The 140,257-nt window shown below is 31.2% G+C and overlaps 11 protein-coding genes, 1 non-coding gene and 3 pseudogenes across 20 annotated transcripts; 3 read left to right on the top strand and 12 right to left on the bottom strand.

Moving 5' to 3' along the window:
• Nucleotides 1-5,364: 5,364 nt before the first annotated feature.
• On the bottom strand, nucleotides 5,365-6,940 carry LOC109797980 (dirigent protein 22 pseudogene; annotated as a pseudogene).
• A 4,083-nt stretch (nucleotides 6,941-11,023) lies between these two features.
• On the top strand, nucleotides 11,024-12,480 carry LOC109797201 (2-hydroxyisoflavanone dehydratase). The gene has a single exon (XM_020357157.3). It carries the CDS (start codon nucleotides 11,379-11,381, stop codon nucleotides 12,297-12,299), a length of 921 nt encoding a protein of 306 aa, XP_020212746.1. The 5' UTR covers nucleotides 11,024-11,378; the 3' UTR covers nucleotides 12,300-12,480.
• Nucleotides 12,481-13,857: 1,377 nt separating this feature from the next.
• On the bottom strand, nucleotides 13,858-14,626 carry LOC109795798 (pterocarpan synthase 1 pseudogene; annotated as a pseudogene).
• A 3,256-nt stretch (nucleotides 14,627-17,882) lies between these two features.
• On the bottom strand, nucleotides 17,883-18,515 carry LOC145958817 (uncharacterized). The gene has a single exon (XM_083076364.1). It carries the CDS (start codon nucleotides 18,513-18,515, stop codon nucleotides 17,883-17,885), a length of 633 nt encoding a protein of 210 aa, XP_082932490.1.
• A 5,710-nt stretch (nucleotides 18,516-24,225) lies between these two features.
• On the bottom strand, nucleotides 24,226-25,088 carry LOC109797846 (pterocarpan synthase 1). The gene has a single exon (XM_020357996.3). The coding sequence runs from the start codon at nucleotides 24,993-24,995 to the stop codon at nucleotides 24,432-24,434; it is 564 nt and encodes a 187-aa protein (XP_020213585.1). The 5' UTR covers nucleotides 24,996-25,088; the 3' UTR covers nucleotides 24,226-24,431.
• Nucleotides 25,089-39,453: 14,365 nt separating this feature from the next.
• Nucleotides 39,454-42,349, bottom strand: LOC109796361 (pentatricopeptide repeat-containing protein At2g22410, mitochondrial). Its single transcript, XM_020356037.3, has one exon. The coding sequence runs from the start codon at nucleotides 42,239-42,241 to the stop codon at nucleotides 40,238-40,240; it is 2,004 nt and encodes a 667-aa protein (XP_020211626.2). The 5' UTR covers nucleotides 42,242-42,349; the 3' UTR covers nucleotides 39,454-40,237.
• Nucleotides 42,350-44,575: 2,226 nt separating this feature from the next.
• LOC109797365 (histone H2AX) lies at nucleotides 44,576-45,295 on the bottom strand. The gene is made up of 2 exons (XM_020357384.3): nucleotides 45,025-45,295; nucleotides 44,576-44,901 (listed from the first exon to the last, which is right to left on the bottom strand). Exons 1-2 carry the CDS (start codon nucleotides 45,232-45,234, stop codon nucleotides 44,680-44,682), a joined length of 432 nt encoding a protein of 143 aa, XP_020212973.1. The 5' UTR covers nucleotides 45,235-45,295; the 3' UTR covers nucleotides 44,576-44,679.
• Nucleotides 45,296-58,448: 13,153 nt separating this feature from the next.
• On the bottom strand, nucleotides 58,449-67,739 carry LOC109797891 (uncharacterized). 6 transcript variants are annotated; one of them, XM_083059353.1, is made up of 8 exons: nucleotides 67,143-67,739; nucleotides 60,676-60,868; nucleotides 60,312-60,432; nucleotides 60,016-60,123; nucleotides 59,726-59,745; nucleotides 59,505-59,592; nucleotides 59,300-59,411; nucleotides 58,449-58,604 (listed from the first exon to the last, which is right to left on the bottom strand). In XM_083059353.1, exons 2-7 carry the CDS (start codon nucleotides 60,862-60,864, stop codon nucleotides 59,320-59,322), a joined length of 618 nt encoding a protein of 205 aa, XP_082915479.1. In that variant the 5' UTR covers nucleotides 60,865-60,868; nucleotides 67,143-67,739; the 3' UTR covers nucleotides 58,449-58,604; nucleotides 59,300-59,319. The 6 variants fall into 6 exon arrangements, with proteins under 6 accessions (XP_082915479.1, XP_082915478.1, XP_082915477.1 ...); XM_083059352.1 differs by having other exon boundaries at nucleotides 60,676-60,925; nucleotides 67,143-67,737; XM_083059351.1 differs by lacking the exon at nucleotides 67,143-67,739 and adding an exon at nucleotides 61,959-63,179 and having other exon boundaries at nucleotides 60,676-60,925.
• A 5,737-nt stretch (nucleotides 67,740-73,476) lies between these two features.
• LOC109798012 (gibberellin receptor GID1B) lies at nucleotides 73,477-75,649 on the top strand. The gene is made up of 2 exons (XM_020358200.3): nucleotides 73,477-73,836; nucleotides 74,069-75,649. Exons 1-2 carry the CDS (start codon nucleotides 73,798-73,800, stop codon nucleotides 75,062-75,064), a joined length of 1,035 nt encoding a protein of 344 aa, XP_020213789.1. The 5' UTR covers nucleotides 73,477-73,797; the 3' UTR covers nucleotides 75,065-75,649.
• Nucleotides 75,650-82,664: 7,015 nt separating this feature from the next.
• On the bottom strand, nucleotides 82,665-85,171 carry LOC109796833 (Tetratricopeptide repeat (TPR)-like superfamily protein). Of its 2 annotated transcripts, XM_020356649.3 has the most exons (3): nucleotides 84,720-85,171; nucleotides 83,274-84,446; nucleotides 82,665-83,182 (listed from the first exon to the last, which is right to left on the bottom strand). In XM_020356649.3, the coding sequence occupies exons 1-2, from the start codon at nucleotides 85,110-85,112 to the stop codon at nucleotides 83,322-83,324; spliced, it is 1,518 nt and encodes a 505-aa protein (XP_020212238.1). In that variant the 5' UTR covers nucleotides 85,113-85,171; the 3' UTR covers nucleotides 82,665-83,182; nucleotides 83,274-83,321. The 2 variants fall into 2 exon arrangements, with proteins under 2 accessions (XP_020212238.1, XP_020212237.1); XM_020356648.3 differs by having other exon boundaries at nucleotides 82,665-84,446; nucleotides 84,720-85,170.
• A 9,174-nt stretch (nucleotides 85,172-94,345) lies between these two features.
• LOC109797419 (uncharacterized) lies at nucleotides 94,346-96,143 on the bottom strand. Its single transcript, XM_020357450.3, has one exon. It carries the CDS (start codon nucleotides 95,814-95,816, stop codon nucleotides 94,638-94,640), a length of 1,179 nt encoding a protein of 392 aa, XP_020213039.1. The 5' UTR covers nucleotides 95,817-96,143; the 3' UTR covers nucleotides 94,346-94,637.
• A 12,305-nt stretch (nucleotides 96,144-108,448) lies between these two features.
• On the top strand, nucleotides 108,449-108,530 carry TRNAS-UGA (transfer RNA serine (anticodon UGA)). The gene has a single exon. It is a non-coding gene; the product is annotated as a tRNA-Ser (tRNA).
• Nucleotides 108,531-109,363: 833 nt separating this feature from the next.
• Nucleotides 109,364-118,903, bottom strand: LOC109796646 (Major facilitator superfamily protein). 3 transcript variants are annotated; one of them, XR_014427622.1, is made up of 19 exons: nucleotides 118,419-118,738; nucleotides 118,208-118,270; nucleotides 117,730-117,819; nucleotides 117,560-117,619; nucleotides 117,396-117,461; nucleotides 117,219-117,284; nucleotides 116,986-117,061; nucleotides 116,794-116,858; nucleotides 116,607-116,699; nucleotides 116,421-116,501; nucleotides 116,242-116,326; nucleotides 115,982-116,025; nucleotides 115,833-115,895; nucleotides 115,670-115,729; nucleotides 115,548-115,601; nucleotides 115,378-115,437; nucleotides 114,944-115,058; nucleotides 114,578-114,811; nucleotides 109,364-109,477 (listed from the first exon to the last, which is right to left on the bottom strand). XR_014427622.1 is itself a non-coding variant. In XM_020356380.3 (19 exons), the coding sequence occupies exons 2-19, from the start codon at nucleotides 118,581-118,583 to the stop codon at nucleotides 114,696-114,698; spliced, it is 1,422 nt and encodes a 473-aa protein (XP_020211969.1). In that variant the 5' UTR covers nucleotides 118,584-118,615; nucleotides 118,757-118,903; the 3' UTR covers nucleotides 114,506-114,695. The 3 variants fall into 3 exon arrangements, 2 of the variants coding, with proteins under 2 accessions (XP_020211969.1, XP_082915475.1); XM_020356380.3 differs by lacking the exon at nucleotides 109,364-109,477 and adding an exon at nucleotides 118,757-118,903 and having other exon boundaries at nucleotides 114,506-114,811; nucleotides 118,419-118,615; XM_083059349.1 differs by lacking the exon at nucleotides 109,364-109,477 and having other exon boundaries at nucleotides 114,506-114,811.
• Nucleotides 118,904-124,169: 5,266 nt separating this feature from the next.
• LOC109797030 (putative LRR receptor-like serine/threonine-protein kinase RKF3 pseudogene) lies at nucleotides 124,170-126,112 on the bottom strand (annotated as a pseudogene).
• A 9,822-nt stretch (nucleotides 126,113-135,934) lies between these two features.
• LOC109797964 (putative LRR receptor-like serine/threonine-protein kinase RKF3) lies at nucleotides 135,935-138,253 on the bottom strand. Its single transcript, XM_020358145.3, has one exon. It carries the CDS (start codon nucleotides 137,986-137,988, stop codon nucleotides 136,093-136,095), a length of 1,896 nt encoding a protein of 631 aa, XP_020213734.1. The 5' UTR covers nucleotides 137,989-138,253; the 3' UTR covers nucleotides 135,935-136,092.
• Nucleotides 138,254-140,257: the final 2,004 nt, after the last annotated feature.

Below are 140,257 nucleotides of genomic sequence, written 5' to 3'. Positions count from 1 at the left end.
ACAAAAATTAAATTTATTACTTCATATTGTTCAATAATATTCATTTTAGTTTTGAATGCTTCAAGACTCGAGCAATAGACGTAGGTGAAGCTGAAGGGAATTAGTTCTGCGTCATTTTAAGAATTTTGACGTAGATATGCATGGAAGCGTACGTGAATCTTGGAGTCAGATCCAAACACAGGCTTAAACAATACATTTTCAATGATATAAACCAAGTCAAAGTAACTATTCTTTTTATCGGTAATTATATATAAACATATATTTTAGTTTTTTACAATTCATTTTCACCTTTTTTTTTAATTTATTTATCACATTACATTAATATATATGACTTTCTTCATGTACCTTTACGTTATTTCTTGCTGTCTCTCCCCTTCCTCTGCCCAATCTCGAGATTAACACTTTTTTTTTTTTTTATATCGACGACAATAATCGACCAATACTACAGAAAAAAAAAATCTCAACAAAAACAAAATAAATCCTACTTTTTCATCGTTCATTGAATGAATGCTATTAGTAATTAATGTTATTACCCTAAACCCGAAGGCAAGTCGTTATCGTTTCTTAATTAAGTCGTGTATCTTCAACTAAAGTAACACACGTTACATCTAACGAAGCATAAAGACACCTTATTCCAAAAGCATCCATCCAACAATAAAGAAAAGGGGAGAAAGGGCTTTTTGGCCCAGATAAATAAAAAAAAATTAAAAATACATAAAACAAATTTTAAAAAAAAATAATTATCAAAATAGGTGATTTTGAACAGGTAGGAACTGATGTGACATTAGGGGTAGGACGCTTTGTAGATAGCACTTTCCCCTCATACGTTTTGAATGAATGACGTGGCATGTGCAGATGGCGCCTAACCCCCTGCGCATTCTATTCCTTACGGAACGGGCCCACGTTAGAGGTGAAATGAAACTAATTAATGATAATAATAATTCAATATGATCATTTAGATTAATATCCACTTTGTTGAACTCAAATGAAACTAATTAATAATAGAGAGCTAAAAATCATGGAATTTAATGCGACTTACAGGTTACATGTATCGTGTGATTCAACAGAGCATGTAAAGTACATTCTTGGTTTGTCAACACATAATGGGTATTGGGATCATCAAATTGCCATTATTCTTTGAAAATTTGGAGGATATCATTTATTACTATTAAATAATCTCTTATAAAAATAATTAAAATAATTGTTTTCAATAAAAGCTTGTTTTTAGAATTTTTTCTTAGCTTTTCATATTTTATAATATATCATTTTCATCTTTATTTGCAAAATAAATTATAGATATATATATTTTTTAAATTATCAATACTTGAATTACAATATAATTATTTATCATAAATTTAAAATATATTTTGTATATTAAAAATATTTATTTATTATAAATTTTAATTATATAAATTATATCGTGTATTACAAAAACTAAAATACTACTTATTTATATGCAACAAAAATATTATGAACGATATGTTATGTGTTAAATTTAGAAAAATGGAATATAATTTAATTAATTTTTATTAATTTAATTACTTTCAATATAATTTATTATTTATTCTTTCATGTTTTATAATTTATGAGTCCAATACATTATTTAGTTATACATTAAAAAAATAGAAAGGGTTTTGTATAATGTTTAAAAAATAAAAGAGAATTTATGCAATGAGGCAAGATCTATAATAAATTTATTTGTATTAATTCAAAAAAAATATTTTATATATATATATATATATATATATATATATATATATATAAATCTAGAGAGATGCACGTGTCACTTTATATAGCTTTAAAGTACAATGATATATGTTTCATTGTATCATATATATTATATTTGCAGGAATTGTGTTTAGAAATATTTTAACTGAAATCTTGCTTTTAAGTATATTTAGAAAACGTGTTTCATTACTTTATAATATTTTTTTAATTTTTTAATTTATAATAGTTTAATAAAATAATTAAAAAAGAAATTATTTAAATAATTTTTTTACACTTGATATTAAACTTCTTTTGTACATACAAACAAAAAATAGATACGTTAATTCAACATTTTAACTGTATTTTTTTTTATTGAATTTATGTCCATATTTGTATGTATGAGATAATATTTTATAAATTCTAAAATTAGCTGGCATGGTATGAATCGTATGATTTTCCTGTAATACCACATTTCTATGAATTAGTTAAACCATTTTGGTTCACCCCTTTATTTCTTCATTTATCAAATAGATTTTATTAATAGTTTTAATATGGATGAAAGGCATTTGTTATCTTTAAATAAATTACTATTTGAATAAAATTAACAAATAGTAATGAATAAGATGGGGGATAAAAATATCTCAGTTCCACACGGTGAGCATTTTTGTCCTTTTGCTTATAGAAGGCGCGTGGGGGAAGGGATTTTTCTGTACAATTGAAGAATGAGCAGGGGGGTTAGGTGTCATCTCCACATGCCACGTCATTAATTCAAAACGCATAGGGATAGGCGTCATTAATTCTAAGAGCATCTCCAGTGCCCAACCACTTTAAATGGTTTCACTGTGTCACGTCACTCATAAACAACTCATAAACAACTCATACTATATTTTTACAACTTTTGCATGACAATTGCTTATAAGCACCTCAACTTTTTTACAACTCATATTACACTTTTTGACACCTCAATTTTTTTACAACTCATATTTCAATAATAATAAAAATTACATAATAAAAAATATAACAAAAATTTTAATAATAAAAAGAAATTACATAATAAAAAAATACAAAAAATTACAATAATAAAAATAAATTTATTAATAAAACGAAATACCAAAAATTACAATAATAAAAAAAATTACATAATAAAGAGAAATTACATAATAAAAAGAAATACCAAAAATTACAATAAAATTAAATATAAAAATTAAATACGCACTAAATTAAAATTACAATAATATTTAATCTCCTAATTTGCGCCTAATAAAATTACAAGCCAATTCATGATCTTTGAGCTGCTTCTCAGTCATTCCAGATGTGTCCTTCATGAGAATTTCATACATTGCACTAAAGTTAGCTGTTTCCTTCGCTTCAGCCAATTTCTTTACTGCAGCACTTCTTTCTAACATTGCTTTTGTTATGTTCTCCAACTCCTCTTTGTTGGAAGATGTTTCGCCAACCTTTCCTTTACTTTTTCTCTTCGCTGCTTTTTGACCTATTGGATGAGACATTGGTGTTGTTGGGTCATATTCTTCACAATCATTGGCTGCATCTGTGTTAGAAGACGTTGAGTATTGCCCAGATTTTGAAATCTTTGATCGTTTGGAAGAGCTCTCCATTGATTCCGATTTCCATTTTGGCTCATCTCTTAATAATAGCCATGAATGCTCAAAATTGAATTTTTCACCTACATCTTGCGAGTAAATTTTATATGCATTTGCCATGATGTCTTTTTCTGAGTTGCCACTTTTTTTTTATCACGAGCTTGTTTATAACATCCGACAAATAATTGAACAGCTTTATTAATTCGAAACCAACGACTTTTTAACTGACCTGGATTTCTTACTGGAAATTGATTGCGATTGTTGTTGTAATTCTCCTTGATTCTAATCCAGAAACTATTTCCAGTTTGATCAACTCCAACAATTGGATCCTTCGAAATGTTGAGCCATGATTGAATAAGTAAATTATCCTCTTCAACAGAAAAACTTACACGTGATTTTTTTTGAGTAGATATTTCTTCTCCTTGTTGCCTTCCAACATCAAGTGTGATGTTCTCTAGCCCTACTTGAGACTCGGATACGGAACCAATTGGTGAATCTGTTTCGAAAAAATTTGAAGGCCTAAAAGTTATATTGGGATTGGTTGGTATCGGTCGTGGATACATAAAAAAATGGGGATTTGGAAAATTATTATTGGTTGAATATGGTGGTGGTGGTGGATACATAAAAAAATGGGGATTTGGAGAATTATCATTGCTTGAATGTGGTGGTGGTGGTGGGTATGTAAAAAATTGAGAATTTTGAGAATTTTCATCGGAAGGGATTGGAGGTGGTGGTTGGTTTTGTAAAAAATTAAAATAACTTTGAAAATTAAATTGATTGGGATCCATGTGGTAGAATATAAAAAAAATTACAAATGAACAAAAAATAATAATTTTTTTTGGATGCTAATAGTAAACGTAAATAATAAACGTGAATAGTAATTTTTTGAAATAAATTGTAAACTTGGATAATGAAATGCAAATTAACCGAACAATAGACTGCAAATGAACTACACAATGTGAAAAATAGAGTGCAAATGAACTACTGAATGTGAAAAATAGAGTGGAAATGAATTGAAAATTGGACATCAATTTATACATAAATGTCCAACGGCTCTTTAACGTCTCTCCAACGGCTTTCAACGTCTCTCCAACGTCTCTTTTTTCTTATTTTCGTTTATGAAAGTCTCTCACTCTCTTTTCATTCTGTGCACTCTCCCTCCCTCACTCTCCCGTCACTCACTCTCCCTCCCTCACTCTCCCTTCACTCACTCTCCCTCCCTCACTCTCCCTTCACTCACTCTCCCGTCACTCACTCTCTACACTCTCCGTCACTCACTCTCCCTTCACTCTTTCTTCACGGGGTCGCGCATGGGGGACGGTGGCTGCTGGCGGTCGCGCATGGGGGGCGGTGGGGTTTTGGAGGTCGCGCACAGGGTCGATGGCTTCTGGCGCGCGGGGCGGAGGGGTCGCGCACGGGGGCAGTGGCTTCTGGCCCGCGGGGCAGAGGGGTGGCGCACGGGGCGGTGGCTTCTGCCGCGCACGGGGAGTGGAGGTGTCGCGCATGGTTGGCGGTGGCTTCTGGCGGTCGCGCAAGGGGAGCGGTGGCTTCTGGCGCGCGGGGCGGAGGGGTCGCGCACGGGGGCAGTGGATTTTGCCGCACACGGGGGGCGGAGGGGTTTGGCCGGTTGCCGCGCACGGGGGGCGGAGGTGTTTGGCCGGTGACGCTCGAACGGCCACTGGCGACACGGGCCGGCGTTGCCAAACCTCCCGGACGAAGGAACAGGACGTGAAGGACGTGAAAATGGTTTTTTCTGTTTTTCTTTTTCATAAATGTGGTCCACGTAGATAAATTTCAACCAATGAAATTGTTTTTGTCAGTGCTAAGGGTTGTTGCTTGTACAAGCAATTCACAAAAAAAATTAAGAAATCCAGCTGCCATGTAGGACAAGTCCAACGGGAGTTTGTTATAAGGAACGGTGCTTAACAATAAGAAACCCTTCAAGCACCCTCCGTTGGAGGTGCTCTTATGTGTCTAAAATCACCTATTTTAGTAAGAGAAATTCTATGGTATCCATCTTATTTGAGAGGATACCGGTACAGTTTTTTATATTTTATATTTTTAATAATTTATTTAAATAATATTTATGATATTTTATTCTTTCAAATTTTAAATTATTTAGTCATTTTATTTTTATTTTATATATTCTAATTTATTTGTAATAATATTATTATATAATTAAAATGTTTAATTTTAATAATTTTTTAAGTATATTTTTATCTTTTCACTTAAATTTTTTGAATTTCTATATTTTAATTTTAATAATTTTTTAAGTATATTTTTTGTCTTTTTGTCTTAAAATTTTGAATTTCTATATTATAATTTTAATAATTTTTTATTTTTACTATTTATTAATTTTTTTTATATTTTTTTTAATATTTTATAATATAATTGAAATTTTATAATTTTAATCTCTATAATTTTATCTTACATTTTATTTTATAAGTATAATTTGGATTATTCATTTTATAATTAAATTAATTTTTTTTAATCTTTTATAAATTTATATAGAAAAATTGTATTGAAATCACTCGATCTTTAAGGGTACCGTAGAAACTCTCTTTTAGTAATTAGTTTTTTTTTTTAATTTATTTTGTGTATTTTTTAATTTTTTTTATTTATCTGGTCAAAAAGCCGAGAAAGCAAAGACAAGAATCATATATTGGTTTTTAGAAGGATGCTATATCGATCACGCACTGGCTAATAATGGAACACGTAGACGTTGTACTCGACAACAGCATCCCCTGTCTTGAGATCAAACGTGTGAGTCTTGGCCTCAGCATACCCACGTGCGAACCGGAAAGCCCCGCTTCCTCCAACTATTGGCATTTCTCTCACGGCGGAGAACACCGTGTTCCGCCCTAACATGCTCAGTGTGCTGCCATTATACTTTCCCTCCGTGAACGCCAAATTCATGATCACCAACAGGCCCGTTTCGTCTTGGGCAGCAGATCCGTATATTCCTTGGGCCCTTCCCACGAGCTTGGATCCTGGCTCGGGGCCCAAGGTCAATGGGTCATCGGCCATGACCAGGAGACCGAAAAGCGTGGAGGAAGTGTTTGTCATATGGGCCTCGGCCACTCTAACGGTGGTGGGCTTTGGGCCGCTAACAATGTCGTGGAAGTAGAAGTGAAGGTGGCTAAGCTTCTCCTTTTGGAGCCCCAGAGATGTTGGAGATATGGATCGGTGGAAACGAGGGGATTTTGCGGTGGCGAATGAGAAGAGGAGCGTGATAATAATTATGGTGAAAATAGTTGGGAGGCTTTTAGATTTTCCCATAGAGATGAAAAGCTGCGAGAAAAGAGTGAACTTTTTGAATTCCTCTGTAATAAGATAAGCCAAATATATACATAAATATTTCTCCTTGTATAAAGAGAAGAGTGCAAGTATTGGAGTTGGAGTGTTTGACCTGTTAGAAATTTGAATAACGTGAATGGTGAGCAACTTTCGTCAACTTGGCTCAACTATTGACGGTGACGGAGAAAAACTATTCGGACCAAGACTATTTTGTATACACGTAAACTAATTTGTTTATATAATGATAAAGCCAAATATATATAATATTTTTTATAATAGTTACATTCAATTCTTATATAAAGTTTGTTTGATAATAGAATAACAACTTCCCATAAATAGTTTTAATTATAAGCTATATTTAATATCTTTCCTAAAATTATTCTAATTACTAACTAAGTTATTTTTATCACCTAACTATACTTAGGTTATCTATCCCTCTATAAACTCATGTTTCTTGGATAGGTATCCATGAGTTTGTTTATTAAATTGATGAATTGAGCGATAGCAATTCACTTGGTTAAGATGTTAGCAACTTGAAACTAATCTGGTAAATGGATAACTTGTAGCTCATTTTTCATAATCTGGTCTCTAACAGTACAAATCCAAATCAAAGTGTTTGGTTCTTGAATGCATAACTGGTGTAACTTTTACCAAGTATTACACCGCTCAAAAACTTTATATTAAATGTGAATTTTGTAAATTTAACCGTTAGCTAGATTGAAAATTCATATCACTTTATATGTGTATCAAATTTTGTTAAAATAGAACAACAACTTGAGGGCAATCAAAGTGTTCATATTTTAGTATATTTTGAAATAAATATATTGCGTCAATTTTGTTTTATAAGAATGAAGTATCAAATCATCTTGGATTAATATAAAATTTTGTATATATGATCTAAGAGATATAATCTTTCAATCTAACAGTTGAATTAATTTACAAAATTCACATTTAATATAAAGTTATTGAGCGGTATAACACTTAGTAAAAGTTATACTAGTGTCATTTGAAACCTCCTTCATATATATATATATATATATATATATGAGGAAGGTTATAATAACACTGATGTAATTTTTACTAAGTATTATACCACTCAATAACTTTATATTAAATGTAAATTTTGTAAATCTAACCGTTAGATTAAAAATTCATATCTCTTAGGTCATATATACAAAATTTTATATTAATCTAAGATGATTTGATACTTTATTTTTATAAAAACAAAATTGACGTAATGTATACATTTCAAAATATACTAAAATATGAACACTTTGATTACCTTCAAGTTGTTCAATTTTAACAAAATTTGATATAAACATATAAAGTGATATGAACTTTCAATCTAACGGTTGGATTTACAAAATTCACATTTAATATAAAGTTATTGAGTCATGTAATACTTAGTAAAAGTTACATCGGTATTATTATAACCATTTCCTCTCTCTTTCTCTCTCTCTCTCTCTCTCTCTCTCTATATATATATATATATATATATATAATTTTATTGATCTTTTTTAATATATGATTGTCAATTTTCGTTTGTCAAAAAATTTCATCAATAATATAACTTTTCCTATGAATTTTTTTTCACCAAAAATATAAATTTTCCGACAGATAAATTACTGAAGGATAAATCTGTCAAAAATTACCGATGGATATATTGATCGAAAATTACTTACGGATATATTTGTCAGAAATACAAATATTCCAAAAAATTTGTATCCGTTAGAAATTATCCATCGAAAATATAAATCTTTTGACAGATTTGCATCTGTTAGAAATTACCGACGAATATATCTTTTAAAAATATAAATTTTTTGACATATTTGTATCTGTCAAAAATTATCCACTGATAATATAACTTTTTCTACGATTTTTTTTTTTCATGAATGAATGAAGTTGTATCCGTTGGAATTTCTTGTAGTGTCATCTCCATGAATGATTTTGTTGAGTTTCAATCCACGGATGGTTGCAAGGACTTGTTGCTGCCATGTCAGATAATTGTTATCATCTAGTTTGATAAGGATTGGTGTGCTAAAAGTTTAAGGCAAAAATTGTTTTGAGGTATCAAAAACCATGGTAGAACTTGAGGCTCTTGATACCATATCATTTTCCTTAAAAAATTAAATTTTCTTAATATTGATTGATATTATTTTCGTAAAAGATATAAAAGTAGAATTTAGAAATTTAAGTAAAGATGAATATCAATATTTGTTTTATCGTGGACCAAAATCAAGCATTTAAAAGTAACTTTTTTTTTCTAAAATATATGCATAGTGCTATTCTTTTGTACACGATAAAATATTAAAATATGTTAAAAAAATTCCTTAACAAAGTATTTTGAAAAAAAATACATAAATTTATGTTTGTAAAAAACATTTTTTTTCCAGAAGTACTTTATATTCATATTTGAGAAATCTTTAATTTTATACTTTAAACATGTTATTACTGTCTAACAAAAATTAAATTTATTATTTCATATTGTTCTATAATATTCATTTTAGTTTTGAATGCTTCAAGACTTGAAGAGCAATAGACGTAGGTAAAGATGAAGGAAATTACTTCTGCGTCACTTTAAGAATTTTGACGTAGATATGCATGGAAACGTACGTGAATCTTGGAGTCAGATCCAAGCACAGGTTTAAACAATACATTTTTATTTCTATTATTTATTATTTATTTTCTTTTATCACATTACATTAATATTTATAACTTTCTTCCTGTACGTACCTTTTCTTTTATGATGCTGTCTCTCTCTTCCCTTCCTCTGCCCCAATCTCGAGATTAACAGTGTTCGTTTTTTATAGGTTAAAATTTTTATTCGGTTCCTTATAATATTTTTTTTATTTCAATTTAGTCTTACTTTAATTTTTTGTTTCAATTTGGTTCTCAATAATTTAAATTATTGCAATTTAGTATTTCCGTCCAAATAATTTAAACGGAGTTAACTGTTGGCCACGTGGATGCCACGTAAATGAATGCCAAATTTTTGGAATACACCTGGAACTAGAACGACCCGTTCAGGAACCAGAACGGCCCGTTCTGGTTGCACTCTTGGTGTGTAAATTTTGTACCTGGAACGGGCCGTTCCAGATGCTAAATTTACACACCAATAATGTATCCAGAACGGGCCGTTCTGGTTTCAGAACGGGTCGTTCTAGTTCCAGAATGGTCACTTCCTACGATTCACGGTTGTGAATTGTGCTTGGAAAAAAACCCAAGATACAAAGCATTTCAAACACTAGATTTGGTAATATTATCAATAGGGATACTAAACATTTGGGCTATACAGTGTATTATTAAGGACGATGCAGTGTATCACTAAGGACAATGGTAGCAAGTTTTATTTCATTATTAGTCAAACTGGAGTGAACCACTTACTATCAAATTGACACTATACAGTCAAGGATGAAATGAAACGATGTTTTCCCTTGAAGTCATTGACGATGTACCCCAACAATAACAACCTGTTCTTGAGGAGGTACAACCTGAATTTTTGTGGTTTAGGGTTTTCCTTCAGCGTTACCTAGATGATTTCTTTTCTCAGTAATTTCTTTAAACTTTTTTAGTATATGTTATGTTCTGAATTTTTGTTTTCAGTTTCTGAACCATGTTTCTGTCTTTGAATTTAAGATATGTTATGAATTTTTATTTTCAAATTTTGAATCACAGTGCGGCATTTTGGCTAACTCATGCATGAAGTTGACGTTCTGGAATGGGCCGTTCTGAATCCAGAACGGCCCGTTCTAAAACCAGAACGGCACATTCTAAAATTAGAACGCCCCGTTCTGATTTTAGCACGGCCCGTTCAAATGCACTTATGGTGTGTTAAATTTGCATTTGGAACGGCCCGTTCCAATTGCAAAATTAACGCATAACATGTACATGCAGAACGGACCGTTCTGGTTTCAGAACGGGCCGTTCTGGTTCCAAGTATATTCATGAAATTTGGCATCCACCTATGCATCTACGTGGTATCCACCTGACATCCACGTGGCCAACAGTTGACTCCGTTTAAATCATTTGGACGGAAGTCCCAAATTACAATAATTTAAATTATTGGAGACCAAATTGAAACCAAAAATTAAAGTGAGACTAAATTGAAACAAAAAAATATTATAAAGGACCAAATAAGAGTTTTAACCATTTTTTATATTGACAACAATAATCGATCATTACTTTTTACGTACCAATAGAAGAAAAAAAAAGTACTTCTCAACAAAAACAAAAGAAAATCATACTTTTTCATCGTTCATTGAATGAATGCTATTAGTAATTAATGTTATTACCCTAAACCCGAACGCAAGTCATTATCGTTTCTTAAGTCATATCTTCGACAAAAGTAACACGTTACATCTAACGAAGCATAAAGACACCTTCTTAATAAAGAAAAGGGAAGAAAGTAAAGACAAAGAATATCATATATTGGTTTTTAGAAGGATGCCATATCGATCACGCACTGGCTAATAATGGAACACGTAGACGTTGTACTCGACAACAGCATCCCCTGTCTTGAGATCAAACGTGTGAGTCTTGGCCTCAGCATACCCACGTGCGAACCGGAAAGCCCCGCTTCCTCCAACTTCCTCCAACTATTGGCATTTCTCTCACGGCAGAGAAAATCGGTTGAGTGACATTCTCACTTATAATTTATAAATAAATGATGGTGATTCGTCACTTTCTCCATGCACCGATGTAACCAATCTCTCATTCACACTATTAAGTACTTCACTTATCACTTCTAACTGCAACAAAGAGAGAAACGCAAAAATGGCCGCAAAAGAGAAAGAGATAACCCACCAGTTTCGTTTTTTCCGCGTTTACCAAGACGGTACAGTGGAGTTTCACAAACACTCCGCCCCCGCCACGCCCGAAAAGATTACCCCTTTTGATGACCCCACCACCGGAGTTTGCTCCAAAGACGTCGTCGTGTCCATCGACCCACCCATCGCGGTTAGGATCTTCCTGCCCCGAATAACTGACCCGACCCGAAAACTCCCCCTCCTCTTCTACATCCACGGCGGCGGCTTCTGCATGCAGTCCGCTTTCTCCTCCATTTACCACAACCTCGTGGCCACCGCCGCCGTCGAAGCCAACGCCATCGCGGTCTCCGTGGAATACGGTCTGTTCCCGACCCGACCCATACCTGCATGCTACGAGGACTCCTGGGCGGCGCTCCAGTGGGTGGCGTCACACGGCAGCGAAAACGGACCCGAGCCCTGGCTGAACGAGCATGGCGATCTGCAGCGGGTGTTCATCAGCGGCGACAGCGCCGGTGGCAACATAACCCACGCGATGGTGAGTCGGGTGGGGAAGTTCGGGTTAGCGGGCGTGAGGATTATCGGGGCAATTTTGGTGCACCCGTATTTCGCGGGTGTGAGAGAGGACGATGAGATGTGGATGTACATGTGTCCGGAGAACGAGGGGTGGGACGATCCTAGGATGAGACCGGCCGTAGAGGATCTGGCTAGGCTTGGGTGTGAGAGGGTGCTGGTGTTCGCTGCTGAGAAGGACCATCTGTTCCACTCTGCAAGGAACTACGTTGAGGAGCTCAAGAAGAGTGGCTGGTGTGGGAATGTTGAGCTTGTTCAGAATTGGGGTTTGGGACACTGCTTTCATGTTTTCAACCCCCAACATCATGAGGCCAAGCAGATTTTGCAAAAGATCGTTTCCTTCATCCAACCTCACTAAATTTCTCAACCCATCCCAATACTTTTATTTTTCTGCTTATTATTATGTTTTTCTAATTCCATACTTTCGTATGGACGTATGGTTGCTTGTGACCTCTTGGGAGTACGTAGTAATACCCATGTAATATCCGTATGAGACAAAAAGGATGAAAATAAATTTCAAAGTCCAGTTTAATCCTTCATCTTTCATCTATTATAACTTTTGGCAATGCGAATGGGATTTTAATACCTTGCATATTAAGTTGTGCGATCTATTATGCTACTACGGTGTTTTTTTTTAATATTGTTCTAGTTGTGTGAGAGAGTTTTTATCATCGAGGCCTTCAAAGAGTTTGAATTTGTTTTTCTCACCTAAACTATCGTCCCTTATTCCCAACAATTTAGATAAAACTTGTCTCTTAAATTATTCTGAATATCTCATGTTTGATTTAATTATTAAATTAAAAAAAAATTAATTCATATATCAGATTTGTAAATTTTAAAAGAATATTGAAAAGTATTTATTATTTTATTTTATTAATTCAAGTTAACTTATAAAATATTTTTATGATTATTTATCAATTTAAATTAATAAAACAAATATTAAACAATTTTTAAATTTCTTAAAAATTTGTAGACTTAATCTTTATATTAAAATTTTTAATTTAATGATTAAATAATTAAAATTTGATACAGAACATGAATTATTAAGTGGATTAAATCTATTAAAATTCTCTTTAAATAAATAGATCCCTCCTTATATTATATATATATATATATATATATATATATATATATATATACGCATGTTTTTAAAGAATTATTTAATTTAAAAAATCGATTGAATAATTTTTTGAGAACCAAATAATATTTCAAGTCATTATCATTTTTAAATCATTATTTTCAATTAATTAAACTAGACGTTAAATCATATAAAAAAATCATAAAGCATTGTTAGAGCATAATTAATACATTTTTTAGTGCAGTATATTAAGCTTATTTGACATTTATAAGTATATTAAATTGATGAATTGGTTCACATTTGTTTTAATAAATTATTTTGATTTTAATTCTAAATTTTAGAAGAAAAAAGAAATTGTTCACTAAGATATGATATCTTGTGCAAGCCATTTCTTGAGTTCCTGAACTCATAATAGAATATTTTTATTGTCCCTAAAAAGCTAAGACAAAGCTCTATAATTTTTCTGTTGAAAGTTTTCACCAAGTTCGAAAGTTTCAGAATCCAAAAATGTGCTATAATGTTCTGCCTTTACACTTTGTTTTGGGTTTAATTACTTTAAGAACCTATTGTATTAGTAGTTTAATATTATTAATTAATTGATTAGTGGATTAAGCCTTATAAATATTCTGATTAGGTATATTATATTGGTTTATTATGATAGGTGTTGTGAGACTTATTATGTGTATTTTCTTTAATTTTTTGAATTTTAGAATTATTTCCTTTACAAGTTTTTTTTAAATTCTTTCTTCTTCTCATATTTTCTATCTACATTTTATAAACGAATGAAGTACAACAATGAAATTTAATTTAAATATAATATTATTAATTTATATACTAATTTTAAATAAAATTTATATATTTAAATATAATATTATTTATACATAAAATTTATTATAAATTTGAATTACATATAATAAACACGCGTGTTAAAATACTACTAGAAAAGAATGGAATTGGAAAAGCATGCGATATGAAGATGCAGAAGCTAATAATGGAAGACGTAAAGGTTGTACTCAACAACGGCATCCCCTGTCTGGCCATCAAGAGTGTAAGACCTGGCCTCGGCATAGCCACGTGCGAAACGGAAAGCTCCGCTGCCGCCGACAATCGGTATTTCCCTGACGGCGGAGAGCACCATGTTCCGCCCCAGCAAGCTGATGGTACTGCCATTGTATTTCTCCTCGGTGAAAGCCATGTTGAAGATTACCGAAAGCCCAATCTCCTTCTGGTCTGAAAACCCATACATTCCTTGGGCCTTTCCCACCAGTTTGGAGTCAGGCTCGGGCCCCACGGTCAACGGGTCGTCGGTCATGACGAGGAGCCCGAAAAGCGAGGAGGAAGTGTTGGTGGACTGGGCCTGGGCGATCCTGACCGCGGTGGGCTTTGAGCCGCTCAGAATGTCGTGCAAGTAGAAGCGAAGGTGGGTGAGCTTTTCCTTGTGGAGACCCAGAGATGTTGGAGATATGTCTCGATAGAATTCATCAGCGGCTTCTGCATTTGCGAGTAAGGAGAATAAGAGGGTGAGGGTGAGGGTGATGTGCAAAATTGACATCATTCGTGTTTTCGTTCTGTAACTTTTGCTCATTCTGTGAGGACAAGTAATGAATGAGAAAAGATAATTGTTGATATTCTCAATATAATCTATTTATATAGGAATTTGGATCTTTTCTCGCAATTTTTTCTCTACCACCTCTCTCTTACAACATTAATAATCATTAGCTTAAATTTAATCTTATAATTAATTTAATTTTTTAAATAATTAAATTTGAGTTATTAGATATATCTAATGACTATTAATACTATAGGAGAGAGGCTGTTCAGAAAAAATTGCCGGAAAGGATCTAAATTAATTTAAAGAGTAGAATTGCTGCTCATAACGCGGACGATCGATATCCTTTTCTTTTCAAATCCCAGTGATACAAAATCCTAATCTAATACCAATTGCTTGCTTGCAATGTTTGGAATTTCGGCCAACCTATCAACAATTTGCTGAAAATATTAGTCAGAGAAGGCAAACGTGAAATCAACTGTTTCATTGCTGGTGCATCCATTAAAAAAGTCAACTGTTTTTTTTCCTTTTTTTTCGTTCTAATACGAAATTCTTCGATGCAACAAGTTTAGACTTCAGGATTTAAGATTTCTTTATAAAAATAATTATAACTTGATATATGAAGATTAGTTTGGTCTCGTGTTATCAAATAATAATTTTTCTATTTTGAGTGGATGCGTGGTTATATAAAGATGAAATTAAAAAATGCATATAAGAAGAAAAACGTGTATTTTTAATAAGAACCGATATTCAATAATACTTCTATAATCTTTTGTATAAAAAATAAGTTGAATTGTATTTTTGTCCTTCAATTTCTAATTTTGGTATTTATTTTAAAATAGAAACATTTAATCTTTCTAATTTTAAAAATAGAATTTTGATTCTTTCATCAAATTGATATCTATTAACCATTAAGTTCTTAATGTTTACTCGTACTTAAATGATGTGATATTTAATAACATAAAATTTAGTAATACAATTTTTTTAAAAAATGTAAATAAATTTTTTATTAATAAAATAAATATCAATCACTCAAAACAATATTTACAAATAAATATTTTTGTCTGTTATTTTTAAAAATTTTAGGTTTAATTACACTTTTGGTCCTCCTAATTTAGTGTAGGAGCAATTTTGGTCCTCATAATTTGAATTCCTTAATTTTGGTCTATAAATTTAAATAATGGGCAATTTTAGTCCCACAAATAATTTACCATCCAAAATTTAACAGACGTTAATGATATAGATTTTATGCTAAATAAACATTAATTATATATTATTTAATTTCTTTTCTGTTTGTAGTTCAGGTTGTGAATTTTTAAAAAAAAAAATTTCGTTTTGGATCTGAGCATGGTGTAAAACTGGACCAAAATTAAGCAATTCAAATTATGAGGACCAAAATTACTCCTACACTAAATTAGGAGGACCAAAAGTGCAATTAAGCCAAATTTTTATACTTAAGTCATGTCACTAAATATTACATCACTTAAGTGGTAACAATTACAAAAAAGTCATAATTTAATGATTAATGAACATCAAACTGATATTGAGACTAAAAATTCGTATTTTTAAAAATAAGGGGATTATAATGTCTCTATTTTAAAATAAAGACCAAAATTACATATCTATAAAAATGGAGATCAAAAGTGTAATTTAACATAAAAAATAAATATCTTTTTAATTATCCTAAAATTATAAAAATTATAATCCCATCTTCAAATTTATGAATTGTTAAATTCTTTATACATTCTTAATGCATGGTGAAAGTGTAAAAGTATCTACTAGCTTATTAACAACTAGTTAGTACAACACAAGATAAACTTTTATTTTATATAATAAAAAATTATTAAAAAATACTTTAAACATATATTACAACTAAAATATGTAATAAAAACAAGATGGTGACAATTTATGATTTATTTCATATTTTCATTCTCTGTCACCACTATCATCGTTTCTATTATTATGTGGCAAAGAAGTTGGTGGTGGTGGTGGAAAGAACAATGATAATAACGTAGTAGAGATGATGGTGATAGTGATTGTAATGGTGATATCATAGTTACCAGTTTCATCATCACTAACATTGTAACGATAACGACAATGGTGGGAATGGAGACAAGGACAATGGTAACAATGATAGTAACAATGATTATGGTAATTACGATGTTTTGCTACATCCATTGTAGTGACAATGACAATAGTAGTGATGACAATAGAGATAACAACAACAATAAGGATGACAATATGGTGATGATGGTGGCAACAATGATAATGATAACATTGTCGTCACAACTATTGTGATAACAATGATAATGATGATGATAGTTGAGACAAATACAACAATGATGATGAAGGTGACAACAATGACAATGATGAAATTAACATCACCACCATCATCATAATCATTGTAGTAGCGAAGATAGTGGTGGTGATAATAGGAGATAACGACAGCAGTATCAACAATGATGATGATGATAGTAATGGTTGCTTCACTAACTCTATGGCAACCAATACTACCATTACCACCATAAATAAAGAGATGATGAAATTCTAAAAAGAAATAAACTATTTAATAACTATTATGCCACCACATTTTCAATTTGTTTAAAAATATTGAAAATGACTTCTTTTTTTTTTTTTTTCAATTTTGACCATCAATTTGAAAAAAAATTCATAAAAAATATTTTTTTAAATTTAAACAAACATATTTTTACCATTATTTTTCATTTTCATTGAAAATAAAAACAAAAAATAGACATACCAAACAACTCCTAAGATATACGAGTAAATGACTTGGTCATAATAAAAAAAATGAAAGAAAAAGAAAATGAATAATCTACTTGACAGTTTTGATTTTGATCTTGTTGTGAATCATATTAAACACATTCTTATGGATGTTTTCTAAACTAGCATGTACAAGAAATATTTTAATTTCTCTAATTTTGATGTATTGCAATAGGGAAAATATATACTTTCCGAAATGCGTCTGTATGATGTTACATGAATATATATATATATATATAAAAATTAAAAAGAGTTTATATTTAACCTAATCACAATGCACAAACCTATATCACACAAAATATAAAAAAAATTACATGAAAATATTTTTTTTTTTGACCAATTAAGATCATTGTGTGATGTATCTAAGATATTGTTTATCATGCGTTTGTTAAACTGTTGTAATTTTATCCTTAAAAATAAAATCTGATGTATTAAAAAAGAAATTTATAAACAACCTTTATTTCCTAACTCTTAAATTATGTGAGATCTTCCTTATCATACCGAAACATATATTTTTTTTTAAATTCAAAATTTTAGCTCATATCATTAAGAATATCATAAATGATACAATTTGGGATGTGAAAAAAATCACAGTGATTTGCATTTTCTATTGCTGCTTTAGCTAGCTTATGAGCAACAATATTGGTAAATCTAGGGGAGAAACTCACATGAGAGTTTAGGGGGTTAACCATGATAGGCTTACATTGGTCAAGAAGGCAACCGAATTCAGTTATGTCAACAGAGTGATGATTGGAGAAATAGGAAGGGATGCGATTACAATCGGTTTCGAAAATAATGTCCTTCAGGTTCTGGTTATGGGTCCAGTTGATAGCATGAAGAAGAGCAAAGGCTTTACTAACGTGGGGTTCCAAACAGCCTTTGATAGTGGTTGAATGAGCTCTAACAAAGGCACCTTGATGGTCTCTAATGCAGATGCCTATTCCAGTAAGTCCTTCCACTAGAAAAGAGTGAGTGGCAATGTTGCACTTAAATGACCCTTGGGGGGGAGGAGACCACCACTGTCTGGTTTGGGTTTTAGTGTGCTGGACCAAGTCGATTCTATTAGCAGTGGCCCAATCATGAAGCATGGAGGAAGCGCGAATATTGATCTCGTCTGGGTTCCAAGGAGTGTTACTCCAATGCAAAGCGTTCCGGCTGTGCCACATGCTCCAGAGAATCATGGAAAATTCTGCAGTAGCTTGAGGGGTCCAATGCTGTAAAATATGAGATATAAGGTTAAAGACACCATCAGAGGAGTTGATCAAATTCAAGATACAAGAGTAAAGATTACTTTCCTGCCAGCACAATTTGGCTGATGGACAACTAAAGAAAGTGTGCCAGGTGTTTTCGATATCAATATTACATCGGAAACATGTACTTGGCCAATACCGAAACATATATTAATAGTTACATATTTGTGTTTTCATACTATTACGTTTCTCAACATAATTGGGATATAATATATATGGTTTTTTTTTTAAGAATTTCTTGTGATAATATTAATTCAAATATAATATGTAACATTGTTTTTATACGTAGCAAATATTTGTCACAAGAAAATATCTATTAGTATGATACGAATTACACAGCATGGAAAGTTGATGTGGATGTTAACATTGATGTTGATGACTAACAAGAAACAACCAGGGACAGATTCAAGGAGGGGGCAAGCAGGGGCATACCCCCTCTGCTGTTGACTCTTAATTTCTTTTAATAAATTATTAGTATTATTATCATATTATATTAGCGTAAGAAAAATACTGTGTTTATGCAATTTTTTTTAAAATGAAAATAATATAATAATGGTAATTAATTGAAAATGTGGATGGTTATTAAGTAAAATATACATAAAAAAATAAAATAAATATGTAATTTATAAAAAGTAGTTATAAAGATATAGTTTGACAAAAATTGCATACAAGAAAAAGTCTATTTTTTTTAATATAGTTATAGATGATTATATTAAAAGTTTGATTAAAAAAATATACATATTTTATATTGTTGGTATTTTTTTAGAACAATATTGTTGATGATTTTATGATTTAAAATAATGATATTTATAAATTAAATAAATAACATTATATATTTAATAATTATGATTCAATATTTATTTAAACTCATTGTTAAAAAAAACTTAACCCCCCTCTTTAATTGGGCTCTAGATTCACCTATATTAACAACTACTTTTTTTTTTTGTGTTTAAAAGTTTAGGTGAATAATTGAGATTGGATGATTCATTATAGATAAGATAATTACATATTACTCATCGAGAAAGTTCTTATATTTTGGGAAATCAAACTCACATTCTTTTAAGATACAAGGTTGTTTTTTACCAATTGAAATAATCTTTGTTAACTACTATTTTTTTTGATAATGTTAATTACTTTGATATTCTCAATCACAAATTAGCTTAAAAAGATATTCATGTATTATTTCAATTTATGTGATGATACAAGATTGATTGTTGAGAAAACGCCAATGTTAATAGTGTAAGAGAGGTCATTGGTGACATATCATGAACAAAACTTACATTCGTTTAATGATTTTTATATAATTTGCTAATTTAATTATTTTGAAATTTCAATGTCAAAAATTCTCGTTTTGTATTATTTATTATGACAACTCACATAAATTAAGGTAAAACATTATTTAACATAGGTTTCTATTTATCAAGGTCAACTTTACATTTGTGCAATTATATGTTACAATTTGAAAAATTTAATCATGACGAGTGTTGAAAGATTTGATAATGATAAAAATACTCATTGTTCATTAATTAAATATGTGTTTTTCTAATTCATTTTTTATTCATAATTAATAGTTTATTTGAATAAAGTTCTCAAGTATTTAGATGAAAAGAAAATATGAAGAAACTATAAAAATGACATTAATTTTGGTATTAATTAGCTAAAAATAATTTATGTATAATTTAAAAAAATATTTTAAAAAAATTAATATGAAAGAGTTTATTTATTTATATATTCATTTACATTTTATTCTCTAACGTTTGTTCATTTTAAAAATTATACATACAAGTCGTTCTTTATACATATAAATATTAAGAAAAAATATAGTATTTATTTATTACTAGTAAAAAAAAGATTTTATATCTTCGTTATAAATAAAAAAAAGAAAAATTTGTTAAGTTAAATTAAAAGAATGAAATAATTGGATAAATTAGTTAAAAAGATTATAAAAAAAAATTTCAAAAGAATGAAAATACTAAACAAAGATATCTTCTTTAATGTGATAGATACAATGATAATAAACTTATTTTTATTATAAAAAAAATAGATACAACAAATAAAATAATATGAGATGGAGAAAATAATTTGACCGATGTATTATCTTTGAGAGAAGACTATCCCATTTATAAGTACTTGTAGTAGCTAAATAATTACATAAAAAAAGAATAATACATAACAAAAATATAAATGATAATAATTGATAATAAATATCCACTAATTAATATTCATAACAATTTTTATATTTTTAATTATAAACTTAAAATTTATGCATTTAAAAATACTGCATGAGATTAATAACTCATAATTTCAGTAATTTTTTTAAAGAAATTTGTAATCTATTATAATCTTACACATGCTTGTATCTTATCTTAATTTTATTTTTAAAAACAACAACAACGTACATCGGTGATAGAATATCTCCGCGTACCCTTGACCTCATTCCTCGTCATACTTAATATATATATATATATATTTTTTAATATTTTTTACAATTTTATGTTGCATTTAGTCCAGCCGCCCCTGTGCACTACGCCGGGTCAAATTAGCTTCTTATTATTATATTATAAGAATGAAATCAACGGTTTATTTATAATTTTATTATTCTGATATTTGAATAAATTTTTATTAAGTTGATAAAGTCTATCACTTTTTATAAAACTTTAAAATAATTTAATATTTTATTAAATAAACTTAATTTAATTTATATTTTATTTTTTTAAAATAAAGTAAACATCCAATATATAAAATTATATAACAAGATATCCAATTTATATAAAATTTAGTGTGTACAATTATTAAGTTAATATCAATATGTTTAACGGTTGAACTGATACAAATTATTATACTAATATAGCTGCGGAAAAGAGTAGCTTTTTTTTGTTCGTCCCTAGAGTATTTTCAGCAAGAATTACTCCTTGTAAAAGAAAAAAAAACATTCCTAAAATAATTTGATATCCTCTTTTTATATATTTAAGTGAAATACATGATTAATGTTTTAAAAATATAATTAATATAAGCCATTAAATATTTTTAAATTATTAAAATTAAAAGACAAATATTTAATTTTAAACTAATGATACAATCATTAACTCATACTTATTTATACATAATTATATAATTTAGATTTACAGTTTTACATTCGATAATTATATATTTATATAAATGAATTAGTTGAAATATTTTAATGAATATTAAACAAAATCAAAATTTTGAAATATAAATAAGTAAATTACAGCCGCTAATGGGTCGTCACATTCATTTGTTTTATATTTCATAGTTTCGTAGCCTTAACTAGTGAAATATTCGATTAGTCGTAGAAGAATAAGCAATCCATCGGAAAAGTTAGACTTATTATAAAAGTATTAATGAATGATGTGACTGTTAGTTAGAAGGACCGTTAATGATTCATTTTTATATAATAAAACGATAATGATTAATGAAAAATAAAATTATCATCTTTAAATTATATAAATTTTAATCAAAATATGGGATTTTAATTATATAAAGTGTAATTAAAAGAAGAGTTAATATTAATTACACTGGCCAATTTCAAATGTATTCATTTTTTTCATTTTTTAGTTTAATTCGTACAATATATGAAACGAGAAAAATTAAGTAGTTTTATTTTTATTTAAAATTTTAAATAAGGAAAATGTAAAAGATAAAATATAAAAAAAAGTGTAAATAGACATTGATCTTAAGTTTTGTTTAAAAGAGAAACGTAAATAAGGATAAAAATGAAAATTTAAATAAAAATAAAAAAGGGAAAAATGTTAATAGACATATTAGAGTATTGTTAAATAGCTTTCAAAGCGATTTAATCGAAATCAACTACATATATTATAAACAATTTTTTTGGGTGAGACCGGGCCTTTTGGGTGAGAATATTATAAAGAGTTTGATTTCTTCTATTGTTGACGTAATTATTATATTAATTATATCTCAAAGGCAACTTTGAATAGCTAATTTATTGGGTTTTTTTTTTAACAACGTAACTATCCTAGCAATTCTGCTAAGACCATCATGAACATTGAGAGAAAACACTCTTCATCCGAATAATTAACATAATATTATTGGGTTTAAGGTCTTCTTCACACCTAGAAACATATTGACTATCATTAATTTTCAAGATTAATTCTTTGCATTTATTTCAAAATTGAGGTATTATTATCTGATAAAAAAAAATTACGTATTAAGAAGATCCGGTATCAATCTTCACAACCCAAAAAAGTCTTCACAACCAAATAGTTTAAAATGAGAATCCAAGAGGCATTAAAAGTTTGTTTGAATAAAATTTTTCAGCGATATTTTAAAAAATAAAATAAAAAATGAAATACTTTTTTATAAATATTTTTTTAATTCTTATTTAAAAAAGATTTAGCTTATAAAATTATTTTTTTCATAAGTTAAAATAAGAATTTAGAAAAAATAATGAAGAAAGTTTCTATAATAACATTTTAGCTTCTATTTTTTTTTTTCTTCTTATTTTTATCTTCTGTACTATCCGCTTCGGGCACCGAGCTCAAGCTCGGCATCCAAGCACCACACTACATCGGATAGGCGCTACTTGACATCAGCTAAAGCAAAGGCTCACTGTCTATTGGGTCGCGGCCAGTCTCAGGCCCAGATCAACCTTATATTCACCCAAGAGGAAAACCCTAATTTACATCAAGGTACGTGCACTATATATATGAGACGCTTACATTATCAAATACTAACTTTGGCATCGGAGACTCTTTTACAGATATCACCCCCATCTCGGAGCAGCCAACGTACCAAGCAAAGGAGATTCACCAATCTTGCCCAGCAAATCGTCCCCTTCGACTGATCTCAGGTAAGAACTTCTTCTAAAAGTTCGTATGTAGAATTTTAACTAAACAAATGGCAAAACAATAATATTAGGACAAAAACCAAAAGAAATTATAGTCCTTAGCAAAGGATATGGGTACATAGGATGATTTAGTTCGGTGCTGATATTCTATGTTTCCAAGTGAAACGATAAATGAGAATCTTTTACGTATAAATATATTTAAAAATAACATAATTTTAATACATTTAAAAAAAATCAAATTTTTTTATTTAATTTACTTTTACATTATTTTCTATCATCAATAAAATATTGTTTTAAAATTAAATCTTATATTTATTTTCACTCTTTATTAATACACTAATTTTTAGTTTTACCTAGCATTTTGACTTGTATATATATAGCATAAATTATATATTTATTTTATAAGATTATAATTCATAATAAATAAATATTTTAAAAATCTCTAATTGAGAGAGTGAATACTTTATTAGTTATTATTCAAGTTAGAGATTTTGAATTAATATATAAGAATAAATTCTTTTATAATTTAAAATTTAGTTTGTATTTATTATATTGTTTGAAAAAGCAAAAGCATTAAGTTACGCATTATTATATATTCACTACATTTTATGTCAGAATGACCTAAAGAAAATTTTAACATTAATTTATAGATATAAGATATTAGGGAAAACAAACTAACAATCAATAAAATAGTACTTTGTAATCACATGTCACAGTTTTATTTAAAAATAAATAAATAAATAAAAGACATAATTCGAGATGGTAGTCTAAATTTATTTATAAAAATACCATACAAAATTACCAGACAATAATTTATTATTATTATTATTATTATTTAAAAAACATTTTAGTCCTATCAAAGATGGGCATGGGTTGTTATTTGTTACACTCAAGAGTAGGCTCAGGTGGGTCCCGAGTGCTGACTATCACGCATGGTTATTAAAACCTAAGAAATAAAAATTGAGCAACATACAGTACATAGTTTGAAACATCCATTTTAATTTTTAATAATAATGGTTGACGAAGATGTCATATTCGACGGTAGCATCCCCTTTGGTGAAATCGACGGAGTAAAACTTGGCTTGAGCATAGCCACGTGCGAAGCGAAAAGCACCCGTGCCGCCAATAATAGGCATCTCCCTAACAGGCTCACTCATGATCATGTTCCTTCCCAACACGCTTATGGTGCTGCCGTTGAATTCTCCATCTGAAAACGCCATCGTCATCACCATCATAAGCCCCAGCTCCCCCTGCGATATCGACGCGTAAAGTCCTTGGGCCTTTCCCACCAGCTTCGACTCGCGTTCTGGGCCTGTCGTCAGCGGGTCGTCCATCGCCACAACGGTTCCGAACGGAAGGGTATCTATCGCCTTCCCGTTCGGCTCCGCCACCAGCAGCATGCTGGGGTTTGGGCCCGACACGATATCGTGGTAGTAGAAGTGAAGGTGGGTGAACTTGTCCTCCCCGAAGCCCATTAGTGTCGGGCCTAGACTCGAATAGTAAGTGGCAGTGACAAGAGAAAAGAGTAGAGAAAGGTTAAAGCTGATGAAGAGGGTGGTTTTGGCCATTGTTAGGACTTAGGAACTAAGAAAGTAATTAGCCCCCCCGAACTGAAGACTGACTTTGGAATATCTCTCAGACTCGATGTGGAGTGGAGCACTCAGTTGGCTATATATATAATACCCATGCTTGCTTCAAGTTTCAACCATCATTTTTTTAATATTCTCCCTTTGAAATTCAATATAATCAATATTATTTTTTTACATTTTGTTCCGCACCAAGATAATGTTATTGTTAAAATCAAATATGACGGATCATATATGTGTACGTATCATTGATAGGGATGAAAAAGGACAGAGAAAATAAGTTAGTAGTAACTAGTAACTATTTTTATGTTAAACTGAAATATAAGTACGTAAAAACATATGCGTACAGGTGATGAGAATCTATTTACTAATATTGATATTGTTTTTTTTTTCTTCTGATATTAATATGCGGTGTGCATGATCATTTTGATATTTGTAAGTCAGATATTACTATTAAAGGTACACCACTGCCGATGAATCATAAGGATAACTCCTAGCATTTTCAATGGTGATTGTTTATAAGCAATTCTTGTATCACATTAGTTCTTTTTCACTTTATAGGTTACTTAAATTTTAATACTGGAACTTACAAGCAACTTTCTAAAATTTAAATAATTCATAAAGTGAAAAATAGTTAATGTGACATAAGTAGCCCCACTGCAAATACTCGTAGTTATAAATATTAGAATAATACGTATAATGTTTAATCTACTAAAATGTTTTTTTTTGCTTAATTTTTTTGATTTGTTGAAAGTGGATCGTACCATATTATGTCTATTACTCCAAAGTCTCCAACCACACCGATCAGTTGCAGTCAAAACAAAAAATCATATATTAATAGTAAGTCTATAATTTTGACCCTTTTATAACATGATAAATTTATTTTTCGTAATATAAAATTTGTTTTAAAAAGAAAATAATATCAATATAAATTTATAAAATTCATATTAATAATATTTTTCTTTTATATAAATTTTATACAACAAAAAATAAGTTTATAGTGTTTATGATAGATTAATCTAATAAATAATTATATTAAAATCAGAAAATAATATATAACACCATCGTATTAGGCTGCTTTTATAATGCATAATATTATTTTTGGAAAATTATATACTAATACTAATAATTCAATGTTTTAGACAAAATTTATATAAACAAATATATTGAGGAAACAAAACTAATTATTAGACTTTTTTTTTTTTTTGGTTTAGCATATAAAGAATGTAATAATGGCTAGTATCCGCTAGTGATAAGAGTTAGGTAGTATGAATAAGTTATCAAATCTTAAATTTTAAACTCAATGCAAATATTGCACACACAAATGTATAAAACATGTAATAAATGATTTATTATTTCATTTTCAAAAGAGAATTTATATTATCATTAATTTAAAAAAATTTAATTATTTTCAAGTCATCATAAAATACCATTTTTATGTGAGAAATGAAAATGATGAAAAAAAAAATTAGCCATTAGATTTTAACATAAAATGTCAAGATTAAAAGTCATGCGAGTTTTCTTTAAAATTATTATCTCTATATAAGAAAGAGGTTTAATGCATTATTTGATCTTTAAATTCTTTTTATAATTTTTCAATTAGGTTCTAGGATTAAAAAATTGTAATTAGGTCTTTCATTTTTTTTTTAATTTAGTTCCCAGGATTATAAACTTGTTTACAATTCATAAAATTTTATAAAATATTATTGATGACGTATGAATGGTGACACTAAATAATATTCTAATATGATTATGCAATTATTAAAAACATTTTGTAAAATTTAACATATTGTAAATGAATTTAATCATAATGACTAAATTATATAAATATAAAAAAAGTGAAATATCTAAGATCAATTTAAAATAAATAAATAAATAACAACCGATATCAACTAATATAAAGTTGCTATAATATATAGTATCGGGTTGCTTAGACATACAGTCACATTAAATGTTAGAACTTTAATTATCAATAAATAGCCAGAGATTATTGGTTAAATAAATGTCACTCCCCGGATATAATTATAAGGTTGAGTTTAAAATTAATTGATTAATTGTTAATCCATAAGATTCCAAGCTTAATTTCTAGATTAACTTTTTTCTTGATTGCGTTGCAAGGTTGAGATGATCATCCTCTGCATATTTGGGAGGAAAACAAAAAACTTAAATTTATAAACAATAAGTACTTTAATTTGCATATTTTACCGGAATTTTTTTTTATATATAAACTTGAATGCAATTTTGTACATATTATTTTTACTAGTATGAAAAAGAAACATTTCAAGTCTTATATTTATTAAAAAGTGTTTTAAGAGAAGATGATTGCAAAAAAATATATTAAGATTTTAAAGTAGGTAATTATATTGGCTTTTTTAATTGCAAAAGGTGAGTAATATAAATTTAAGAATAAAAACATCTGGTTAAGTATCACCTTTATAATATGTATAAAAATGTAGATGTATGGATATTTGTGCAATTTTAGTTTCCATATTTTTCTTTAACAAAAAAATTACATTTGACCAAAAAAAAGGTTTTCATATTTCTAATTCAGCAATCACGATATCTGAATTTTATCGTATGATAAAATTAGGTTCATTCCTTAGCCTAACATCTAAAATTTAAAATTTAAAATAATGTATTGAGTAATTAATATATCAATGACGTTAAGGAAAAAAAAATCACATGTCATAGTATTTCAAATAATAGTGCAACAGAGATTTTTCATATCAGTTAAAAAGTAGTTTTTACATCGGATGTAGAATCGATGTTGTTTCTGTTAGTGTATAAAATTATACTTTCAATCCCATGTTGCCAAATTCACTCATCCCAAATAGTTATTCACATGATAAATAGTCCACTAATAATAAAGAGTTTTTTCATGTAGAAAAAACTAAAAAAATATTTGTAGTTTATAGTTAAACAAACTCAAAATCAAATATTCAGATAAAATTATCAAAAAGTGAATATGGAAGTGAATGTGGATCTGAAATAGTTGTTACCTTCACATATCAAAGACAAGTAAAACATTGCAGCCACTAGTGAAACCCCTACAAAGTGAAATATATAGATATATATGGAAAATAACTTAATATCAAGAAATTAACAATATCTAACATGTTTATTTATACCGGTACTTTATATATATATATATATATATATATATATATATATATATATATATATATAATTTATATATAACATGGTTTATGTAATATTTTAAAATTAATAACTAAATAATAATTTGTACTTACAAGACATGATTTTTATTGACTAAATAGTATTTTGACACTAATTAATTATATTAGTATGTTTGAGTGAAAATTGTAAAATTATTTTAAATGACATTAATTTTGAAGTAACATTATTAAGGATGAATGTTTTATTCGAAATCATTTCACGTGGAGTCAGTATTGTAACGATCCGTCGTGGTCGTCACACTACGAATCAATACAACACACTACTGAAAAATATATACTAGACTAGTATAATAAAATAAAATACAACACAAGTTGTTAATCAAGCAACCAGTTATATACAACAAAATATGTTACTATAAGGTAGCCTACAAAAAATATCTCTCTCCAGGCACCTCCTGTGGCCTCTAGTAGCTATTTCCCAGCCTATCACTGCCCTGCTCCCATACTAACGTATGATTATCGCAGTCCAAACCACATGGAAACACGCAAGGGTAAGCTAGAGACAATAAATAGCTCATAAATATCAAATAAGAAACACAATTATATAATCATCTTCACATCCGACACAAAAGATAAACAACACATATATTACACATCTTTCAACAACACATGTTTAAAACAACTTACAACATAACAACACTATCATCATCCTCAACAAGAATAACATACAACACAATCATAGCTTAACAACATAACAACATAGATACAACTTTTATCAACAACAAATCAACTCATCAACAACTTATGCGTCGTCACGCATTTCAACTCGAAGATCTCCAACAACTGAGGTTGAGTAGTCTAGGTGGCATAAACCCTACCGAATTTAGCGTTTGACCTATCTCAACCAGGTGAGGTATAGAACAGCGTTAGGAACTCCGAAGAGAACCAGGTATAGACAACAATAGGCGATTGCTCAGGTGTGCCACTTAGACTCGAGGTCTAGTACTACTGTCATGACAGAAGGGTTTGGGTATGAGCCTACCACGGCCTTGGCTAGCATCACCAATCCACATATGGAGTTATACCACCCACTGTCTTCCAAGTACAACGCACCCTCCAGTACCTAGTCAAAGACTACATCTCTAACTAGATACCTTACTCAAATTGGTCATTCAACCATGACATGGATCGACTACTTCCATGTCGCCCACACAGTACTAAGGGATTCAACTTTAAAACAACTTTCAACTTATCTCCTTAGTACTATGTATCTCAACATAGGACATATATCTTTACCATATGTCCCCAACTTTTCAACTTTACAACAATAGACACCATAACAACTTTACAACAATAAACATCTGGCCGCTTCTAATCGGTATAGCTAAGCCTGGCTCCTATACTGTGGTCACTTTGTACACGTGTGCCTCGACCTTGCCCACACATGGGATCAACTAAGTCCTAGAGGAGAACAACACAACGTCCACTCCAAGGGACAACTTCCCAATGAGGGTTTTTCAACAAATTGGGCTCTCAGAGCACCACAACTATCTCAATCCACACAATGGGATGAGCAACTTCAAAAATATCTCCCATAGTCCTAGTGATCAACAACTCATCATCACAGCTTAATCAACTTAACAACTTAAACAACATACAACTTTTCAACTCATCATCTCAATGTAATTATACAACTTCTTATTCAATTATACAACTATGCAACTTTAATAATTTTAACAACATGTAAACAACTTAATTAAACAACTATAGTCATTACAATATCAACTTAAGGCAACTTAACAACTTTATAAACAACTTCAGCAATATACAACATATTTAAAACTCATCTATCATGTCAACTTACACAATATAAACAACATAAATCAACTTAAGCACCCAACAACTCAACTATTTCAACAAAAGAACATCATGCATAAAGCTTCCCTAACTCTCCTGAAATTAAACAACGTATATTCTAGCTTCCATCACCTGAAGATTGGCTCAAAATAGCCAATAACTGAGAAGAAGTAGAATTCCCTTCCGAAGCTCAACCCAGAACTTCAATCCTCCCAAAGCAAGCTTCCTAAACTGAATTTCAAGAAAAGACAGAAGGCATTAGTGATCTAGAGGAAAAAAGGAATCAGACAGAGAAATTTGAGAGAGAAAGGAGCTCACAGACCCATAATCCTTCTCTCTAAAACCTCATTTTCTCCCAGACCCTAAACATGTAGTATGAGTTGTGTTATGTGATAAAAATGTTGTGTGTTGTTGATATATGATTAAATATTTATTTATAATGTTGTTGGTGATGCTTTTGTGATGAAGATGAGATGTAAATGAGATGCATGTTGTAATTAAGTTGTGAAGTTGTTTACAAGTTGTGTGTTGATCTTTGATATTGTTGAAGCATGTTGAAATTAAGTTGATAGTTAAGTTGATTGAGATGATGAGTTGAAAAGTTGAATGTTGTTTAAGTTGTTGAGTTGAGCTGTGCTGTTGAGTTGTAAGCTGACTAAGCTGTGATGATGAGTAGTTGTGTCGCTCTGAGAGCTCAATTTGTTGAAAAACCCTCCTTGGAAAGTTGTCCCTTGGAGTAGACGTTGTGTTGTTCTCCTCTAGGACTTAGTTGATCCCGTGTGTGGGCAAGGTCGAGGCAGACGTGTACAAAGCGACCACGGTATAGGGGTCAGGCCGAGCTATACCGATAACAAGCGGCCAGATGTTTATTGTTGTAAAGTTGTTATGGTGGCTATTGTTGTAAAGTTAAAAAGTTGGGGACATATGGTGAAGATATATGTCCTATGTTGAGAAACATAGTACTAAGGAGATAAGTTGAAAGTTGTTTTAAAGTTGAATCCCTTAGTACTATGTGGGCGACATGGAAGTATTTGATCCATGTCATGGTTGAATGACCAATTTGAATAATGTATCTAGTTAGAGATGTAGTCTTTGACTAGGTACTGGAGGGTGCGTGGTACTTGGAAGAGAGTGGGTGGGCTAACTCCATATGTGGATTGGTGATGTTAGCCAAGGCCGTGGTAGGCTCATACCCAAAACCTTCTGTCTTAACAGTACTGGACCTCCGAGTCTAAGTGGCACACCTGAGCAATCGCCTATTGTTGTCTATACCTGGTTCTCTTTGGAGTTCCTAACGATGTCCTATACCTGACCTGGTTGAGATAGGTCAAACACTAGATTCGGTAGGATTTATGCCACCTAGACTGCTCAACCTCAGTTGTTGGAGATTTTCGAGTTAAATTGCGTGACGACGCATAAGTTGTTGATGTGTTGATTTTGTGTTGATTTAGTTGCATATCTATTGCGATGTTGTGAAGTTGTGATAGAGTTGGGTGTTGTTATGTGTTGAACGTTGAAGTGTTGAAAATGTTGTTTCTGTTGTTGAAGTTGTAAGTTGTTTATATCTATATGTTGATTATTTTTCACTAACTTACCCTTGCATGTTTCCATGTCTTTTGGACTACGATAATCATACTATGTATGTGAGCAGAGTAGAGATAGGTTGGAGAGTAGCAGTAATGTCACAGGTGGTGACTGAAGCTGATCTTTTGTGTAGGCTACCTTGGTGTAGCATTTTATTAGTATAAGTTATACTTTGACTTGTTGAGTTTCAGGCTGAATATATGTATGTATATTCTACTTTTGTGTGGTGTTATTCTGCAATGTGATGGTTAGGCGGGTCGTTATAATATTGAATAACAAAATTATATTATTATAAATTATTTTAACTCTTAAAATATTTAATATAAAAAAATTAAAATTTTTATTAAATAATTTTATTTTAAAACTTATCATTAAATTAAAACTCATCATCATTAATTTATTCATTTAATTAAAATAAAAATTTAATTTATTAGTATTTTAAATTAAAATTAATTTTTAGGAAATATTTATAAATAATTTAGTAAAAAAATATTTTATTAAGTAAATATTTTTAATTTTAAAATTTTATAAATAATCATTAAATTAAAATTCATTATCATTAATTTATCATATTTATAAAATTTTATATATTTAATTTAATTAAATTTAAAATTAAAACAATTATAATGATATATTTATAAATAATTTAGTAAAATAACATTTTTTTAATTAAAAATCTTTTAATTATTAAATTTATAAATTTAAACATTTTTTTTCGTGGATTAAAATTGGTAAGAAAGTTTGCAGGAAAAATTAGCTGTGAAATTTTTTATCATTTAGTAAACATTATTTACGAATTTATTTTTACAAGAAAATCTACAAGAAATAAAATAAAATTCTTACAATATTTTCTACAAATTTTTACCATGAAAAAAAATTTCTATGATCATTAAAATTGTAGCAAAATTTGTAAAAAAAAATTCTTATAGATTATTTTTCATAAAAAGATTTGTAATAAGTATCTGCAAATTATTTTTTACAAATAAATTTGTAAAAAATATTGTAAAATTATTATAACAAGAAAACTAGCAAAAAAAATTTATGAATATTTTTTTATAAAAAAATAGCATTTTTCTAGTAGTGAAATTCTTTTACATAATATCTACAGTTACTTAAACAACTATTTTCTAATATTGTAACTCCGAAATTCAATGCATGAGATTACTACTTTTCTAAGTACATTTTGTTCCACAAGATCGTGTTCTTGAAAATCAAATGACAGATGCCAAGAAAAAGATGTGTGTGCCTACAATTGATAGTGATTTTAAAGACTTGGAAAACAAAAGAAATAAGTTAATTTGTTTTTTTTTTTTTTTGCCAGACTGAAATATAAGAAAAAAATTATGCGTAAATGATAAAAATCAATTTACTAATATTGAATTATTGATAAAATAAAATTAGCTTTCTTACAATATGGATAATGTTGAGTATCTTATGTGAGCCTTTTTATAATGTACATGTGTAAGAAACATTTTCCTTTTTATTAGGTGGGTATGTGTGGTGCACATACCTTTTTGATTGAGTAGTTACACCCCAAACAGAAATACTAAATAGGAAAAATATTGATAGGAAAATTTGACCAATGTTGCTATTTTGATTGGTCGAATTGTAATTAAGTTGAATAAACAGAAAAATCAAGAATTTTCAGAAGAAAAACAAATAACGGTGATTGTTGATTATATTATTTTACTGTATTGTAGTTGCACGAATTCATGCCATCTTTTGTTGTGATAATTGATATGTCTCTATTTTTGTATACTAAATAAATAAGACCCGAAAGTTAAAGCCTAATATGTTCATCATAGGAGGAAAAAAAGAGAGGATAAAATTAGTCATTATGGTTAAAAACTTACCATAAAGATTCACTGCGAGATTCAATATACAAGAATTAAATTAATTCGTATAATATATTTTTATGTAATCAAATGAGGGTAACGATATTAGAAAATTTTGTATAAAAAATGCGTAACAAGCTTTTTTTCTGACGTTTCTTTTAACTCTTCTTTTGTATAAAAAAATTTTACACTTCAAGCCGATGTTGCCAAATTAACTCATCCCAATAGTTATTCACATGATAAATAGTTAATTTGAATGTAAGTTTAGAATAATTTTTAATTTTTTTTATTAATAATAAAAAGTTTTTTTATATAAAAAAATTCACAAAAATATTTTTAACTTGAATTTGAATAAACTTAAAGTCAAATATTAAGATAAAATCATCAAAAGTGAAAGTGGATCCCAGATAGATAGTGATTACCTTACATACAGAAGACAAGCAAAATTTGGTAGCCACAAGTAAAACCCCTAGAAAGTGAACTCCCACCCCATAGCACTTCACAAGAGCCCCACCACACTATATTTATGAAGTTTTTGTACATTTATGAATACCATAAATATTTGAAAAAAAATGTAATATTTTAAGTAGAAAGGTAAAAAAAAAAACTTAAAAAATGTATATTTATATTAAAAAAAATAGTTTTATAACATATATCTATACTAAAATAAAGAGTAAATGGTTCAATTAGTCTCTAAATATACATTTTCAATTTAATCTCTGATTCTAATGAAGCTAAAAAAACACCAAAAATATAACATGTCACTTATTTTAGTCTCTTCATTAAATAAGTTTCATTTTTTTTTAAATAAAAGTGTTTACATAACACAATAATGCTATGTGTCATACATATGATATATATGTTGAGTGACACATGCTACGTGACATATGATTATAACAAAATATTATTTTCATCCTTGAAACTGTAACATAATATTATTTTTTGTCCTTGAAATTGTAATTTAACATCATTTTAGCCCCTAAAATTGTATCTCAATGTTATTATAATCTCTAAAATTTTAATTGTCTCACTTTAGTCCATAAATATATCATAGTTTATTTTTATCAAATAATTATGACTTTAATATTTTTATCATATTAAAAATTTGATATTTAGTATTGTACGAACTTCTATATATAAAACACGATTGACTACATTACTTGAGAGTAATTTTAGATACTTTTATCTTATGAGATGATTTTTAGAAAATTTTTTAATTTCATATCTAATTCAGTTTTTCTTTATCATAAATCTTTATGAATTAAATTTACTATTTTTAAAATAAAAATAATATTTTACTTAAATTTATCTAAAAGATGATTTATATATTTAAAAATGTCTATTTACTTAAATTTTATATATGATTTATATATTCAAACATAAAGTTTATTTATATATATAATTTATTTTAAATTTAGTTATATATAATAAATATTTAACATGTGCATATACTACACATGCTAACATACTTGTTTTTTATTTTAAATATGTTATATCTTTTTTTCTAATTGTCAATTTCTCCCTCTTTTATTTATTTCATTTTTTAGAAATACATAAATAAAAATAGTATCTAATTTCTCTATATTTATATTTTATTTTCATAATTAATTCTCTTATATAAATTAATATTATTTTTTAGAAAGATTAATATATTTAATAACATATTATAAAAAAAGCATAAGCATTAAAATTACAACAAAAAAACTTGTAGCATGATGTCCGATGGCACATATGGTGTGCCCAACATTGAACCACCAAAGAGTCTCGTTACTCTTTGGTTGAATGGTGCTCAACGTAACTAAGATCACGCTCGGTAGAAGCACCACAGGAAAGTTCCTAAAACTTTGGCATCCAGCAAGGGTCACCTCACGCTTAACATGAGCAACCCTGAGAGCAATCTTTGCTCTCTAACTTGATGGCGTTCAACAAGTCCTGCTCGACATCATATTAGAAATCACACATCTTGTAGAAAATGCAAATTTCGTACCTCATACCATAATTATCCAAATTATAATTTAATCGATAAAAATGTTCTAAAAGACATTTTAAACATTCTAAAAGACAAACAATACAAATATCAATTACATAATTTTATTAACTACTCACACAATAACCATCACATACCCCTAGGACTCTTACATGAACCCCTGGGCAACCCAAAGATACACAATTACAGACCCAATCATGAAAAAGAAAGCATATACATATCAATAACACCAATTGGAATGCTAAAAAGTAATAGAGAAGACAAAGACAAATAATTGAAAAATTCCATCATACAAAGTAGACAACAAAAAAGAGGTTAGGAGTTAATCCCACTACCCGACATACATCTCACGTCTAGAATGAGATTATCCACTTTTCTCTTACCTTGATGAGCGTTAGAAGATGAACATGAACTCCTAAAGTGATTTCTCTTAAACTTTGATTTCCCAAATCTGAAGCGTGCAAGTGTGTGTGAAAAGAGCATAAAAAGAAGCTGATTAGAAAACTTTTTCTTAAAAAAACAATTCTCTCTTAATAAAATAATAAATTATTTAATTAAAAAATCTTATAATATATACATATTCATATAATAATTATTAGAATCACTCAATTAATTACAACAAAATATAATAATTATTAATTAACAAAATATAATTTAATAGAAAAGTCGAGCTGTTACATTAGTTATATATATTTATATATAAAACTTATGTTATATTAATAATTTTAAAAGAATATTACTCAGTTATTGTTAAAAATCCTGTATTGACTTTTCAAGCAGCCACAATTGACTATTCGACGTTTTGGATATTTTAGGGGAAAATTAGTTTGAAATCTTTTTCATATATGTCTTGGTCACATTGTGGACATTTTGAGGTCAAACGTTAACACAATGTCTTGAAATATAATAAGCGTTGGTTTTTTATGCCCGTTTCTCCTTCTAGGGTATTGCGTAAGGCACTTCATTTGGATAGTCCAATGCCTAGTGGTTCACAACATTTTACTCAAATGTCTTTACTTAAATTTTGATACTTATCACACTCTTTTTGCTAATTATATAAATTATTTTTATTCATATAAATCAATGACAGAAAAAATATTCTCTCCGTACAAGAAAATATACATATTAATATCTTAACATTGAACCTTTATAATATAACATTAAAGTATTTTCATGGCATTTTTAAAAAAATATTTTTTAATTTTTAATTTAATCCCTTCATTTTTTAACTTTTCAGGTTTTTTTTCTAAACCTTTAAATCAATAGCAATTAAAATTACATGAAATTTTAATAAATTTAAAAGTATTGTTGTATTATATTAATTTTAGTAACTACATTATGTTATTTCCGATGAAACTAAGCACATTAACCAAAAAATAATAATAATGAAACTAAGCAGCTTATATCTCTTAAGAAAAAAATGATGTCTAACACTAATAAACATTCCAAATTTTTACTTCATTTATTAATAAACTGGTCATAAATGCAGCAAAACTATAACTGATAGACTGCTTATTTTATTCACATCGTCTTCATTAGATAAGATTTTATAAAATTAGTTAGGATTAGGATGTATTTCATTTCTATTTTGAAAAGAAAAAAAAAAAAAACTAGTTTCATAGATGAACCGGTGAACATTATTTTCAAGACGTGTGAAGAATGGCAAGAACACAAAACAACCCACCACCAATCTTTACAACAAGCTCATAATAATTCGCGATCCCTATCAGAAGCGTCATTGAGCTGAACATTACCTGAAAATAGGTTACAAACTCAAGGAAAATTGATAAATTCAAGATTATCTTCAAAATAGTACTAATTAAAACCTAATTAATTGGTCATCTTTAACGTCACAAACTAAAGGTGAATTGAATCCATGAGGAGATGGAGAAATTGAGGTTTAAGTTGTGGTAGAGACTAGAGAGATCGAGTATCCGAAACGATTCGTTCCACGTTCGATTCGTTGGGCTGAACAAATTTTAGGCGTCTGGGACTCTGAAAGCGAGGTACAAGAAAGAAAATATATTAACTTTCTTTTTTTATTTAAAATATTCAACTTTAAAATAATTTTTTTTTATATTTTTATATAAAATTACATTTATATTATTTTATGAATTATTTTTAGACTAAAATATTTCTAGTTAAAATATATTTTCTTAATTTTGTGAAATATATTAATTATATAAATTTTTTTTGAAAGACATGCACTTTAACTAATTAAAAAATATATTGACATTAATAAAGAGAGAGAAATAGTATAGGACGTGTTAATATAAAGAGAAATATCAATTATGATAAAAAAAAATTTATAAAAAGAAATTGAAAAAAAATTATAAAAATAAGACATATCTATTATTATCAATTATATTAATTATTTATCTTGATTTTGATGAATTATATATTTAGGCCTTATATATAAAAATGGATGTAGTATATGTGTGTATTATTGGTATGAAATATACATTAATTTTGTTAATGACTAATTTTCGTTAAAAAACTGAGAACCTGACTCACCATTTAGTGGAATATCATCTCCCAACTACGATTTTTTCCTATACAAAGCTCATACTTACTTAAAAAAAATTGTGTACACTTATTGCTTTGTCGGTGAAATTGATGAAAGTAGAAATATAAGTCAATCGAGCATTTTTTTCTTCAGAAAAATAAGTTTTAAATTTTGTTGTTGAAAATAACTTTTAAAACTAAAAATAATAAAGAAATCAAACAAATCTTTAGTATTTTGTAAATTGTATGAATGTCTGAAGTTCAAGTAAATTTTAAAAATACAAGTTAAAATATATTTTTTTATACAAAACGTTAAAACATTAGCATGTATAATGATTCATGTATATATATTTCAAAAATTAATATTTTAGTTTGTTCATGAGATGAATATTTATTTTATACATTTAAAATATATATCAATAAATAATTTTTAATATATAAATTTTATTATAATTACAAAATTTAGTAAATATTTTAATATATTAATTATGTTTAATATTTATGATAATTGTGATGTAAGGTTTTTAACTATTAAAAATTTCTTTTAAAAAAGTATTAAAATCTAACTTAGAAATAAAAATAAAATAATAGATTGAAAGAAATAAGAAATTAAGAAAAATATTTAGAAATTTTCTCCACTGAACAAAAACTCTCAAAAATGATTTCATTGAAGAATAAATTTTAAAAACTCTGTCAAGAAAATTATTCTAATTTATGTAAACAATATATTAAAAAGAAAAACTTTAAGATTTAAGAAGGTAATATAATTAAAATTTGAATTTAAAAATAATACTATATGTTATTCTTTTAAAGGAAAATATTAAAAAAAAGTTGTTTTAAAAAACAATATGCTGATTCAAATTAAGGAAATATAATTCCATATTTAGCTCTTATTCTTGTACAAAACAAATATACAAAGTCATCTCTAAAACATGTTTCAATAGTTTTGAAGAATTAACACAACACCATATTGGATGAAAAGAAGAATAAACACAATAATTAGAGTGTTAACTTTTTCTCACAAATATTTTTTTTCCTAATTATTGTACCTTTCTTATCCAAAATCAATTAAAGTAAATTGTTTCAATCAAACATATGCGAACTATTGTGTCATTTATCTATATATCGACTTCATGTTCTTTTTCAGTGATACCTTTTGTTATGGCAGGTGTTGAAAAGTATTGAATATTAGATCCCATTTTGTCTTTTAAATTCCCATTTATAAAAAAATAAAAAATAAAAATACATGAAACTATTTGATATTCATCTCCTATTGTTAAATTCGCTCCGATGGCAAAGCATACTAAATAGTGGCCAAGTTTGGACTTTTGCAGGGTCCCAGATTCATTACCTTGGAGGCTTCGATAGCCTTCTTTTCTCAAGAATTTTAATGGAAAACATATTGACCAAAACAAGCACGAATACAAGCGCAACCCAAAATATTTTGTATTCAAACCTAGCCCAATCAAAACTAAAACAGCAAAGCCTAATGCCCGGACATTTTTCTAATTAAAAAGTTTGAAATCAGACAATGCTTTAGATAAAATAAAATATTTTTGCCCAAAATGTATACTATAAACATTACAATTTATCTTGAAATTATAAATAGTAAAACTCTCAGTGTCGCCTTTTTTTTTTTTTAGTTTTTAGTTTTGAATTTCAATTCTAAATTAGTCTTTAACATATTAAATCAATACACCATCTTTGTATGCCTAACATTGTTATTCTGATAATCGGTTACATGTATGATTTTACAATTATACACGTTTCTTAAAGGTTCTTAAAGATTGTAGGAATATCTTCTAAGATGGAAAAAAAAATTTGCGTATCAGTTAAACGAATAAGACACTCGGAAGAAAATTGACCTTGCACGAAGCCGGTAGCCAAGTAAACTCTTTCTGCCAAGAATGATGGCTACAACCGCAAGAAAATGCTTTCTCAAATTCTCCTACGAAAGTCACTTCCAAGAAAAGATGGTTTCTACTTTCTAGTCTGATAATCCAGGTGGCAAAAAGAAGCTAATTGCTCTATGCCTGTATTATGAATGAAGTTTAAGCCAAATAACCTGCGAGAGGTTCCCAGAGTTGTGAACAGGAATATATGCATAACATTAGCTGCAGTAACTAGCCCCCGTAGGATAGCAAGAAGACAATTCATTCATAGTTCGAGCACATCATGGGGCATAGCGGGAGACCGCACCATTCACCGTCCACTTTTGCATTAGATCGATTCTAAGTATTATAAATAATTCTTAACACAAGGTTTTGAGTTTCAAGATTTACTGGAATGCCATGGAGAGATATGGGTCCACATTAAAGACTATAACTCGCAGGCAAAGTCTTCCAATTTTGACAACAAAAATATTTCTTCTAATACTTTATAGATCTCCTCAGATTGAGGGTGGGATTCATCTGCCACCAAAAATTCTTTAAATTCCCCATCTATCTCTATTAAACTATGACCAGGAATCTTCTTCACACCCTTGTCTCTCATCAAAGACCGCACCCTTCTTACATCACCCCATTTTCTCTCATTAGCACAAATATTTGCCAGCAGCACATAAATGCCACTGTCTTCCGGATCCAAGCTTAAAAGATTAAGAGCAGAAATTTTTGCCAGCTCAACATTACCATGCATTCTACAAGCACTTAGAAGAGCACCCCAAGCAGCCTCACAAGGTTGCATTGGCATGTTTGTTATTAATCTGTAAGCTTCTTCCAGGAACCCTGTTCTACCTAGTAGATCAATCATGCAAGCATAATGTACCCTTTTGGGTTTTACCACATAGTTTCTTTCCATGGTGTCAAAGTATTCTTGACCTTCAGAAACCAAGCCACCGTGACTGCAAGCTGTCAACAAACTCACAAACGTAATATCGTCAGGCTTTAATCCCATATTCCTCATCTTATCAAAAACTTCAACAGCTTGCTTTGATTGACCATTGGCAGCATACCCTGAAATCATAGAATTCCAAGAAACCAGATTTTTCTCCGACATTGCACTGAAGACTTCCGCGGCTGCATCTATCCTTCCACATTTAGCATACATATCTATGATGGCATTTGCCAAAGTAACACTAAGTGGCATTCTTTTACCATCAACAAAATATTGATGAATCCAATGACCCAAACTCAAGCAACTCAGCTGGCCACAGGCAGAGAGCACACTCACTAAGGTATGCTCGACTGGAACTAAACCTTCTCCAATCATTTCATGAAACAATTTTAATGATTCCTCGGGTTTGTCATTCTGAGAATATCCCGCAATCATCGCACTCCAGCAGACCACATTCTTGCGAGGAGTTTGATCGAAAAACTTCCTCGCAGACTCCAAGTCGCCGCATTTAGCATACCCATTAACCATGCTAGTCCACGAGAAAACATCCCTAGTTTCCATTCCGTCAAAAAGCTCCCTAGCAGCCATCAAACTCCCACATTTCACATACATATCCAACAAAGCATTGTGCAAACTCAAACAGCACCTCACATTTCCCCTCTCCATAATTTCATGAACGCGTTTCCCCATACCAAGGTCACCCTTCTGACAGCATGCTGAAAGCACCGCAATCAACGTGACTTCATTGGGCTCAACATCACCGGCCAGCATCAAACCAAACAACTCCAAAGCCTCATCTGAAAAGTCGTAACCCGAATACCCATCAATCATGATGGTCCAAGTAACAACATCCTTAACAGACATTTCGTCGAACACCTGGCGCGCGTGTTTCAACCAACCACGTTCAGCGTAAAATCGCACCAACCCATTTCGCGCGAGCAACTCAGAATCAAAACCCATCTTCCGAACGAGGCAATGCACGGATTCCCCGTGGGAGGGCCGCGAAAAGAGCTCGCAGGCCTTGAGCGCGAAAAGGAAGGTTTTGGAGTCCAACGGAATTTCTCGTTGAAGCATGTGGAGGAAGAAGGAGAAGGCGGTGGTGGGGATTCGGGCTTTGAGGTAGGCTCGGATCATGGTGTTCCACATGAAGGTGTTGGGGTGGGGGATGCGGCGGAAGAGACGGTGGGCGTGGCGGAGGTCGCCGGCGTCGGCGAGGGCGCAGAAAGCGAGGAGTCTGCTGAGGGGGAAGGTGTGGGTGATGAGGCCGGTGAGAGTCATGCGTGCTTGAATCTGCCTCAGTTGGTGCATGGAGGAACACGATTCCATCACAACCAGGGTTGGGTGTGTGACCACCACGTTCGTTTTCGAGTTCCATTTTGTTTGGTTTGCGGAAACCGACGCAGAGCAGAGAGGTTTACGGTGTTGAAGATGGTAACGCGATTGATTTGAACAGAGAGAGTGGGGAACAAGAAGAAGCGGTTTTTTCATATGACACCACCTATCAGTCTATCACATTCCAAAATCAATAAGGCTTGCTTTTTTACTGTATTCAGAGCTCACCATATTGTATCGCTCCTCCCGCCCTCATAACAACTCAAGTGCCTTTCTAATTTTTTTCCATAAATACTTACAAAAAAATAATCTATCGATAAAAATAATAATTTTACAAAATTAATTTTGTTATTAATAAGAAATACTTTTTTATTCATAAAGATATATAATTCTTTTGTAGTATTTACTGATCGATTCTGTATAATAAAATAATATTTTTAATCATAATTTTACTTGCAAAACAAAAATCAAATGATCACATTTAAATATTAGATACAATAAAATATAATAATAATTTTTTTAAATGTTATTAATAGTATAAATAAAAAAAATAAGGTAATTAATTATATTATTAATGAATATAATGTTTATTTTAAAACATAATTTGAATTTTTACACGACATGTATTTTATCAGTCAAGACTTTTACTATATTTATACTTTTTTTAAATATTAATTAAGTTTACACTATTTTAGATGAATCTAATATAATAAATTTCACATCTTTAACTAATAAAAAAATCAAAATCATATTCCAAAATTCAAAAATATAATTATTTTAAAAAGATTAAATTAATTCAAATATTAAAAAAAATAGCTAAAATCAATCCTGTAAAAAAATATTAAAGTAAAGTCCTAGACTAAAAATATAATTTAATTTTTTTATTATTATTAAAATTTATTAAATATTATAAATTTTAAATAATTTATAATTTTAAAAAAAATTAGACTAAACTATATTTCGGTCCCTCTAATATATTATCCAAAATTTTGGTGCTTTTATTTTTAATTTTAATCTCATAAGTTTATAAAGTTCATAATTTTCAATTTTCAATTAAATATTAATTTATTCATCATTATTTGACAATAAATAAGTAACATAATAATTAATATGTAATAATATTCAAATTAAATTTTTTTTAACTCAAATTTTTCATAAAAGTGATAGAATAAAATATAAATAAGAAACAAAAACGTAATATAACTTAAATAATATTACAATTTTAATGATTAATGAATATATATTAAAAAATTCAAATTACAAATTTTAGAAAATTGAAAATTTGATATCATCAAATTAAAAATTAAAGATCAAAATTACGTATCCGAACCTTAAGTTGGATCGATTATGCAGTTGACCCGTTTCAAACCAGATTGAACCGGTCAATTCTACAATTTAACCGATGAACCGGTGGGTCAAACCGGTTCAACCACTTTTTTTTTTTTTAAAGGACCATAAATCACAAAAATAATAATGAAAATTGAATCTCTTAATGAAAGAACAAAGATTCTTATTAAATATAACAATAACTACTTGTTCTAATGTATTTGTTTATATAACATACAACTTAAATAACTTTTATAGTATATTATTAATTTTATATTATATATTTAATAATATAATATATATGTAGATATTACCTATATTATTTTGTGATATTAATTGCAAGCATATTATATATGTACATATTATTTATATTTTTAATTTGTATTAATATACAGTTTAACATGTAATTTTTTATATATTTTTTATAAAATAAAAATAATTATAAATAAGATAGAAAAATTGGAATTTAAAATAAGATATGAATTTATTAAAATTTATAAGTATAAAATATATTTAATATGAATATTTTTTTAATAAAAATAAATAAAAATCGAGTCATACAGTTCAACTAGCAACCCACCAGTTCAATCTTTAACCCACTAACCAAATACCTTAACCGAACCGGTCCGGTTTTTTTAAAACTATGATTTAAACTACATTAATAACAATAAGGTAATAAAAATGTATGTGAAGCAAATACATTGTAAATTTGATAAGAAATTAAAATTTGAAAAGACTTGTAAATTTCAAACAACAAAGACTAATAAAAAAAAACTGATATCAACAATGTTTCATAATTAAGAACCAATCATATTGACATAAGTTTATTATATATTTTAATTGATTTTAAAACTTTTATAAAAACATTATATATACTTTAATAATTAAAATTTATGAAAAGATATAAACTCCATTATACCAGAGAATATATACTTGTTAATGTGAGACAGTGAAAAAAGTATCAATAAATAAGCATTCTTTCTCAACTTTTAAAACCTACAATTATAATTTATTACTTTTACTGATATTAACATATAAGTTGTAATAAGAAATAATATATACATGACTCATAAAAATGTCATAATGGTAAAAAGAAAAACAAAATACACATTAATTTTGTATAATGGCGAATTGAGATAATAAGAGAGGAAGCACCGAAAGAAAGACGATGAAAAGCAGTAGAGATATAATAAGATAGGTAGTCTGATGAGAAGAAATTAATCAGAGAAATAGAAGGACTATACATCATCCAATCCAATCCTATTCAACTAAAATTCCTGACTAACAGATCCGATCTCGCCCTTGCCCTTCCCGGCCTTCTTCGGCAGCAAATTCTGGTGAATGTTGGGCAAAACGCCACCGTTTGCAATAGTCACAGACCCCATAAGCTTGCTCAATTCCTCGTCGTTCCTCACCGCAAGCTGAATATGCCTGGGAATGATCCGACTCTTCTTGTTGTCCCTCGCAGCGTTCCCCGCGAGCTCCAAAACCTAAACCCCCAAAACCACGTCACAAACACAACACAACAATAAATTAAATAATAATAATAATAATAATAATAATAATAATAATAATAATAATAATAATAATAATAAAGCCAGAAAATAAATAACCTCAGCGGCGAGGTATTCCAGAACTGCAGAGAGGTAAACGGGGGAACCGGAGCCCACGCGCTGGGCGTAGCGGCCGGCCTTCAGGTAACGAGCGACACGGCCGACGGGGAATTGGAGCCCGGCTTTGGCCGACCTGGAGACCGACTTTGAGGTCTTTGGCTTGCCTCTTCCGCCCTTCTTCGTGGTGCCAACTGCTTCGCTGGAACTCATCTTCGATTCTCAACCCAATTTCCTTGCACCTTGCACCTTGCACCTTGCAGAGTTCGCTGTGGAGTTCTGCTTTATATAGAGTCTCGCAATTCACTCTGATTGGATGAAATGTGTTATCGCGGATCGCCAGCGTGGCAGCGCCTCGCGATTTGAGTTTTGAGTTTTGAGTTTTGAGTTTGCGCGTTTCAGCGGGAAACCAATTATTTCAATTCTTCTCTCTCCGCTCCTGCGCTGCGCCAATACCCTTTCCTCACTCGCCACTCCCCACTTATTCTATTTCTATTATTATTATTATTAGATGACCCTTCGTGTAAAGTTATTCTTTCTGGACCAATAAATAGTTGGATACTTCCTAACAATTCAAATGAATAAATAATGACTCTTAAAATATTTGGATTTTATGAGATCGAATAAAATGCATTTAGTAGACTTTATTCCATTTCGAATTTTTCAAACTACTCAAACAATATAATTTCATTCTTTTATTAGATGTCAAATTTACAATTCCTAAATATTTATAGTTTAAAATCTTCCATCTTCAAATTTTTTAAATAATCTAAACATAAAAAATTTTTCAAATATCTATACTTGGTTTCTATACCCTCCAGATCTCCAATTTGTCGACCTGACAAATCAATTTCTCTACGCGTCACCAACGCTCGAGTCAAGAAGGTTGTGTACCTTTTGGATCTCCGATTTGCCAATCTGACCGATCAATATCTCTGCCTTGATAACACGTAAACCAAGAGGGTTTGTGTACCCTCCTAGTGTTTGTGGTGGAATTGGTTTATGGATTCTTTTTATTCAAATTAGCACGAGAACCGTTTCAATTTAGGTATTTGACGTTTTTGATCTTTATGAAAAATAAGAAACGGAGTAGAAAGACTAATAATTACTTGTTTACAAATATTCATTAATGATTACCAAGTAATAATGTTCATGCATATAAATACTCAAATGAACAGAATGAACAATAAATATATTAGCAATACGAATTTATAGTCCACTTTGCATAATGATCGAGTTACAATATTACAATTAAAGACCTACAACTACAAAATTAAAAGAAAGAACACTAATCCTAGAAAAAGAAAAGAAATGTGGTCAAGAAATTAGTACCTAGCAATCGCGTGCACGGAAGCCATATGCACAGGCAGAGAGTGCTTACAAAGTACAAATATGAAATAATGGCGTACTCGAAAATCATGTGACTCAAAAAGATTGATAGCGCTGCCCGAGAAGTAAAATCAACACATGCTGAGTACTTGTGACTAATCTCACGTGGGACGTGGGAGCACTCGAAATTATGGGACTCGAAAAAGCAAGTGTTGCTCGAAGAATAGTTGAAAAGTTGAGACTCTCTCAGAACATGGAGGTTAAGCCAAAACAGTTACCAAAAAATCAATCGAAGAAACAAGAAACGTGGGAAGAACGGTTAAAGGAAGTTATAATTCAAGACCATGTAGCAAATATAGTGGATAGCGGTTATGAGTTAGAGGCGTACATGCACAGAATTAACCGCTCTTGATTGCTCTATAAATACAACGATTACGGACCTTTACAGAGGTCGGAAATTTCATACTCACATTTCTGTAAGCACTCTCTGCCTGCGCATATGGCTTTCGTGCACGCATCTGCTGGGTATCAATTTCTTGACCACTTTTCTTTGCTTTTTAGGAGTAGAATTAGCGTAGTTTTCTTAATTTATCTCGTTTAAACCCACGTAGTTATATTACTTCAGCATTGTAATTCTGGAACGTTATGTAAGTTGAACCATGATTTGTATTGCAAATATCTCAATTATTCATTTTGTTCATCTTTACATTTATATGTCTGGAATTTATTGCTTGTTAATTATTGAAGAATCTTTATAAACAAGTAATCACTAAATCTTCCTACTACTCCTCTTCTCGTTTTACAAGACTAAAACTCAGAAACATCACATATCTAAATTGAAACGTTTTTCGTGCTAGTCTAAATAAAAAGAGCCCATAAAACTTGATTCGACTGTAAACAAATTGGCACGCCCGGTGGGACCCGTTGAAATTGCACATAATTGGACTAGTTTTAGGTGCACGTGTTGTATGAGACTTAGGAATGGAAGAACTATGTCTACATCTAATGCTAGCAATAGGAGAGAAACAAACGACAATAATCACGTAGATGTAGAACAAGCAAATTCTAATCCTGATAATGTGATTAACGTGACCAGGGGGGCAACGTCTTCATCCCCTGTGTTACTCGAAAACACAGCTAGGCAAACAAATGTTACTCAAGAACTAACGAATGTCACTAGGGAATATCCCTGGGGTATGCCACAGAATTGGCGAAATACCCAACCTGTGCATGTTGAAATGCCAATACCGTTAATAAGACCCAATTCACAAATGCATGTATCCTCACAGGGATATAATCCTGGGCCGAATGGCATGGGTTTTGTTATGCAAGACCCGTATCAGCATATAGGAACAAGTCAGGAGGGTTCTTTGATTCGACCAGGGAGTTATGTACCTACGAGTATTAGTAACCAAGCCATGATGGCTCTTCGACAACAAATGGACCACAGTAATCATGACATGGTCAATTTGTTGTCGACACAAATGCATAATATTATGACTCCTCTGTATGAATTGATAAATAAAATTGGAGATAAATTAGGAGAGGGGTCACCTTCGAGAGCCATGAGTGGAAATCTAAATCAGATGGAAAATCCTGGGGGGCATGAGAATTTTCACCAGAACGTAGTTCGACCTAATAGAAACCCACAGGATGACTTAGACCAAATGGTAGAGAGGATACTCAATAGACATGGATTCGATATAGGTCGAAATGAACGTCCATATTTTGTGTCAGCCTTCCCTGATTATATCACACAGGTAGAACTACCCCGTGGAGTAAAAGTCCCAAAATTCTCGAAATTCGCGGGAGAATTAACTGAGTCAACAGTGGAACATATAGCTAGGTACGGGGTTGAATGTGGGGATTTAGCAAATAATGAATATTTGAAAATGAAATATTTCCCTAGTTCATTAACCAAGCATGCTTTTACATGGTTTACCACTTTGCCTCCTAATTCGATACATACTTGGGTACAGTTAGAGGGTAGTTTCCATGAGCATTTCTTTAGAGAAGAAACGAAGGTTAGTATAGTCGATCTAATGAACATTAAAAGACAAAATAATGAAACGTTAGATGACTATTTAAATAGGTTCAGGCAATTGAAATCTCGATGCTATACTAATATACCTGAACATGAATTAGTTAGAATTGCAGCAACAGGATTAGATTTTTCGATACGCAAGAAATTAGTAAATGAACAATTGAGGGACATGGCCCAACTTGCTGAGAAGGTGAGAAGGATCGAACAAATTAAATGGGAAAAAGAAAGGTTGAGAAAATTTGACAAATTTGTTCGAAAAGAGAAAGTAGCGTATTTAGAAAATTCTGATTTTAGTGAAGATTCTAACTGTGAAGCTTCGAGTGAAGATTTTGAGATTAATTTAGCAGAACTACGTCCCGGACCTACGTACCAGTGTCCAATGTTAAAACCAGGGGGTAATATGGAAGGGAATTCGAATAAGAAATACAGTTTCGATATAACCAAAGTAGAATACAGGATACTCGAATAATGAAATTGAATACCAAGCACTCATTACTGGACTTGAGATTCTTAAAGAATTGGGCGCTAAAGATGTGGTAATTCGAGGAGATTCACAACTGGTCATCAAATAATTAACTCGAGAGTATAAGTGTTTAAATGAAAAGTTAGTTGAATTCAAGAAGCGAGCTGTGCAGTTACTTGACACGTTTGATGAAGTAGAGTTACAACACATTCCTCGTGACTCAAATCTTATTGCAAATGAGTTGGCTCAGATAACCTCTGGATATAAAATCAGTAAAGAATGTCTCGAATATCTGATTTATACAGAGAGTGAAGTGTTAGACCATAGAGAAATTCTAAGTATAGGTTCAGCAAGTCAACAAGATTGGAGGAGCGAATTGATCGAATACTTGCGAAATCCTAATATAAAGGTCGAAAGGAAAATTAAACTCCAAGCTCTCAATTATCTCTTACTAAACGATGAATTGTACAAAAGAGGCTTCGACGAAGTTTTGGTCAAATGCCTTGGAACTCACGAGAGTTATATAGCTATGGCAGAAATACATGAAGGCATTTGTGGAGCACATCAAGCAGGTGAAAAAGTGAAAATGGTTTTGTCGAGAAAAGGTTTGTATTGGCCAACTATGCTTAAAGATTGTATCGAGTTCGCACGAAGCTGTGAAGAGTGTCAAAAACATGGACCAATACAAAAAGTATCTGCAAGTGAGTTACACTCGATCATTAAGCCTTGGCCATTTCGAGGGTGGGCAATTGACATTATAGGGCAAATACATCCACCATCCTCGAAAAACCACAAGTATATATTAGTGGCCATTGATTATTTTACGAAATGGGTTGAAGCTATTCCATTAAAAGAAGTTGAGCAAAAAGATATAATTTATTTTGTGGAAGATCATATTATCACAAGGTTTGGGATTTCCCAAACAATCACTACAGATCAAGGTACAGTATTTACAGGTCAAAAATTTGCTCAATATGCCCAATCGAGAGGGATTAAGTTAATAACTTCAACACCATATTATGCACAAGCAACTGGTCAAGTGGAACCTGCTAATAAAGTAGTGATTGGCTTAATCAAGAAACATATCTCGAACAGGACTCGAAACTGGCATGATACTCTTGTCCAAATACTATGGGCTTACAGAAATTCACCTTGAGATGCCACGAAAACTACTCCGTATAAGTTAGTTTATGGACATGAGGCCATCCTTCCTATCGATATTAATTTACAATCAATTCACATACAAAAACAAAATGAATTACCTATTGATGATTATTGGAATTTAATGTATGATGAGTTGATTTCTTTAGAAGAGGAAAGGTTAATTGCGTTGCAAAATATTGTTCAACAAAAGGGAAGAGTCGAGAAATCATACAACAAAAGGGTTAAAACACAGCAATTTCGAGTTGGGGACTTAGTGTTAAAAGTGATTCTTCCCATGGATCAAAAATCTCGATATCTAGGAAAGTGGTCCTACAATGGGGAAGGCCCCTTTATAGTCGAGCAAGTTTATTCAAGCAATGCATATGTGATCAGAGAATTAAATTCGAATGCAAGCAAAGTAATAAATGGAAAATACTTAAAGTACTTTCATAGAAGGGTAGAATGTTGATTGTTCAAGGATAGACAAAGGTAAAGATAGAAAGGAGAAATCTAATTATTACAAAATTTTGATCTAAAATCCTTGAAAGCCTTATAAGCTTCATCCAGGCTTTGCCTTCGAGCAGTACATTGAGCCTCCAAGTGTTTCTTTTGTTCCAAGGTCCTCGTAAGTCGAGAAGATATGGCCTTGCCTTCAGCTTTGAGACTTGTTTGACGTTGTTTGATTTCTTGACTCTGGACTTTGATACCATCTTTCTTCGAGCGGGTTTTGTCCAATTCATGTTGAAGAGCCTTGATAGTTGTTTCTATATCTTCTTCCTCTTTTTGTAATTTTTGCAAGGAAGAAATCAGTTCTGCCGTTGAGCTCTTGATGGAAATCAACTCCTCACGAAGGTTCTCGAGCTTAACACGGTCGTCCTCGCTTTCGATTTCAATCTGAGACACTTCCTGAAAGGCAGTGGACCATTGAGCTCGAGGATCCCATGCGAAGCTGAAGGGCTTAATAAATTCCTGCAACTCAGAATGAACCTCGGGAGGAAGATCCGAATAAGACAATAAGTCTTCGGCCATCTGTTCCACTTCTGTCTTAAACGTAGGAAGGAGAAAGGCTTGATCAAGGTTTTCGACATACGCTTTCAATCGGAAAGAATCAAGCAAAGGTTGATAAGATGGAATCTCAGAACCTTGCTCGATGACTTTTTCTTTTCCTTTTTCTTTTTCTGACCCAGAAGGGCCACTCGTCCAATTGTTCAACACCTCGAAGATATTATTAATATCTTCATCCTCGTCATTAAAGAAGCTCATCAGATCCAAATCTGGGGAAGGAATTGATGAAAGGCCCTGGATGGAAGAGGTAGTATCCTTTTGGGTTGAGAGAGAAGTTGCGAAGGGTCTTGGAGACTTGGTCGAATCTATACAAAAAGAGACAATAGAGATATAAGATAATTTTGTTCAGAATCACAATAAGGATGTGAAGTTAAAAGAAATATACCATTGTTTGGACTCAAGGGGGGTTGGAGCGTGATAGAATCTTCACCTTGAGCAGACTCTTGCTTAGGCTCCTCATTCACCAGAGGGTCTGATTGAGGAACCTTGTCTTCTTTAACCTGAGGAGGAATCTCTATCGAAGCCAAAACTGAAGCCATCGTAGCAACATCTAGTTGAGGGTTGGTTAACTGCAAGTAAATCACAAGGTTAGGATAAGGTTTTGGGAGAAAGATCAAATAAAAAATGAAAAGTGAACCTGTTGGGTTGTTCCAGTAACCAGAGGCACATCTCTCTACACATCGTGAGAAGAATCAAGTTGGATGACTTCAACATCCTACAATAAAAAAGGTGTTAGAGAAGTCAATGGCATAGGGAAAATGAAATCGAAAAATTTTAACTTACCGTTGACACCGATTTCATTGCATCTTGAAGAAGCTTCACAGTTGGAGGCTTCTGGGATTTCTTGGAAAGAGAAACTACCATTTTTCCTTTCCCTTTATCCTGCTTTTTAGTGGTCGAGACCTGAAAGTGAAGACAATTGTATTATTAAGAAATGTGAGCAAGAGAGTAACACTGGTATTTGGGTTGATTCACTTACAGTGTTGGTACTGCCTGAGTTCACTTTTTGTTTCTTTGAAGTTTCGATACTCTGTAAGGTAAAGGCGTGAAAAGGTAAGATGAAACATTCGAAAAATTTTAGTAAAGAGTGAAATCGAAGTGAATGGTACCTTAGAACGTAAAGAAACTTTGTCAGCAGCGGTCTTTCATTTTCGACCTTTCTTTGATGTCTCCTTATCTTCGTCATCCTCACTCTCCCAATTAGGGGTTTGCTCAACATGTTGTGGAACGCGTTGAGGAATGACGGCTGCAAAATTCGAAGAAAGAGATGAGATAAGTTCAAATCAAAATCGAAGAAGAGTGGTGAAAGACATTTACCAGGAGGAGGGTTAACGTTATTGACCCAACATAGTGGCCACCATTTGCTTCGAGGAAAATCATACACGGAATATCTCGCATAGGTAACTCGATCCTTAACAGGAATCTCTTTGCGCTCGAGGTAAAACGGGTCGAGTGTCTTCACCTAAGGAGGGTGAGATAAATGTTTAACTAAACCAAAAAGAGCATTCGGAAGAGGAGGTATGTGTTTTGGACAAAATTTTCGAAATCAATTTTACCTCGAAGGTTTATTACCTTTTTTGAGCGAATGTTCCTTTGTACCATTTTTCGATAACGAGACCGAAGCGTCAAAGATGGTTCGATGCACATTGTCAGGTCGATAACAAACCTTAAAAAATTGTTCGAATTGATAAATTATAGTTTGATTCTTGAAAGTACCTATTTGTTTGGGACCCTGCGAAGAAAGTGGGGAATTAATCAGCTTTGTTAAAAATGTATCGAAGTCGATCATTTTGTCAACATGATACTCACACCACCAACGAAGAAAACATCGAGAAACTAAGAACGAAGGGGAAAAAGAGCAAGGCGTGAGGTGAAGTTGTTTTGCAGGACGTAAGATGAACTCCAAAACTTCTTCGTAGTTCCCTCTCTCGACACAAATATCAGAATCTATTTTTACTTTACATCGAAGAGGGAGAGGTTTCATCTGACAAAGTCCAAATTGTCGAGCGAAGAGTTGAGGTTGGTAAGGGTAAATTCTGACATCTTTTTGACGCATGCCAGACATAATCACATCCCAAGATAGGAATCCAGACCAGATCTCGACAGAATCAGGTGTCATATTCCATACTTGATTATTGTGGCGAAGCCAAGTAGGACCTATCAAAGAGGTACGTATGAACGGAGCCAAATCCTCACTAAATTCTGCGAAACTGAAAATTGCAGCAATATATTTCGAGAAGTTGTCAACCAGACGTTTTCTAGGAGTAAGTGTGGTGAGGCGAGCTCCTTCGAGGGCACACGTTGGGGCAAAAGATGAAGTCAGTAAGAGCTTGTTCTCCAAAATGGCGTTCAGCCACAACTGTAGTAACCATAGAGGCCCAGACAGGTTTCGAGGACCAGATTCTCGAAAAAGACTTTCCGAAGCCTCATCGAGACATGTATACAGAGAGGCTAGCAAGAGTTTACTTAAACAAATTTTCTTTTTAAGATGTAAGGCCTGAGCTAAAATGTAATAATATTTTGGAACCTGAAGAGAGGGAGTACAGAAGACACATGCGGATAACCAGTACATCAAAAAAGCAATATGTTCAGATTCTGAAACAGGGGTGCCAGGTTGTCCTACATGAGCATTGATGAAGGCCAGGTAAGTCTTCTTGTCCCAAGTAATCGAAACTTCTTTGATCGAAATTTCTTCTTCGACAGTATCAGGGTAGAATCTATCTCCTAAGGGGGTTAAACCGGTTATGGCCGCGATATCTAATAGTGTGGGACTAACAAAACCACAAGGAAACTCGAAAGCACGAGTCTCTCTGTTCCAAAAGAAGATTGCAGAAAGGAGCATTTGAGGATCGAAGAGATGAAGATCAAATTTGGCGAGTTGAATAAACTCAAAAATGCCAGCTTCTACCCAAGAAGGACCCATTGCTTGTTCTACTCGAAGTAACCACTGAAAATGTCTATCTTTAAGAGGGGGAAAAGCCCTAAAAATCTTAGTGGTATCGCTGAACAAAGATAAATCTATTTCCAAAGAGTAGATGAAGGGTAAGGACAACTCGTCTTCAGGTAACAAAGTATTCCCAAATTTTTTCTTGTTTTGACCCATAAACGGACCTAAAAAAGCATGAGTATTACCATTGGCAAGAGTAAAAGGAAGAAGTACCTCGGACTGATAAATTTTAAGGCTTGCCTCCTCCATGCCTGGGATAGGGACGAAGGTATCGTCCCCATCTTTAACCTTGCACATTTGAGCGCCAGTCATAAACAAGGAACCCGCCTGGGTTGAAGTGGTAGTGGCCATAGTGGTTAAGGGAGTGTTTGTCATAGTAGCCAAGACGGGAGAAGAGGCAGTAGTAGGAGTTGGAGATATAGAGGAAGCTACGGCGGCGGAAGTGGACGCTGCAGAAGAAGCCATAACGAACAAAAGCAAGAACAGAGAGAACGGTCGGAGAAGAAGATCAAGAACCAGAGCAAAAGAAGGAACAATGAGCAAGAAAACTTGGGCACGAAGGAAGAGAATGGTGAAAACGATTTAACCCTAGGGTGAAAAAAGGTTTTAAACGAGGTAAATGGGCCTAGGTTGAAACGGGTTGGGCTGAGCAAGATTATTTGAAATTTAAATTGAATTTCCAAAACAACCGCCAAAACGTTTCATATCAGAAGACAAATTTATGGAAAAATGGAAGTATGCGCTGTCAGAGCCATCAATGTCACATCCAAATGGTCAGTACCTTAATTGATGACAAGAATAGGTTTTCATCGAAGGAATGATTAGTTAACATCAAGAAAAGTGAACATCAAGAAACAAATCGAGGAAGTATCGAAGAACAACCTTGATAGGAATTTAGTTCTCTCCTAAGATGCTCATCGAAACCAAATTCCTAGGGGGGCATTTGTTAGGCGTACTCGAAAATCATGTGACTCGAAAAGATTGATAGCGCTGCCCGAGAAGTAAAATCAACACATGCTGAGTACTTGTGACTAATCTCACGTGGGACGTGGGAGCACTCGAAATTATGGGACTCGAAAAAGCAAGTGTTGCTCGAAGAATAGTTGAAAAGTTGAGACTCTCTCAGAACATGGAGGTTAAGCCAAAACAGTTACCAAAAAATCAATCGAAGAAACAATAAACGTGGGAAGAACGGTTAAAGGAAGTTATAATTCAAGACCATGTAGCAAATATAGTGGATAGCGGTTATGAGTTAGAGGCGTACATGCACAGAATTAACCGCTCTTGATTGCTCTATAAATACAACGATTACGGACCTTTACAGAGGTCGGAAATTTCATACTCACATTTCTGTAAGCACTCTCTGCCTGCGCATATGGCTTTCGTGCACGCATCTGCTGGGTATCAATTTCTTGACCACTTTTCTTTGCTTTTTAGGAGTAGAATTAGCGTAGTTTTCTTAATTTATCTCGTTTAAACCCACGTAGTTATATTACTTCAGCATTGTAATTTTGGAACGTTATGTAAGTTGAACCATGATTTGTATTGCAAATATCTCAATTATTCATTTTGTTCACCTTTACATTTATATGTCTGGAAATTATTGCTTGTTAATTATTGAAGAATCTTTAGAAACAAGTAATCACTAAATCTTCCTACTACTCCTCTTCTCGTTTTACAAGACTAAAACTCAGAAACATCACATATCTAAATTGAAACGTTTTTCGTGCTAGTCTAAATAAAAAGAGCCCATAAAACTTGATTCGACTGTAAACAGGGACCCATAAAAATAAGGAAAAAAGGAACTGGTGAAAAGTAGGTTATTCTCATTCTTGAATGTTCTAGGTCTGGACGGTGGCTAGGTTCTCTTAGGGTTCACATCACTAAGAGTTCTCCGGCTGTTATCCCCTTACTGGAACAATTTCTTTTCACCAAATATATAAAAAAAAATATAGATATATTGTGGAGTTCATTTAAAAAAATTTAGTGAGATTCTTGATAACTAAAAAAATTGATTGAATTATTTAAGTAAGAAATGTGGTGTGATAGTATAAAGAAGTGTAAAATATTATTAAAAGAAATAATAGAAAAACTTTGTTAAAATCATTAGTTAGAAACACTCTAAATTTATTTTTTATTTTTTTCTCAAATCTACAAAGTCATTCCAAACCCTCAACCGCAATATGATTTTTGAAAAAATAAATTAACTAGAGAAGTATGTTACACATTTGCAAACAGCCAAAATATCCATAAAAGTGAAACAAGCCGATGAAATGACTACAAATTATTGTGCAAAATTCAGAAAAATCAAACTTGCATACATGAAGGGCAAAGGACCATGAAAGCCCCTCTTATTGGCAATAAGCTAGTTACAACACCATAATATCATTAGTAGAATAGCAACCAATCAACCATCGATCCCAAAGATCCAATTCCCAATATCATTCATAATAATACCACTAAATATAGCTACGTGGGATTCAAGCTATCACTAACATTTAATTTGAAAGAGTTATAGAATACAAAATAACACAAAGGGTTAAATGCGAGTATTTTATCGTGTTTTAAACATTTTTCATAAATATATTTACTTAAAAGAGTATTTTTATCTCATGTAAAACTAAACATTAAAGTGTTTGATAAGTCAATGTAACACAAAGTTTCTTTATAAATACAAGTTAAAAGATAAATTATTTAACTACTTGTAAAATACTTAAACAAGATATGAGAAAGGAAATAAGAATGCACTAAGTTTATAATGGTTTGTCTTTAACCTAAAATTACGTCTAATCCTTAATATTTAACCAAAAACTTCACTAACAAATATAAATAAAAAAAATTATTTAACCAAAGTCTCCCTAAGCTCAATATGAGTACTTTTCAACTGACAAACTTAAATACAAATTATTTGATTCAAATATTTTACATACTTCAAATTTTTTTCACTTAAAAGAAGGTTAAGGATAAGGCTCATTTACTATATCTTAGAAAGATGGTTATATAACTTTAGTATAAGTTTATTTTGTTTACACTTAGACAATACAAAAATAGAATTAGAATTGTGAAAAAGTGCTTTTCATTTTCAATTTTTTAGTTTTATAAACAATCTAAATATGTTTTTTATACAACCATTAAAACAAGATAAGATGTGAATGTTGAACATTTATTTTAAGATTAAATATTTTCCATCAACTTGTCCCTCTTATCAAATAAAATTATATGCATGTTTTTCTTTTGTCATATTGAAATTGTGCAAAGAATATTTTTTTTTGTTTAGACAATTACATCATTGTGCCTCATTCCCTCAATTATATGGTGTAAGCAATAAAAAAACACACTTTTTTATTATATGATATAAATAATTTTTAACTACTTTTTTTTTATTTAATGACATTAAAAAAAAAGTATAACCTTCTAATTGTACAACTTATTTAGATATTTATAATAAAGACAATTTATAAAGAATATTATGAGATTAGTAAAGATTAATACATTTATCTAATTTATTTAATATGCTAAATCATTTTTTTCTTAAATAAAGAAAGAAGATAATATTTTAATTAGCACATTTTTCTCAACCTTTTCCCCTAATACATTTTGATTCTATTCATTCTTATTTTTTTGGTTACAAAAATTGTAAATAGAAAATGACATTCTCATGACTATCGGACAAAGTGTTAATGTCATAATAGAGATTCATAAATTAAATACCATTATTCACTTAATAGTTAACTAAAGTTTAGTATTGTCCAGCCTAACCCAGGACATTACTTATCGAACTAAGGGTTGAGAGAATCCTACAAGAGAAATTTTATATTTGATACCAAGTATCCTTTAATAAATATCGATCAAAATATGATTACATACCCAACCTTTTTCCAAATAAAATCATGTTAAATAGTGTCAAAAAGAAATTAATGAATTATATACTTATTATTCAAACAGTTAGTATATGAAATGAACATTTATCCTTCAATGTGTAATCCTTTGAAATGTATATCAATTTAAAATTTAAGATTAAAATACACGTGTATACAAAGCATTTTTATAGCCTGTATTGTGTACATGATATATTTTATAGTTCTAGTAAAAAATTCATAAATTTAACATATATCAACTCATGCAGTTCACTAGTTTGACAATTGATCTATCAGCTCACCACTTTAATCGAGTCAATGACTCTTTTGGTTATGATAACCTTATTTTGATAGCTATAGTGCATTTTAACTTGTAATCCAACTCTTTATAGAAAAAATATCAAGCGAGAATTTTCACTATTGTGGTTTTAAATGATTATGTGACCATAGTCTAGCTTTTAATTTTGATTATCCTTTTTTTTTTTTCAATGATGACATTAAGGGTTGTGCCGGACCCTCCATCATGACCAAAACTGTTTGCGCGTGTTGGGTAAAACCCGTCCCCCTCTCACTATAGCGTTCATTTAATCATAACCAATATATTAATGAAATAAGCAAAATCAGGGAACTGTTCACTGTCTTCTGATACATCTATAAATTAAACACCAGAAACTTTGAATGCTGGATCCCCAACACTACAATCAGATTGTCCACATGCTAAGCATTTCCAGCAGCCTGTATATGCAATTAATCAGCAAGTGGATAAAAAACAAAATCAAAACTCATCTTCACGAATTCCTCGTTAAATCGTTACTAAATCAATAACTAACTATATTCTAAACCGATTGTTTTTACTTTCTCCCTGTCTCTCCTCCCACCATTAGGTGAGGGGGAAGATAAAAGCTTTTGACCCCAATTAAGAGAATTTTACATAGGAAAATTATGTCACCCCTAATGATATTGACAGTTTGTCAACCGCAGTAATTTATTTTGACACTAACACCCCCATGATAATCAAGATATTAACATTTTGGTGAATACATTTTGATCTTCAGGTATTAAAAATATCACATTCGAAAATAGACACCCGGTGACTGGCGTTATATAACGGCACACCTAGTTCCTATAGAAAACACTAATTTTGTTCGATTTTAAACAAAGGGGTCTGAATGTCAAATAAAAAGGGAGTAAAATCTATAATAAAACGCATTATGCCGCAGGGAATTAAAGTAAAATTTTATCTAAGTATGTGTCACATTTGTTTTCATCATTGTTCATGATACATGTTGAATAATATCTGACGTGTCAAATGTCAATACAAATACAATACCATAGTCTTGATATGCAACTGAAAGAAATAAATCCCCAATATCATTCTATGTTTGTGCAGCCAAAAAATGGGAGAGAGAGCAAAGGTTATATAACTATACCTGAAGGAGCCGGTACTTTATCATTCTTTGGTATCTTCCGCCTTTTGAAGTTGGTGAAAAGAATATAACAATGACGATCGCATATTAGCTATTTCTATTAGTGTCTCTAGTGCTGCAAAGAATTTCAACGATAATATGTGATATAAACAAATGATTACGTACAAAGAAAGTAAGGGGAATTAAGATCTTGAGTTCTGTTTTCCACCTCTCTCAAATGACAGCTGGGAGGCTCGAAGTTTTGGGGAAATTAAAACTCCAAAAACTGACAAGGACTTGGATCGCTCCTTTTGAAACTATTAGAAGCACTAACAAAATTTATTCAGTAGCTCCATTGATAGCAACTAGATTAGAGATCCAATTCATTTCTACTTGTTATGCTTAATATATGCTAATGAGTGGAAGTGACGACACTTGTAGAATACTTACTTCATCATTATCTGCAAGTCCTGAAAAGTTCTTTGACATGGTCACCTTAGTTCGTATAACCAAACATATAACAAAATTACAAAATGAGAAACAGCTAACGTGCAACTTAAATCATATAGCAGCAGAATCAAATAACAAATGAACTAGAGTTTGTTCTGATGTGTATGTTTAATTTTGGGATTTACTCTAATATCCAGTTTAAATTATAGTATGCTAATGTCTAAATAAAAAGATATTGCAATATGCTTAGTACAAACCATTGTTGATGCATAGGGGGAAGAAAATCATACCAGAAGATTTCACACTAATATCTTGAAGCTGCACATGCTCATCTTCTAACTGAGTACTCTCATGTTCAGAGGATACCCATTTACGCAACATGAAGTGTGGCTGCGTACCTATTGAGTCAAGTGCAATAGTTCATATATTAAAACAGATATTCCATCTAAATTGATATAAAGAACATGTTACATAAAGGCCTCATAGAAATGCAAGTATAGCACGCTAGCACACCAGGGATGAGAAAAGGACACGGTAGGATCGAGCAGTATCAACCATGTTCTTTAGTATAAATCTCAAATTTTACCATCACAGTTGGTTATCTTCAATGTTGTAGCAGCTGGATGGAATTTCAGGTCCAATAAAGAACTATTAATGCGAGAAGCACCCATGGAATGTCGGGCACTCGCTAGGTCAAACCATCCCTGCTGATAGATTAAAAATGGTTAACCAAAAGACGGAACTCATACTATATCAAAGCAATACTTTTAGTTGCCGAATTACAGGGTCAACTACAGTGCCAGTACTCGTAGCTATTATGCAACAAGTTCCCAATCACAATTCACAATGAACAGATCAGAAAATTAAATTTAAATCTATATGGTAAACTGGAAATTTTGAAAGGTGCTACCGATTTCTCGTACTGAAATTTGAAAGGGTTTTGCTTTTACCTGTCGAAGTGCAGAGGACACTTCATCAAATAGAGATAGGTAGTTATGCATCGAATCCATGAACTGTAATACAAGTTTCTCTTCAGCTCCAGGTAGTTGGTAGTGATGCTGCAGCTTTTGATCTTCTCCATCCAGTTCCCGTGACTGTGATTCTTCACCACTTCCAGAGTATTGTTGCTCTTCTTCCATGGAACTTAATCACGTTTCTGATGTAAGGCAATTTGTCTCTATACTCCAAAAAATTCTTCCACTAGCCCTCAAAAAATATCCCGTATGATATTATACATAGAGAGAAGGGATTCACTTATTTTATTTAATAATTCATGTTCTAAATTAAATTTTAATAATTTAAATATTAAATAATTTTAAAACTTTTCAAACTTATCTATGTATTAAAAACTTTTAATTTGACAATTTCTTAAGAAAGTGGCTTGTAGTGTGAAAGAGGATTGCTCTCCATTTATATATACTATTATGGTCTTATTCTTAATTGATGTGAGATCTCCAACAGCACCCTTCACACCGAGGACTAGACATCTCACATGTCAAGTTTGTAGGATTGGACATCTGCGAGTGGTTTGATAACTCTAATAGGGGGTGGCTTGACAAGCCCACTAAAAAATTGCTAGAATATAAATTATGATATGCTCCGATAACATTTTAAGAAAGTATGTTAATAGTATAACTCAATCTTACAAAATTAACTTAGAAGATAAGAATTGTTACCCATTTATATATATTATTGTGACCTTATTCGTAATTGATGTGAGATCTTTAATACAATTAGATCGTTGAAATTTATGTAAAACATAAATTATTGAATGAAATAAGTTTACTTTTGAAATAAGTGAATCCCCTCTCTCTCTATATATATATATAATTATTTTTTTAATATAATTTGATTATATTATATTTTTTATTTTGTAGACTTTTTAAAAAAAAAAAAAAAAAACTTTTTCGCATCAGCAAACTCCTTTCATATTTTCGTCCATATATTTGATGCTTTTTGACCAATTATTAACAGCAGAAGCAATGTGGAGAGTGAAATTAGACAAAGTGTTCCAACTAAACCAGAAAGGTAAGGGAGACATTCTGTCAAACACATCCTGAGCAACTTAATTTGAGAGAACCAACCATGATATATTAGCAACATTTTCACTAGGATTGGGTCCAGGTCAATTTACACAACGATGTGAAAAATGAAACGAGTATTAAACACAATCCAACACTATTTAAACCCCAAGCAAATAAAGAACGTGCGACGGAAAGAAAAAGTGAGTTACCAGCGACAGGAAACAAAGGCAAGTAAGACTGGTAGAGGCTTCAACTTGTTGCAGCCCCAAATTTTACTCAGCACAAAAGTTCTAGCTTTACTAAATCACCATGCTCAATATAAAGGAAATAAAGAGATTTTGAAGCTTGCTTTGAATTGGGTCCTGTGAGACTGAGATGAAGGATGAGAATGAGTGGGTCTCGTGGGCTAAAGATTTGGGCCATAGATTTCGAATAGCAATGCGAGAAGGAAAAGGAATACCATGATCCATCAATTATGTTTAGAAGCACTAGCGAATGAAAAAAAACAAAAAAGTCACTTATTTAGTTACTTTAGTCCTGAAAATTCCAATAATCATTTTATATCTCGATCATTGAATAGTTGTGACTTTGTGTGGTTCAACAAGAGACTAACCTTGTTTTTGTGAATTTAATTAAAATACATTAATAATGTAAATATTTGTTGTATTGTTATCAATATAAAATATTATATATAATAAGTTAACAATTATTTTAGTTACAAATTTTCATTTTTTTTTACCATGTAAAAACCTTTAGGCGATTACTGTGAGATAATTAAATTTTATTTATATTAAATATTGAATAGATTCGATTTCTAGATTGGTAATGGCTGAATATTTACAATTTCTAACCAATCAATTTGTAGTAATGCATTAATTTTATTCTATAATTACGTATATTTCTTTTATCGTCTTTCATCATCTTTTCTATGTGAGCTTTTGCGTTTCTAATGATTATTGTCTCATAACATTGTATTTGTTATTTTCTTTTTGTGTTTTCGATACAATTTTCATTATGTTGTGCAGCCGTGTGAAGATAAAATAAAAAGAGGGTGTCCATATGGTGGGCCTGAAAAAGTTGGATAATTTATGGGTCGTCTTAGGCTATTACGAAGTCCAAATCCATCGTCTGTGCTGTGTGAGCCCATTATTACTTTGAATCATTTGTTACAAAACGAACCCATAATGTCATTGTGAATTTGATCCAGTTCATTCCAGAACATGTCGAACTCGAAGTTGTTTTGCTCGAATTAGAATCCATTTATCAAGCACTAGCAGCTTGTGGTCACAAACATGGCGATTGACTAGTTAGCGAAAATATCATTCTGTACATCTAGAACTAGTGGGACCGAACCATAAAATAAAATAAAAAAATTAGAAGGAAAAAAATTTAACACATGATAAAAAGAGATGCAAAAATGACAAAGATATGAACAGAAAAAAATTATGGAATTAAACTTAAAATGCTATAATAGATGTTAGAAATAATAAAAAAAAGAGAGTAAATATATGGGTCATTTTCATCCCTTCAAAATTAGTGAGATTTTCTACAAACTAGAAATAAAGGAGCTTAGACATTTAAATCTAAATATTGCCTATACGTACGTAGGTCCATCCGTGACCTATATATAATCTATCAATTCGTATTATTAATAAATTGAAAATATAAAAATATAACACTGAAAACTCTCAAGAAATTATCAAAGTACATAAATTAACTGGTGCAAGATTGTTCCTATTAAACTAATGATGATATAAGTTTGAGTCTTGTGCCCAAAATCAATTTTGAAATGAATAACATCTATTCATTTCCCAAACTTTTCTGAGAAAAAGAAGATTGATTTTTACTTTTGGTCAAGGAAGAATCTTTGAAATCAATAGACGAATATAGACACAAATGCATTGCACCAAGTTCGGTCGGTCTTTGTTTTATAAGTAAAAAATATTGTTAATGTGCGTCTTAAAAATATTGATAACATATCTTTTAATTTTTTAACAACTATGTTAAGAATATTAGTTAACATTCTCCATTAATAATTAAAGATCCCAGGGGAATTAATTCACCGAAAACCACGCATTCATTGCATGTAACAGCATCCTTCGTCTTGACGAAGAAATTAAAAGTAACCCTAGTGGACTTAAAGGGATCCCTAACTAAAGGCAACGCTTTCTACAATCATATTATGACATTATTAAAATACCACTAACTAATTTTGTCTGTAGGAAAAAAGTATTGGCCATAAAGTATTTGAATATGTTGAATATAATTGATTCAAATAATATACGTAGGTAGGTTATACCTTTTTTATTTGAATTTATAACTTCATGTAAAATATTTAAGTCTCTTTGTATTAGTCTGACTTTAGTGGATAGTAATAATTAACATATTAATGCATAGAAGGATACTACGCTAGCTTACTTCTGGTCACGTACGTACGGGTCTAAAAAATTTAGAGAGTGAGGGATAAAAGTAAATAAACCTTTTGCATTCATAATTAATAGTATACTAAATTATAAAATTACAATTTCATGTAAAATTGAGGTGTATGTATATTGTTTTAAAAACATGAGTATGGAATAGTTGAAACTCATGCTGGTCCTTGGTAAGTTGGTATATTCATCCTTGTTTCTTTCGATACTCTCTCCATGAAACTAAAAGTGAAGGATTCATTATAATAGCTGGTGAAATATAACTTAATCATTCGCGAAAGTATTATTAATTAGGAATACAGAGAAGTAAAATATTATAAATGTTCTATAAATCAACTATATAAAGTGAGTTCGAAATTACATTTAACCTAAAATATTTAATTATATAATTATTTTTTATATTACTTTTTAAATTCAAAATCTTAAGATACTATATATGTAAGTCATTGTTATTTATATGATACTCAAAATTTCTATCTCTATCTAATATAGGATTTTAATTCTTATTCATGATTTCCTTACTTCAAGATCAGAGTAAATTGAGGAAGAAAAAGAGATGAGACGAGTTTTGAACAGTCCCAGGCTCTACACCAATACCAATTCTCAACTTCAACCACTTCGAATATCATGACTCATATGATCAACAATGATTTTCTATGCCCTCGAGTCTAGAAAGAAGAAAAGAGGAGTTTGAATTTCATAGTTCTTCTCTTTAGTTTATCTATCTAAGTTATTTGAGGAATAAGTTTATGTGACTCAAATGTTAGAAAAAATCTTATATACTTCTCTCCTCATGATTAAATTAGACTTCTGTCCAGAAAAATTATTTAAAACACTAAAAAACTTCTTAGGATTTTAAGAGTTTCTTAACTCTCAAAATCTCTCAATATCGTATTTTAAAACACCACAACATACAATTATTGACAAAACATAATAATTAACAAAAAATGTATAATATTACATATATATATATATATATATATATAAGTAAATATTGACAAGTAAACATTTTAATAATTTCATGCTGAATATAAATTTAACAAATTTAATTAAATTGTTTGATATATCATCTTAATAATGATATAAAAACTGTATGATCAATTTTTAAGTTATATAACTTTTTTTTATAAACTTATTGTATTTTTTTATGATTAAACTTATTGTATTTAACGATAATATTAAACTCAACTGTTGATAAATTAATAAAAAAATTCAGCATTCATATATATAATTATTAAACAATGTAAATATGACAAAACTTATTCACGAAGTAGACGTAAAATAATATATATGCATATATTACCGAATAAAAGTTGAATATAGCAGTTATGACTGAACAAGTTAAACTAAAACCAAGGGTGTAGGATTCTTATGTATAAGTATAATATCTAGATGGGCGTGTGCGTGTGTCCTATTCTTGACATCATCTAATCGTAAATTACAGGGAAATACACATGACAACAAAGTGGCTGTTTCAAGGGGACCCTCATAATTTTGGTTGCAGGAGTAGGTATAGAATTTTCAAAGACAATATACTACAACAGTAGAAGGGTTCATTGACAATTAATAGAAAAACAAAAGTGCAGAATATATGAATAGGAGGAGAAATAATATGAAGAAAGAAAGAAAATTAGATAAAAATTGTTATCAGAAATAGCTGAATATTGGCGTTATTTAATTAAGAATGGAGGTTTAATAAATAGCTTAAATGTAAAAGTGTAAGCAAAAGTAGTATTTAACTTGGATAATTAAAAAAGAAAAAGACATGAAGTAAAGGATGATTGGATGAAAATAGATTGATGCATGATGCATGATGCATGGACAGGTCACAGGTGGAAGTGGGAGGGATAAGATGGATGCAAGGCATATATAGAATAGAAGAAGCATGGAATATGGATTAAGAATGGAGATAATCCAAATGGTGACGCGGATTGGTCGCTTGACCTTGTGATTAGCATAGTAATCACAATTACAATCTGTGTCTGGACTCTGCAGGGTGATGAAATGAAAGAGAGAGATAAATGAATTGTTTTCGAATCGGCACAAGAGGTCGAAAGCTTTTCCTAGTTGTTGACCTAACGCACAAAAGGCCAAACCCCAAGGTGGCCCGCACGTTATCGATGCAGAACCCCTTTTTTATTACTTATTTATTTATTTTATATTAAAAAAGAAGACAAAAACAAAAGAGGGAGAGAGAGAGACAGAGTTGAGTAGCCAAAAAGAAACAAATGGGCCATTGAATGCAGAGAGACGAAAAAAGAGGAAAAGGAAAAGGAGGCAGAGGAAGAAACAAGCAAGTAGTAAACAACACGGCAAATATGTTTGGAATAATGTGTGTGTGGTGTGGCACATGCTTATCCACCGCTTCTATGTTAGGACAACATATACCGCCAAATACTTAAATGCACGCTACTACTTTTTTATTTATTAATATTTCATTTCAACACGTCTTCTTTTTTCATACTCACACACCAAAATAAATATCAATTAATCACCTATACATCAATAGTTATTAATAATGTTTTTTCATCTATTTATTTAATTATATTAAAAAAAAATACTATTAACAATTCTATTAATTACTAATATAAAAAACTTTACACTAATAATATACAGGTGATTAACTCAATAAATATTATATATCATCCCAAAACATTTTACCTCTTTAGGCCCTCACCATCTCTTCTACAGGGCCTTCTCCATAAAGGAAATCAATTTCTCTCAACTTAAATAACAAAAATGCTTACTTTTCTTCTTTGAGGTGGAACATAACTACTTTTTTCCTCTCTTACTGCTAAGGGCTATCCTTGTCTATTATTAAATAACTTTTTTCCTACAATTTATTCTCCTAAAAAATATATAACAATTGTTATGCCTAACCATGCACTAAGGACGCAAACTCGCATTTATTTTGACTTTATGCGAGAAACATGAAATAATGTGAACTTAGTAGTTAGTACGTACCGTTGCGTGGATGGAAAAAAGGTTCACAAAGCTCACAAGTTTCCGCGCGGCGGCCATCTGCAAAGTGAATGGCATGAAAAAGTTTTCTTCTTCTGATAATAGTTTAGGGGAGGAAAAGACTTTAAACTAAAACTTGGAAATGTCATAAATCTTAACAAAAGTTTGGAGATGACACGCTCTGACTTTCTATATATTTTAAATTATATATGTGTAACTAAGAATTTGAATTTATTTTGGAAACAGTGAGGTGATCTAGCTAAGCTGACTTAAAATGAAAGACAGATGTGGTGTTTAATTCTGGATGGGCCTCAATAAATGCATCTAGTATGGAGGACAAGTTGGTATGAGAAATATGAGACAACTTTAGGAGTTGTGGTGAGACATGGATGGATGTTTGTAAAGGTGGGTGATGAGCCACATAGCATGGAGAATTAATGGATTGGGTGAAGGTGAAGCTTAAAGTGGAAGGAATTGAAGTGCTTATGGCACTGTTCGCAATGTTGCTGGTGTGGTGCGCTGCAGGAATGGTCTTCGCCTCCTTCCTAGATGATAGATAGACAAGGACGCCAACCATGCATGGTTGGAAATGTATCAGAGAGTCGTACTGCAACTTTTAACCTTACATAATCAAAAAAATTGCTTCCACTTTTTATTTATTTATTAAAATAATAATAATAGTGATATTAAAGTTGGAATTTAAAATCTTATTTATATTATTTCAATTCTTTACCACTCTGCACTTATTTATTTAATTTCACTTTATAAGTTATTCCATGAGTTTGCTTATAAAATATATATTAAGCCTTATACTATTAATTAAAGATTTTAGTGAATTTATATAATTATTTTATATTTTCAGTCTCTATAAAAAAATTATCTATTTTAGACTTTATAAAATTTTATTTTACGATTTTAGTTTTTTGGGTTATTTTTTAAGTCACTATGAAATTGTAAAATTTTGAAGCGACTCCTTAAAATATATTTTTTTTATAATTTTCATTTATATTTTTTTAAAGTTAAAATTAGGATTTACATAAATTAATTTGTAAGTTTTTTTTTGTATTTATTATTATTATTATTTAGAATAAGATTTAAATGATCGATATAATGTTTATCAACTATTTAATTGTTAAATAACTTTTAATTAAATGTTAAATTTTCAAAACTTACCATTAAATTGAAAGTTTCTCACTCCTTAATTATATATACAAAATTTTATATTAATTTATGATGATTTAATACTTCAATATTATAGAATAAAATTGGCATATATATATATATATTTAAATATCTTAAAATATCAATACTTTTATTATTTTCAAATTATTATTCAATTTTAATAAAATTTGATATAAACATATAAAGTGATATGAAGTTATAATTTAATTGTTAGATTGACAACATTATCATTTAATATAAAATTATCGAATGATATAATAGTTGATAAAAAGTACATTGATGTCATTTGAATCATCCTTTTTAATTTATGTATAGTTTTTTTATCTTATAAAAATATATATATATATTTTTAAAAAAATTCTCCTAAAAAAACTCATATAATTAATTAAGTTGTCAATAATTTGAGATGTGAACAAATTTATAAAGGTGACTTCTTGAGTCACTTTCAATTCTAATAAATAACTTTCTTGTGAAGCTTAGCTATCCAGCTTGGGAAGCAATATTGATATATTTGTTTAATTTTTTTATAAAAGTATTTTTTTTAATAAAATAAACACTTATTTAATTTTTATTTTTTTATGTGCTTGTTTAAACTTGTTTTTTAAAATAAGCAATTTTCTATTTTTTTAAAAATAACTCTTATCTATTTCTTAAAGATTATTTTTTGAAAAGTATTTATTCAGAAACATTTTTTTTTAAATTTAAATAAACGAACTCATTATTATATGTTTGAGGAATAAGTTGGAATAAGTTTAACTAGTAGGAAGGTAATATGCAAGTAAACGAGTAAATCACATTCTTACTTTTAAAATATACGCTCTATCTGTTTTTAATAAGTGTTTGCATTTAAGTTCATTTCATTTAATTGAAAAATAATTTAGACATTAGGAAGGAGTTGAAGTAAAAGCGACAAGAGTTAAGTTCTATCTTTCGTCGTGTTTATGTAATATTTATTATTACTCATACGATTTTATTAAAAGATAAAATAAATTTAGATCAAAATTTTAAAACCAATAATAAAGGTATCTTTTTTTTTCTTCTTAAATATTAAAACAAATAATAAGACACTTAAAAATTAGTTATGCATGACACTGACAGTTAATTAAAATGAAAATATTATTAGAATATTTTGGTAATTATTTATTTCAATTAAAAAAATGTTTATATTAAGAGAATTAAAGCGTGCAGAGCTGAGATAAATTTGCATCCGTGTGCTTGCATCTTAGTGGATATCTTCATTATATCGTATCTAGACGAAGGTAATGTTTGTGCTGCAAAGTAGTGAAATTTAAGTCCAAGACCCGTGTGGACAAACCTTTATGCGAACTTGTCCTTCCTGCTATTTTTCTACTTAACAAAAAATATAATATCCTATTTTAAAAAATTATTAAATTAGAAAAATGTTAATTCACTGAAACTTGACCAGTAGTAAATTTTTTGATTATTTTGTATGGAATCATGAATTCAAACCTTATTATTATAATTGTACAAGCATGTTTGCTTTTTAAAAAAAACCTTATCTTTACTTCTTTATATTCTTCAACTGGTACATTAAAAAATATGTTAATTAAATGATTTTAGAAATATGTTAAATATAAATTGATGAATGCAAGAGGATGAAGAATACACGTAAGAAAATATGTAATTTGAATTTTTTTTTGTTAAATTATTTGGAAAAAAGAGGATGAGTTTAATTTTGGTTTAAAGTAAGAAAAACTTCCGTCTCAAAAACACTTACAAATGACTTATCCCAATAAATAAACGAAAGATCAAATCTTCTATATATCTATGATAACCAAAAACATTATCTTGTTTCATTCGACCAAGTCGTTGGGGTTAATGTATGTGAGTGTGTTTGCTTGTTCAAGATCAGATTGGCAACTTTTAAATCTTGTAATGCTTTGTAACGTCAGCAAAACAGATTTATATGATATTCGATACAAATAGTCGCGTTAGACATCATTCATTTTAAAGTCGTAATTGATAAATATTTTTTAAAGATTTTTTTTTTATATAAACTACTATTTTTTAATTAGGAGTTGTATTGTTTCAATATCCAATTAAAAAACAAATGTTTAAATTTTTCGCAATTATATTTCTAGCTTGATGTAATAAAATTGTAATAATACTCTCTGTAAAGTGAACATCTCAACTTTTATAGTAAAATAAATAATTTCATTCGTGAATAAAAATATGTAAAGATGATATTATGTGTATACAAATACTAAATTATTAAATTATATCAAATATTTATCTATTTCCTTTTTTTCATCAACTATGAAGATAATTCTTAATAACTCTAGAAAAGTGAAATCTTGAAATTCTATGATAGTAATATTATTTATACATCCTATATTAAGCGTAAATTTTATACCAAAAACGTGTATGATTGTATTATTTGTATACAATTTTATAAAAACAAAAAGCATGATAAGATAAATTATGAAAGTTGTTGCCGCCATAGATTGTGGAGTGGTGGTTTATTTTTTTCTTGGGAACAAAGAATAAAGCCACGTGGAAAATGATTAACTTTATGGCGATTAAAATATATTTATGATATTTATACTAAAATATTTATTTTAAATTGTTTTTAATATACAATTATTTTTTTTATCTATCTTATTATTATAATATGTTGTTATAGCTAAAATATAATATTTTAAAAACTTTTTGTAGGTACTCGTCTGTAATTTAACGTTTATATTTTACATTAGTATAATGATAACAAATATAACAAAGATAAATTAAAATAATTATACGTGTAAAAATTAGATTATGTTTTATATAGAAGCAAATTAAAATAAATATTATGTATAAGTAAAAAAATTAAATCTATAAAAAATAAAAAAAATGCAAAAGACAATAATAATAAATAAAAAAGAGCCCCCATCATGTTAGTGATTGAGTTGGAAAAAAGTGGTGGGGCTTCCAAATTTAAGCGAGGAATGATCTAATGAATGAAGAAGAAGAAGAAAAAGAAAGAAGAAAATGAATCTCCTCCTCCATGGACCTTGAATTACGAAATGGTCCAAAGTCGAAACTCTAGGGCTCTCTATAAAGCAAATGTGATGATGATTTGTGAAAGTTGCATTGGCACCATCGATGGCATGCAGGATAATAGAAGAAAACAAACGGCAGTGATCCAGCGCAGGGTGGTCAGTGATGACACGTGTCGAGCGACGGAAGGCGCTCCCATCGGATCAGAAGGTCTAGTGAAAGGGCAATTTGATCATCGTATCAAACTCGTTTTGAGAATAAAGACTTGTGAAGCGGGTCCCACTATGCAACCAAGAGCAACGTCAGTACGCCACTTGTTCGTAGCGCACGATGAGAGATAGATTGAAACAACGGAACCGCCTCGGTTTCACTCAATACGACAAAAATCCAAAACCCTCCTAACTTTACACAATCAATTTCAGACATTGCTTTTTAATTAATGTATTTTAACTTATCATCAGTCCATCTTAGTAGTTTTTAATTTTATGGAGATATTTAAATTTGAGAAATTGTTGGGGGGAAAAAAGGAATAGAAAAGGACGAAAACGAAGGTCCGTTTGAGGCTCTGACAAAAAACATGCCGTCATGCGCGACCTACTACCGGACAAAACACGTGTCATGGTCAATGGCAGTGTGGGGGGTTTCGTGGGAAAAGGGAGGGTAGTTTGGGGAATTGGGTTAGACGGTGTGTTTGGCAAAGGCGTGGAGACTGGAGAGGGAACCCTTTGTCGCCACGTGCCTTGGCGTCGGCCGCACGCAGGGAAACTCTTTTGTCTCCTTCTTCCGTTTCACTTTGTTGCGCTTGTGCCTTCTCTTTCTTTGCACCCAGATTTTTCATTAGGTACGGCTATCGCCAGACCCTGTTTTTGACTATTTCCAGATCTACTGTCTCTATGGAAAAATGTACTTTTTCGCGTAGAAAACTGAACCCCATCTCTTCAATTCGTTACAACAAAATTATTATACCCCTGAAAATTCATCCTCCAGTTTCGGCAGGGAACCATGGGAACCTAATACTTTTTTTCTTTTATATAATTCTATCAAATATTAACAAAACTCTTTTAGTAGAAAAGATCATCCACTTCAACAATAATTGATAATTAGATTTATATACCACTTTTTAACTAGGTAAATTGATGTTCAAACACAACTTAACAACTAGTGTTACTAGAAGACTCGACTAGATGTGTAAATCCTTGTTGATTGAACTTTAAAATCTAATTATTTTAATGAGAATTAAGTAATCTTTCTTTAATAATAAAAATATTTAAAGACACGAAAAAAGATCGTACATGGATGATATATATAATTTTTTATTTATTATCAAAGTACTATGTATTAAGTAATTGACACTAATTGATAAAAAAGAAAAAGTAATTAACACTAAGGTTAAGTCCAATAAATGAATTTGTTCTTTTTTATAGTTCAGGTATGTTTTTTGATTTACCATTTAAAAGTAACTAAACAGATATTCGCACATTCTAGTACAGAAAACGGAGACTTATTTATTTTTATATATCATTTTACAAACACACCCTGACTGTTTGATGAGTAAACCATAAAGTTTGCAACTAATTATGAGGTACGAGCCAATGAAAACTTTGTTTTATGTTAACAAGGTTTTGTTTTTTTTGCAATTTCAAATTCGATCGGTTGATTAAGTAGAATATATGGGTATATATTATAAATTCTTGAGTATACAATTTTATTCTTATTGATTAAAATTATGTAATAAACACACAATCATATATTTGGATTATTTATGATAAATAATAAAAAAGTTAATCATAATATGAAATATAAATCAACTTACATTCCACCCAATTGTAATACTAACTCTATTTCGTTGTTTACTTACTTTTAAAAGAAAATATAATTTTTATTTATATGCTATTTTTATTAATTATAGTTGCATTTTGACTTAATATTTTTTAAAAAAAGTGGCTTATGATAAAAAAAAGGGCATATTGTAAAGGAGGGTGAAACGGAGTTGTGAAGACTGAAGAGAGAAGGGGAAAAAGACAAAAGAGGAAAAGGAAAATGGATATGTGGGAGGAAATCCAAAATAAAAAAAAGAAATGGGAAAGTAAATAGGAAAAAGGTGGGTCCCATGGTAACAGTTTAATTCGGCCGCCCGCTTTGTCGTGTCTCTGGTCTCCGTCCATTCCCGTCGTTCTTTTGCGTTTGACTCTCTTTCTTCTGCACCTTCTTATCCTAACCTCTCTCTCTAGCAATCGATTAAGAGTGTTGCGTTGCGAGTGCAAGAACCACCAACCTCAGAGAGACACACACACACACACACCACACGTACATAGTTACATACGTACGTACGAGGGAAGGTACGTACGCGCCCTTCTCTTCTGATCGCTCTTATTATGAGGGCGCACAACAAGGGGATCACTGTTCCTGCTTCTTAGGCCCTTTCTGTGGGTTCCCCCCCCCCCCCCCCCCCCCTTCGCTTTAGACGAGACAACCAGACATGGCTGGCAGTAACCAACTCAATCTCAATGAATCTAGGGTAACCTCTCTTTTCGTACTTTCATCTCCCAACTTAAAAACCTCTTTTTTTATTTTTAAATTTACGCCCTTTAACTTCAATTGCAACCACTTGAGGGGTTTTCGTTAATACTAACCTATTCCCTCATCTGATTTTTTTTCAATGGAACAATTGATTCTATGCTTTTGTTTTGTCCCTCTTGAGGGTAGGATAACAATGGTTCTAATTAATGTATTGAATATTTGTTTTGTAGAGTGTTGTGCCGCTGAATACATGGGTGCTTATCTCGAATTTCAAGTTGTCTTACAATCTACTGAGGCGTGAGGATGGAACGTTCAATCGTGAGTTGGCTGAGTTTCTGGACAGGAAGGTTCCCGCGAATGCAATTCCTGTGAACGGGGTGTTTTCTTTCGATCATGTGGATAGGAACACGGGGTTGGTGAACCGTGTGTACTTACCGGCCTCTGGGAGAGAGACTCAGTGGGGTATGAAAGACCTCGAGAGGCCCTTGAGCACTACGGAGATAGTGCCTGTGATTATATTCTTTCATGGGGGAAGCTTCTCACATTCCTCCGCAAACAGTGCTATCTATGATACCTTCTGCCGCCGCCTTGTGAGCATCTGCAAGGCTGCTGTGGTCTCGGTGAACTACCGCCGTTCGCCGGAGCATCGGTATCCTTGCGCCTACGACGACGGCTGGGCGGCATTGAAGTGGGTCAAGTCAAGGACATGGCTGCAGAGTGGGAGTGAGTCCAAGGTTCATGTGTACTTGGCAGGGGACAGTTCTGGTGGGAACATTGTGCATCATGTGGCAGCGATGGCTGCTGAGGAGGAAATTGAGGTGTTGGGGAATATTCTTCTTCACCCTTTGTTTGGTGGGGAGAAGAGAACCGAGTCTGAGTTGAGATTAGATGGGAAATACTTCGTGAGGCTGCAGGATCGTGATTGGTATTGGAGGGCTTTTCTGCCTGAGGGAGAGGATAGAGACCACCCTGCTTGCAACCCCTTTGGACCAAGAGGGAAGAGCATTAGGGGACTCAGTTTCCCCAAAAGTCTTGTTTGTGTCGCTGGTTTGGATCTGCTACAAGACTGGCAATTGGCATATGCAAAAGGTCTTGAGGATTCTGGCCACCAGGTCAAACTTCTTTACCTCAAGGATGCCACTATTGGCTTCTACTTCTTGCCAAATAATGATCATTTCTATTGCCTCATGAAGGAAATCAACAACTTCGTCAACTCTAACTATTAATATACCATTAGTACTACTACCACTACTTAACCTTACCTTACTTACACGAGGCATACATAACTAAAAGCTTGACATTTTACTTGGCTTCTCTTTCTTTTCTTTTTTTTTCTTTTTTTTTTCCACTTTTGTATTTTGTCTTTACTTTGTAGTGAGGGTGTGTAGTTATAAAATTGTGTAGCATTACATATATTATTGTCATAACATCTATGGTGGTCAATTTGAGAGTTCTGTAACCTGGGGACTGCTGCTTCCTGTTCCCTCTGTTTGTCTTTTGGAAGGTAGCAACTAGCAGCAGCACCAGCTTCGGCAGTACCAGAACTCGGTTCATTTGGGGGGTTTGGTGGAGCCACCGTATACAACGCTTTACCCCCCCTTTTTAACGTTTTGAGCTCGATATAGCAGGAGGGGAGATAGAAGATGAGGATTGGTTGATCACTTTGTTTGATTAAGTGAATGTTTTCCTGTTGTAGTACTAATTACTGAATCAATGTGAAGTGGAGAACATCCCAACCTGTTATGAATTTGTATGTTAAATATGTATACCTATGTTATATAAATGTCTTGGATGCTTGGGTTTGCATTTTAGTTGGATTCTCCTCCTCCAATGTTGTGCTCGTATCTGTTGAATCCTGCTATGGTTCCAATTGAGCAGTTTGAAATTTTCGTGTCACAAATAGTGTTGTTTGATTGATTGGATTGGGTTCTAAGATGCATGTTTCCTGATTGAAGGAATGTTAAGGCCCCCAAAAGAATTGAAAGGACGAACAAATGGAAAAAGAAGTGGAGTAAGCCTATGACAGTGCGACACAAATTAATTTGACTAGAAAAGTAAAGTTGAGCCTTTTGAATTTTGTCTGTTATAAAAGGCCTTGTTTTAATTTTTGCTGTTCCTTCGGACCTTCCAAAATATAAAGTAGGCTCACCATCTTTAGCATCTGAATCATAAGCAACAGTATAATAGAGGTAAAAGGTAGTACTAGTGCCCCATTGGTGAAAAAAGATGAAGCATTTGACATATTCCCTCTTTGCATTCTATTCTAGTTACGTTCGAAAAATATGATTCGTCTGGAAAACGAAAAGTTGATGCGAATTGTGAAGGGGGAAAAGAGAGTTTTGGTTAATGATGTGTTTGGCAGAAAGAATGTAATTGGGTTGAGGAGTGTTATTTTGTTATTTAATCCTAAGGCTAACCCCATGAACCAAAAGGACAAGAAAAGCTTTCACGCGAAGAATGATTGGCAGGAGTTAGAATCATTAAATTTCTTTATCTTTCAACATCAGTCTGATTAATTCTTGTCATCTCCATATTGCCTGTTATATGAGGTCCTGTTTGGCGTTTGGGAAAACAGCAAAAACGGGAATTTGGCATTGTTTTGACGGGGGGAACCCATTTTTCTAGTGGTTGGCATTTTTGGATGTATTCTTAGGGGACCACTTTTGGGAACCCCAAAAGTCCAAATTAAAAAATTAAACCTGTTGGGATTGCTTTAAAGTGTTTAATGCTCACTAAGTGGTAGGGAACAGCTAAGCTTGGACAAGGACATTGAACTCTGTCTTTTATGGACTTTCTTGCATCATATAAATATGTAAACAGAAAGAGAGAGAAATATAGAATTTAGGGTTGATTTTCACCCCTTCTTGTGCAGATTATCTTGCTTATTTCATGTCTTATTGTGATCTGTCCTTAGTAAATTAGCTGTTTATGTCTTGAAAATATTCCCAAATGCGACAATGGGAGGAGTCATTGTCAACAAATGAGTTTTCTTTATTGGAGATTACGGACAAAAAACTTCATTTGTTTGTTCGGTACCTTGCTTTTTAATACTACAATATAAAAACTATTCATTGCTTGTAGTTTGCGTGTTCACAACATTTCCATGGATCTTCTATTCAGGTGTGTCATCAGTGTCCAATTTTGTATCTCTATAAATTTTGTTTAAAATTAATATAAAAATAATAGAAGTTACAAGTTACAACATTAAATCAAATGAGATATGTATAGTTAGTTAAGAGTAAACAATTTTTTTTTTCTATTTTATTATTAAGAGATATGTTGGTGCAAAAAAAAAATATATATAATAAAAAGATATAAATGTCTAGAAAAAATGGAAATCAAAGGAATATATCTCTATATATTTTTATATATGATAAAGAAAATTATTTTTTCTTAAAAAAATAATTGTTTTTAAAAGGAAAAAAATAGTTGTTAAATTGAGAATAAATCCAACTCGAATAAAATTAATTAAGTCTAAAATTAATTTTGCAAATATCAAAGGTAAATAAATCTATTTTAGTCTTTATGAAATGAAAGAGTTTTAATTTTAGTTTCTATAATTCTTTTCATTCATTAAAATTTGAAATAATTATTTTTGGTCATTGTAAAATTTTCATTCCTTTAAAATATGAAAGCGCTAATATGGGTGTAGGGATGTAGACGGGTATAAGTAATACGCGAACACAAACTGCTAAAAATCAATCCAATAAGCTCAATTAAGATTATTTGAGGACTGAGTCATACTTGATCAAACCCGATCAAAATCCAATATTATATGACTTGTTATGTGTTTTTTATCCATGACCCAACCTGATCGAACATAATAATAATAATAATAATAACAATAATAATAATAATAATAATATTATTATTATTATTACTATTATTGTTATTATTATTATTTAATATTAATATTAAAATTAATTTATAAGTTAGTGTAAGGTTATACTAGTGTTTGATGTTTGGATTCATAATATTGTAGCAATACATCATATTTATTTTGTATTAATTTAGACTGTTTGGGTTAATAACAATATAGCAAATCAATAAATTTATTTTTGAATTTAATTTATATCATTATTTGCTTTATGTGTTGATAATATTGCATTTGTAACAAGATATCACATAATTTAAATTTATTTTTAAAATTTTAAATTTTTACAACAAAAAAAAATTAATTATACATGTTGACCGAACTCAATCCAACCTATTTATATTGGATTGGATTTCACAATAAAAATATAGAAATTTAATTTAACCTGACCTATTGAATTTTTATTGAGTCAGGTAACAGATACAAACCTAATTCAATCCTTACTACATACACCTCTATTTTGATCTATCAATATTATATAATATTAGTAGGTGTCACTGAGAATAATCACTTGACCTCTTTTATTTAATATATAAGTATTTAGCCAGGTGTTAGAAACTAGTGAAACACAAAATAATAATTTTTGATTTTGAAGGACTGAAAAATTAAATAATTTTTTTTATAAAATAAAATTAAAATTCACTTATTTTATATTGATTAAAAATATATTTAAGTGTAAATCTTTTATCATAAATAACTTTAACAGACCTTTTTTTTTTATTTCTTTGATAATCTTTCTAAAAGTCATAATTGAAGATTGATGTGAACAAGATTTGTAAAATAATAAAAAAATATATTTCCATCGATTATGCTCAACTTTGATTTGCCAAAATGACTTTAAAAAGTAAGATTCTCATCTCAATGAAGAAATTAAAATCTAATTATATGTGATTAAGTGTCAAGACCCAATTCATTTAAATAAAAATTTGTTGAAGACTTTTCTCTTTCATTCTCCAAAGTCAATAGTAATTTTCTATATTTCTAAGATGGGATCCGAATCGCTTGCAATTGACAAGTGGAGAGTGGAGACGATTTTGATCATTTCAAATATTGTGTTCTATAGATGGACATCCACCTCCTAAGTTAGGGTCAATATTATAGTGCTATAACAATTCTTATTTAAAAATGCTATAGCTACTAACTAGGGTTATCCTTTGAACAACTTAAAAATATAGGATCTCCTCAATACATTTTCAAAACAATTCTTATTAAAAAAAAGGTTATAGTTAGGGTTATACCTTGGAAATGTGACACGAACTTCCTAAATATTTATTAATGAGCTTTGGACGACAATGATAAAACAAAATATTCTGAATATAATACTGCTCATGGGCTTTGAGTAATTAAGGTCAGCTGTCACCAAATACCAATAATATAACACTAATCTAATCGACTAATCCATAGGCTTCAGTTGAAACTATCTTCCTCACTTTCTTTTCCCTGTAATAGACATTTGGGAGGGTGGACTAATTGTGTATATTAAGATGTTATCTAATTGATGAGAATGAATCTTTGGAAAAAGAAAATGATGGAAATAAAAATAATTCTACACCTAACTATTCGCTTTCTTTTCCCCAGGAATAAAAAGATAATTATATACAGTTTTCTGATGTAATTAAATTATCAACAACGTAAAGGAGGGATGAAAATTTAATGATCCTTGCATTGCATTCATGTTTCTTGCTTTTTATATCATTCTATTAGCGTTCACATGTTTGCTACAAAATAAAATTATGAAATAGTAAATTCATTCTGTTCCTCATTTCGCAGAAGAAAATTATATATAAATCTCATCCCTTCCCATAGAGATAGGATTGGCACTTTCATACTCATTGTTATTTTTTCTCTCTCATCTTAATGTACCCTTATTTATTTTACTAAATGACAATTATTATGTTTCATTAATATATATTTAAATGATTCTGATCCTATTTTTAATTCACCTTTTCATGTATTAATAACTTTATAAGACTTTTTATTTTATTTTTATAGAATAATAGTTATTTAATTAATTGAAACATTCCAAATAACATAATACTTTCATAAAATTTAAATATTATGATCTCCGATCCTAATTAATTAATTAATTATAACATTAGACAAATCATTAAGATCAAGAAAAATAATTAATATAATTACTATTAATTAATTCTACTATAAATTTAAGTTTTATTTAAAATATAAACTTTACTTTTAAGTAAATGTTATATTTAATGCTAATTATAAGTAAATGCATAAAAAATTGAAGTTAACAATAAATAAAAAATTATAAAAGAAACTTAACCCATAGTAACTTTAAGAATAACTAGTAACTGTATTTGTAGATAATGTACTTGAATAATAATATATTTAATTTTTAAATATATTTTTAATCTTTATAAAATAAGTGAATTTTAATTTTGGTTTTTGAATATTTTTTCTTTATTTTTCATTTTTTTAAACTTTCTAAACATTATTTTTAGCCTTTATAATATATTTTTTGTCCTTGCAAAATAAGTAAATTTTGATTTAGTCTTGTAAAATATTTTTCTTTTGATTTTCATCTTTTTAAAATATAAAACTATTTTGATCCTTAACGTTGATTTTAAAACCTAAGATGATAACTTAATATTTTAATAAACAAATAAGTAGTTAAACATAATTATATAATAATAAATACTAACTAAAAACAAAATTTATTTAAATATATTTCAAATAGTTACGTAATAACTATTATATTAGAATTTAATCAATTGTTTATAATATATAATTACAAGCTTAAAATTGAATCATTAATTTTTTTAATATTTTTTATTTGAATGGTTTATTTTCTTTAACAATTCAAATATTTACAAAATACTGAACAGAAACAAATTTATTTTTCTCTTCAAATAATATATTTGTCTCTTAATATGTATAAGCTTATAAAAAAAAACTTGATAAAATAAGATTTTATTATAATTTAATGATTTTTTTAAAAAGTATATTAATATATAATTTAATATCTCGATGCAAGATGTGTTAGACATAAATTTTATATATTATTAACTTTTTTACAAATTAGTTTATTTCATAATTAATAAAATTAGGTAGATTTTTTCATACATATACACATTTTAGATTATAAAATGTAAAAAACTAATGAAAATATAAAATAAAATTCAAAATGTTAAAAATTTGAGTTAAAATTAGAAGGTCAAGTATGCAAATAAATATAATAACCTAAAACAATAATATATTTAGGTATTGTGAAACTCTCTTTTCCTTGTGGACTTCGGTATTTGATTATGGAGAAAATTATGTTGCCATAAATTATATTTATTTCGCTCATATAAAATGTTATGTTTGTTCGTTATTGTAATTACAATTTTTTATTGGACAGAATTATTAGAAGGAAGGAAAAACAAATATTTATTTATTTATAATTATTTTCAGTAACAAATTATTTTATAATATTAAAAAAAAATCTAGTAATGATTAGTAATTACTAAAATATTTTTATCTAAATTTTTTCCTTTTAGTTTGATATATTCATTTTTTTTTTTATTTTCACTAGTAATTTGTTTTATAATATTACAAAAACCTAATAAAGATATTAGTATTTTATTTTATAATATTTGTTTTCTAATTATTTTCGGTAACAATTTATTTTATTTTATTATAAAAATCTAATAACAATTATTAATTATTAAAATATTTTTATCCAAATTTTTTCTTTATATATACCATAGATGAGTGTTATTTATAATTAGAAAAAAAAAATATAATTTACTGCTTATAATTAAAACCCAATACAATGTTATCTAAAAGGCATCCTTAAGAAAATAGCATAAATATAACTAGAATAATTTATCCAAAATATTATACATGTAACTTTTTTCTAACACAGGAATCAACGCTTGCTCTTTTTTAATTACAATGTCTTGCTATTAAGTTACTATAAAAAACTGAATTTATGTTTCACGTCATTTCATTTATTTTATAAGATTAGCTTACAAGTTAGAGTATCAAGTAGAACGAAAAAAAAACCACTAGTTGCTATAATATGCATAAGCAAAATTTTCTTCATCAAAAAAATAAACAAAAATCTAGTATAAATAGAAGAAAATAAAATGCTTACCACCAACCAAGGACTTTAAGGCCTTCGTATAAATGACTTAATTGCAAAATAACATTCGATCGACTTTTCATCTATGAAAAGAATCTTATACAAAGGGGCGGAAGTAATATTAAAGAACCTATTAATGGTCTATAGAAACACACCCATCATGCGGAGATAAAAAAAATCACTACTAAGTTGATGGAACGCACTCTAAATATGTCACAAGATATACGACTAACTTAAAGCCTATGCAAAATAAATATTCACAAAGCAAAACTTATAAAAATTCAATTGATCAAGAATAAGTAACAGAAAGCAATAAAAATTATTGCAACTGATAACACTGAAAATTGAGAGAAGTTCAAAAGAATTATCTACAGTGATAAATATACAAAAGAAAAGAAGTTTTCATATAGCTGCTTACTGTCTAGTACTATCCAGATGAGTGTGCGATAATAAACCATAATGCTTTAGTCTTGAATATGATTTTAAGCAGCCAACAATAACGCAAATGAGCAATAAAAGAGATATTCTAGTGTCTTTTATGCATGATAAAAATATCTTATCATACACGAGGAAATGACAATTTCTTCATGCTCAAACAATGAGCGATGACACCTTTTTTTTTTTTTTTTTTTTTTTCAAACATAATTCAACAAGCATGTACACAAAGTACAAGAAAACTTATTCTAATTTACGTTTTCTGTAAAGTGGCAGCAGAAATCCAATTCATGCCTTTTAATTCAATCAACACTATGTTCTTTGCCTATCAAAAAGGAAAACCACGATGTTAATTCAAGATATTAGTCCGTTTTATAGATCCAGAGGGAATAGGGATTCAATCATGAAATGTGGATTAGCAATATAAGCATAATGCAAAAGGCTGAAAGAGCATGCAATATACAATTCTTCAGTAGAACTTCTTTTTTCAATGTCGCTTATCCAAAATTAGGCATATGAATCATGTGTATTGAGAGTACTGCACAAAATGTAAATTATACAATCAGGGTAGAAAGCTACAGGAATCAACTTGTCTCTGGAGCAATTTCAGTATTTTCCTAACATCGAAGTCTACTATGTTCTCTTTCCCAAACAGAGTATGATTCAAAGAGGTCAGCATTAAGGTTAGTGGAGTCAATGCAAAGATGAGGGGGAAAATTCCATACTTGACCCACTAAATCAAACATCATTGACTGCCATTTATTTTTTATACTGGCATTTTAACTATTTCATCATGTTAACTCGTGTATTTTTTTTTTCTTGAACAAAATTGCTTATGTCAATTTATTCTTATTGCAGAAAAAGTTCACCATTTTGGTTTTGCAACTCAGCTTCTCAAGGGCACAGGCAAACTCTGAAAGTGTTCAGATACAACTTGAATGGTAGAACCTGAAACAAGGAGTTTAAAATCTTTTCAAGTGGATAAAACATCTGTGTCTACGAGCTGGTTAGAACTTTTCAGTTGGACATGTAGACTTACAATCAACAACGTCATTTGAAACATCATCTGCAGCTCAGGCAATATATTTTATGATGGAAATGCACCCAAGGGAACTTCATAACCATGCTTGAACATTTGTCCCAATGTTTTTAAAACCATGGAACCCTGGCCACGGCTCATGTAAGCTTTGTACATTATCCATAGCGTTTTCTTTGTGCAATCAAGCTTGACATTTTCCATCTCCTGAAGGACATTATGCATTGCAATTAAGGGCCCCTGTGACCCATACATGACCAGCTTACAATGATATAAGGAACGACAGATTACCCACCCAGAGATTTCAGCACGTCTAACAAAACTTTCTAGCTTTTCTACTGCATTGCACCGAAAATAAGTTGCAATTATGCATCTCATAATACTGTTGGTTGTTATGGAGGTTCCATGCTGAAATGCCTCATTTATTGCATTCTCCATTTTCTCTAAACAGTCTTCCTTGGCATAGAGTTTAATCAACAAAACATTTAACCATGGCCTGTAATCTTCTTTTGGAATAAACTTCATCAATGCCTCTATCTTCTCTAGTCTATCTACTTCAGAACTTTTACTATAGGCACATATCATACAACTTATTAATTTAAATCCATTTTCATTTACATGATCACTTACAAGGGAATACATCTCTTCCATCTTATCCAAATTACCTGAATTTGCATACCCACGAAGCATTAGCATGTAGGTTTTCATGTTAGGCTCAACAGGGCCTGACATCAACATTTGAAACACCTTTTCCATATCATCCCACATCCAAGCCGTGAGATATCCAGCAATTAAATAATTATAAGTGTAGATGTTCATGGCGAGGTCCAACTTTTGTATCTCGCGGAATGTTGCCTCCATGTGATCAACCAGCATCAAGCCACCAAAAACAGATATAAGAATATTGTACGTGGCAATAGAAGGATCACAAGTCGGATCCCTCTTCAAATCACAAAACAAGGACTGGCACCAATCAGCAAGACCATTGACCATAAAAACACTCATTAGTGCATTGTAAGTGATGGTCTTCTTGATGCCTTTGATGGCAGCCTCCTTAAATAGCATAACAGCAAATTCAATATTCGCAGATCTACCTGCAGCTTTTATACCCTTCGAGTACTCGTACGCATCCATAGGGTTTTCAACACTAGATTTCTTTCTTCTCCAATTAAACACCTGAATGTTTACCAACAAAAAGTTACTTTCAAATTTCACAAACTCTGATTTAGTACACCAGGAAAAATATCCAAATCCAAACCATTAAAACCAGTGAACCACTAATAACCGTACCAAACCAAAATAGCACCATTTTCAAGATCCTGTGCATACACGAAAACTAAAAAATAAAGTCCAATTTAAAAATGCATTTCCATTTTTTTTATTATGCAATTACGAAGCAATAAGCCAAAACCCAAAAGCCGGCTTTCAATTGAGTTATAAAAATTAAACCTGGAGTGCGACGGAAGGCTTTGAATCCAACTGATTCATGAGCTCGATAAACACAGATCCACTGGCGTAACGGAGATTCAAAGTGTCAGAATACTCGTCCAAAATGCTGTGAACCCTACCAGCCTCGGAGGATTCGCGAAGCAGCTCGTTCTTCAGAATCCTGACCTTGTTGATGAGACGCTCTCTGGCTGTAGTGCAAGCTTTTGCAGTGAACAAGGGAATAAGGTCAGAGACATTGTTTGACTCGGTGCAGAACTTGCGCGTGAACCCACGATATGGCACGCTGGTGAAGGAGGGAATGGTTTTGGGGTTTGAGAATCCATAGAAATGGAATTGGAAGAGCAACAACTGAGCTCGTTTTGCGTCTGAAGAGAATCTCCACACTGGCTTCATTGTCTCTGCTCGATTTTTTTTTCTAGGGTTTTACGGAGATGAAAAACCCATACGCAGTGACGCACTACTATGCATGCAGGCCAGGCCTCCTTCATCTTTGGGCTTTCTTGGGCCATACCCGTTTGGCAAATGTCATGGGAATGTGGAGCTTCAAAATGATTTCATTACTTAGCTTTAATTGTATTTTAAATATGTGCAGTTTAGATTAAATGTAATTTTAGTTCTCTTAGTTTTTTAAATCGATCAAGTTCTATCATAATGTGTACACTTAAAATATTTACTTTTCCAACAAGATAAAAAAAAACACAAGCAAAAACTCAAATTATAAAGAAATTTATACATATCTATAAATTAGAATCCCTCACTTGTAGAGTAAATCTCATTCTTCTCACCCTCTTGAGATTAGAGACTTTTAATCAACATTTTTTTTTATCTCTTTGGGAGATGTATTTAATACACACTTTTTTTTTTATAGTATCTTTCATTCGTCTTATCTACATATATAATTGTTTGTCTTAATTTCCCCCAGTTCAATTTAAGTATAACCTTGTAAAAACTTGAATTATTTTTTATAAATTCAAAATATAATTTATATATAAGACTAATTATTTATTTTAAAATTTAATTATAATATTTTTATAAATTAAAAAATATTTCTAATTATAATTACAATATGTACAAATAAATATTGATCTTATACAATGCATACTAGTTAAAATTAATAGTTAGTATACAAATAAAGAACATTAATCCATGTAAAATTTAATATGAGATCGACAATAACATTAAATCAATTGTAAACAATAACATATGAATAAATTAAATGAAAAATGTTATACACCTTTTAAAAATTGTTAAAATTATGTCATTTACTTAATATAATAAAGTATATCATTTTAATTAAATGTTTATTTTTTATGCAAATATATACTTTTATTTTAAATAACGAGGGATTTGTACACAAAAAAAACCTTATCTAGTATATAAAATGTCACTATCAACTCTAATGATTGAATGATTATCCAATTATTTATACATCTAAAAGTGGTTTTTTTTGCTGATATTGAAAATGAGAAAATCATTTTGTATTGATATTATGAAAAATTATAGAGAATAATTATGATATATATTTATATTAAAAATATATATATATTCTTATAGTTTGAATGGTATAAATTCATGTATAGTAGCGGATCGAGAATCTATTATTCAGGATGAGGGTGGGTTTTCATCGGCTTATTAATTGTTGTTTTCGTCTTTTGAGCAGATATTTTCCTGTAAATGGTCCCTTGCTGATTAAATTAATCAAATGGTAAACAAAAACGAAACATGTGTCTCTCTGTTTTCATCTGCTAGTAGCATATGGGAGTTAATGGTATCTTTAGGGGGTCATCGCATGTCAATATATCAAGGTTTATAAAATAGAGAAATTGAGTTGGTATATCAGTTGAGATCAATGTTTGAGTTCTTGGCTTTGGTTATCATCTATTCATTACCTACTGCAGAATACTCTTATATGTAGTCTGACAAGGCAATTAGAGTAATTTTGTCCTTCATACCTTGTTTTTTAGTGAAGAGGAAACATTCTAATATATCATATTGTTTTAGGTCTGTCTAGGATCAGCTTTGCCTAAAGCAAATCTAGCATGGATTCTAATGGGAAAAACACCTTGAGAATATTGCACCACTTATTCATAGCCGTGAAAATTAGCGTTATTTCATTTCCATGGTAATGTTACAAACCAGGTATGTTCTTTCTTATATAGCTTCTAACACTGTTAATTATTCTAATTCCCATGTTTTTCAGAGATGAAATTTGATATATTTTGATTAAACAGATATATGTAAGAGGATGATTATTTGCTGTGGGGGTAAATAAACGCGCTAGAGATATTTATTATGGGATTAAGACATTTCAATAATTTCTGAATGCAATGGTTTCCAATGACAAATGTAAGAGCATCTACAATAGGAGTTGCTTATAAGCAACTCCCAACCACTTTAAATAGGTCCTACTATGCCACGTCATTTATAAGCAACTCATATTATATTTTTATAATTTTTGCTTCAACGAGAATTGCTTATAAGGACTCCAACTTTTCTACAACTTATACTACACTTTTTGACACCTCGCATTATTATAATAATTTATATACAAAGGAAAGTAAAGAAAAAGAAAGCAGAAAGTACAACAGAAGCAGGCAAGCACCGTTGTTTCTGCAAGACACGGAGCTAAAAATTTTTTTCCTTCTTATGCCACGTAAGCCTACTCCAATAGACATTCTTTGTTAGAAACGGTGCTTATAAATAAGAAACTGGGTAAGCACTGTCCAACTTGGAGGTGCTCTAATGACTTTAACAAAACTTTCCCTTCATTCCCGCAATCCTGGTTGTGGGAGCTATGCATGGAATTACATGCAAATACTTAACTACTACACCAACTTATGCTAAGGCCATTATGAGTTCCATAATTTACCAAACCAAGGTGGATCTTTGCATAATAAATCTTGTATTTTCCTCTTTGAATCGGAATTTTTTGTGACATTATGAGAAGATTTCTACATTAGCCACAAACACAAGCATATACTGACACACCAAAAAGTCCTGGCGCCTGTTGTCCAGTAAGTGATAAACTGATAATTGAGACAAAGATGAAAGATATTGGTCTGAAAAGTCACAAACAAAAAATGATTGTAAAATGTAAATAATTGTATACAGAGAATGAAGGTAATGTCGTGCAAATCGACTACAAGCAGTACCATGAACAGTAAAAAGCCTGGGCCTTCAGCACAATAGGCTTTGTCTTTTTGTAGTTACAACGGTCGGTCACCCAATATTTTAGCATGCATATATCAATTTTAAATCAATATATTTTAATCAATTTCTCATTTTTCATCTTTCATAAATTTATTTAGAAAGAAATGTCAGGTTAGATGAATTTGTACGACTCGTTATAATTATTTGCATAGACATGATCTATAATCTATACATCTATATCTATCTATATAATTATATAAAACAGTCAAATCAGTTCGCCTATTAGTCGCCTCTCATAATCTATCTTCTATGACAATTTTCCACTACTTATTATACCTTGATATTTTCATGTAAGGTTGGAAAATAGATGAATTGAATAAATTTTGAGACTCGTTTTTATTATACCCTAATGTTTCTTTAACAGCGAGTCGTGCTTTTCATGTAAAGCTGGAAAATAGGTGGATTGAATAAATATTGAATTGGATTATAATGGATGGATTAAAGATAATTTATTAAATAATTTATTTTTATCAAAAATTTATTAAAAACTCAATCCATTTGTGAGCTATTTAATAAAATCTCTATAATCTATCCAATAACATTTTTTTTAATAAATGGATATCCAATTCTTCATGAAAAAATTATGATTATTTCTTAAAAATACTTTTCTCAACTTTTAACAAAATTATTTTTAAGTTGGTTCTAGTCAATTAATATATCTTTAATATAGTCTTGATAAAAGTATTTTCAACTTGATCTTGATAAATAAAATTTTTACACAACTTTGACTAGAATAGTTTTATCTGAATTTCGTTAAAAGTATAATCTTAACCAGAACATTTTCAACTTGATTTTGCATAAAGCATTTTCATCTCGAAATTAGTCAAAATGACATGAATCAAAACATCTCCTACTTAGTCCTAGTTAAAGTAATTTTTTATCAATTCTATCCAAAATATTCTTAACTTAATTAGTCCGATCATAAGATTGATCTCGATAATTTTACTTTAACCTCATTTATAACATATTTAACTTCATTATTAATACAATTGATTCGAAATTTGTTTTTTTTTTTTATGAAAGGCCATATTCTAATTTTTATCATTAATATGAAGTTGTTATTAGAATATCATCTTATCTTTCAAAGAGAGTTGACTCCATAAAAAAGAGAAATGAAAAAATTTATTATATATTTGATTCTACATTCATAATTCATGTTTAAAAAAGAATCACGTTAAAATTGATGTAAATGTAAAAGTAATTAACTGTTATTTTCTCTATTTACATTATCACCTACTTAAAGAATTTCCAAACATGCTCAAAATGGAGGAAGGTAAAAGATCGAAATTAAATAATATATATGTATCCCCTCCCGGGGAGAGGCAAGACATTGAGTTAGATATAAACATCCACCGCACGAAAAGCAAAACCTTAGCAAATAGAATCTAAGAAGGTAACAACCTGATATGACAAATGATTGAATTTACCTATAGGAAAAGCCACCATTTGTGTGAAGTAGTGGATCTGCTGCTTCCTTTTTTTCTCTTTTTCCATGTGTCCAAGAGTAAGTGCCAATCTAAACACCACCTAATATCACAGGTTTTTCCCCCTTCCCTTAACGTTTTGCTTTTGTTCCTACACGTGGTTAGCTGTTCCCCATCAGAGTCAAACCATGCAAACCAAAACCTCAAATGTCTTTTAATTTATTCACCATCCATTGCACCGGACCCTACAATCACTATATATTATTCATTAATAGTGTGTTTGGATGAAGAATTTTACAAATTCAAGGAATTTTAAATTCTTAGTATTTGAATTTCTTTGATTTCAATTTCTATCATTCTTGAAATATTTTGTTTGGATGAGTCAATTCAAATTTTTTAAATTTTAAATTGTTAGGTTGAATATGATAATTTTATTCCATCATAATAAAAATTGATTTTAAAAATATATTTATATGTTAAGATTTTTAAATTAAATTTTATAAAAATAAATATTAATCCATTTTTAAATATTTAATAATTTTAAAAATTAATATTAGATAATATTTAATAATTTTTAAAATCAATATTAGATCATGTTTAACAATTTTAAAAATATTTTTGAATATCCAATAATTAAAAGAATGAAGAGATAAGATAAAATATATAGGTGAAATAAGAAAAACAAATATGAAGAATTTCAAATTCTCCCATTTTTTGGAGAATTTAAAATTCTACTATTTTAAGGAATTTCACAAATGTTTGGATTTCAAATTCTTTGTAAATTCCTCATCCAAACAAAGCATTTCACCTCAAAGAATTTGAATTTCTTCAAATAAATGAATTACCCTATATAAATTCCTCATCCAAACACACCATAAGAAAAATGGTGCGTGATACTATATATTAGTTGATATTTGAAGGAAATTAAGAAGAGAGAAAAAAATAAAGATATAGAAAAGTGCAAATATAATAGATATATAATATGATGTGATAATGAGAAAGATAAAAATAAATAATATATAGTTGTTAATGGAGTATTTATAAATTGAAGTATTCACATAATTACATATTCCATTAATCAAATAAACCCTATGCTTATAACTTATGAGGAGAAGGGGGGGGGGGGGGGGGGGGGTTGCGCATACTTGTGGAAAAATTAAATTTGTTATAGATTCATTAGTGTTTACAATGAGTATGTACTGAAGTTTGATGTAAATATACTCATAACACTAACAATAAAAGATAAATTAGGTCTGGTGCAAATCCAAACATATATACATTAAACTTTTAGCGTGTTTGGGCACCCATTTTGAACTCATATTTTTTTCTTCGTATTTTTACGTCAAATTTTAAAAAAAATACAGAAGGTAAAAATAACAGCTTCTAGCCAAGTATTCCCAAATTTTCAAAAAAAGAAGAAGAAAAGCATACGTTCATTATCACCCACTAAAAAGATTTACATGGGGGAGGGGAGGATGATGTATCATAAAAATGAAGAAAATGGTGAGATAATTTTTAATTTAAATTTAAATTTTAAATTATTATTATTTTTTAGATATACAAGTATTAAAATATAAATAAGTGTATATAATGTTCAATAAAACAATGTAGGAATACTTTGGATGAACGTAAGTGGAAAACGACACACAATAACTTCTCCCTATAGTTGCCAGAATTGCAATGGTTGACAATTAATTTTGGTGGATGGAGCAACATTCTGACAAAATAATTTTGACGCTTAAATGACTGTATATTTAAGAGAAGAGTGGGATTTATTCATGCATAATTCACAAAGTTTTTTTTTTATTTTTATTTTTTATGCTTATGCATCATTCAGAAAGTTGAATTCGAGAATTATGTAGCTCAAATAACACAAAGGAAATGTCATTAATTTGGTGGTTTAATCTAGTTAATGACTAGTTAACACATCAACAATAAGCTAAAAGTGAATCAAGACATAATAATTGCATTTATAATACAGTAATAATTATCTCATCACTTAAACAATATAACCTAAAGAGTTGGTTGAGTGGAACAAGTGATCTCACACTCTCGTCTATGTGAGGTGAGGTAAATAGAAGTAATTATGTAAATAGAAGTAATTATGTAAATACTTTTTTAAGTTTGGAGACTTTCCATACCTTGATTGGGATGTCATCCCCTCCTATTAATTTTTAATTCCCCCACACACAATAGTCACACCCATTATATATATGTATGTATATTTTTTATCCTTCTTTCGTTATCACATTAAATCAACAAGTAGTATTAGTAACACTCTCTGACTCTCTTTCTAAGAGAACCTTCACTATTACTTAAAATTTATTGAAACTACAGAATTACGAGTGAAATTTATATTATAATGTAAAGTAAAAGTTTAAAAGATGTATGATATATATCCAATGGTATTTAGTTAAAAAAAATGTGTTATTAACATTTTCTTACATCACTAATTATATTAATTATTATTTTTTATTTCTTTTGGATAGCAATACTCAACAAAATGTGAACTACTGATATTTTTCTTTTATTATAGTATTATAAAGTCATGGCTTCATGACTTATACACCTCTTTAGTAATGAGGAAAAGAATAGAGTGAAGGAAGATAGATGAGGAAGAAATAGAATAAAAATAAAGTAAAATTCTAGATTATTTAGTTTAAGAAAAACAAAAGGGAGAAAGAAGAAAAATAATATTATGAAATTGTTTGGTTTCGATGGAAGGAGAGGAAAAATAAATAATATGATATTGTATATTCTACTTATATCCTTATAAATTAGATTAATTAATGTCATCATATTTATTTAATCAAATTAGATATTATGTAAATTTGATTAATAAGAAATGTAAAAACGTCATAATTTAATCGACTTTAGTCTATGCTTATATTAGAGATAGAGAATAATAAAATAGATCAAAACATAGTGTAAAATGGATTAAAATGGAATGGATTATATAAATATGTCATTCTATTGTTTGATTAATTTGTAATAAAATGGAATGAATATTCCATTCCATCAATAAATAATAAAAAAATGGAACATAATAAACCAACACTTTTCAATACAATGTTATCCTTATTTTTATTTTGTTTTGTGTGTTTAACTACACTAGAAAGAAATTACCTTATTTGTTTAACAGTATTGAAGTTAACTCTTGGAAATGCCTATTCGTGTTATAATATGTTATAGTATTAAAAAATTGATTATAATTATTAACCCAATCCAAAAAAAATAATATTTAATCCAACAATTTTTTGTTGTATCAATAGAATGGATCAATTTTTATGTTATAGTCTATGACCCGATTTTGGGAGGATAAGTGGATAGGTGGTTTGCGCTTGTTGGAAGTATTTCCTCGGTTGTTCTCCTTTGCCTTAGACCCATTGTCAGTGGTGGCAGATAATGGAACTTGGGAGGGATCTACATGGGTGTGGCAGGTTAAGTGGAGAAGAGAACCTTTTGTCCATGAAGGTAGGAGTGTGAATATCTTGTATCTTGTTGGATATGCTTAAGGGCTTGCAAGTTATCTCGTCAAGGCAAGATTATTGGAGATGGATTTATGACAAGGACGGTGTATTCTCGGTGAAAAGTGCGTACCTTTGGCTACAAAGATCGGTAGGTGGAGAACTCAGAAACTCTTCGGATTTTCAACTAGTTATAAAAAGACTTTGGAAATGTAAGGCTCCGATCAAGTGTTTGGTCTTTTGTTGGCAAGTGTTATTGAATGCGTTCCCGTGCAAATCATTGTTACAAGTACGTGGTGTGGAGTTGGAAAATAATCTCTGTTCTTTTTGCTCTCTGTTTGTAGAAAATCCTCTTCATCTCTTTCTAATGTGTCCGATGGCTTTTAATACTTGGTTAGCTGTTGCTAAGTGGTTGGAGGTTACGGTGGTGTTCCCCAATTCTATAATTTCTCATTATTTATATTGGACGAATCTTGGCATATATGAAAAACATTCTCAATTATTACGAGTAGTCTGGGTTTCTGTCATTTGGTCCCTATGGCTTCATCGAAATGTTATTATCTTTCAGCAAGGTACTATAGATGCCAAGGAAGTGTTGGATAATATTAAATTGCGTTCATGGAAGTGGATAAATTGTTCTATCCCTGTTTGTTCTTTTAGTTACTCAACTTGGTATAATAACCCAACATTGTATTTCTTATAGTTTCTATTTTAGATTTTAGACTAATTTTGTATCTGTATCTCTTGTAACGGGTTGGAGTACCCCTTGTACTCCTTTTAATATTAATCTCTTTTGCTTATCAAAAAAAAAAAAGATCAATAGATCAATAGATCTCATCTTCCTTCGTGTTTTACCATCTTCATTTATATAAAACCAAACAATGGAATGAAAACTACCATTCACGTTATCTCCCTTCATCCCACTCTTTACCATCAATCCAAACATAGTCTTATCAATAACATAACAATGATACTATAAATCACTAACGGTCACGCATAATTGATTAAAATGATAAATTAGTAGATTGATTCATATCAACAAGTTTTTGACACTTTATTTAATTGATTATTGTTAATTTTTAATCGATCGATTAAAGTGGACTTTAGGACTATTTAGTGACGATGATAATAAGGTGCTTCAATTCGTTTAATAGATTATTTGAAGTTTAATCAATTAAAATGACAATTTGCGAGCAAGGACTAGGCGTTCGTCAATCGCGTTTTTGTTTCATAACCAACCAAATTTTGTTGCATTTTCACGTACATGGTAACGAAAATAAAACATGCGAGACCCACTTTTATTTCTCATCTTTCCCTTGACAACCAAACAATAATATTTATTTCAAATTCATATCTATTTCTTTGTTTTTTTTTCACCTATTTCTCCCACGTATCGTTCATGACAGAGAATGAAAGTGCCCATTAAGCCAAGATTTTTTTATTTTTTTTGTGTGTGTGTGTGAGACTATTAAGCAAAGATATTGGTGCAAAAAGTGATGTCAATTATTATAAAAACAACGTAAAATGACACTGACCAACAATTTTTATTTGTAACGAATATATTACATTAATAATCAGTAATATTACACGGAACATCAATCTCTAACCACTGGGTCTGCACTACACTCATGATAGTATTCACAATCGTCTTATTCATATGAAAAAATGAATGAAATGATGAAAAAAAAGTAGAGAAATAAAATACATATATAATATATGATTTTGTTGTATATATGATATTCTTTTAAAAGGGTGAATTGAATATAGCAACAAATATATAAATATAAAACTGAAAAGGGTTCAGTTTGAGACAGCAGTCAGCGGCGGTTACACTGCTCAGCTGGCCGTATTTTCCTCTTGCCGGCATTGAAGGGGCACGCCGTCTGAACGGGCGGCACCATGCAATTGTACTGCAAACACAGAGTACTGCTTCCCGGAATCTCCGCCGTGGGGCTTATGGCGATTCCGGTCAAGAAATTGTGCTGCAAATACAGAATCTGAATCCCCGCCGCCAACAACCGCTGGACGAAGGTCACCGGAACTTGCCCCGTGAAGCCGTTGTTGTTCAGGTACAGGTTCTGCACGCTCGCTAGCATGGGCGACACCGCACCCGATAGGCGGTTATAGCTCAGATCAACGGTTTCGATCGTTACTTCATTAACGGGTTGGACCGGGCCGCTGAATTGGTTTCTCTCGAGTTGTAGGTTTGTGAGAGGGAATGAGAACAGCTGGGCCGGGATTGGGCCTGTGAACTGGTTTAAACTAAGGTCCAGGTAGTTGAGCCGGGTGAGTTGGGTTAAGAGGCGGTCCACGGGCCCACTAAGGCGATTCCATGAGAGGGAGAGGTACTGGAGGGAGGGAGGGAGAGAATGCGGTCCGAGCGAACCGGAGAGAGAGTTGTGTTTGAGTTCGAGGCGGGTTAGGGTATGAGCCGAGGCGAAGGAGGGAACCGAACCGGAGAGACGGTTGTGGCAGAGGATGAGGTTGGTTAACTCCGGCATGGCTCCGATGGAGGGAGGGATTGTTCCGCTGAGCTGGTTGTAGCTGAGATCGATGGTTCTCACTTTGCGAAGGTTCCCCAAACCGGAGGGGATCGAACCGGAGATGAAGTTCCGACTCACGCCCAGGAACCGGAGGTTTTTTAGTTGGGAGAGGGTTTGAGGGAGTGGACCGTAGATTCTTCCCGGAACCACGGTGAAGTCGGCCAGAGCGGAGAGTTTGGAAATGGAAGGGTCTAGTTTTCCGGTTAGACCGGGGGAACCGGCGCGGGGGTCGCCGAGGTTGAGCGCGACCACTTTGTCGGCGGCGCAGTATACGCCGGCGAAGTTGCAGGGGTCGGCGGTGAAGTCCCAGGTGGCGAAGAAATTGGAGCCGGGGACATCGTGAAGCGATTTCCGAATGGATTGCAGAGCGAGGAAATCGTTGGGGTCTAGAATGGCTCGTACGGTTTGAACGAAGCACATGAAAAGCAAGGAATAGGAAGCAACGACGTCCATTGGAAGTTGGAGAAGAAAATCGGAGAGAATCAGGTTTTATAGCAATGGAAGCTAAGGGTTGGTTTTTGCTTTTGTCGATGCGATGAGATTTCTCGTGAGAATTTGTTGAGCGTTTTAATGGCGGAAACTGGCTTGCAGGAGAAGTAATTGGAATTCCTCGCTGAATCTGTGTTGCTTTTTTGTTGCTTCAATGCCTTTGCCTTTTCATCATTTAGGCTTCTCTCACAAGGTGCAAATACAATGACTGCCACAACAACACCCACACACTTTCTCTCTCTAATCAGTAATCTCTATCTATCGCCTTCAGCCTTCAGCCTTCAGGTATAATACAAATTGCTAGCTTCTATGTAAGGCTGGCAAATTATAAAAATAAATTCTTAATTGCAGAGTGCACGCTAATTTTGTCATTCTTTCTTGCTTCGGATGGAACCTCCAGCTTCGGATTAAACGGTTGTCCGATCCTACCTGGGCTCCAAGTGTACCAGAAGCGCTGCTGACCATGTTGTTGGTAAGCCACTTAAACGGTTGACACGTTTCATTTTGTTTCTCTTTCACATGTGCATGGGACACGTCAGATATTATTATTACTTATTCGTATTGTAGTCGTTGCTCGTTTGTTTAAGGTGAGATTGTTGGGTCACGGTCTAAGAGAGACAGCTAAGCATTCAAAAGTAAGATGTAGATTGGTCTGGGATTCACTTCACTTCGCTTCATGCTCAACACCATACTCACACTCTCACATGCTTCTTGTGACATTTCAACGTACCTGTCGTATTTCGCCGTATAGCTAAGACCTTATCGTACAAAAAAATAAATGTCTACCTTATTTCGCTTCTACTTATTTATTCAAAGACCGGTGAATGCTGATCATTCATCACGGTTCAAGACTTTTAATCAATGCAGGTTATTACTTTCAGTCAATGAAGGCTGACCATACACATACGTTGCAATAATTTCATTAATTAATACTAGTATATTAAATTTTGATATTAAATGTGATGTTTTGTGAATTGTACTACTACTGTAATTATTTTATTTTTTATTTAGTTTTATGGGGTTTTATTCATACGTATTTTCAAAAATACATTAAAAAAAAGTTATTTTTTCGTTTTTATGTACCAAACGTTTTCCCCTTTGTTATTACTTATTACCGTGACTCTGAAATATCCTTGCTCGTAACTACGTAAACATGAATGTCTAGTCACTCTAAATAAGTAAATACTATAAATAAGTATACCATTCATAAAGTCTAGCAACTAGAAAAACAATGTTGTACGTTAATTCCTAACGGGCTTGATTGTACCGTGTGGGGAAATCAAAATAGCTAGGGACCAATCAATTGGCTAGTATACCTTTTTCTCTTCTTATTATTATAAAAGAAACAACACACACTATTTCTCTTGTGGAAGAAGATGATTTGTGAGCGGAAGCTGTCTGAGTGCTAACAGAGTCACAGTGACATTGCATAGAGTCAATTGCGTTGAGTTGAAGATATATTCATGCTCCAAAGCTTGTTTTGCAATTCCCATATTCTGCTTTTCACCAATTACTGTCTAGTAGAGTGGGAATGTAGCTTGTTCTCTTTCTTGGAGAGGAAGATTGTTTAGTTAATATAATTTTCATCATGTAGTGTACGTGTACGTGGCAAAGTTTATTCCTTTCCCCTAAAATTTTTTTTTATTATTTTTTTCTTGCACTTTTTGGCTGGGTCAAACTCAAACGCTATGCTACCCATAAAATCAAGCTATATTTTCATCAGCCAGTGATTGACATGCCAATAATTTTAATAAAAATAAAGCATTTTTACGTAGAACATCGCAGTGAGATGGCGTGAGAGAAAAGAAAAATTAAGATTGTGTTTGATCTGGTAGAAACAATAAATTAAGAAAAAAGTTGGCCGACCTAAGAGAAGATAGGCAAAGGCAACCGTTTCAGGCTTTCAGCAATAAAATTGCTCTAAGGTCAGTTTGACTTATGTATGTAACAACTTGACACTATGCACAATCAATTATTGGTTTTCTTTTCGATCTGATCGATGGTGCCGTATAGGGAGAGTTGATGAAAAATATTTCACTCCCTCATATTAGTTTCTAGTTAAAAGTTCATATATAGGACTAAAATCAAATAACTTTTGGATATTAAAGCGGATATAAATTATACACAGGATAACCAACTAGATCCATTAAAATGGAATGAATAGATAAGTTAATAGATTGATTCATGAGTTAATAATTTTTTTTCCCAGACATGGTTCAAATTGAACACTCCCGCAAGAAACTAAAAATCGCTTGATGTTTAACTAATACTATATGTTTGAATAAGAAGAAAGAAGAAAAAAAAAATAATGATACATATTTTATTTGATTGAAGAAAAAATCGACTTTATGAAATATAAAACTCTAACATGTTTTAATTTTTCCATCTTTTTTTAACTTAAATTTCATGTTTTTATTTCTCAATATTCAAACAAGCATATGAAAAAATTGAATTACCCTTCATTTATTGAGAAGAAGATCCACTATAAAAAAAGTTATACACACCATGATAGTAATATACATCTAACTATAATGATATTTACGTAATTACAGTGACACGTGATAAAGATACGATAAGATTTTTATAATCAAGGATGGATGGATGTGTTGCATTGCCCCTCACTCTCCCCTCCCCTCCCCTCTCTAATATTTTTTTTTTGTTAAGTTCAATTATTTATTTAGAATTTTAAGAAGTATAATATTACTTTATTTAATTTTTCACTCAAATTTCTTTGTGTCTTGTACTGCTTGTAAGTAACTTATTCTTAATTATGAGTCACATTCTTTTTTCACTAGTTAAACTAATAAAGACTTTCCAATAATTACAATTTTTATTGAGGCATTTAAGTATATCTAATGTGTCACGACACTTTGTGTATGTCAAGAATTATAAAATTTTTAGAGCATGATATATAGAATTATAACTACAAATATAAAAATTGCTAAAAGAAATGTATTATTTATTTAATTATAGATAATTTTCATGATATAGAAAATAAATATTTTATATTTTGATAAACTATTAATCTACTTAACATTTTGAAACAAATAAATATAAATATTCCTATTTAAAACTTAGTAAGTATATATTTAATGAAAAACTTTTTTTAAAGTTGTCCTCCTCACTTTCGATTCTAGCTTCGTCCATGTTTATATCGATATACAATATGATAGTAACATCCATTTTAATAACATTCACTTAACTATAATTATGCATAATAGCGATACGATAAAGTCGTCATACCAATACAAAACATAATAGTGACATTCAATAATACCTCAACCTTATATGATATGATAAAAATATTTTTCCAACTATTTTCAATAATTGAGATTTTCGTATTTTCTTAATGTACAGTATTTCTATAATCTGAGCCGGTCGAAAGTAAAGACTTCACTGAGATGTTTGTAAGATTAAGGGGGTGTATTGTATTAGGATTTCAAAAGATTTTTTTAGTTAAATTTTTTTTTACAGATTTTAAAAGACTTTGCAGGATTTTTATGACTTTTGAGACTTTGCAGAATTCTGCAAGACTTTAAATCAAGATTTTAATAAATTCTACAAGACTTTAAATCAGGATTTTAATGGATTCTATGAGATTTTGTGAAATTTGTAAAATTTTTGTAAATTTTTGACATATGATAAGATTTATAAAAAAAAATTCATACATTCAAATTTAAAGAGTCAAAGACAAAAATAATAAAAAAAATAACAATGTTTAGATAAATAATAATAATAATAATAATTCTTAATATCATATGCTCTTAAATAACATTCACTCACATATCCATAACAAAATAATAATATAATAAAAAAATAAAACATGTTAAAATATTTCAATCAAGTACGACCAAAATAACACCAAAATAATATAATTTCACCATTCAAAATGTGTTCATACACAATCAAAATATAAAACAAACACTTCAATCAAGTGCAACTAAAATAACACCAAAACAATACAGTTTGACAAATCCAACTTGTGTTCATACACAACCAAATTATAAAGAAAATACTCAAATCAAGTGCAACCAAAATAACATAAAAATAATATTGTTCATCCTAGCTTGTACTTTATCCAATTTGAATGCTCTTCTATTGACAACATCAAGAAAAAGTCTTTTTTTGCATTAGTATCGAGCAAATCAGCCGCCATGTAGCGAGTTCGATCATCCAAATATGGGATCTCTTTTATGGCACTCCAAATATTTTCCTTTGCCTCTTGGTATCTTTCTATTTTCTCCATCAAGTTAGACATTTTTTCAAAATTGGCGGCTATAATCTCAATGCCAACAGATAGATTTTCTAGAACTTTGGCTTGACTATTGTTCCCAAGTGAGTTAGAACTCACTCCATACTCGGACCTACTCCGCTTATAATTAATTAGTTTTTCAGTGGGAACCTTTGAGCTTAAAGGGGGTTGAGGTGGTGAAATGCTTGGGTGAGGTGATGGAGGCTGGTAAGGTGGTTCATAGTGATCTGGTGTTATGAATGCATCATTGTTAAGATTTGGTGTTATGAATACATCATTGTTAGATATTGCAATGTCTTATGTTAATTTTCTTTTTTTAAAATATAAAAAAATTCTAATTTCACAATATAAAAATTAAAAGAAAAATTCATAGTAAAAAAAATAATTGTTGAGTCAAAAAGATTAGGGATAAGAGTAATAAACTCAAGGGAAAGAGAGAGATCGCAGTTTTTATGCAGAAAGGGTTTTTCTCCCAACTAAGATCCATTTTCATCTCATTCTACTCACAAATACCCTAACTCAAATTCATCTTTTATATATATATATATATATATATATATATATATATATATATATATATGTATTGTAGAGATCATGATATCAATTTCATCTTTTACCTTTCTCTTTTCTTGACATGTGTTATAAAAAAAATACCACTTAAAAGTTAAAATTTCAAGTATTTTTTTTTTGTGTTATATAAAGGAACAAATTCAACTAAATAGAATAAAATAGAGCAAGTTAATTAAAGAGAACAAAGAGAAAAATAGAGCAAGTCAATGATACTATCATTTATATATCGGAGTTTCACAAAATAGGGGAATAGAATGAGAATAGTACTACAATATTATATATGAGCAATGAACAATATTGCAATATTATTAGGAGAAAAAAAATGGAGAAGACGGGAGCATAAAAAAGAAAGATGAAAAACTCATTTAGAAATTCTTGAAGCACTTGAAAAGTCACTTCAAACAATCCTCCAAAATTCGATAGGTTTAGATGTGATTATTTTATGGATTTGGTATTTATAGATAATATTAGAAAGTCTTTCAAAATATTTCTAACACAACAATCCTTTAAAATCCTTATATTTGTGAATACCAATTAATTATTTTTAAGTTGTAAAAAATCTCAAATGAATACCAATAGATTTTAATGGACTCTTTAAAAAATCTTGAAAATTCAGATTGAATACTATTGGATTGTTTTTAAGTGACTTAAAATCCTGATTGAATATCAATAGACTTTTTTACTCAAAATTTTTTTTTTAAAATCCTATAAAATCCTTAACTAATACACCCTCGTAAATCAAGTTAAACTCGCAAAAATACTATTTAAAAGTAAGACTTGATTTTTTTAATTTTTAATTTTTATTTAAATACATTCAAAATCACTCAATACAAAGGAGGTTGAATACGCTCCTCTCTCTCCATCTTTTCCTTAAGAAAAGAAGGGTGTAAAATTGAAAGGAGTGACTGGCATGATTGCAATATATTAAGGCAATTAAGGGTGAATCTTTGTGGTACATGAGCCCATTGCGTGGAGTGGAAGTTTTTGAGAAATACTGAAAACAATTGCAAATCGTATTATTGGTCATAATTATTTATGATCGTGAAATTCATTATACGATGTGTTGGACGACAGAGGAAAGTAGGAGATGAGGCCTACGAGACGTAGTTATGTTGGGGGAGATGGAGATGTGTCAATCTCGAACCCAATACAAACGAGGCCTAACATGGGGACCCCACCCTACGTACCATGACTTTAGTTGGTCCCAATAACTCATACATATTCCTCATCCTTCTTTCCACCTTTATTTACTAGAACGGATACATGTGTATTCGTAGGGTTTACTCTAATTTTTATACATGTTAAAATTACATTTATTTATAAAATTATTTTATATATATAAAATAATATAATTAATTTTTTGAGTTTTCTTAAAATATAAAAATATAATTATTCAAGTTGAATATAATCTTATATATATATATATATATATTTCTTATTCAACTTAAAATGTAAGATTTTTTTAAATATTAAAATTTATTTTAAGATTGAAAAGAATGTTACTTATCTTAAATTTAAATATTTTGTAACTTAAAAATGTGAAATGATAAATGTATGTAATTATTTTACAATTATATTGTAATTAAATATTTATTACATTTATAATACCTGAAATTTTATAAATAATATTTTAAATATTTTTTGTAAATTAATAAAAAGTTATTGGAAGTGAGAATGATAAAGTACTTTGTGTCCTATTCTACCATTCCTTCATGTCTTCCCTCGTCTTATCCTATTTCATCTCATTCTATCTCACTTAGTAAAAATGTAATTTTTTTACAAAATGATTTTTTTAAAAGATTAAAAAGAATTTATCTTATTTTAAATTTAAACATTTTATAATTTTAAAATGTGAAATGATAAATGTATTTAATTATTTTACAACTATAAAGTTAATACAAATTTATTATATTAATAATATTTATAATTTTATAAATAATGTTTTTGAACATTTTTGCTATGAATTAATAAAAAAAAATTATTGAAACTGAGAATGATAAAATGGTCGTGTCTTGCTCTATCAGTCCATTCAAGTCTCATCTTATTCCGCTTCCATCTCGTTCTGTTTAGCAAAAATAAGTTCAAAAATCTAATTTATTTTAGTTAATATATATATATATATATATATATATATATATATATATATATCAAATAATAAGATTTTTAAAATTATTCATATTTTTAAAACATTTCAAAATAGTATTGTAATAAAAAATTTTAAAAGTGAATATGTGTGAAAGTGAGTGAAAAGATATTTTTGAGAAAAAAAAAATAGGAGGTTGACATGTTTTAAAGGTAATTTTTTTTTTGCAAATAATGAATATAAAAACACTCATATAAAATTTTATGATTTTATTTTTTATTAATTAATAATTTTTTTTATTATTAGAATCTTAACTAAAAAAATCAATAAAATTATAAAAAAAATGGATTTAGTTTGGGCGAAATTTTTTTTTCTAGCCAAGTGACACGTGGATCATCCAAACCTTTTAATATATAAAAGATGAAGAAGGGAAATTTTAAAAAGGAAAAAAATAAGAAAAAGGAGATGGATTTGAGCATAATTTTTTTCCCAAATTCTGACATGCGCCCAACTCAATCCTTCTTTTATTAGTAGTAAGACGTGGGCCTTATATATGTTTTGTCTTAAAAGGGGTCTTTGAAGATTAAAGAAAAAAAATATTTATAAATTATTCTTCACATTGATTTCTAAGTTATATAAGACTTTATCAGTGTACTGAAATTGTAGTCTCTCAATCGAGACCAAGAGGTTAGAAGACTTGGCAGCCCAAATTTGTGTAATCCAGACCCTTTTTTTATTATTATAAATTTTTTATTATTATTTATTTATTTATTTATTTATTTTATTTTATAATAGACCTTCTTTCATACTATGAAGCCTTGGTGTTAGAAGACGATATAGATAATGCTCTATGCATAGCTTCTTGTTTTAATATGTCAAAAATCTTATAATACTCACTAGTTGAAATAAGGATAGTTTATAAATAATCTATTTTATCAACCTAACAAGAGTATTCTTTGTTACAATTTAGTGGTATATAAGTTTTATTGATTGATTCATTAATAATTTTTTTTTCTTCAATTTTTTTCCCTTTCAAATTCCTTAGAAGCATTTGAAATGGGAGTAAAATAAGTTTTTTTACTAGGAAAAATAATTAAGATACTAAAAATAAATTTATCACATATTTGATATTTGAGGGATTAAAAATTGTTTGTGAATATAAAATCTACCCAAAGCTCTGTTGGATAAAAAAAAATCCAAAGCTCTTTATTTCTATTTAAAATTGATAAAATCTTAATCCAAAACTTGAGCCACTATTTATATTACATAAAGTTCATTCTATTTCTTAAACATTACACAGATCCTTATAAATACATTATTAAATATCTCATTATAGCAAAATTCAAATAATTAAATGATAAATATGTTAAGGGGACATTAAAGTAATGAGAAAAATAATGAAATAAATTAGCATTTTCTAACATCAAAATGACAATAACCAATTTAAATTATTGTAATAAAAATAAAATAAAAGTCAATTCACTAGAATTTCTAATGACTAAATTAATAAAATATCATTTCAATTTTTAATGTTTAACTCTTCAAATTTTATGTAAAAATTATTTTTTTATCTTGTTAACAAATCATGTGATTAAGTATTTATTAATTTTTTATGAAAAAGATAAATTATTTTTTATTATTTTAAATATAAGAGACTATAATTTATTATATTTTTTAATATTATATTATTTTTTTAATCATTTACATATTTAAATTAATTTTTTATAGTTGAGATATTTAATCGTAATGCATTTATAAAAAGTAGAGGATTTGATTAATATTAAAATAAATAGAAGCAATTGTCTGTAATGACTAATGAGTAAAATTTAAAATAAGAGTATTCTAATTAATTTCATCAGTTCATGTCTGACTTATAATATAATAGAAATTTTCAATTTTTTTTGTGTAGCCTTTTAAGAGATAGAAAGAATTTAATGCAAGTAATGCAAACAGAAGGATGTTGAATAATATATTAAAAAATAATTTCAGTCCTTAATTTTAACAATTGGGAACTTAATTTTTCTCAACATTACTAATCAATTTGGCATTTAATATTATGACGAAAAACAAAATTAGTTCCTGACATTTAACAATCATAAGTTAATTTTATCTTTTGACAAACATTAATGTGGGGATCGATCTTACTAACATGCACCAACGTTAGAGACTAAATTATTAAAGCCATAGATAAATTTTCTTGTGTTTGATTTAAAGGACCACATTTACTCTCTTTTTTTTTTTGGTGAATTAAAAAGGACCACATTAACTCACAACACTAATTTTAGAATTACCAAACAAAATTGAAGCTGCAGAAATGTAGCTACAATCGTGGCACCACCATTATCAAGAACATCTACACTTGAACCTACTAAAATCAAAATCATATTCATAAAATGGTTTCTCATAATAATGACCAATAAACTTGTCCCCTTATTGAGTAGAAAACGACAATTTAAACAAGCCAATAGTTTGTTGGGAAAAGAATCATATATCCTGTTGCAACCATAAGAAATGCCTATTCACTTCCACACCATCCCCTAGTTTAGATAGGATACAATCCTCAAAATATCATCCAAAAACTGGAAGTTTTATAGCCCCAAAAGGGCAAAAACAACAAAAAGTTCTATAAAATCAATCAGTTGTTCCATCAAAAGTTTCACTTTCATAGTTTTGTTTTCATTTCCACTATCTGACAATCATGTGGCATCTATTCCATTGTGGAAATTGAACCACCGACAGCTTGGATTTCTTGCTACAGCTGCAGTAATCAATATAAGGAACATAGTTAACCACTGATATGATTCAAATAGCCTTAAAGAAAAGATGATTCAGAGGTGGGAAAAGCATTAGAAGCTAAAGAATTTGCCAAATTCTCCAGGGAAACAAAATTTTCAAGCCTCCTCGAACAAGATATTACACTTACCTAAGTATTGAAGATTGTTCTTCAGTAGAGAGTATTTGTGTTGCAATTGCTGCAGACATCTCACACACTTGCACCAATTTTTTTTTTTTAGTCATTCCAATTGTTGTCCAACTATTGTAGCGACTAATGAGGGTCAAATCAGCATGCCTAATTTCAATCATAACTGCAAGATCTGTATTATTTATGGTTATGACTCTTTCAGTAATGCTCGTGAAGAAGCACAAAATAAACATCCTACTTTTTAGGCTGAGTAGAGAGGCATATTGATGGAATCATGCCCAGGTCAAGAACACCAAGAGGTGATACATTAAAGAACCCAAGAAGAATAGGTTAAATTTGAGGACCTTTCATATCTTTTGTATATAGTAATTCTTGTATAGGTTTATTTTGCCTTTGTATTTATGAAGCACTTTCTTTCCTTTGATATGTGACATTCTATAAAGAATTTATGGTAGGCTACTTGAAGACTTTTACTTCATTTAACCTTGAGATTAGGGATATTCATTTTTGTATTTTTTAATAATTGAAGTAGAGTGACAAATAGTAAAGTGTGTCGGTGCAACTAGTAAATAGACCAGAGTTGGGCCTAAGTCAAATTTTACATATTGAGCTTGTTTTGCTCCATATTTTCAAAGAAATTGATTTAGCTAGGTCTCATCATCATTTGATGAACCTAACTAAATCAATTCAAATTATTTGGATTGGATCAAATATAAATTTTGGAGCCTTGGCCGCCCATCCCTCTCTTGGCCGGATTCATTAGCTTGCATGGCACACTTGGGAAGCTTGTGCTACAAGCTTCTAACTTAGCTTGCTTCCCAAGCCATTAAGTTAGAAGCTTGCTACACAAGCCTCCCAAATCATGGTGGACAGTCAAGTTAAGCCAACCATAATTTTCTTGAACCATAGTTAGCCTAGCTTGCTCCACAAGCTTCCCTACTCTATATAAACTTTTCCTTAACTTTTGTAATCACTTTTGACATATATGAGATTGAATTTTTAGAATTTCTATCTCTCTCAAAGGTCTCAAAACCGTGGAGAAACCACTCTCCCTTCTAAGAAACTTCATAAAGGAATCCTTCTTTTGTGTCTTGGTTTCCTAACTTTTCTTCTTCTTCAAGAAATAACTGAACCTCCTTGGTTGCTTCTCCTTTGAAGCTTGGTTCCTTGCTTCTGTATTCAAGTCTTAACCTCATGAGAAGATTGGACAAAGAAGATGAAGCTAGGAGGAGATCATCAACGCCATTTCCATCACATATTTCCTAACTGAGTGCTCAAGTGGGAAGTTTTTTTTCTTCAAAAATAATGTCCAATACTGAGGACAAATTAAGAACAGTAGGTAAATAGCATAGTTTTGTCTTAAAAATAAAATACAATGGAAAAAAATCTTACATTAACTGATAATATTTTTTCTAAGGTAGCTGATATGGAAACCGTTTATATTTCAACCAATAAAAACATGCACATTAAACGAGGGGAGGGAGAGTGATGAGAGTGAAATTTGATCTCCGATCTTTGCCCAGAAAGCACTTTATTAGCTGAGACAGCTATAGCACCAAGCTCTTGATAATCTTTTTATCTCTAGAGTTTAGAAAGGAAGAAAACATAAAAGTGACTGGAACTACATACTTTTATAAAACATACTATAAGATAAGCAAAGTTCTATGAAGTGCAACAATAGTTGCTTCATAATGTCCCGCGCATAATGTAATACAGTGAAATCATGCATGGTAGTACATAAACAAGCATTATTAACTTAATTCTGCAGTAAATTCATGGCACAAAATCAGAAATATAAACGAGAACAGAGATGATGATTCATAGTTCTCCTAACTCCTCCATTTTCATTAGTAGCTATGTTACATATTCATTAAACTATCGGTCCTTGTCATTTCAAAAGGCGATTTCAAATTTTCATTACGTTTTAACAGCAAACTCCCTTGTTTCCAAAATAGTGGCTTTGGCTAACTAATCTTACCGAACCCAATTGCTTCTCGAGAGCCGTAAGATTTGGTTGTTTTGGTTCCCAAGCTGAGACTATTCCATGAAATCCACACATTAATATATATATCATGTGACAGTGGGGGCAGGTGTGATGCGTTTTGTAATAAGCGAGAAAGAGTGAGATAGTGAATGTTGATATCGTCTTATATTATACTCATGACCACTCATATTCTTTTATTATTTTACTAAAACATGAAATATTGCATTTTAAACGACAAATTCAGAAGAAAAAAATCTTTAAACCAAATATTATAATATTCTTTAAACAACCTTTAAAAAATTCTGAACTGAGTTAATTGAAAATCATACAACCAGGCCAATTTAAGATGTATTTTGTATTTCTGAGAATTAATGTTTTGTATTTGAAATTGAAGCCAAATGTAATTATTATGAGTAGTTCATCCATGCTAATTATTGTTGTTAGATTTGGTCGTTTCAAAGGATAAAGTGAATAATCTTAGTTGTTAATATAAAAATCAATGGTCAATATTACATATGCATACGTAATAGTATTGAAATATCAAGATTTGATTTTCTCATCAACATGGGCTATAAACACTAAATTTTGAATCAAACCGTATGCAAGATAATTTTTATGTTATTTGACTGAAATTTATAATAATTAATTTTATTTTATATATATATATATCTATATATATATATGTATATTATAATTATAGGTGTTTCTGGTATAGTTTGAAGCAGGTGGAAATATGCATTGTTTAGTAAATAAAAAACACTATATTCTAATTTTATCAACAAGCGTCGATATGTCCGAGTGGTTAAGGAGACAGACTTGAAATCTGTTGGGCTTCGCCCGCGCAGGTTCGAACCCTGCTGTCGACGACATGACTTTTTTGGGACTCTTGACTTAGAGGTGACATGACTTTTTTGGGACTCTTGACTTAGAGGTGCTATGAGTTTTGAGATTGTTGAGTTTGCAAGTTTCTTGGACGAGGAGTCAAGCCTAAGCAATTGAAGGTATTTGTGGAAGTCCAAGAGGAATCTAACTTTTTAGAGGGTAAACCGGAGGAATCAGTTAAAAATTTTAGAAGTTGTATCTCCTCTCTCGAGAGTGGCTTGGGAGCTATGTACAAGGTGCAGAGGGATAAAGATCAACTAGGGAACTTAGTGATATTCATCATAAGACCTGGAGCTTTTGATCAGTTATCAGAATTAGCCATTAAGAATGGAACATCAGCTAGTCAATTTAAACCACCCAAGATTATACGGAATCACGAAGTTGTCAAACTATTAGAAAAATTTAGCCTTTATGACAGTTTCATTGGATGGTTAATAATATGTAGTGAATGGAATGAATTTCTACCAATAACGCTATCGCCACACTCTGAAATTCAACTCTCCTAAGAATCATCTATTTCAATCAGATTAGTGATTACATAAACATAAGTGTAACAGAAAGATTAGTTGTTTGGGGCACAAGTCAATGCATGTTTTCAAGAGGTATGCTTCCAATTGGGGCATAAGTGGAATAGAAACATTACGTTGAGGGATGCTTTGATATTCTGTCAAATTGGAAAGGGGGAGGGGGACATTCTACATTTGTTGTTTTGGTGGTAAGTTTACGTTGTAAATTGATTACACGTAAACCATTTCATTTCAATAAATCTTAGTTCTTAATTTGAATGATATAATTTGTTTTTTTCTCTTCTGAGAGCTAAAGTGCAACTGCAAATTTTATATTACTGCCTTGGAGAATATTTCATGAATCGTTGACATTAAGTCAATCAATGTGAATAATAAACCTTGAGAACAAATCCAATCATCAATATTGTTGGGTATCAGAAAGAATGAGCGGAATGCGGAAGCACCGGATCAAGTTAATTAGAGATAGAGAGAAGTAAGTAGAGAGACAAGAAAAATAAATACACACCAAGTTTACGTGGAAACTCCAAAGACGGAGAAAAAACCACGGGCGATCAAGAGCAAGATAATTCCACTATGTAGAAAATAGGAGAGTACAAGAAGTTCTCTAATATCATGAGAACAAAGAGATAATCTCTCAAATATAGACTAAAAATACTCTCTTGAATCTTTCCTCTCTATGTATGATTTTTCTCAAGTGTGTAGATTGCTGAATCAATTGCAATTTGCTCCAAATGCTTGATGCCTTATATAGGCATTGAGAAGAAGCGTATGCACCCAGAATAAGGAAACCTGGAACAAAACAAGGAGCAAAAAAGAGGAAACCATGCATGGAATCATGGCCTAAAATCAAGGAAACGTGTTTTCCTTAAAACAGGAAATATGGAAGAAATTTGTGCCATAACTTTACAATCTCCACCTTGGCTCAAATTTAATAAGTTGCTCATCGCCAGATAAAGCCCCAGAGGGGCAATCATTTGTTGTAGAGACCAACCAAGCCCAAACAATGCTGAAACTTGGCATTCGGAAGTGGCTTAGTAAGCATATCTGCTGGATTCTCAGATGTATGTACCTTTTGTAGTAGAACTTCACCAATAGTAACAATATCTCGGATAAAGTGATGTTTAACATCTATGTGTTTGGTCTTGTCGTGGTAACGACTATTCTTAGTCAAATGAATGGCACTCTGACTATCACAAAATACAGTAAGAACATCTTGTGTGAGACCAAGTTCTTTGACCAAACCTCGGATCCAGAGAGCCTCTTTCACACCCTCTGTTGCTGAAACATATTCTGCTTCTGTTGTAGATAATGCTGCAATAGATTGAAGTGAAGCTTTCCAACTGATAGCAGAATTACAGAGAGTAAAAATGTAGCCAGAAAGAGATCTTCTTCTATCAAGATCACCACCATAATCCGAATCAACAAAACCTGCAACATTATTAGTTGTAGCTTTGTTTCTGTCAAACACCAAGCCAATATTACTAGTACCTTTAAGATACCGAAAAATCCATTTTACAGCACTCCAGTGATCCTTTCCAGGATTATGCATGTATCGGCTCACCATGCCAACAGCATATGCTAAATCAGGTCTAGTGCACACCATAGCATACATTAAACTGCCAACTGCACTAGCATATGGAACGTGTGACAAACGCTCCATCTCTTCTTTTGTTTGTGGGCAAAGGTCTGAAGATAACTTGAAATGTGCAGCAAGTGGAGTAGAAACAGGTTTACAATTATTCATATTAAATCTGTCAAGTAATCTCTCAATATATTTTTGTTGAGATAAGAATAATTTACCAACTTGTCGATCTCTATGAATCTCCATGCCAAGAATTTTCTTAGCTGCACCTAATTCCTTCATCTCAAACTCATTATTGAGTTGAGCTTTCAATTTGTTGATCAAAGACTTGTCACGTGATGCAATCAACATATCATCAACATAAAGTAACAAGTATATGAAAGTTCCATCAGGAAATTGTTGAAAATAAATACAATCATCATATTTACTCCTGGAATAACCTTGCCCAATCATAAAGGAATCAAATTTTTTATACCATTGTCTGGGTGCTTGCTTGAGTCCATATAAAGATTTCTTTAATTGACAAACAAGATGCTCCTTACTAGGAACAACAAATCCCTCAGGCTGATCCATATAAATTTCTTCTTCCAGCTCTCCATGTAGAAAAGCTGTCTTTACATCAAGTTGCTCTAATTCTAAATCAAACAGAGCAACAAAAGCAAGCAAAATACGAATGGAAGTATGACGAACAACAGGTGAGAAAATCTCATTAAAGTCAATACCTTCCTTTTGATAAAAGCCTTTAACGACTAATCGCGCCTTGCATCTAGGATCTTCAACCCCTGGAATGCCATCTTTCTTCTTATAGATCCATTTACACCTTAGAGGTCGTTTGCCTTTGGGGAGCTTTGTCAAATTCCAAGTGTTGTTCATGTGAAGACTTTCAATTTCTTCATTCATAGCCACTAGCCACTTAGCAGAATCAACACAAGAAACAGCTTCACTATAGCTGGCAGGTTCAACATCATCATTTACCTCTTGTGCAATTGACAATGCATAAGCAGTCAAATTGTCATCAGTGTATCTAGCTGGCAATTTTATCTGTCTTCTTGTCCTATCTCGTGCAATATTATATTCTTCCTGTTGCTGAATAGGATGATCATCACCATGATCATCAATGCTAGACTCAGTGGTAGAGGAAGATGGAACATCAACATTAGGAGCTACAGATTTTAACTCTAACTCCACCTTCTCGCTAGTACCTTGCAGATTATTAGTACTGGAAGAAGACACAGATGATTGTTTTCCAGAAGATAATAATGCATCCTCATTAAAAGTCACATCTCTACTAAGAATTAATTTTCGTGACTTAAACTCAGAACACCATAAACGATAACCTTTAGATTCAGATGCATAACCAAGAAATATGCACTTAATAGCTCTAGGAGCTAATTTTCCATCATTAACATGTGCATATGCAGGACATCCAAAAATTCTTAAATTAGAATAATCAATAGGATTACCTGACCAAATTTCTTCTGGAATCTTGAAATTAAGTGAAGAGTGTGGAGATCGGTTGATCAAGTAGCAAGCTGTAGATGCTGCCTCGACCCACAACTCACGTTGATGCCATAACCCAGCATTTGAGAGCATACAACGAGCTCTCTCAAGGATAGTTCTGTTTAAACGTTCTGCAACACCATTCTGCTGGGGTTTACCTGGAATGGTTTTGTGTCTAGCAATACCATGATTTGCGCAGAACTCATTAAAGTCACCTTCACAGAACTCCAATCCATTATCCGTTCTGAGCTTCTTGACTTTCTTTCCTGTCTGAGTTTCAACAAAAGTTTTCCACTTCTTAAAAGTGGGGAATGTTTCATTTTTGTGCCTTAGAAAATAGACCCAGACTTTACGAGAAAAATCATCAATAATAGTCATCATATAACGGCATCCTCCATAAGATGGAACTTTAGAAGGACCCCAAAGATCAGAATGAATGTAATCAAGGGTACCTTTTGTGCGGTGAGTTGCAGTGGAGAAGCTAACTCTTTTCTGCTTCCCAAAGACACAATGTTCACAAAACTCCAACTTACCGATGCCTTGATTACCAAGGAGACCTTGCTTGCTCAGAAGGTGCATGCCTTTTTCACTCATATGGCCCAGGCGCATGTGCCATAATTTGGTGGCATCTTTATCAGACATAGAAGATGAGACAGCTGCTGATCCTGTCACTATAGATCCTTGCAAGATATACAAACTACCAATACGGTTAGCTTTTAATAAAACAATAGCACCTTTTGATACCTTTAGAACTCCACCTTCAGCTGAATACTTGCACCCAAGAGACTCTAGGGTGCCAAGAGAAATTAGATTTCGCTTCAAGTCAGGAATAAAGCGAACATTGGAAAGAGTCTTGATAGTGCCATCATGAGTCTTGATCTGAATAGTACCTATTCCTGCAATCTTGCATTGGGTGTCATTACCCATCAAGACAACACCACTATCAACAGGTTCAAGAGTGGTGAATAAGTCCTTATAAGGACACATATGAAATGTACATCCAGAATCAAGAATCCATTCAGTTTTGCTCCTCTTATCAGAAGAGACAGATATCATAACATCACCATCAGAATCAGTTTCAACATTAGCAGCTTCAGCAGGATTTTTACCTTTTTCTTGCCTTTCTTGTTTCTTTTTCAAGATAAAGCAGTCGGAGATATCATGCCCAAATTTCTTGCAATAACGACAGGTTTTGTTGGATTTACGCCCTCTGGATTTGGATCTACTTTTCTTGTTACTGGTACTCCCTTTTTCTTGAGTTCTACCCCTGACACTTAAACCCTCACCCTTGTCCTCAGAGTGGATATCAAGATCAAACTTTTCTTTGGACAACAAATTAGATTTAACATCTTCAAAGGATAAGGTATCATTGTTGCTATACAACATAATTTCTTTAAAGTGTTTATAGGTAGAAGGTAATGAGACAATCAACAAAACAGCTTTATCTTCATCATCAATTTTAATTTCAATATTTTCCAAATCCATGATAATAGAATTAAACTCATTAAGATGAGATTGAATAGGAGTACCTTCGACCATACGAATCGTATATAGTCTTTCTTTGAGACGAAGCTTGTTTGCGAGACTTTTGGTCATATAAAGAGATTCCAATTTCAGCCACAAAGCAGCAGCGGTTGTTTCATTTGCTACTTCACGAAGAACCTCCTTGGACAAGCATAGTTGGATTGCTGAAAGCGCCTTTTCATCCAACTCGTCCCATTGCTCATCAGTCATGTTGACCGGCTTTTTGGCTTTTCCATCTAAAGCTTTCTTCAATCCATTCTGTGTAAGAACGGCTTTCATTTGGACTTTCCAAATAGAAAAACAAATCTTGCCATCAAACTTCTCAATGTCAAATTTAGTGACGGTAGACATATTGAATCTCTAATTAAACAAGTAGCTCTGATACCACTTGTTGGGTATCAGAAAGAATGAGCGGAATGCGGAAGCACCGGATCAAGTTAATTAGAGATAGAGAGAAGTAAGTAGAGAGACAAGAAAAATAAATACACACCAAGTTTACGTGGAAACTCCAAAGACGGAGAAAAAACCACGGGCGATCAAGAGCAAGATAATTCCACTATGTAGAAAATAGGAGAGTACAAGAAGTTCTCTAATATCATGAGAACAAAGAGATAATCTCTCAAATATAGACTAAAAATACTCTCTTGAATCTTTCCTCTCTATGTATGATTTTTCTCAAGTGTGTAGATTGCTGAATCAATTGCAATTTGCTCCAAATGCTTGATGCCTTATATAGGCATTGAGAAGAAGCGTATGCACCCAGAATAAGGAAACCTGGAACAAAACAAGGAGCAAAAAAGAGGAAACCATGCATGGAATCATGGCCTAAAATCAAGGAAACGTGTTTTCCTTAAAACAGGAAATATGGAAGAAATTTGTGCCATAACTTTACAAATATAAAAGCAAAACTAAGACAAATAATATGGCTAGTGATGATTCAATCATCAAACAGCGTCGGTTTTTCCTTTTTCTTTCTCCAACGTACACTGTTCAACAAATCACCAAACTCCTGCTTCCTATGCGTTAATGGCCGCTTGCAATTGTTCCAAGCTTTTCCCCTTGGTTTCTGGCACAGCAACAATTATAAATAATATAGCCAGTGCATTTATTGCTGCATAAAGAATGAAGGTACCTGCAAATTGTACACACAAGTGAATTTACTAGTTCTACAGGTTTCCTTAACTTCAATCTTCTACGGTTAATCCCAGGTTGTAAACACCTTTAATTGAAATAAAACAGAAAAACGTGACTTGTGTTTATTTACCATAGGAGCTCCAGCTCATAAGGAAGTTGAAAGTATAGGAACATAACCATGCACCAAACCAGTTCGTTAATGTGGCCACACTTCCTGCTATCGCTTTAATATTGACCGGAAATATCTGTAAAGTGTAAACCAAAGGTAATAATTGATCAAGTTTTATGTCTCTTCGCTAAAAGTAAGTCTTGCTGATTTTGATCAAGTTTTATAAGTGGAGACTTTGTAAGTTGGTTTTGGCTATTAACACGCATCACTAGCTTCAAGCCAAATAAAAATAATAATACATTTAATTCCAGCAGGGGATCAACAATTGCTAGTTCTTAAGTACAACTGTTATTCTAGAAATTCCATATTGTATATGTTTAATTAATTTGCATTTCTTCTCTTGTGCTTATCTTAGTGGCATTAAAACTTGACCGAAGAGAGAGGAAGGTAAGTACCTCAGACATCACAACCCATGGAATTGCTCCCATTCCAATTGAAAATGCTCCTATGTAAACCTAATATCACCAAAAGAAAGAGTAATCACACATGGAGAATCGGTTCATATTTCTGAGACACATCCAAGAAAACAGCATCAATAAAGACACAGTAGCAATGGTCATTATACCAGTATGCCTGTTACGGCAAGTGCTGGGACTGCTGCAGCACCCACCTCGTGAACCTGTTTCACAGAAGGATATTATTTTCACAAAATTATCAGGATGAAAAACCAGAAGCTATGGGGTGTACCTTAAGATAGAATGCAACTGCTGCAAATACACATCCTGCGACCAATCCCGATCCAGATATCTAAAATGAAATCAAGAAAGAACAATAAGAATATTATACACAAAAAGGATATTTATGAACAGACGAAAGTTTGAAGATAAACTGTTTTGTGCTTTGAATGTACCAGAAGTAGGGGCTTCCTGCCAGCTTTATCTATGAGGGCTGCTCCAACACCTGTGACCACAATCTGCAAAAGGAAAAATAATGATGAGTTGGTTTGGGGAAAACAAATATTAGACTTTACGAACTATTGGTCTAGTTAAAATTAAGAACCTGAAGGCAAGCATATGTTATAGTCCCAATGGTGGGAGAAAATCCTGAATTAAAATCCACAAAATATTCATTGCCAAAAAATAAAAAATTTGAATGCTTCATGAAGTTTATTCAACAGTTTGTCCGTTTCCAATGGGAAGTGTGGCAGTGAGTTGTTGGTTATACGAAATGGTGATGTGCAATAAAGTATGACGGTGTCATAGACTTGAAATGCAGACTTTGAACAAAATATGATTGCAACAATTCCTATAAGTACATACCTGCTAGTTCAAAAATACTGCTGGTATAAAAGCAAATTCCATTGATTCCCCCAAACTGCTGGCAGACCATGAGGCCTATTCCAATCTGATTTTAGGGAAGTGAAGTGATACTTTAGTGACATTATCCAAAAGGAAAAAGAAAGCAGATTTCAGTCACATTTGGAGAGAGGTATAGTTACAGTGACTGAACGCAAATATCTTCTATGAAACAATTCCAGCAGGCCGGATTTTGGAAGTCGCTCCAAAGTAGTTATATAATCCTGTTTGGCAGTGACAGATACACTCATTTAATCACAGTATATTTGGAATGCTTCTTCAAAGCAAAGTCACATAATTATATAAAAGACTAAAAGCAGTATATGAACCTGAATTTCTTCTGCCTCCTCTGATATATCAGCATCTTTGCCTCGAAGTATCTGCAATGCTGCCTCAAAATCTTTTTGACGTCCTCTCTTTGCCTGCAACCATTGCTTGGTTAGTACTCTTGAGTTTATGAAAACTACTGTGTATTGTCCTCTGATAAAAACATGAATATCTAAATTAATTTCTTACTAGCCATCTTGGAGACTCCGGAATGAGAAACAGACCCAAAAGCAATACAGCAGTGGGAATAAGGCCTGCAATTGCAAACGCTTACCTAGTCAGCTCTCCAGCAAAGCAACGTTTAATTTCTAATTTTATGATTTGTTTTTGTCCTGCCAATATCCTTACTGTTGGAATTAGATTCAAATTGGGAAGACTCACCAATTAAAGCCAAAGCCCTCCATGAAAGTACATTTCCAATTATGAATGACACCGACACAGCAGCAACAATCATGAACTGCAAGGGAAATGAAAAAAAAAAGTTAGATGTCTTTGTTACCTTCATTGCATACTGTTTAGTTCAGGTTTAATCAGTATACTTAAGATACACGCACACACGTGTATATATGGACTCCAATGATTCCAATGTTACAATAATTGTTGCAGAAATCTACCTGATTTAAGGTAGTCAATGTCCCTCGGAGTTCTTTTGGTGCAATTTCTGCTACAAAGACAGGAACCTTGTACAATCCATCACATATACGGTCAATTTTAATAATTTGAACATGCAAGTGTCTGAAATAAAATTTTGTAAATTAAGAGGATTTTTGGTGAGTAGAACTACAACCAACCACATATGAAAAAACTCCCATTCCATATCCTGTTGCTAGCCTTCCAATGTCCAAAGGAACTGGTCCCTGTATAAAAAAAGAAAAAGAAAAAGAAAGTTTTGTTAGGTTATGATCCTTGGAGAACAATTATGGCAAAAACACGGTACAAGTATTGTAGTAAGAACCTCAGAAAAGTAAATAACAAGCCATCCAGCGACACAGGAAGCACTTGACACTCTCATTGCCTGCATTTATTCCGAAATCAACATTTTCACATGTTGGATAGTGGATACCCTCAAACGAAAATAACTTACAAGTTAATCCAAAACAACCATCGTAATTTCTTTTAACTTACCCCTTTTCGTCCAATATAATCGGCAATAGGCCCACTCGTAATTGCACCAATCATCGCACCAAAAGTCAAGATGGACCCAAACAAGGAGTACTGCACACAATTAATACATCAGAAAGCAAAGAAAATTAGATCAAATCCAGGGCTAGTTTGTTAGCACTGACATCAAGGACATACATTTTATGACTACATAACAATCGTAAGTTGCTACTAAAAAATTTTCCATTTTTTTTTTCTTCCAGAAATCAATCAATCTTTCTGAGTAAGATTTTAGATTTTAGATCACAAGCATATATTTCTGTTTTAATCAGCTGAGCTTACACTATCAGAAAATTGCATTAAATTTGTTGCTAAGTACTCCTTATTCCTATCAATTCTTGGCCCTTGTTAAGTTTACTGAAAGACTAGCTGTTAGTTGGATATTTTCAATTTATTTCCCATGGTTTCACTAATCCTATTGGATGAATAACCACATGCTTACCTCTGCCAAAGACAGACTGAGATCCTTTCTGATTGCATCTTGAGTGGGAGATGAATATCCAGCCTGAAAACAAACAAATAATCATTCCACAGAGAAACATGAGTCAAATAAAATATCATATTTCTGTTGGATTTCAACTTTACAACATCCACTTTACTGGGAATGGGGAATGTTACGTTACACAGAGTTCAACTACAAACTAAACACTTACACAAGTCCCAAATTCATAGGAACCACAGACTGCAACAAATGTTGTAAAGTAAACCATCCATGGATGGCCTTTGCTTGCATGGACCAGCTGTTGGTCCTGTTCACCCACCAATGGCTCTCTGATTCCTTTCTGCACGCCATCCTCCACATCTTCTTTGATCGCCATGTTCACTTCTGTGCGTTATCAAATCCTAGTTCCTTGATGTATATTATATATTGAAATTGATATGATTATAGGAAAAAAAAACAGAGGCAAATGTTAGTTGTGGAAACAAGGGAAGTATTGTCCACTTATAAGCATGAGGGGTAATAGTTAAATTACAGCAAGGAGTGCCCTACACAAAACTGGCATTTGGATGGACGTGAATCTAAATCTCATGTCTTTTGGATGGACGTGGGAGAAGCATATAGTGGTCAAACTTAAGGGCAAAACACTGAACAAAATTCATTATAAAAGAGTTAGAAAATTATATCCTGCGGGGGACAATTATTGCGTGAGAGTGTTCAACTTGTTAAGGATTGGTGGCTGAAATGGAAGAGGCTATAACTTGAGCATTCAGCTATCTAATAATGAGATGTGACAAGTGTTGATGCAAAGTCATTGTGAAAAATTACGTTTGATCGGAAGCAATAAACAATAACTTCTACGTAAAATTATGTTAGACGTGGAGAGAGAATGTGTACAAACGTATTTCCAAACACACTATGTGTCTTTCGAAATATCTTATTGCTCTTTCATTATAACTAAGAAATAATCCGTATAATAAATTATACAACTAAAAATAGAGATTTTGATTTAAAAACATACCAAATGAGAAAAAAATAAAAAAATGTTATCCGATCATACCATTATATGCAATAAATTTATTAACTTTTACCATATTTATTTTAAGAGAATTGTTATGGTACCCATTAAAATTAAAGGGTTTTGATGCATTAAATTATGTGAATAAATAAATTTAAAATAACATCAATTTTATATTAAAAATTTGTATAAAATGAATCAATCAAAAAGACTAATTCAAAAAAAAAATAAAGGTCAATTTTCATAACAAATTTTTATGACAAAATTAAAAAATTAAAAATTAAAAATTATAATAATATTATAAAAACATTAAAATAAAATAAAAAATAATACAACTGAAAAATTAATTTATACTATAAATTTTAAAAAAAATATCACCAAAGAAAAACTAAAACATATTAACAAAATATTAATATTAAAATTTTTAATTATAATAGCTACTACATTAAGATATAAACTAAAAAATATAAAAATAATATAAAGATATAAAAAAATTTATACAGATAAATTATTAAAAATATTAAATAAAAATAAAAAGAAAATAAGTAATTATAATAAATAAATAAAATATATAAAATAATTGTTCCGGTATCCCACAATTATAATGAGTACCGTAGAATTTTTCTTATTTTAAAAACTATTATCGGCCGGTTGAACTAATAGTCGGTAGTTAGCGAACCCAGATCAAGTGTTAAAAATGAAATTTGAATAAATATCATTTTTCATGTACATGTAAATGTTTTACTACTGAGATAAATAAGTTTTTGCTATTATTTGTAATAAATAATATATATTATTAAATTATATTTTATTTGAAGATATAATTTAGACAAAAATGAATATAATTATTTAACATTTTAGTAACAATTAAACTAACATACTTTATTATTATATAATTATATAATTGACTTAAATAATTTATATAATATATTTTAAATTTAAATTTATATATTTAATTATATATTAATTTATTTAGTTGTTTTGTTATTATTATAATGATTATAATTTTTTTAGAGACTTTTTTAAAACATGATATAAATTTTATTAAAATTTATAAATATAAAATATATATGACATAATTTTTTAAAATAATTAATAGAGATTGAATAATGTAGTTCAATTAGTGACTCATGAATTCAACATCTAATTTACTAATCTAGTATTCCAACCAATTTGATGACTGATGTAATTTTAAAATAATATTTTATTGATAAACAATATAACTTTTTTTTATAATGACATTACATGACTATAAAATCCATAATAAATTATAGAAAAGTAAAAAACACTATTGTATGAGTTGTAATTTATATATCACATCAATTTGTAAATAAATATTCATGTAATCATTAAGTGGATCTAACGATGAAAGTTGAGCTAACATATACATAATTTTAAGTGAATTATGTAATCCTAATTATAATTTTTAAAATGAAAAATAATAATAACTCATGTAGCAATGCAAGTATTATCGGGGAGCAAATCAGAAGAGGATGTTCTTCAAAGAAGCAACAATTACGTCTTTTTTGTTTTTTAAGGATGTTGGCTATTGTAAAATCATAAAAAATAAATTATGTACTAAAGTCGCTACAATAGATGTATTTTAATTATTTGAAAATATTAGATAATAAATAAATTATTATAATAAATAAACTATTATAATAAAAAAATTATTTTAATATTATAAAAATAATTAATAAATTTCTATACTAAATAAGTATTATTTTAATTATTTAATTAAAATTTATTTAAAAATATAAAATAATAAATCAATAAATAATTAGATTTTATTTAAAAATTATAAAATATTAAATAAATCAGAAAAATGATAATATTTAATTATATTTGTTAATTTAAGTGCGAAGACAATTGTTATTATGGATGAGACTGATTACCGATAGACATTTTTAAAAAATTGAAAAAAGATTTATTTTATTTTTTATTGATATCTTTTTGAATCATATCTTATCGCATAAATAAATTGATTTTATCTCTATAATTTCTATATAAAGAATGATTTCCATGAAACCAATCATCCAAAGAAAAGGAACTAAAAGAGATTGGGATTATTTAAGCAGAGAAACACAGGAGAAATAACAAGGATTAAATCCCCTGAAGAACATAAAGTTGCGAAAGATATTTATCTGTATAATTTTTTCATATAAAAAGAATCTTTTTTAATTTTTTTCATCAATATTTTAAGATTTTATTTTAGATTAATCTAATTCGATTAAAAAATAAGAAAGAACTTATCAACAAATGTTGTGATCGAGAATCAAAGCTAGACACTATCTAACAATTTATCATTAGATTTAACACATTAATGCCAAATTGCATGGTTAAAGAACCTTCTTTATACCACTTATATTTTGCATAATGTAAATGTTCAAACAAGTGGTGGTGACACTACTAGCCAATGGAACTATGGAAGACAATCCAATTTATCCTATTTCTATTTGTATCTGTCCAGAAGGTGGCCCTGAGCTTCCTTGCTTAAAATAGGAAGTGTAGTGACTTCATAATGCTAACCAAGTGGACCCCAAGTTACTACCGACACATTTTAACAAGGCTAAAATAATATTTTAGTCCCTTATAATAATTGTTTGTTTCAATTTAGTCTCACTTTTATTTTTTGTCTCAATTTGATCCCTAATAAATTAATTAGTTGCAATGTCGGACTTTCGTCTAAATTATTTAAACGGAGTTAACTGTTGGCTACATGGATGCCACGTGGAGGCCAATTTTTTTTGAAAACACCTGGAACCAGAACGGCCTGTTCTGAAACCAGAACGGGTCGTTCTGGATGCACTCTTGGTGTGTTAATTTTGCATCTGGAAAGGTCCGTTCCAAGTGCAAAATTAACACATTAAAAGTGCAACCAGAACGGGTCGTTCTGGTTTCAGAACGAGCCGTTCTGGTTCCACACTGCTAAACACAAACGGTCAGTTCACGATTGTGAATTGTGGAAGGAAAAAGACCCAAGGTACAAAACATTTCCAACACTGAATTTGGTAATATTGTCAATGAAAATTGATAACTTCAATTGCTGAACAGTTGGGCTATATAGTGTATCATTAAGGACAATGCAGTGTATCACTAAAGACAATGGTAGCAGATTTTATTTCATTGTTAGTCAAACTGGAGTGAACCACTTACTACTAAATTGACACTATACAGTAAATGATGAAATGACATGGTATTTTTCCTTGAAGTCATTAATGATGTACCCCAACAACAACAACCTGTTCTTGAAGAGGTAGAACTTGAAGTAAAAGAAGAGGACTAATATTTCACCACACAACCACATGTAGGGACGAATCTAAGTTAATCATAGTGGCAAGTGCCCCCACTAAAATTTTTTTCATTCTTTTTTTATATATAAAATATTAATAATTTTATAAAATATATATTATTAATTATATTTTAATTATCTTGTTATATCTAATATAATAAATACATTAATATTTTTTATATATTTTATTTTATTGTTTAATTATTTTTTATTTTATGGTAAAATTATCTTCGGTTAAAACCCTTATTTGGTCCCTTATAATATTTTTTTGTTTCAATTTAGTCCCACTTTAATTTTTGGTTTTAATTTGGTCACTAATAATTTAAATTATTTTAATTTGGTACTTCTGTCCAAATGATTTAAACGGAGTTAACTGTTGGTCACGTGAATGCTAGGTGGATGCCATGTAGATGCCATGTAGATGGATGCCAAATTGCTCGAATACACCTGGAACCAGAACGGCCCGTTCTGGTTACACTATTTGTGTGTAAATTTGGCATCTGGAACGAATCCAGAACGGTCCGTTCTAAAACCAGAACTGGGCGTTCTGGTTTTAGAACGGCCCGTTCCAATTGCAAAATTAACACATAACATGTGCATGCAGAACGGGCCGTTCTGTTTTCAGAACGGACCGTTCTGGTTTCAGGTGTATTCATGAAATTTGGCGTCCACTTATGCATCTACGTGGCCAATAGTTAACTCCGTTTAAATCATTTGAACGGAAGTCCCAAATTGCAATAATTTAAATTATTGGGGACCAAATTAAAACCAAAAATTAAAATGGGACTAAATTGAAACAAAAAAATATTATAAGGGACCAAATAAGGGTTTTTACCATTATCTTCATTTTTAATGAAGAAAAAATTTACTTACTTCAAGAGTAAGTCTTGATAGATTTATTCTACTTAATAATTAATGTTATATATCAAATTTTTAAAAATTTAATTGTTAAATTGAAAAGCTTTTCATGTATAGATCAAATTTATAAAATTTTTTAAAAATTAAAAATCATATGATACTTCATTTTATTAATTCAAAATAACATATAAAATATTTTTATTTTAAATGAGTGTAAAAATTTAGAGGACACTAAAAGAAAACAAATTAATAATTTTATTATGTTTATCCTATTAATTTTTATCATTTTATTCCTCTAATTTTAAATAAGTTGCAAAAAATTATTAAGTGACACTTAAATATTTCTTCAGACAAAAAGAGAAAAAGGAAAAGTTATCACTCTATTTATAAGATAATTGTATTTTATAAAAATAAGTAATTTTAAATTTTTTACTATAAAAAAATATTTTTTTTAAAATTATTATAGTTTTGGAACGGGTCGTTCTGAATCCAGAATGACCCGTTCTGAAACCAGAACGGGTCGTTCTGGTTTTAGAACGGGTCGTTCTGGTTTTAGAACGGGTCGTTCTTTTGTACGTGGTGTGTTAATTTTGCATCTGGAACGACCCGTTTCAGATGCAAAAATAACACACCAAAAGTGCACCCAGAACGGCCCGTTCTGGTTTTAGAACTGACCGTTCTGGTTCTAGGTGTTTTCAAAAAATTTGGGATCTACATGGCATCCACTTATGCATCTACGTGCTATTCACGTGACCAACAGTTAACTCCGTTTAAATAATTTAGACGGAAGTCCGACATTGGAATCAATTAATTTATTAAAGACCAAATTGAGACTAAAAATAAAAATGAGACTAAATTAAAACAAACAATTATTATAAAGGACCAAAATAAGATTTTAGCCTTTTAACAACCTAGTCACTGTAGATACTCCCAGCAACACAAGACATTTGCTGTTCCAATTCATCTGTCTCCAGCATTTTAACCACTTGATCCATTGTTGGCCTTGCATATAACTGTGGATGACAACACAGAACAGCAACCAACACATACTTCTCAAGAACTCGTGGTGGACCAGGTTCTGGCATGCCATCTTCAACAACATCCAAAGCATTACCGTTCCTAACTGATGACCAAGCAAAATCAGTGAGTGCATAGGGTTGACCATCATGATCCGTTTGAAGAGCCTTCTTCCCACTCAAAAGTTCAAGAAGCACAACACCAAAACTGAACACATCACTTCTCTCAGTCAACTGTCCATACAAGGCATACTCAGGAGCAACATAGCCCATAGTCCCAGCCACTTTGGTACTAATATGCGTCATTCCCTCTGGCTTGAACTTGGCCAACCCAAAATCCGCCACCTTCGCCTCAAACTTGTGATCCAGAAGAATGTTACTTGCCTTAATATCCCTATGGATAATCGAAGGTTGTGCCCCGTAATGCAAATAAGCTAACCCCCTAGCAGTGCCTAGAGCAATCTTCTGACGAATCGGCCAACTCAGATTCTTCTTGGCCGAACCAACTAAATGATCAAAAAGACTTCCATTTTCCATCAAATCAGTGACAATAATCCTTTGGTGACCCTCTAAATCAGTGGTAGCAGTACAATAGCCTCGTAAGGTAACAAGGTTCACATGCCTAACACTAGCAATAACCTCAACTTCATGAGTGAAGCTAGCATCCCCGGCAACAGAACAATTCTTGAAACGTTTAAACGCAACTTGACTACCATCCAAGAGGGTTCCTTTATAAACATTTCCATAACCCCCCTTCCCAATTACGTTGTCAGCGGCAAAGTTCCTAGTAGCCATTTTAATGTCATCAAAAGTGAACCTAACCAAAGTGGTACTTTGGTTCATGGAATCCAACCCAGAATCCAAAGCAACACCCTTTTTGTTGTTCCTTAATCTAAAGTAAGCCCAGAGGGCACCCAAGACCAGCAAGAAGACGGCTAAGATAGAAAAAAGCACAATAAGAATGGTTCGACGCTTACCACTTTTAGCAGAAGAGGAAAAACCAAAGCTGAACAAACATTTAGCGGTTCCGGGGTCTTGCAAATCGGAGAAGGAAGCAGCATAAATAAAAGCAATAGCGTTGCAATCAGCGGTTCTCCTAGTAAGGTAGGAATTCAAGTCGGAGAAAGCGTTGGTGCAGAGAGTACAAGGTACTGGAGCGCTAAGAGATTGGTTACAAGTCTTCCACACGGGTCGAAGCACGGAAACAGGAATATATCCCTCGAATTGCGATCGTGTTGTGAAGGTGGTGCATGAGTTGAAAGTGGAACAGGAAGTGATGTTGCAGGAGGAGCGAATGTCGTATTGGTGGATGAAATGTTGGATATTGTTCCAGCAGGAGAAGGAGGAGTTAGGAGGAGGGGAGAAGAAACGAGTTCGTTGGAGGTATTCGGATCGAAGGATTCGAAGGGATTGGAGGATGTCGTGGCAGCGTGTGACAGAGTTTGAAGAGGGTGTGTAACGGTGGAGGAGGTTGATGTTGAGGGGACATGAAACAGAGAGGGAAAGAAAAGGGTAAGTGAGGAAGATGGTGATAAGGAACAGACAGAGTGACATTGGGAATGTGTGGCAGTGAGATAGATTTTCGATTTGAGAGCATGCTATTGTTGAATGTTCGTCTTTGTGCTTGTTGCTGTGTGAAAAGAGCACTTCGACATTCCCAACAACTTCCGGGTAATTAGTCAAACATTGCATGCTTTTAACCATGGGACCATCTCAAAACTACTCTCTTCCTCGCTTTTTCTGCACATTACATTTTCTCCTTTTCCACGCGTAACGTCAACAAATTAAACTTTTTTTGTTAGAAAATATTAGTAAAAAATGAAAGAAAAATAATATTGTATTAATAGTAAATTATGATACATCTCTCCAACAATTTAAAATCTAATTTCTTCTCCCAAATTTTACATAACATCATTATTCCGGTATGCCTAAGTGTAGTTTATAAATAATCTCCTTCCTTGACTCACTGAGACGCCTTTTAAAGAATAACATCATGACGGCCCAACGAAGCAAAGCGGACAATATTTCAGATACAATGACCCTAATGATGACAGTGAACCTACGATAGGAATATTTGGCACTAGAAGGAGGGCCTAAGCCACTCTTGCCCCTTAGCATTGACTGAGGGACTTATTCAGGTTGAGATGCAAGCAAAGTCCCACATCGTTCAAACAAGAAGATGGACATGGGTATATATACACACAGTTGTCTCTATTAATAGAAAGGTTTTTTGGGTGGTGTCAAAAAGCAAAATCGTGAGGGCTTGGGCCCAAAGCGGATAATATCTTACCAATGTGGAGACATTTATGTATGTGTGTGGTAACCCTTGGTGCACAACAATTCCGATATGCCTAAAAGCCCCACGTCACTTAGGAGTCGAGGCTAAGGGCAGTTTATAAACACCCTTCATCCTTAACCCACCGATGCGCCTTTTAAAGAAAAAAAATCGTGATGGTCTAACGAGTGTCAAAGCGGACAATACCTCGGATACGCTACCTCGGATGTACTGACCTTAACGATGACAATGAACTTATGATAAGAACATCGGATGGGCTACCTTGGATGTACTGACCTTAACGATGACAACGGACTTATGATAAAAACAAGGTTAAATACCTCTTTTGGTCCCTTACAATGTTTTTTTATTTCAATTTAGTCCCACTTTAATTTTTGGTCTCAATTTGATCCCCAATAATTTAAATCGTTGCAATTTGGGACTTAGATGATTTAACGGAGTTAACTGGTGGCCACCTGGATGTCAGGTGGATGCCACGTAGGTGGAACTCAAAATACTTGAATACACCTGAAACCAGAACAGCCGTTCTGGTCCAGAATTTTGTAAAAAAAAAACCAAAATACAAAGCATTTCAAACACTAGATTTAGTAATATTGTTAATGAGGATTAATAACTTCAATTGCTAAATATTTGAGCTATAAAGTACATCGTTAAGGATGATGCAGTGTATCACTAAGGACAATGGTAACAAGTTTTATTTCATTGTTAGTCAAACTGGAGTGAACCACTTACTACCAAATTGACACTATACAATCAAGGATAAAACGAAATAGTGTTTTTCCTTAAAGACATTGATGATGTACCCCAACAATAACAACCTGTTCTTGAGGAGGTACAACCTGAATTTTTGTGGTTTAGAGTTTTCCTTCAGCGTTACCCAGCTGATTTCCTTTCTTAATAATTTCTTTGAATTTTTTTAGTAATGTTATGTTCTGAATTTTTGTTTTTAGTTTCTGAACCATGTTTCAGTCTTTGAATTTATGATATTATGAATTTTTATTTTCAATTTTTGAAATACATTGCGGCATTTTAGTCAAGATTTTGAACTGGATAAATTCAAATCAAAGAAATATTTTAGAAGGTCTTATCTTATTTGATTTTTTTTTAGTTTTATTCATAAATGAATATTAATTTATTGTATTTTTTATTTATTAATATAGATATAATAATAAAAAGCATGGCATTTTGGAACGGGCCCTTCTGAATTCAGAACGGTCCGTTCCAAAAGCAGAACAGACCGTTCTAAAATCAGAATGGCCCGTTCCAAAAGTAGAACGACCCGTTCTAAAATCAGAACGGGCCGTTCTGGTTTCAGGTTTCAGGTTTTTTCCAGGAATTTTGGCGTCCACGTGCGCATCCACGTGGCATCCACGTAGATGCCACGTGGTCAACAGTTAACTCCGTCTAAATCATTTGGACGGAAGGACCAAATTGTACTAATTTAAGTTATTGAGACCAAATTGAGACCAAAAATTAAAGTGAAACTAAATTGAAACAAAAAAATATTGTAAGAGACCAAAAGAGGTATTTAACCTAAAAATAATCATGTTTGATAGAGTCTCACTAACATTATTTAGAAGAAGAATAATGAATATGAAAGAAAGTATGAAAAATAGAAATTGTCTTTTATCTCCTAAATTTTGCTCGGTCAATTCTTATATAGTGTATAAAGAATCATTATTTTCACAATTTCCCAACAAATAAGTTTAAGAAAGAGAAAACAAATTATGAATATAAAGAAAGGTTTTTATGCTAAAGTATTATTGTCACATGAGTTTCCTTCGTATACACTGATTGAGAAGTTGGTGAGAGTAATTTGCTTAGGTTTGTAGTGTTTCTTATGGGCTTTTCGAATGGTTGTCCACAATAATAAAAACAATAACCTATTTCAATGGCTATAATATTTTGTTTTTGATTTTTTTTTTTTGATTTCTAATAAATTCGCACAGAAGATTTTAATTAAAATGAAGAAAATAAAATTTGAACATATAAACAGTTCATATGTAAACTGTAAAGCCGAAGATATAACCAAGGTTAGTACTTTACTGAGATCCTGTTTGTTCGCCACGAAATTGTGGAGGAAGGTAGAAATTTAACTCTTTTTTTATTTTTTCATCAAATTTGACTTTCATTTACTGGGTTTGAGATTGTGAAAGACTGTGTCACGGTAAAGAAAATCCAAAGCAAGCACACACGTTAATTTTCATGGATAAATTCAATTTTTTTTTCTTTATATTATTATTTGGTTTAATTATATTGTTAATCTCTTAAAAATTAAATTACGTTTTTATCCTTCTATTTTAAAATAAAAATATTTAATCATTTTATTTTAAAAATATAAAATTTTATTATTTTTTTTAAATTAACGTTTATTAACCATTAAATTTTAATCTTTACACATGTAATTTAATATTTAGTAACATAATATTTAGAAAATTAAAAAATTATACAAATAAGGTTTATTAATTAATAAATATTAGTCATTCATTAAAATAAATAATATAAATAAGAATATTTTGTATATTATTTTTAAATTCTTATTCTACAAATCACATTATTATGTTATTTAAGTGATGACAAATTACAAAAAAATTATTAAAATTTAACGATAAATGAACCTTAAATTAATAATATTATTAAAATTTTATAATTTTTAAAAAATCAAATATCTCTATTTTAAAAATAAAAAGACTAAAATTGTTAATTAACAAAATTAGAAGAAAAAAAGAATATTACAATCTAGTTTTTGTTTTAGTAAACTATCATTACATAGTTGCTATTTAGTTTTTTCTAATAAAAATAGCACAAGGTTAAAGCCTATAATATTGAGAGTTTCTTTCGGTTCAACTATTTTATCAAACTAAAAAAAAATCATTACATACTAGCAAGATGGTATGCATTACGCGTCGGTCATTTATTATATGATTTTATAAAATTTTCATTCTAATATATTATTATTATTATTATTATTATTAATGATAATAGGTCTTTTTTGTGTATACATTTTTTAACCATTTTATTCTTTTATAACTTTTTCTAACTAACACGTGTATATTTTATTTTATAAACTTTTTTCACTTTATAAGTGATCACTTTTAATAATCATTCATTATTATATAAATTTTAATTATTCATTATTTTATAAAGTAATTTGTGGAGATACAAAATTTTTTTTACACACTAGTTTATATAAAGAGGATGCTAGTAATATTTTATTTCTATCATTCTCTCTATCATTTATTGAAATTTACTAAAATCACTAAATTTAGTTCATCTTGCTTTCCACTTAAAAACCAGTCCTCATTTAAAGATAAAACTCATCAAAAGTTGTAAATTTTAATAAATTTTGCTCATTATACTTTTGTGTGAAATAATTTTTATTTACTATTATTGATGTGATGTTTTAGAGAAAAAACAAAGTTAATTAATTTTAGAACTTTTAAAAGGCATAAAAAGGTGCTTTTAAGATTTAATTGTTTAGGTAAGTCTTAGTTTAAAATATGTTATCTATCTTATTATTTGTTTATTTTGTGTATTTTGGCCTAAATTTGGATGACATGCTCTTTTTTGGTTGCTTTCATGTTATAAATGTGTGGAGAAATTATGGATGTTGGAATCATATTAACTCAATTATAAATAATGCTAATAATCTTAAAGAATGCATTTTTTATATTCTAAAATATTTAAATAAGGACCAACAATTGCTTTTTATATTTACCATTTGGTGCTTGTAGTGTCGTCGTAATGAGAAGGTTTGGAAAGATTTAGAAAAATCAATAAATGTGTCATTCAATGCTTTCAAAGATTACATTTGGCATTGGAAAATTGTTGAAGAGTTGTCTGTTATAAGTGTTTCTCACCAAAATTTTAATTATGCTACTAGTTACCAACGTTGGATTAAACTTGTCTTTGGTATGTTGAAGTGCAACATAGACGCCTTTATTTTTACAGATTTGAGTACCTATGGCATGGAAGCAATCACAAACAAACTCTAGAAGACATGTTTGAGACATGTAGGAGACAACTAGATCTACAAGAGCCAATGAACAAGTGACAAATGTCCTCTTGTCTCTAGGTGGTTGGAGAAGCAATCCAAGGTGGAGAATAGCCAAGATGGGAGGCCCATGGTGGCCTAGGCTTATCTTGGCCAAACCAAAAACCAAGGAATTGGTTTGTTTTAGTTAACAAATGAAGGTTGAACCAAGTCAAATCAATTCATTAGGCCAACAAAAGAAAAACAAGCCTAATATCACTTTTGACTATTTTCACACCTTTACTACTTCCACACCACCTTGAATGGCTATTGCCACATCAAAAAAATGGTTATTTCCACTCCAACTACTAAACTCAAAGAAACTAAAAATGGTGACCATGAATACAAGGTCAAATGGAATACATTTCAAAAAGGAACATGCCTCTAAATCCTAAAGGCATGACCTAAAAACAAAGAGACATACACCTCTAAATACAAGGGTAAAAATAACTTATATACTTAACTACTATATACAAAGGAATGGAAAACAAACTATATAAATTATATACAATAGGAGACTAAGTAACTATGAGGAGAATACATACTTTATGCTCATGATAACCAAAGGTCCAAGAAGCACATCCTCTTTAATAATTTTCTTTAGCCTCCTAACCATAAACCTTGTCAAAGGTCCTATGGCCTTCAAGGATAATCTTCCATCATAGACTTTAACCTTCACCTTTCTTGGACTTATCTCTTCCAAAGAGATTCTTAGAAATTAGGTTCCCTTCAAATCTTCTTATTCATCAAATTAAGACATCATTCTTAATAGCAACAATCACTTGGGTCATTGGTATGCATCTCCACAATGTTAATTTTGAATTTGACTACAAGCAAGTTTTTGATGGCATACACTCTAACTCCTATATAAATACTAAGTTTGGCCTTATTTTGATTTTGTGTAAAAGAAAACTTAATTTGATTCACAACTTCTCAGTAAATTTTATTCCTAAACAAGCCAATTAAATCACTCATATTCTAATAATAGCGCCTAGATTTCATGTTAATTTACATACTTTTAGTCATGTACCTACTTGTATCAATTCTATCATAATTAATGAAATAATATAATTATCTTTTAGTAAAAAAAAAGTTTTAGTTATTGAAATCATTTGTCTCTAAGAAAAAACAAAGTATAATAAAGTATTATCTCTCTCAAGACTAATATGTCATTTTTTTTATATAAGTAGCTTTTGTAAAAACGAAATGGTTATGTTCTTCTTGGTTCTACTTTGTTGGTGGAACTTCTGTAAAAAAAAATAAAAAATACTTTGTTAGTGGAACTAATTTTTTCACCTTTTTAATTTCAGAAGCAAAATTTAAAGGTAGTGTTTGGCATGCAAATAAAACGGTGTATTTTATTTTTTCTGTAAAAAAAAAAAACAGTGTATTTATTTCACTCTCTTTAGTTTCATACTTTTAATATGATCAAAATGTATCACGGATTATATTGATGTTTTGTTTAAAATAAGTATAAAAACAGAACTACTGAATATGTTTCGAGTTATGAGCTTTTGCAGGGTTAGACATTGTTTAACAAACCCTAATTTAATATGTCCCACGTATTTAGATTTTCTTTGGGTCAAGGCGTCATCTAAGAAATCACTGAGCTTGTAACCCATACGGTATTCCTCAGTCCTCCCACTATCACAATAAAATATTCAAATTACTAACTCACATCATCCATGTTAAGATGAGTGTAAGTAGATTGGATTGGGTTAAGTTTTGATGAATTTATTATGTAATTTTATCAAAATTTAACGGGTTATATTTGATCAAATTTGTATATTTTTTAAAAATAAAATTCAATCCAGCCTCATCACAAATAGATTGAATTAGATTAAGTTAATTGAGTTAACATAATTAAATTTATTTATTTTTTATACAAAGTTAAATATTTTATAATAGATATAAAATATTTAATATCTTATTACAAATGTAATATTATCATAAAATAAATAATAATATAAATTAAATTTTAAAATTAATTTGTTAATTTGTTACATTATTATTGGTTCAAATGACCAACATTAATGCAAAATAAAATTTAAAATAAATATGTATTGTTACAATACAATTAATTGAAAAATGCAAAATTTGTTATTGAGTAAGAGTGATTGATGTTATTGTCTTGAATAAGTAATCATTTAAACACTAATTTATTATTATTATTATTATAATATATAATTGGGTCGAATTGAATCATAGGTCAAAAATATAAAATTTGCTATCCAACTTATACAATATCATATTTTGATGGGATTAACTCCAAGCGTGTGGTTTAGCGGCCTTGAATACTCTAGGGACGAACAAATTTTTTTTTTTTGATGAGGTTAGATTGAATTTGATCCAAAAATTGAAAAAATTTGTTCTAAATTCATTGGATCAATTCGAGTTTATGGATTACTCGTACCCACTTATATCCTTATTGTTAAGAAGTTTTATTCAAACATTCAATTGTTAAAAAACTCATGTCATATTAGAATTATTTTGTGGATAAGCCCTCTCATATTAAAGTTGTGACTCACTTGCATTTAAACTTTATAGTTTCGAAAAAAAATTCAAACTCCACCTATTCTAAATCATTAAAAATAGTTAACTATTATTTATCCATGTATCAAAATCAATAATATTAGATGTAAGTATAAAAAAAATTCAAGTATCATATCGACTAAATATATGACAATATCAAAGACTATAAATGGAGAATAACTTTTATGTTACAAATTAGTTTTGAAATATTGAATTTAAACCCCGTGTCATCTCATAAATTTTTTCCCCTATATACTATTCTTTTGCTAGATCACATTATAACTTGATTGCCAAAGTAAGTTTTTATAGGTACCCATCACATTCACTTACTCATGCGACCAGCACCTTCCCTTTCTCCATTACTTCCGAAAACAATTTGATTTTGTGGGTGTTTTTAACATAAAAGATCGACAAGATATTTGTCTCATTCTAGCCTGTGTATCAAATTGGAACATCTCAGCCGAGTCATGCCCTTAGCTATGACGTGATACTTTGTTTGCATAAAGTATGTTTGGGAGTATACGTCAATCCACAATTTAGGAGTCAATTAGTTCGTTTTTGACTTATAATAATATAATTTTGGTCATCCATATTATATGTCAACTTAACATGCTTCGGTAAGGATCATTTATGTATATAACTAAAATTGTCCTTTGATCTACTCTTTCAACTACAAAGGTAGCTCCGGTGATTCTATCCGTTTACTCAATATTCCAACAGAATCTCTTGACCCTTTCCATAAATTAATGGAGTTTGAAGTTCATTTAAATAGATCTAAGGTATCAAACCCTGGGAAAGTTACACGTTCCTGTTGTAGAAAATTTACCTTGGACTCTTTATAATCTAAGAGCCAGATCCCCGATCCACGTGAACAATAATATTGAATTCAACAACTCATTTGATGGTAATACGAGAAATTAATACTGGCAAAAGACAAATTTGTATTCAAATTAGCTTGAAGAATCTCCATTCATTTCAAACTATTTAATATTATAAGAGAACGAAGTACGTGTTTGATCAAGTTTACTCGATAAAATATTGAAAAACAATCTTTCTTTTTTTATATTCCTTAAAGAGACTTTTAAAAAAATCTTTGAATATATATAAAGTCATTGAACCAATTAAAGTTTAAAATAAAAAAGACAAAGGTCGAAACTCCAAATCCACTGTAAAAGGACAACATAGCTTCTAAAAAGAGGTTAGAGACCCTACATTGGTTTATTTTGTGAGGCAGGAGCTTGATCATGCACGGCCAAAGTACCTTCATGAAATTTTCTGCATAACATGGATAAAATCCTAAATTGGAACATCATGATCATTGTATACTTTATTATTTTTTAATAATTTTATGGAAAAACAGATCACGCAATGATACAAATAGTTTTAGCTGTATCAGAATAATAATTGCGTCTTTTCTTTTTTATTTAATTTATATAGCCTCACCCAGACTAATTTGTTGTTATCGTTAATTATGCAATACCACACCATATAAAGCACCACTTGAAAAGAAGCTTTTGAGTAATTTATTACACGCAACTTGTTGTTTCATACTGTCTAAGAACGAATGCATTAATTTATATATGAACAAAAAATTATAATCCTAATATATTTAAACAACGGAATCCGTATAATATATTTGTCTCTGATTGCCAGCTATGATATGAGTATGATGTTGGGAGTTGAGGTTCCCTTGTCCAATAAAACAAAAGCCAATTGGGCTAGTTATCAAGATATAGAATAATCCATACAAGCATCAACATAACCAGAGGCCTCCTGGCTTAACCCATAAATTTCATCTATAGCTATAAAGTAGATAAAACAAGTGTTTAGAACATTTATAATGAAAGTTACTTATAAATAATTTTCAACCACTTTAAATGAGTCTCATTGTATCACATCATTTTTAAGCAATTCATATTATATTTACATAATTTTTGTTTCAATAGGAGTTTGCCTATAAGTATTTCCACTTTTTGACAATTCATATTGTACTTTTTGATAAATTTTAAAAAATTAATTTGTAGGACAAATCAAATCTCTTCACATGAACTTAAACAATGTAATATCTCGAAATAAAGGACGATGTTTAACTTTTACAAACTAACTAAGCACTCTCCAACTGGAGGTGCTCTTAGAAATGTAGTAAAGCACGTTTTTGGTAAAGTTTTTTTAATGCGTGAAAAATCATAATTAAATACCCTAATGTTTAGGTGAACATAGTCTTCAAGTTCCTCTTTAATGTTTTGAAAAGTCATAATAAAATACTGTAATTTTTAGGTGTTGACTGCCATCCAAACATACTGAATAAGGACGTTCAACATGCATCTTATATTCCTTCTATAATTAATTTATGATTTATAATCCTTAATAATTTCTATTTTATTTTCACATTAGGAAAAAGATAATACCCTGTTCCACCATGCACCCCTTCTGAAACCATTGCATGATAACACCAATAATGGCAGCCCATGTTATGACCACAAATACGAACAAGAAACCAATGCAAACATAACCATTGACCCTTACCACACCAAAATCAAACATGGTGACGAAATAACGGATGTTGTCGCCTAAGTTTTTCAACATGTTTGATTTAATCTAGACGATGCCCTCAGGTTCAATCTGTGGGCAAGGTCGATGTTACCCGGTTCATGTTAAAAAATAACAAGTGTAAAGAAAAAACCATGCAACGAAACAACTCTAAAAAGAATCAAATTATGTACACCCCTTTCTTCCTTTACAACAGAAAACGTTTCAAAAAAGATACAATCTGAAATCTGAATGTATAAAAAAATTATGTCTACACCAGCTAGTGGAAAACAATTCAATTCCCCCATGCAATTTCAATCTGTGGTGACAGCCTCGGACACGGAACTTCCTTCTTCTGTCTCCTCCTTAGAACTAGATATGCGGCGACCTTGTAATGTATATGCTTGATAACCAGTTGGACTGCATAACTGACCCGAGTTACTAAGCGCAGATTTCTCGATATCAATCCTCCCAGCAATAAAAGGAATTGGCCTTTCCATCAACGAGGGTACCGATTCATCAGTCTCCAGCATTTTAACAACCTGATCCATCGTTGGCCTAGCATATAGCTGTGGATGAGAGCACAGCACAGCAACCAACACATATTTCTCAAGAACTTCTGGAGGACCAGGTTCCGGGATGCCATCTTCAATAACATCCAAAGCACTACCATTCCTAACCAACGCCCAAGCAAAGTCAGTGAGTGCCGAGGGTTGACCATCATGGTCCGTTTGAAGAGCCTTTTTCCCACTCAAAAGCTCAAGAAGCACAACCCCAAAACTGAACACATCGCTTCTCTCAGTCAACTGTCCATACAAGGCATACTCAGGAGCAACATAGCCCATAGTTCCAGCCACTCGGGTACTCATATGCGTCATTCCCTCTGGGTTGAACTTGGCCAACCCGAAATCCGCCACCTTGGCTTCAAACTTGTGATCAAGAAGAATGTTACTCGCTTTAATATCCCTGTGGATAATCGAAGGTTGTGCCCCGTAATGCAAATAAGCCAACCCCCGAGCAGTGCCTAGAGCAATCTTCTGACGAATGGGCCAACTGAGGTTCTTCTTGGCAGAACCAAATAAATGATCATAAAGACTTCCATTTTCCATCAAATCAGTGACAATAATCCTCTGGTGACCCTCTAAATTCGTGGTGGCAGTACAGTAGCCTCTAAGGGTAACAAGGTTGACATGCCTGACACTAGCAATAACCTCAACTTCGTGAGTGAAGCTAGCATCCCCGGCAACAGAACAATTCTTGAAACGCTTAAACGCAACCTGACTACCATCCAAGAGGGTTCCTTTATAAACATTCCCATAACCGCCACTTCCTATGATGTTGTCTCGAGAGAAATTCCTAGTGGCCTTTTTAATTTCCTCAAAAGTGAACCGAATCAAAGTGGTACTCTGGCTGATGGAATCCAACCCCAACCCAGAACCCACTTCAGTACCCTTCCCCCTCGCAATACCCTCCCTTTTCTTTTTCAATCTCAAGTAAGCCCAAAGCCCAACGAAGAGAACCAAGGCCAACAAACAAAAAACCGAAACAACGGCGATGATAATGGCCCGACGCTTACCGGAGGAGTTCGAAGAGGAGAAATCCAGCCCGAAGAGGCACTTGGCGGTTCCGGGGTCGGTGGCGCCGTATTGATCGGAGAGAGAAGCAGCGTAGATGGAAGTGTAAGCTCTGCAGTCGGTGACGTTCCCTACGGTGGGTCCCGTCAAGTAGGAGAGGAGGGTGGAGAGTTTGGTGGTGCAGAGGGCGCAGGGGGAGTTGTTGTCCAAGGATTGGTTGCAGTTCGTTTGGACGGCTTGTGTGGCGGCGGCGGGGACGGTGGCTTCGAATTGTTGCTTGGTGGTGATGTTCATGCAGCCTTGGGAGATCCACGCCGTTTGGAGGCCGCAGGAGGCGCGGATGTCGAAGCTGGGCTCGAACTCGTTGATGAAGGATTGGAAGGTGGACCAGCAGGAGTCGGAGGCGTTTAGGGGAGGCACGAAGCGGTGGCTGCGGCGGAGGTAGTCGGCCTGCAGGAGGTGGAGGGCCTGGAGGATGTAGTGGCACTGCGTCCCGGAGTCGAAGGAGGGGCGGGCGCCGCCGCCCACCACCCGGAGGACGGTTATGTTGAGGGGGCATGGAACGGCGGCGAGCGAAGGGGTTGGGAGAGTGAGGAATAGGAGAGGGATGAGGTAGGCATGGAAGGGAAGGGACATTGTGATTCGTGGTGTTTTGAGTTTTGACCAATCTGGTGGAGTTAGTTATCTCTGTCATTCATTGCTGTGTGAGATTGATTCGCTTCTTCAAACTTGTGCAGCTATTGTATTTTATAATGAATAAAACACACGTACCAGCAACTCCGCAGTGGTGCGCTTTTGACCACTCTCCCTTCTCCCTTCTCACAAATCACAATCTATCTATCTCCTCTCCTTCCCTCCTCTTTCATCTAAACATCCACACAGCAAACTCTGCTTTTAACTTTAACAACCCATACACATATATTTAATTAAAAACATACGTATGGTCTTCTTTAAATATGCTTTTTTTTTCCTATCACATTACTAATGCCTTTCAATAATTCTTTTATAAATTTTATTCAAGAAACAATATAAAATATTGTTCATTACATTATACATATTTTAGTAAAGTTTTGAAACCAATTTAAAATATTTGAAAACTTTTTAAGTGTTTTCTTTTTTACTTTAATAGTAATACTTCAAGGATAAAATTGGTATTTTACTCTTATTGTTTTGATATTGACATGTTTATATATCATTATGTAATAAACATTTCATTTAATGTTTTGATAGTAGAACCTGGCTATGTAACCTAAATGGGAAATTAATTTTATCGATTGAATTGTACAAAATGAATAGTTAAGGTTTATTGGGGCTTACACTGTACACACAGAGAAAATAACCGGTCGTGGTCGTAAGTCATAACAGGGAATGGGTTATAAATGACCCAGAGACAGACCCACCCAATTTAAGGTGGCCAGGTGAAAGATTTTTCTACTTTTTCCCATGTCACGTGGCTTGTCTTACACCGGATTCAGTAAAAGGGAGGAAAGGAAATAAAATAAAATTTTAAAATAGATAATAATTAAAATAGAAATAGAGATTATTAAATACCATAAAAAATTTATTCTTTGATAAGTTACTTGATTTAAAAACAAATAGAGATTATTGAATAGATAAATCATCACGAATAAATATCTCCTTCATAGGATAAATAACTTGATGGATCAGTTGAAAAAAGTGTTTGTAATTTTCAAAATTGACTTGAGATATAAGTATCACTTAATAAGAGTAAAAGAGAGTGACATGTCAAAAATTGTTTGAGAATTTCTACGGTACCCTCTGTAAAAGAAGGGTACTGGTACTGTCGATGATGTGTGATCCAAATCACTTATAATTTTATAATTATTTACAATTCAATATCCACGTCAATTATAATGAAATTCACGTTTTTTAATATTTTTTCGGAGTGTTTGCTTCATTTTTCTTCCTCTTTTTTTTTTGAAATGTTTGCTTCGTGTTTCTTCCTCTCAGGAGTAATGGTCCCCAATAGGGTTATCACAGGGCTTGGGAGGGGAACCAGTGAGGAGCAAGATGCGGGGTTTACCTCTCATGAAATTAGGGTATTCGGGGTTTTGGAGGAGCCAAGCCTTGCGTTCTTCGTCCCAATTGCGGATCTTGGGGCCCAGGCTGTAGGTCACGTTAGGGTTCAAGGGGGCTTGCTCGTCGGGGTCGTTGGGGTCGGCGTCGGAGCGGATCTCGGCCAGGATGCGGTTGGTCTCCTCCACGAGATTCTGGTTGACGGCGTCGGCGTCGGAGGAGCCAAGGTTGACGCCGATGGTGCCGCGGAGGACGAGGATGTCATCAGAGACAAAGGTAACCTTGGAGGAGTCATGGTCGACGGTGGAGAGGAGGGAATAGTAGAGGGCGGAGGAGAAGGGAAGGGAGGAGTGGTAAATGGTTGTGGCGAGGGAGTTCAAGAAGTAGGGAGAGAGGTTGAGGCGGAGGGGAGGGGAGGGGAGTGGGAGACGGAGGGGCAAGGGAGAGGTGGGAGACGGATAGGTGGGAGACGGAGGGAGGGGAGAGGTGGGAGACGGAGGGAGGGGAGAGGAGATCGTATAATTATAAAAATATTAATAAAAACTTAAAATTAAATAATGTAAAAATTTAAATATAAAATAATTTTTATTTAAAAGGTTGACATGACATTTGACATGGTATTTAGATGATGTGTACATATACACATTAGCTACAGTACCAAAACCTCTCATTTATCAGGGGTACAGTAGCAACTCCCAAATTGTTTTCAGGATTATGCATGATCTTTATGCGTACGTGGTTATATCCTTTGGTGCGGCCAATGTCCCAACAATGCTCATAGACTATATGAACGAAATTTTTAGACTGCTCTTGGATAGGTTTATAATGACATTCATAGATGACATTATTATCTAATCAAGATCCCAGG

Source organism: Cajanus cajan, chromosome 6 (genome assembly GCF_000230855.2).
Source record: "Cajanus cajan strain Asha chromosome 6, NIPB_CcT2T_4, whole genome shotgun sequence".
Classification (NCBI taxonomy): Eukaryota; Viridiplantae; Streptophyta; class Magnoliopsida; order Fabales; family Fabaceae; genus Cajanus; species Cajanus cajan.
The sequence above is the reverse complement of the archived record's forward strand: the minus strand, read 5'-3'. Positions and strand labels throughout refer to the sequence as shown.

Excerpts from the sequence above, each read along its gene's own strand:
- LOC109797201 (XM_020357157.3), top strand. The coding sequence starts at position 11,379 with ATGGCCGCAAAAGAGAAAGAGATAACCCACCAGTTTCGTTTTTTCCGC.
- LOC145958817 (XM_083076364.1), bottom strand. The coding sequence starts at position 18,515 with ATGTGGCACAGCCGGAACGCTTTGCATTGGAGTAACACTCCTTGGAAC.
- LOC109797846 (XM_020357996.3), bottom strand. The coding sequence starts at position 24,995 with ATGGCCAAAACCACCCTCTTCATCAGCTTTAACCTTTCTCTACTCTTT.
- LOC109796361 (XM_020356037.3), bottom strand. The coding sequence starts at position 42,241 with ATGAAAAAACCGCTTCTTCTTGTTCCCCACTCTCTCTGTTCAAATCAA.
- LOC109797365 (XM_020357384.3), bottom strand. The coding sequence starts at position 45,234 with ATGAGTTCCAGCGAAGCAGTTGGCACCACGAAGAAGGGCGGAAGAGGC. Across the intron at positions 44,902-45,024 it reads TGGAATACCTCGCCGCTGAG|GTTTTGGAGCTCGCGGGGAA; the intron begins GTTATTTATTTT and ends TTGGGGGTTTAG.
- LOC109797891 (XM_083059353.1), bottom strand. The coding sequence starts at position 60,864 with ATGGAAGAAGAGCAACAATACTCTGGAAGTGGTGAAGAATCACAGTCA. Across the intron at positions 59,746-60,015 it reads TATTAGTGTGAAATCTTCTG|GACTTGCAGATAATGATGAA; the intron begins GTATGATTTTCT and ends AGAACTTTTCAG. Across the intron at positions 59,412-59,504 it reads CCAGCTGTCATTTGAGAGAG|CACTAGAGACACTAATAGAA; the intron begins GTGGAAAACAGA and ends AATTCTTTGCAG.
- LOC109798012 (XM_020358200.3), top strand. The coding sequence starts at position 73,798 with ATGGCTGGCAGTAACCAACTCAATCTCAATGAATCTAGG. Across the intron at positions 73,837-74,068 it reads TCAATCTCAATGAATCTAGG|AGTGTTGTGCCGCTGAATAC; the intron begins GTAACCTCTCTT and ends TTTGTTTTGTAG.
- LOC109796833 (XM_020356649.3), bottom strand. The coding sequence starts at position 85,112 with ATGAAGCCAGTGTGGAGATTCTCTTCAGACGCAAAACGAGCTCAGTTG. Across the intron at positions 84,447-84,719 it reads AGCCTTCCGTCGCACTCCAG|GTGTTTAATTGGAGAAGAAA; the intron begins GTTTAATTTTTA and ends GTAAACATTCAG.
- LOC109797419 (XM_020357450.3), bottom strand. The coding sequence starts at position 95,816 with ATGGACGTCGTTGCTTCCTATTCCTTGCTTTTCATGTGCTTCGTTCAA.
- LOC109796646 (XM_020356380.3), bottom strand. The coding sequence starts at position 118,583 with ATGGCGATCAAAGAAGATGTGGAGGATGGCGTGCAGAAAGGAATCAGA. Across the intron at positions 116,026-116,241 it reads CAGTATTTTTGAACTAGCAG|GATTTTCTCCCACCATTGGG; the intron begins GTATGTACTTAT and ends ATTTTAATTCAG. Across the intron at positions 114,812-114,943 it reads TATGAGCTGGAGCTCCTATG|GTACCTTCATTCTTTATGCA; the intron begins GTAAATAAACAC and ends TACAATTTGCAG.
- LOC109797964 (XM_020358145.3), bottom strand. The coding sequence starts at position 137,988 with ATGTCCCTTCCCTTCCATGCCTACCTCATCCCTCTCCTATTCCTCACT.